The 140,326-nt window shown below is 44.9% G+C and overlaps 11 protein-coding genes across 17 annotated transcripts in view; 6 read left to right on the top strand and 5 right to left on the bottom strand.

The window, feature by feature from the left end:
• Nucleotides 1–27,520, top strand: part of bahcc1b (BAH domain and coiled-coil containing 1b) — a gene marked incomplete at its 5' end in the record, with an annotated part of 48,237 nt that extends 20,717 nt beyond the window's left edge. The window contains 26 exons of the mRNA XM_080479705.1: nt 1,136–1,246; nt 1,564–3,588; nt 4,006–4,111; nt 4,645–4,838; nt 5,182–5,322; nt 6,291–6,429; nt 6,526–6,583; nt 7,054–7,432; nt 8,604–9,512; nt 12,562–12,728; nt 13,391–13,527; nt 13,898–14,002; nt 16,414–16,492; nt 16,874–17,048; nt 17,152–17,316; nt 18,501–18,656; nt 18,960–19,192; nt 21,076–21,247; nt 21,471–21,588; nt 22,008–22,083; nt 22,153–22,261; nt 22,339–22,455; nt 22,626–22,763; nt 23,304–24,694; nt 25,588–25,824; nt 26,318–27,520. Coding sequence (XP_080335831.1) covers nt 1,136–1,246; nt 1,564–3,588; nt 4,006–4,111; nt 4,645–4,838; nt 5,182–5,322; nt 6,291–6,429; nt 6,526–6,583; nt 7,054–7,432; nt 8,604–9,512; nt 12,562–12,728; nt 13,391–13,527; nt 13,898–14,002; nt 16,414–16,492; nt 16,874–17,048; nt 17,152–17,316; nt 18,501–18,656; nt 18,960–19,192; nt 21,076–21,247; nt 21,471–21,588; nt 22,008–22,083; nt 22,153–22,261; nt 22,339–22,455; nt 22,626–22,763; nt 23,304–24,694; nt 25,588–25,824; nt 26,318–26,527 — 7,847 coding nt within the window. The 3' untranslated portion in view covers nt 26,528–27,520. The remainder of the gene's footprint in view (nt 1–1,135; nt 1,247–1,563; nt 3,589–4,005; nt 4,112–4,644; nt 4,839–5,181; nt 5,323–6,290; nt 6,430–6,525; nt 6,584–7,053; nt 7,433–8,603; nt 9,513–12,561; nt 12,729–13,390; nt 13,528–13,897; nt 14,003–16,413; nt 16,493–16,873; nt 17,049–17,151; nt 17,317–18,500; nt 18,657–18,959; nt 19,193–21,075; nt 21,248–21,470; nt 21,589–22,007; nt 22,084–22,152; nt 22,262–22,338; nt 22,456–22,625; nt 22,764–23,303; nt 24,695–25,587; nt 25,825–26,317) is intronic.
• A 42,079-nt stretch (nt 27,521–69,599) lies between these two features.
• On the top strand, nt 69,600–77,125 carry fscn2b (fascin actin-bundling protein 2b, retinal; the record flags this gene model as incomplete). The annotated part of the gene is made up of 6 exons (XM_080486121.1): nt 69,600–69,692; nt 69,828–70,554; nt 75,959–76,115; nt 76,451–76,572; nt 76,665–76,832; nt 76,920–77,125. 6 exons carry the CDS (start codon nt 69,600–69,602, stop codon nt 77,123–77,125), a joined length of 1,473 nt encoding a protein of 490 aa, XP_080342247.1.
• Nucleotides 77,126–78,873: 1,748 nt separating this feature from the next.
• Nucleotides 78,874–85,004, bottom strand: faap100 (FA core complex associated protein 100). Its single transcript, XM_080459528.1, has 8 exons — nt 84,725–85,004; nt 84,533–84,648; nt 82,173–83,032; nt 81,748–81,904; nt 80,759–81,650; nt 80,525–80,629; nt 80,343–80,426; nt 78,874–80,146 (listed from the first exon to the last, which is right to left on the bottom strand). The coding sequence occupies exons 1-8, from the start codon at nt 84,875–84,877 to the stop codon at nt 80,030–80,032; spliced, it is 2,484 nt and encodes an 827-aa protein (XP_080315654.1). The 5' UTR covers nt 84,878–85,004; the 3' UTR covers nt 78,874–80,029.
• Nucleotides 85,005–85,266: 262 nt separating this feature from the next.
• Nucleotides 85,267–88,363, top strand: birc5a (baculoviral IAP repeat containing 5a). Its single transcript, XM_080459910.1, has 4 exons — nt 85,267–85,476; nt 86,612–86,721; nt 87,731–87,848; nt 88,022–88,363. The coding sequence occupies exons 1-4, from the start codon at nt 85,369–85,371 to the stop codon at nt 88,112–88,114; spliced, it is 429 nt and encodes a 142-aa protein (XP_080316036.1). The 5' UTR covers nt 85,267–85,368; the 3' UTR covers nt 88,115–88,363.
• A 292-nt stretch (nt 88,364–88,655) lies between these two features.
• On the top strand, nt 88,656–92,427 carry tmem235b (transmembrane protein 235b). The gene is made up of 3 exons (XM_080488046.1): nt 88,656–89,057; nt 89,317–89,613; nt 91,847–92,427. The coding sequence occupies exons 1-3, from the start codon at nt 88,880–88,882 to the stop codon at nt 92,062–92,064; spliced, it is 693 nt and encodes a 230-aa protein (XP_080344172.1). The 5' UTR covers nt 88,656–88,879; the 3' UTR covers nt 92,065–92,427.
• A 2,263-nt stretch (nt 92,428–94,690) lies between these two features.
• LOC308119573 (zinc finger MYND domain-containing protein 10-like) lies at nt 94,691–99,773 on the bottom strand (the record flags this gene model as incomplete). The annotated part of the gene is made up of 8 exons (XM_080479664.1): nt 94,691–94,822; nt 95,649–95,812; nt 96,037–96,131; nt 96,474–96,541; nt 98,093–98,227; nt 98,453–98,569; nt 98,664–98,775; nt 99,685–99,773. The coding sequence occupies 8 exons, from the start codon at nt 99,771–99,773 to the stop codon at nt 94,691–94,693; spliced, it is 912 nt and encodes a 303-aa protein (XP_080335790.1).
• A 1,313-nt stretch (nt 99,774–101,086) lies between these two features.
• On the bottom strand, nt 101,087–109,863 carry LOC308119846 (modulator of smoothened protein-like). Of its 3 annotated transcripts, XM_080480091.1 has the most exons (4): nt 109,165–109,789; nt 103,483–103,695; nt 102,251–102,306; nt 101,087–102,162 (listed from the first exon to the last, which is right to left on the bottom strand). In XM_080480091.1, the coding sequence occupies exons 1-4, from the start codon at nt 109,268–109,270 to the stop codon at nt 101,980–101,982; spliced, it is 558 nt and encodes a 185-aa protein (XP_080336217.1). In that variant the 5' UTR covers nt 109,271–109,789; the 3' UTR covers nt 101,087–101,979. The 3 variants fall into 3 exon arrangements, with proteins under 3 accessions (XP_080336217.1, XP_080336218.1, XP_080336219.1); XM_080480092.1 differs by having other exon boundaries at nt 101,087–102,306; nt 109,165–109,863; XM_080480093.1 differs by lacking the exons at nt 101,087–102,162; nt 102,251–102,306 and adding an exon at nt 103,082–103,280 and having other exon boundaries at nt 109,165–109,843.
• A 366-nt stretch (nt 109,864–110,229) lies between these two features.
• uqcrc2b (ubiquinol-cytochrome c reductase core protein 2b) lies at nt 110,230–116,343 on the bottom strand. 3 transcript variants are annotated; one of them, XM_080465149.1, is made up of 15 exons: nt 116,245–116,327; nt 114,996–115,028; nt 114,823–114,924; nt 114,395–114,544; nt 113,988–114,052; nt 113,849–113,905; nt 113,528–113,652; nt 112,746–112,843; nt 112,603–112,660; nt 112,408–112,503; nt 112,091–112,290; nt 111,911–111,991; nt 111,750–111,826; nt 111,141–111,294; nt 110,615–111,032 (listed from the first exon to the last, which is right to left on the bottom strand). In XM_080465149.1, the coding sequence occupies exons 1-15, from the start codon at nt 116,275–116,277 to the stop codon at nt 110,949–110,951; spliced, it is 1,413 nt and encodes a 470-aa protein (XP_080321275.1). In that variant the 5' UTR covers nt 116,278–116,327; the 3' UTR covers nt 110,615–110,948. The 3 variants fall into 3 exon arrangements, with proteins under 3 accessions (XP_080321277.1, XP_080321275.1, XP_080321276.1); XM_080465151.1 differs by lacking the exon at nt 114,823–114,924 and having other exon boundaries at nt 110,230–111,032; nt 114,960–115,028; nt 116,245–116,343; XM_080465150.1 differs by lacking the exon at nt 114,996–115,028 and having other exon boundaries at nt 116,245–116,336.
• An 832-nt stretch (nt 116,344–117,175) lies between these two features.
• On the top strand, nt 117,176–120,223 carry snu13b (SNU13 homolog, small nuclear ribonucleoprotein b (U4/U6.U5)). Its single transcript, XM_080465134.1, has 3 exons — nt 117,176–117,386; nt 117,538–117,658; nt 119,183–120,223. The coding sequence occupies exons 1-3, from the start codon at nt 117,384–117,386 to the stop codon at nt 119,443–119,445; spliced, it is 387 nt and encodes a 128-aa protein (XP_080321260.1). The 5' UTR covers nt 117,176–117,383; the 3' UTR covers nt 119,446–120,223.
• Nucleotides 120,224–127,474: 7,251 nt separating this feature from the next.
• Nucleotides 127,475–131,567, top strand: crym (crystallin, mu). 3 transcript variants are annotated; one of them, XM_080487261.1, is made up of 8 exons: nt 127,475–127,774; nt 128,307–128,457; nt 128,537–128,599; nt 128,702–128,803; nt 129,219–129,402; nt 130,024–130,145; nt 130,357–130,441; nt 131,065–131,567. In XM_080487261.1, exons 1-8 carry the CDS (start codon nt 127,608–127,610, stop codon nt 131,136–131,138), a joined length of 948 nt encoding a protein of 315 aa, XP_080343387.1. In that variant the 5' UTR covers nt 127,475–127,607; the 3' UTR covers nt 131,139–131,567. The 3 variants fall into 3 exon arrangements, with proteins under 3 accessions (XP_080343387.1, XP_080343388.1, XP_080343389.1); XM_080487262.1 differs by having other exon boundaries at nt 127,499–127,774; nt 130,027–130,145; nt 131,065–131,566; XM_080487263.1 differs by lacking the exon at nt 127,475–127,774 and adding an exon at nt 127,918–128,205.
• A 2,778-nt stretch (nt 131,568–134,345) lies between these two features.
• LOC308118889 (ras-related C3 botulinum toxin substrate 1) lies at nt 134,346–139,697 on the bottom strand. The gene is made up of 6 exons (XM_080478571.1): nt 139,380–139,697; nt 138,081–138,152; nt 137,425–137,542; nt 136,716–136,778; nt 136,133–136,292; nt 134,346–135,400 (listed from the first exon to the last, which is right to left on the bottom strand). Exons 1-6 carry the CDS (start codon nt 139,412–139,414, stop codon nt 135,270–135,272), a joined length of 579 nt encoding a protein of 192 aa, XP_080334697.1. The 5' UTR covers nt 139,415–139,697; the 3' UTR covers nt 134,346–135,269.
• Between the last annotated feature and the right edge of the window lie 629 nt (nt 139,698–140,326).

Below are 140,326 nucleotides of genomic sequence, written 5' to 3'. Positions count from 1 at the left end.
ACATGTACGTGTGCATGCACACACACACACACACACACACACACACACACACACACACACACACACACACACACACACACACACACACACACACACACACACACACACACACACACATGCTGGAATCAGTGAGGGGGTGTTGGTGGTTTTGCAGTGTGACTGGAATGCGTAGGATGAGTTTTTATGGAGTGCTGTTTACTTTGGCCACCACCGTTAAACTTTTAACGGCTGCCAATTAACGGGCCGGCAAGGACACTCTGTGGGGCATGAAACCAGCTGCTAGAGAACAGGCACACACACACACACACACACACACACACACACACACACACACACACACACACACACACACACACACACACACACACACACACAGACACACACACTTTTTCTTCATAATGTGGAGATGTGTGCGTTGTATGTGTTTATGTATGAGTGTGAGTGTGTGTATCTGGGCTTGTAGTTATTTCTCTGGGTTATTTTCCCCGCGACAACACGCCCCTCTACAACCACCACAGAAAATCCTTGGGTAAACACACACACACACACACACACACACACACACACACACACACACACACACACACACACACACACACACACACACACACACATCTACCCCCGTCGACACAACCGCCAAGACCTTCTCCGTCCCACGATGCAGTTCAACGTCCTTGAAGATGAGGAACAGAGTGAACTGACCGCTTACCTCCCAGTGACCTCCTGGGAGGATTGTGGGCGTATGTGTGTGTTTTGGGGGTGGGGGGTGGGGGGGGGGGTTCTGATGCTTCATACTATTTGTCTTTGGTTTGGGAAAAATGTGTTTTGTCGAAGAGCAAATTCCAACCAGTTAAATGCTGCAAACACTTGGCAGAAGCTGTCGGCTGTGGTTTCTGTCACCACTTTGTCCACTGTAAATAATGTCAACTCATCTGGCATGTTTGTGCAAAAGAGCATTTATGGCGAAAGTAGCACAATCCAGCCATATTTTTTTTTTCTTCTTCTTCTTCTCCGTTCTCCAAAATGGCCCCATTTCATGATAGATTGTAGAGATAAACTGTTTGTTTAGAGGGCTGCTGAATGTCAATGCTGGAAAGAAACATCAATTCTTTGTGGCTCTCCCTCCCACTGACAGGGTACCCCAGCTATTCAGGAAGTCTTGCTTCTCCATTTCTCCCCATGAGTCCCCTGGATCACCATAGCAACACTCTCTATGGACAGCACCGCTTCTACGAAACTCAAAAAGGTAGGTGTTAGTGTGTGTGTGCATGAGTGTAACGATGGGGGGAAAAGAATGTTTTTTTATATATGCGACTTCCCTAAACTGCTTGATCAGCATCACCACAGGAGCAACAACAGCTGGTGGTTCAGTCTGGATCTGCAAGTTGGCCATTTCTAATTTCTCCTTCCTCAAGATAGCATTGTAAAAGATTATTGGAGTGAAAATATTTTAATGAAAATCATTTGAGATTTCCTGTTTCCTACTGCTTTTGCATTTCTTTACATTTCCAAAGTATACTTTAGGTCACAATTTTAATTTCAAGCCTTCTCTCCTTCCTTCAGATCACTTCTATCTGAGAGGCCTTCCTCCCCAGCCGCCCCTCTTATCCAACAGCCACAGCCTGGCTCCACTGTCCAGGGCTGCCCCGGGCCACCCACTGGGGTCCTGTAGCCGCGAGACGGACAGTGGAGGGGGGGGTGGGAAAAACACCAAGGATATGAGCGAGAAAGGTGTTTCGTCTATGCCAAAGGAAAAAGAGCGATCGAGCAGTAAGGAGCGGCACCAGGAGAACAAAGACAAACAGCTTCATCATCATCAGATGAACCCTGTTACTGCTCCGTTCAGCCACCACCACCAGGCTTACCCCCACCCTCACCATGCACTTCTTCCTCACCTCACCCTCCAGGGACGGGAGGAGGAGCACAGACACTCCTTAGAGCGACACAAAGAGTACAGAGACGGTGATTCGGGCAGTCAGGGAATGAAACATATGAGTGCCTGTAAGCTGTCCAGTGGCTCCGGGGGCGAGGCTATCTCTGGAGGAAAGGGGGGCGCACTAAGCAGCTGCAGTGGCGGTGGAGGGGTTGGCAGAGCACCCCCTGGAGGCAATAGGCGGTGCTCCAAAGATGGACCCATTAATGGGGAGATGAGGATAAGTGAATCCTCGAGTTCCTCATCTGAATGTATGAGACGTGGGGCGACTGCAGCCACAACAATTCTAGCACCTCCAAGCCCCCACTCTGTAGCTTCCTACTCCATGCCCCCACCCCCCCCTCCACCGCCTCCTCCTCACACCCTGCATCTGAGCCCCACGGTGGCTGGAGGCTGGCTCCACCACGCACATCACCATCCACACCCTGAATTCTTCTGTCCCCCCTCGCCTCTGACACTCCCTTCCTCCAAAGATCCAGCATCCACTGCTGGAGGGTCGAGTAGGGAGGAGAGAGTCACCGGCCCAACTTATGTGCCCTCTGTGGGGCTACTGGGGGACCTGGCTACCCCCGACTGTCGAGGAGCCGGAGGAGGGGGCAGGAAAACAGAAGACAAGAGTGGAGAGGGACCTTATGAAAGTCCCTCTCATCACCTCAACCAGCTGAGTAGCTGCCAGAAGAAGGACAAATCCCAGCCTCAGCAGCAGCAGTTGGGATACAGCAAGTCTGACAGACCTCCTGACTGGAGCCCCCAGACACATCAACTCCACAAGCCCGGCTCCAACAGGAGCTCCCAGCCTGAACTGCGGTCCTGCAGCATGGAAACATCCCCATCATTCAGAGATGTTGAGGTGGTCAGCGAAGTCTGCAGGCCTTCTCTCCCGGTAGATGCTCAGGAAGCACATCCTGTGGCTGGACAAGGCACATCCAGGAGCCGTCCTGATAGCAGTATTTCTCCCTTCAGGGATTGTTCCCACTCATCTGTTACTGGCAGGATGGCAGATCAGACGGATGGACAAAAGGTTGCAAGGATACGGCACCAGCAGCACAACGGCCACGGAGCAGGTGCAGAAGAGAGGGGAAGAGAAGGAAATCAGACAGCACCTTCTTGGGGGGGTCAAGCTGGGCACCAAGAAGACCAGAGAAAACCCTCCCACCATGCTCTGGCTGGTAAAGTGGAATTAAGAGGTCTGAGCAGCAGATCTCCAAACAATGACCAAGATCAGGCCCATTCGAAGCTGCCTCCTCCTCTGACGCGCTCGTCATCACACACAGCTGAAGGTGAAGGCAGTGCCATAAAGAACCTCATGAACTACAGCTCCCAGCAGCCCTTGCTGCTGCCACAGCGAAGCCCTTTTGGGGGTCTGGGCTGCCTGAAGCAGGGCGGAGAGAGATTGGACAAGGGGGACAAGGGAGGAGCTAAAAGCAGCAGCTCCCACCAAGACACCCCCAAACAGTCACTCCCTCTACGCCGGGGATCCACTAATGACGGGGAGAGAAGTGACCGAGGTGGGAAGGATCCAGGAGATGCAGGAGAGGGGGAGGTTCGGCAGCCACCGGTGGGTATAGCGGTGGCGGTTGCCAGGCCCCCTCATCGCTCCCAGGACAGCAGCACTGGACACAGCAGACAGGGCAGGGTGCTGCCGAGCATGAAAGGTCAGACATCATTTACTGAATGGTCCTCACACCCTAAAGAAACGCTGTTTCTGCCGCTAAGCTGCTTTAAAGCAACATGAACAACCGGCTCCCTGAGGAAATATATTGTCTCTTTGTCCAGAGCTTTGTCCAGAGCTTTATGCAGTTGATATCATTTAAACTAAAACCCACAAGAAGCAGTTAGCAAAGAGCTTTTATATAAACTTGTAATTCTTCATGTTCAACTAGAAGCTCATTGATAAATGAATTTCTGATTGCTAATTCCTACACAAGGTCTCCTGCGTATTGTCTGAAGTAGATAAAGTACCGAGAAAGTTTGTGGGTCTGAAGGAAACTTTAAGTGGACATCATAATTGAAGACCTGGGTGAAAGTTACAAACTCTAAGTTGGTTGCTCTTTGTTGGTTTTGTGAATCAGGAGTGTCGCGTCCCGTTTATCCTCTCGGCCGCGAGGCAGAGGAGAGGAAGAGACTGTCAGATGATCAGATCAGTCTTCATCACCTGGACAGAGAAATGATCATCAGGTACAATCAGAGTCACATGTAAGGACACATATGGACATACACTCACACCCAAACGCACACGGCAGCATCTGTTCATTTTCCCCTTCATCTGATAAGCTGCGGTTCTTTTATTCTCCTGGCTTCTCTCTCCCAGGCTTCTCTTTTCTCTCATCCCCTCACTCCATTTACTCTTCTCACCCTTTGATGTGGTATTTCTGTACCCCTCACTTTCTCGCTTTCCCTCACTCTCTTTCTCCTGAAGATGAGATGTGGTGCATTAATGTTACGAGGACTAATATGGATGTCTCTGAAGTATCAGGCTCTTATTATGCAGTCATATTAAGGGAAGAAAACATATAATGAGAACTCATAGACCAGGCACAAGATGATGGCTGTTCCTGTTGCCGTCACATTTCCTTTCCTTGATGATTATAATGGTAGTAGTAATGAAGATGACAAGGATGAAGATAATGATCATAATGATGCCAGTGGTGATGACAATAAGAGGGATAATCAAGATAATGATAAAGTCCACCCTACTGCTGCCATGACAGAGACAACAAGGATTGCGTGGAGTTCGCCAGGATCCACCCGTCCAGCAGCTGCCACGGCGACCTGACCTCTCACCTCCTGGTCCCTGGAGGAAGCAGCCAGCTCGGAGTCGATCCCGCTGCTCATGCTCACCCAGCTCACCACCACTGGATGCAGAGGACAGGAAGTCCCTCCCTCTGGATGGGGCATTCATATAGTGAGCAGACTGAGCATTACTGTCATACGGATGTTTCTTCTGAAGCTTCTCTGTATTTTCTGGCTTAATATAATTTCAGAATGTTTCAACAGTGTAATTGAATAATTCTCACTCTTTTGGACAAAAGTCAGGCTTCAGATGCTGTTGAAGCTGTAAATATTTGATGCTGCATTAATGCTCAACATCAACAGAATTGGAATGGAAAAAATTTGTATCGTTTGTACTGAAGGCTTGTTTAAAAAAGCTTTAAATAATAGGTGTGTTTTTTAAGGTGGTGGCTCATTTATTAAGTCTAAAATATGTATATTAAAACAAGAATTCTAATTGTGTGTCTTTCTTTTAGGTCTGAGTCATGTGGGAATGAGTCCTGGCTTCCCTCCTGGTCTGTCCAGTCCTCTGCAGCCCGTTTTGGGGTCACTTACCCAAGATCCCAATTCTCCACTTGTAGTTCTGCCTACAGATCCCGGGCCTCATCATCACCTCGGTAAGCTCCACATCCTCCTATAACTACAGGACAAACGTTGGCAGCACAGCCCACATCGTCCGCTGCTGTCTGCCCCCAACAGCCCAACAACCCCCCCCCTTCTCCATTTGTACCATCAAAGCCGCTGCCATTTCTCTCCCAGAGTTTTAGTATCATTGGCTAATCATAATATAATGCTCAACTAAGTCCCTCTGTCAGTGGGTCCATGTTTTATAGCTTCGTTAATGGGAGCAGCTATTCCACTCCCCCCCCCACCACCACCACCACCCCTTCTTGTGCCCAACATTATACAAACCATTTCAACTGGCGTTTCATCTCTCGTGGTGGAGCACCGGTGTGTTTGAACTGGACTCTGTTCTCTGTGTCGATATCTAAAACTGTGTTCATGTCTGAAACAATATGATATGGTAAAGGTTGTGTTGCACGGCTCAGCTACTGCTGGAAAGAGAAAAAGTGTGTGTGTGTGTGTGTGTGTGTGTGTGTGTGTGTGTGTGTGTGTGTGTGTGTGTGTGTGTGTGTGTGTGTGTGTGTGTGTGTGTGTGTGTGTGTGTGTGTGTGTGTGCGTGCATGTGCGTGTGTGTGTGTCAATGCTGCTTTGCAAACAGGCTGTGAAATTTAATTATCTCCCGCCTCCCTTGCCTCACTCCATGAGAGTTCCTGCAGTGAGGGGAAGTGCATCCACTGAACCCTTCCCCTGGGAAACATTAGCCCACTCAGGCTAATCTCGCAGAACAAAGGTTCCCAGCGACAAAGCAGCCAAGGAGGGATTGTGCGTACGCGCGTGTCTGGATGTGAATTCATATGTGCTTCAACTCTTCGTGGGCCTTCAGAGAGAAAAACCACCTAGAAGGGAATCATCGGATGCGTGGCACAAATTCAGGACACGTCTGAAACCAACGCAGTCAGTTTCATGTTAAATCTGTGCAATTCTGCAAATGGTCTCACTTTTTCTCTGCTTCCTGCTCCAGATGTCCTGGAGCAGTCAGGACTTTGGCCCCCGGTGTATGGAGGCCGGGGTCCTCCTCCTCACCTGCAGCATCACCCAGTCTACTCCCGCTCCTCATTCCTGCGGCAGCAGGAGCTGTACGCCCTGCAGCAGCAGCAACAGCAGCAGCAGCAGCAGCAGCAGCAGCAGCAACAGCAGCAGCAGCAGCAACAGCAACAGCAACAGCAACAGCAACAGCAGCAGCAGCAGCAGCAGCAGCAGCAGCAGCAGCAGCAGCGAGCCATGGAGCGCATCCAGCGGCAAACTTTAGGACAAGTAGGACTGATAACACTACTTTAAAAACAAATAGAGAGGGTTTCTCTAAGAATAAGGAGATTCTGTGAATATTTTAGTGGACATCTGTGGGCAAATGACAACATTTTGAAAACGCTGTGTATTGATTTTCTAACAATAAAAGAAAATACGAAAATAAGAAAATATGTATTTCAACCAATAGCTTCTTTTTTAGTAAGAAAGAGATTTTTCATGAGGAGGTGTTGCTGTCGTGCTTTTGTGTTCTCATATCTGCAGTATCTGTGTTTTCATCCTGGTATTATTTGTATTAATGTGTGTGGTTTGTCCTGTTAAACAACAAGCTACATCACTTGTTTTAGTGGAGTCATCATTCTTAACTGAGCCTAACATTTCTTTAAATTATTGTATTATTTAAATGTATGTAAATTAAAAAAAAGAAAAGAAAAGGTCATTAGTGTTTTGGTTTATAATTTTCCATTTTGTCTTCCAAGAGTAAACATGACGACCATGCGATCACGATGGAAGACTCTCCTCATGAATCAGCAGCCCCCAGAACTCCGGCGTCTTCCTCCTCTTCATCGACGGCCTCCCACGTAGCCAAGCCATTCTCTCACACGCCCCCTCCGCCAAAGTCGTCCACGCCGTCCCCTGGGGTGTGTCTAAGCAGCCGTCAATCACCTTGCTACCACTCCCCCTCCACACGGCCACACCCACCAAATCCTCTGACCCCGGCTCCCAGCCCAGCGGCGGCGGCGCCGCGCTCACCGGCACTCAGCCCGGCGCCGTCGCACCTCCCCAAAGGGCTGGAGAGAGGCAACGAACGAGGAGAGGGACAGCCGCCGCAAGATTACCCACAATCCCTGGAACCAGGTGTGTTCATGTGTCTGCTTTGACGTCTGCAGGTTAATGAATGAGAGGTTGAATCTAATGTTGCGTACCAGAAGGCCGAACCATCAGATAACAACATTATAAAGACAGAAAACAGGATGGAGAGACAGAGAGATGTACTGTGGAAGAAAAAAGAGATTGAGAGATGGAGGCCCCTGCTGTTGAAATATAGCAAATGGCTTTGAAGCATGGTATTCTTTTGATTTTGCAGAAATTGTTTGAAGCGTGGCTGATCCCATACTCTGTGTCCTTGAGTGTGTGTGTGTGTGTGTGTGTGTGTGTGTGTGTGTGTGTGTGTGTGTGTGTGTGTGTGTGTGTGTGTGTGTGTGTGTGTGTGTGTGTGTGTGTGTGTGTGTGTGTGTGTGTGTGTACTTTCTTGTGAGCAAGCTAAAGAGGGGCGGCGGCCATTAAGGTCAGAGAAAGCATATGGCCACTCTTTGTGTGTCGCTGGTGACCCGGCAGCTTGTGTCGGTGTGTCACAATAGGAAGGTCAGTGAAATCCTCTGACAGAGCCTCCTTATCCTTCAGGGGTCCTTGAGAAGTACAGGCGGAAGGATACGCATTCATCCAGCTGTGTTGTCAGGGGGCGGAGGGATACCATCAATAATAGGAGAGCAGGGGTGACAGGGCCGGTGCTGCAATCACAGGGAAACGGCAGGGTGTCATCAATATCCCACGTAGATCTATATACTCACATTTCCACACACACACACACACACACACACACACACACACACACACACACACACACACACACACACACACACACACACACACACACACACACACACACACACACACACACACACACATTCACACACATTCTCTGGGTTTTCTATTCATGTGTCTTGTCAGGCAGAGAAAAATAACAAAAATTTAAAACAATGATAACTTGAGATTTGAATTTTTCATAAATCAATGCATTCATTTTATTCTTTGTCAATCTGGAGTCTGATATACCGTCCAGGCGGTTTGTGTGTGTATATATATATATATATTTATATACACACACAAATACAAATACAAATACAAATACAAATACACACATATATATACACATATATATTTGCACTCTAATACATATATATATATATATATATATATATATATGTATTAAAAAACAAAAGATTACAACTTTTCTCTCTCCTTTTAGATTTGCCACCGGTTTACTCCTTCCCTTCGATTCCTATGGGTTACAAGGCCGGGCCGTCGCCTCCCGAAGCCCGACGGGCTGAAGAACCAACGGTGGAGGAAGAGCCGACTGAGCCAGAGTCCAAGTCCATCCCACGCCGCATCCCACCGTTCACTGTAGGGGCAGAGCCGGAGAAAGAAGAGAATGTGAAAGACAGCGAAGTGGTGGAATCCCAGAGTGGAGTTACAGAGGAGGGGAGGAAGGAAACAAGCGGATGCTCTGTCTCCGAGCCCCACTGCAAGAATTCTGGATTGCCGCCATGCCCTTTCCCAGATCCATCTTGCCCAGCCACAGCCACGGGCAAAACCCTAAAAGTAGAGCTCTCTCTGGGCTGCCTAGGCCAGGAGGCTGGCCTGAAGGAGGCCAAGCTATCCAAAGAGCAGGAGGGTGATGAGGAGCATGGAAACGAGGACATGGAGGAGGACAAGGGAGAAAAAAAAGTGGAGCCTGAACCAGCAGAATGTATTTTCTCTGTGTCTGTGGAGCCTGAGGAAGAGGAGGCGGAGGAGAAAGATTTAGAGAACGTAGAGGTGGTTGAGGATATTGAGGAGGAGAACCAAGAAGAGAGTGTCATGAGTCCAAGTGTGGACGTTGTAGAATTACCAGGTAGTTCTCCTGCATCTCCCCAATCTACCTCTGCAGTCCCGTCCCCCTCGGAGAGCGCCACCCAGCTCCAAGGGGCCTACATGTGGAGCCTGGAGCTCCTGATCGCTGCCGCTCTGTGCGCCAGCAGAGACGCCTTGTACCCGCCGGCGCCCGTGGACCCGGCGGCATGCGGCTCGCCTCACCACGGCATGGAGATACTGGGGGAACTGGCCGAGCTGAAGATCCAGCAAAGGAACAGGGAGAGCAGAGGAAAAGACGCTGAAGGTGAGAATCATTTCATTTCTTCTCAGGCAACGGATCCCAAAATGAAATGACATCTATTTACTGCTGGGTTACAATTTGCACTCTATGTTGTCATGAAAAGGATTTAAATACGTCTGGAAATTAGATCAAGGAAAAAAAAATCTATGACACCAATCTCTTTTTTTCCTCCTCAAACACAATGAATGATGTGAGTTTCCCCCAGAAGTGTCTCACATCACTACGTCACTACGACACAGATTCCCTCCAACTGTGTGTGTGTGTGTGTGTGTGTGTGTGTGTGTGTGTGTGTGTGTGTGTGTGTGTGTGTGTGTGTGTGTGTGTGTGTGTGTGTGTGTGTGTGTGTGTGTGTGTGTGTTCCTATGAAGGGGACAAAGGAATGGACAAGTAAGCTCAGCTTTAGAAACAAGCTAGGACACACACACACACACACACACACACACACACACACACACACACACACACACACACACACACACACACACACACACACACACACACACACACACACACACACACACACACACACACACACACACACACACACACACACCCTGCCCAGCGTGTCCCCCAGGCCCTGGCGTCTTGCTTTGCTAATTAGACCCTTTCCTTTAAAACACTTCTCCTGTAAGCGCTCCTATTTTCCCCTCGTCCCTCTGAGAGAAAGTGTTTTTATTTATGCCAGTGTGTGTGTGTGTGTGTGTGTGTGTGTGTGTGTGTGTGTGTGTGTGTAAGCTGTTAAGTAATCCCAGATGAATCCTCGCTCTCCTCTATCGGAGTCTGTGCGTCTCTCCACCAGGCTGCCTGCTCCCTCCCTGCGTCTCCTCCTCCTCCTCCTCTTCCTCTTCCTCCTCCTCTTTGTTATTTTTTTCCTCCCTCACACGCTTCTTCTTTTTCTTTTTTTCTTTTTTATTAAACCAATGTAATCTTGTGTGTAAATCCTGCCTCTGCAAGCCTTGTTGACGGAATTAATAAGTGTAAAAATCATAAGTCGCTCAGCTGCCACGTGTGCGTGCGTGCGTGCGTGCGTGCGTGCGTGCGTGCGTGCGTGCGTGCGTGCGTGCGTGCGTGCGTGCGTGCGTGCGTGCGTGCGTGTGAGAGAGAGTATGCATTTGTTTACATGTGCATGCACGTGGTCAGCATGTGTAATAGGTGTGAAATCAATAAGTCCTGTCATGGCGTAGAAAACATTGTAAAATTGCAACACATTTATTTGAAACCCGCTCTGGCCTCGTCACATAGTATGTTATTAATACCTCTGATGGCGTGTTGTCGTTGCGAATGCGTTTGAGAGATGAAACCAATCCCAGACAGACGCAGTTCTGGCGCTGCTCCATGCAGATGGATATCTCAGCTGCTCACTGGAGATCACAATTACAGATTAAGGAATGCAGAGATGCTCCTTCCCTCTCCTCTTACAAATTAGCACAATTATTTCTATTCACACAAAGGCAGGGAAGTTTGCTTTATTCCTTCATATTTTCTTTATATCAAAATGTAATCTCAGTGAACTTCTTTAATGGCCTCTAATGATGACCAGGCCCACATCAACTCTAATGGTTTTTAATTTTCCTCCTCTGTTTTTGTTTTTCCCCTTGAAATCCCCAGAGCAGCGTCTTATTACACCCTAACCCCCGTTAGACACACAGTACTGTGTTATTACTGAGCCAAGGTGTGTGTGTGTGTGTGCGTGTGTGTGTGCGTGCGGCGTGCTGTGGGCGGAAGGTATCTATCGATTGTGGCCATCCTCCAGGATACTAACCCAGGTGGTGATGTCAGCGGTGATGTCACCCTGTCAGGGTAATCGGAGCACGCCATTGGCTCAGAGGTCTGACAGATGAGACGGCAGTGACCTCTGTGAGCGGCGGCAGGACGAAGCCACGTCTTTCTGTTCCTTCCCACTCAATCCCAGGAGTTACCTGTCCTCTCATGACGCCGTCTTCTCTCTCTCTCTCTCTCTCTCTCTCTCTCTCTCTCTCTCTCTCTCTCTCTCTCTCTCTGTCTCTCTCTCTCTCTCTCTCTCTCTCTCTGTCTGTTTACCACATTTCTGATTCCTTCTCCCACTCACGCACTCAGGTTTTAATAATGTCAGATGTCAGTGTATAGGCCAAGCACCTCCAGTGCAGAATGTGAGTGACCCTCTCCTCCTCTCCTCTCCTCTCCTCTCCTCTCCTCTCCTCTCCTCTCCTCTCCTCTCCTCTCCTCTCCTCTCCTCTCCTCTCCTCTCCTCTCCTCTCCTCTCCTCTCCTCTCTGCTTCTCCTCCTCCAAGCTCTTCTCCTCCTCCTCCTCTCCTACTCCTCCTCTTCTCTCCTCTGTTCTCCTCCAAGGGAAAATTGGATTCTGTCCATGTTCATAATGAGGAGATGTAGGAGAATAAATAGATAGCTCAATAAACACTTTGCCTCTTATTGCTTCTCCTCCCCTTTACTCCCCATCCCCTCCCTCCCTTCTTCTCACGGCGTTGCAGTCCTCCTCCTCCTCCTCCTCCTCTTCTTACCACCCGTGGATCTCCTTCTTTCCAGTTCTCCCTCACACACACTCCTGCAGTTTGCCCACGTCTGCGTAGCTCAGCGAAAATGTTGTAGGTGCATGTGTGTATTCAGAATGACTGTTATATTTGCATCAGATCGTGTGTGTGTGTGTGTGTGTGTGTGTGTGTGTGTGTGTGTGTGTGTGTGTGTGTGTGTGTGTGTGTGTGTGTGTGTGTGTGTGTGTGTGTGTGTGTGTGTGTGTGTGTGTGTGTCTCATGAATATTCCGTTTCATCTACTTGTGCTGTTACAATGACAGAGTTAATGACAGTGACAGATGTAGAGATGGTTCTCTACCACACCCCCTCGTGTGTGTGTGTGTGTGTGTGTGTACGATTAGGTACGAACACCAGCATACATCAAATAAACTACACAGCTAATATCATAAATATCACCACTTTTCAAGGCATGGTTTCACCGCTGCAGAGATAAATCCGTTCAGCAACACAACATGTTTTATAACAGCGTGTCAGCCGCTGTGTGATGTACCAATCTCAACCTAAACAATCCATCTCCCCGCAGGTGAGGACACGCTGACCTTTGACCTCCACAGTCTGGCGACGCTGGCGGCTGCTCGTGCCCTGGAGATGGGGGGAGGGGCCGTGGACGCCAGGGACGACCGGCGGTGTCCGATCAGGAAGAGGCTCAACCTGCGGAGGAAGTGCAGTTGGACGCCTCGCCACGAGCCGGTGAGGCTCAACTGAACCCGTCTTTTATGCAGCTTATGTATGCGTGCAATCATAAATCATTCATGGCAGCACACAGGTTGTTGAAGTGTTGAACAATAGACATACATGTTTTCTACTGACCCTAAATACCTCGGGCGTATTAAAGAGAGGAAGACGTGAAGCATTCTTACATTTTAATTCAAGAGTTTTATTCCAAACATCAGATGAGACAAGAAAATCACACACACCATACCAATTACTTAAAAACACTTGTGATTTGCAATGGAATAGAAAATGTGGTATAGAAAATTATAATGAGCCTCACAGTGAGTAACACGGATCAGTACTGTTACTTCCTCATGAAATCCAAAAGTAACGCCGCCTCCTCCAAGTCAGTGTATTTGACTGTTAAATTTCGGACTCTTTAAAATGTCTTTTAAGTGTCGAAGCAGCAACAATCAGCTGTTTTGGTGATGAAATGTGCTTTTGGTTTCAGGAAGGTAACGGCAGCAGCCGGCTGCATACCTCCTGAATGGAAGAAAGTTTGTGTTCAGCATTTGAATTCCTCTGCTGTGTGTGTGTGTGTGTGTGTGTGTGTGTGTGTGTGTGTGTGTGTGTGTGTGTGTGTGCGTGTGTGTGTGTGTGTGTGTGTGTGTGTGTGTGTGTGTGTGTGTGTGTGTCAGGTGTGCCCAGTGAAGGGCTCCATGGAGACGATGGGAGGGGAGGAGCTGGCCATGCGTGTCCAGCTGGCTGAGCTACAGCGCCGCTACAAAGAGAAACAGAGGGAACTGGCCAAACTACAGAGGAAACACGACCACCAGTGAGTCCAGGCAACACACACACACACACACACACACACACACACACACACACACACACACACACACACACACACACACACACACACACACACACACACACACACACACACACACACACACACACACACACACACACACACACACACACACATTCTGCTTTCATGCTGCATCCTCCTGATTTATCAGGACTTGCTTCCTGCTCATACTTAATGCATTTTGACCTGCAGCCGATTCAAGCTTCCTCCTGATTTCTCTTACTGTCCTGACGGCATCTTTAATCTTTCTCCATCCTCCTCCTCCTCCTCCTCCTCCTCCTCCTCCTCCTCCTCCTCCTCCTCCTCTTTCTCTTGTCTTCCCACCTCTGTGCAGGAGAGAGGAGACGTCTCATAGTCCAGCTCGCCGGGGGCCCGGCCGCCCCCGCAAGCGCAGGTCCACCCCCGGCCCAGCTGCTGCAGACGGCGCCAAAAGACTCCGGTCAGTCTCCTGGTGTTGCGTCGGTATAATCAGAGTGATTGGCGAGCCCCGCTCATTCATCCTGATTTCTGTTTGTGTTTTTAGTGAAAGGCACGGTTGATTTTCAAGGAGTTCTTCTTCAGCTGAATTGATTCGAATGCTCTATAGCTGATGATTTGCTTGATTGGGCACTGGAAGGAGTTGCTCATACACACACACACACACACACACACACACACACACACACACACACACACACACACTGAGTGGATGATGTGATGGGAGCTGTGAGCTGGGTGTGATTTTTAATGAGAGAAGGTAATGGAGATGAGGGCTTCATTAATCACCATTAATCACTTTTAATCATATTTATCACTTGTATTGATTATGTCCTGATTCCACGTGAACCTCCAGCATTTATTAATACAGCCGGACTCAGTCCTGATGTGCAGTTCTTACAGTGATAAATGACTCGACACAGAACCCCGCGAGCTGCAACACACAGCCACACATTGTTTAACACTTCAGACATGCACACTTTCATACTGACACACACACACACACACACACACACACACACACACACACACACACACACACACACACACACACCGAAGTTGTTTAATTAGTTGAGCCGGTTGCTTCGTGCCTGAACAGGATTTCTGTTGTTATTACCAGTCGGTGTATCATTTGTTTACGCCTTCATCTTGTCCTGAGCGATGTGGGTTGGGAGTAAAACGATATGAAGCCGACATTAAGGCGGAGCTGCAGCGGCGGTGTATATATTTTGGGGAGGGTTTCCTGAATGGCTGCACTGCTGTGATTTCCTCCTCTGTCAGTCACAGCAGTGGCTTATGTGTGATGAACTGCGGTTTTGACAAAATGTGTGTATTGTTGTATTGAAAAAAGTTGAACGCTTGATAAACAAGGTAAAAAAAAAAGAAAAAGACACACGACAAAGTTGAAATGGAAACTTCATGCGGTGATTGTTGGTTTCGGAAAGTTGCAAGAATCACTGGAGTGCCAACAACAAATCTGTAGTGGATATTTTATTTTCTAGTGAGACTGTCGAGTTCTTCAGGGAATAATAAGATCCTGCGTTGTCTTGAAAAAGGTTTGCATTTAAAGTGAATAATCACCGAGTAACAGAATATTCTCTTTAAAAGAATAGTTTTCAAACAATAAGACCTGATGAGGCATTTGCATAATTCCTGTTTCTTCCTGTGTGTTTCAGGAAATTCATTACAGTAGGAACTCATTGAAGTAGTACACTAAGGGATGTCATCTCAGGATATTTCTCTCGGTTTCTCAGTAAAAAGTCTCAACAGAGAAAGATCTTGTTGCAGTTCAGTAAATGTTTGGTTGCTTGCTGTCTAGGACCAGGAGGAAGAGTCCCTCATTAGACTTGCATTACAACACAGCAGCATCGTAATCATGAAAGGAACAGTCACCAAATATTAGATGACGGTTTATTGATCACTTGGTTCACAAAAGTTCATCTTGAAAACAACAATGTCGTTTCAAACACAGTCTGGTTGCAGCGAATATGCAAATATGTCTCCGGTTCATGAAGGGTTAATAAATCTTTTCCTCACAGTGAGATGAGCTGAAGGTCTGATTCTACAATAACTGACATGAACGAGAGTTTAGGAGTTGATTTGTGACACAAAGTCTGACGTGAAGGAATTCTTCCTCTCCTCTCCTCTCCTCTCCTCTCCTCTCCCTCTCCCACGAGTCGGGATGCTGAGAGCCAAACCTTCCCTCTCTAGGAATATTGGATTCACCTGCTTCAGACACCAGCTGCTAACAGTGTGTGTGTGTGTGTGTGTGTGAGAGAGAGAGAGAGAGAGAGAGAGAGAGAGAGAGAGAATACAAGCAGTGAGGAAAGACAGAGGAGGAGGAGGAAGAGGAAGAGGAGAAGGGAGAGGAGGAGGAGGAGGAGTGTTCAATAGAGGTTAGTGTTTATCGATTGAGCCCTGAAGCTCCGGTCAGCGGACAGACTCCCTGGAGACTGCTTCATCTCGCTCTCCATCTCTCTCCCTTCCCCCTCAACCATCCTCCTCTCTCTCTCTCTCTCTCTTCTTCACACCAGATAATTCTTATGCTTTTATGTGGTGATTCAGCGGAGTTTCATATTCGCAGGGCTGCTGAATATTCTTGTTTGCTGTCAAGCTGCGCAGACGGTCGACGGAGCTTTTAGCTCATCAAAGTTATGAGACAGAAAAGAAGAGTGGGAAGAGAGAGAGAGAGACAATGAATGAACCCAACAGAGATGGAAGTGAAACTAGAAAGAAGAGAGCGGCGAGGCAGCGTGAGAGAGAATATCATCCTCAAGGGAGAGGAGATGTGTGATCAGGTCGATCCTGTCATTTGTTCTATGTATGATAAATTCTCATTTCTCCGCGTCTCCGCTGTGTTTTGATGTTTTCCAGGGCCGGCCTGAATTTACTGGGAGAGAAAACAAGGAGTTCGATGTCCAATCATGGCTTCAGCACCCTCAGCGCCGCGCAGGTCAGCCCACCGCCGCAGAAAATACACATGGAGGCTGACTTTTTGTCCACACGAGGACGAGCAGGTCCTCGCTTTGTCAGTGTGTGAACAGATTCTGTTTCCCACAACAATAATGAATATGAACACACCCACAGTGTTGTGATTCATTCTCACATTAACTCTTAGTTTAACCAAACTTAATCCTACTTAAAACCAGCTTTCAATCCTTTAAAACATGTAAAGTGTTGAGGGATCGTGAGGCTGAATGATTCCCAGTGATTCAGACAAAACTCAACTCCTCCATACACACAGTCTAACGTCTTCCTGTCGCCACTGGTTTTCTGGTTTCAATTAGCAGAAAGAAGTGAGCAAATAATTTCTTTCTCCTCTGTCGGTCTGCAGATAAAGGCTCGCTGCAAGCACAGAGGTCGACCCAGTGTCCTGAGCGCCAGGCTGGCCAGGCGGGTGACCCAGCTCAAGCAGAAGGCTGCAACAAAGCGTGGCGCCTCTTCAGCAGCCATGCTGCACTGCAGCGAGGGAGGCGCCTCGAAAAGCCACGGTAGACCTGGAGGACAAGGTGCAGACTGAGGGAGAATAATGAATATATACGCTCACCTTTTGTTTATCATGTAGGACCCCATAATGAAACTTGTTCCCTTTGCTCCCGTTGTTTTTATTAGATCTGCAGCAGAACCAGGCTGCCGATCAGGCCATTCAAAGGAAGAGGGGTCGAAAGCCCAAAGTACTGAACAACATCAAGTCAAACAGAACTCACCACAAGGACGGCCGGGCTACGGAGAAGCATGAAGTCAGAGAGGAGAGTGACAGCGAGAGCTCGGACCACGGTAAGTTATGTCCTGTCAACAAGCCGGGTTTTTTTTATCTGCTGTGTGATCCTGCTATGATCCAGCAAAGCTGCGGCCAATAAGAGTGTAAATGAAAGACAATCAGCACTGGGTTCATGCAGACTGGAATAAATCACAGGCTGGTTGAGTTCAGAGGTTTATTCAACTGATAGGAAACATGGACTGGACTTTATGAGATTCAGCTCCTGAAGTCCAGCCGCATGTGTGTGAAGCGTCTGAGTGAAACCTTTGCCGTCATCAGGGGTCGGCTCTCGCTTCCCAGCTCGTCTGTCACACCGTTAAAACCGTTAACGGCTTGAGGCAGGCCTGCAGCCGAGCCGCCGCTCAACTCATCAGCGCACCGTAACGTGAGCCCTCAACCGGTCCCGTCCAGAATGTCTCACCCCTCACTTCCCCTCCATTAAGGCCCCGAGGAAAAGGAAGTTTAAAATCTCCCATCAAAACTTTTATCTTTTTAACTGGAGAGGAGGTCCGATATGAAAATGACAAACTTTGAGAAAAAAAAACGAAAAGAAAAAAAGAGGATTCCCATGACCCTTTGGCCTTGTGTGTGTGTGTGTGTGTGTGTGTGTGTGTGTGTGTGTGTGTGTGTGTGTGTGTGTGTGTGTGTGTGTGTGTGTGTGTGTGTCTGAGGTGAAGTGTTGACGAGAATGCCATGTAAGTGACAAGTGTGTCAGAGACGTGTCGACACCCAACACAACCCCCACAGTCAGCAACACACAGCTGCCAATAACGATCTGTGTGTGTGTGTGTGTGTGTGTGTGTGTGTGTGTGTGTGTGTGTGTGTGTGTGTGTGTGTGTGTGTGTGTGTGTGTGTGTGTGTGTGTGTGTGTGGTGTGTAGCGTTACATGAGTATCTCATTTGCTGCCCATCTCTGCAGTTGAAGAACAATTTGATCATTATTGTATTAAAACTAGTCAAGGTCTTTGAAGTCGATAAGTGGAAGAAAAAAACCCAAACATTTTATTAACTCTTTAAGAATTTTTTTTTCCTAATTTGTTTAGTATTAGGAAAATTCCGCCACAGGCTTGTGAGATGTTGGTTGCATGCAAAGGCATCTTGAAAGCTGGCTGTCAATACGTCTCATCAAGCAGGTTCACACTGTTTACATACAAATGACGGGGCGAGCGCCGGCTGATCATACTGATGATGTGATTCCACAGAAGACGAGGACGGCAGCTACGACAGTGACGACGGAGCAGGTGACAGCAAGATGAGCTCGTCGTCCAGAAAAGCTCCCGCCGGGTCTTTTTCATCGCAGTCCCCCAAACTCCAGACAAATCAAAGAGTCAGGAGTAAGAAGAGATCAGGACCTTCTGGTGAGAATACTTCACACATCCATAGGTTTGATCATATGATCGTCTCAAGTGTTTTGAGGAGGGAAGTTCTGAAAAGTTTCAAGAACAAACAGGGCTGCGCTCTAGCTCCATCCCTCCATGTTGGAAGCACTGAGGTTTTACATATGAGTATTCTTGGCTTCTTGAGTGTTCATTGTTGAGCTTTTAGGAAACATTCAAACTGATTTCAGTGAAAACTTAGACCTACAGGTTGGCAACTGTTTTGATTTCGTCACATTCATATTCAACATCATAATCAATTCCTGCTAATCTGTTTCTCCTCAGGCCTGGTGAGCTCCCGTAGCGTGGAGCAGAGGCGGCTGCCCGGCAGGCCCGGCCACAGCAGCACCGCTCGGGGACGTCCGCACCACCGGGGGACCAACAGAGCCTCTCTGCCCAGCTGGGGCTCGCCGCCGCTGGGCTGTAGCTACGCAGACGGCCACAGAGCTCTGCTGGAGGCCAAGAGGCTTCGCAAGGAGGACGAGAAGACGTCTGCAGTACACAACATCCAGGGAAAGGTGGGACACTGAGAGCGTGACGTGGTGATGGACAAGTTTACAATAATACTGCCATATTTAACTTATGCCCAAGAGAAAATTACTCTCTGACCAAAGTAATTCATGATGCAGCTCAGTCACCTCCATGTTGCGAACTCGAAAACTGACATTTACATTCTGCATCTGTCATCAGACGGAATTTATTTGCAAATGTCAACAAAAAAACAGGATAAAAAAATGCAATGGAATGTAGTGGGTCAGTTTCTCAAAAATCCATTACTAAAATGAGAGCATGAGACTTTTGTGATGATTAGTTTGTGACCATGATGATTCAGCACAGGAGCTTGAACTGAGACGATAGATATTATAGAGGTGTGACAGAAAGGTTTTACAATGAGTATCACCATCAAGCTCTGCTGTCGTAATCTGGGAAACGAGCTAATGAGCGAGGAGAGACTTGCTAGGGTTTTGTGTGTGTGTGTGTGTGTGTGTGTGTGTGTGTGTGTGTGTGTGTGTGTGTGTGTGTGTGTGTGTGTGTGTGTGTGTGTGTGTGTGTGTGTGTGTGTGTGTGTGTGTGTGTGTGTGTGTGTGTGTGTGTGTGTGTGTTTTTGCGACACACGGCATTGGTGGGGAAGAAGTTCAGACAGTGACTTACTGGAACTGTGTGTGAAAGAGGAGAGGTGACTCAGAGAAGGTTTACTCCCTTTGGCCCTCTGCTGTGTGCAAATAAAGCCTGAGAAACAGTGAAGTGTGGAGGAATCTGGAAAAGCCCTTAAGTTCACTGCTGGCTTGTTGGGCGGAGCCGCACCTCGCCAGGAAGTTTGGAAGTCGTGTAGATTAGCACTGACACTGCTCACCAATAACTTCTACTCCCTATGGGGAGATGCTTAGTGTCAGCAGTAAATCAGTCACTTTGTCAAATATATGGTTTGCTCTTGTTATGTGTGTGCCTTTGTATGCAAGCCGGCTGAGCTAACACACCACTGGCCCGGCTTTATCTGTGGAAGCAGCCGTTGGCGAGACACCCGCGTTCGCTTTAAAGTGAAATGCCCCGAGGTCGGCTTAGTCTTTGACTCATCGTGAGGGAACGTCCAAAAACACATAACTCAAAACCAAACAGAGAAATATCATGATAATCATTGGCCATAACTACACACACACACACACACACACACACACACACACACACACACACACACACACACACACACACACACACACACACACACACACACACACACACACACTGCCAGCTCTAAAAGGAAATAATCACCCATACCCTCTGGTGACGAAACCTTCAGTGACTGAAATATATGGTCTCCTGATGTGGAAAACTCCAGAAGACGGCGCAGATACTCCTACGCACACGCAAACACACATCATCTTCCTGTGGGTGAAATTCATGGCTTCTGCTGTGGAAAGCTTGAATACAAGCAGGAACCTGTTGGGCCAGATCATTTTCCTTCATCACTCATCTGTCATCCTCAGAGAGACTCGCTGAAACCGGTCTGCAGATGCTAGCATCGTGTGTTTGCGCGCGCGCGTGTGTGTGTGTGTGTGTGTGTGTGTGTGTGTGTGTGTGTGTGTGTGTGTGTGTGTGTGTGTGTGTGTGTGTGTGTGTGTGTGTGTGTGTGTGTGTGTGAGTGCGTGTGCCACCTGACATGAAGTGTCCTTCAATAATAAACTCGCCAGGTCAGAAGTTATTGCTCAATGTGACCTTTGACCTGTGAGTGAAAGGAGGCAAGTGAAGAGGGAAAAGGTCCTGAAGGCTTCGTTGGGGTGTCACATGACGGCCGGCGGAGGCTTTTTACTCGCCGTTCATCAGTGATGTCAGACCTGATCCAGTCGCTGCTGGATCATTCCTGCGTTCCGCACGTTGACGTCCCGTCGTCTTTCCCGTTCAGGACAAAGGCCACGCCGTGAGCCGACTGCTGCAGAGCTTCGCCGACGACGACAACTTCCGGCTGGATGAAGAGAGCAGCTTCTCTGAGGGAGAGGAGGAAGAGGAGGAGGAGGAGGAGGAGAAGGAGAAATCGCTGATGCACCTTCCTCCCAACATGCCTTGCAGAATACCTGGTGGGCACGAGCGCTGACACATCGTTTGTTACTAAAGGCACCCAGGCAGGATTTAAAAGCATGTTGAATTCTTTGCACACATGCGTAGCCGCCTCTTTCCCTGGCTCTTTGTCCCTCCTCCTCACTTCACACAGCAATTATTCAACACACTCACAAATTATGTGCATTTCACCCTTTATGTTCTTTCTCCATCCATCTTCCGGCTCCGCCCCTTTCCTCTCAGCGCTGCCAAACTGTGTGCTGAGTAAAGAGATGTTGGTCGACGGGCTGAAGATCCTGATCTCCAAGGAGGACGAGCTGCTGTACGCCGCCTGCGTCCAAACTCTGGACCTGCCTGACATGTGAGAGCTGCTGCACAATCTATCGAGCAAAGCAGGAACTTCCATTTGGATTTCTGACAGCGATTCCTCTGCATTTCACATGAAAAATAGAACTATTTGTCCATTATTTCTAATTGCTCACAAAAAGACAAGAGTGTCGTCTGATTTGGTTGAAAAACTCGGTGCAGTTCTGGTTGAATGTTTGGATCTTAACAAAGCAGAATATCTAGATGACTTCCAGCAGAAGAGGCGCAACAAAACATCCATTAAAAAAAAACAACAACAGGAACAACAGGAGTTATTTTGCTAAAAATAAAAGTGACAAATTAAAGTCTGAGTTTTCTTTTTCAAGAAGCTGATTTTTTCTTTCTTTCTTTTTTTTTTTTTTTTCTTTGCCCTTGTCCTGTTCGGAAGCTGATTTTTTCTGATTTCTCTCCCAGATTCAGCGTCGTTATCGAAGGCGAACGCGGGAATCGGCCCAGGATTTACTCGCTCGAGCAGCTCCTACAGGAAGCAGTGAGCGCCGCCTCCATCACATCCTGTCGTTTTGTGTGGACTTTCACTAACAAAGGTGTTTTTAACCAGGTGCTGGATGTGCGGCCGCAGACCGAGGCCATCCTGACTGCAGGGATACGAGTGTGTGCCTACTGGAGCGAGCGCTCTCGATGCCTTTACCCTGGATACGTCCACCGAGGTCAGCTGAGCGCCGGGCAGCTCACGCCGCATGCAGGAGCTCCTGAATCCACTCATGTTGATTTTCCTGTTCATCAGGGGGGCCAAGCGAGGAGGAGAAGGACGGCAGCGTGATGGTCGAGTTTGACGATGGAGACAGAGGAAGAATTTCCCTCGTCAACATCAGACTTCTTCCCCCAGGATACCAAATACGCTGTGAGTGTGTTTGATTTTTACCGAGAAACAGGAATAGCATAAAATACACAAACAAACTGATTTTATTTATATCGCCCCAAAGTGCGAGGCGACCGCTCGACCAACCGAGCCACACATGAATGAATTGATTCATAAACTACTGCTGACTCTGAACAATACCTTTCTGTCAGGTGCTGAACCTTCTCCCGCTCTTCTAACCTCACCTGGCCGGCGAGGGCGGAGAGTCTCCGCCCAGGAGAAGAAAGACGCACCAGCAGACAGGCCAGCCAATGAGGAGCAAGGAGGGAGAGCCCAGGAGAAAAGGCCAGGTAAGGAAGAAGAAGACGGTTAACTCCTTTTCATAACGTGTAAGAGACGGAATATCGGCGAGACGATGTTATGTATTTCCTGTGAAATACGACTGCTACGTCTGGTTGCACACACCAACACACACCCTGCAGATCCAATCTCCCCAACAATTACTGTTCAACTGTCAGACGATTCTCCGATGCCTTAAAGTCAAAAAGGCCGCCGCCGATCGCAGGTCTATAATGTACAATGATTTCTCGTGTGAGACTCGTTTTTTACCCTCTCTATGACCCGAATATTTATGATTTTGCAGAGTGCTATTAGTGTGTCAACACACACATAGCTGCTGTCAGTCGGAGGGAAGAGAGAGAGAGACTGGTTTTCCAGGTTTGGTGCAGCTTGAGTGATGATATGTTGAAACACGCCAGCCTGGGCCAAGATCAAGAAGATAAAAATATAGAAAGATTAAGCAACACAGTTAGTTACCTAATCAATCACAATCTGTTCTGGAAAAAAAAACATTGTTTTATATCTGCCCTGTCCTGTCGTTCATGTCGCAGTTGGCAGACCCAAGAAAATCCATGCGGTGCCTAAAGCGATCGACACAAGAGCCCCAGCGACTGACTTGGTCAGCAAAGGCAGCACTTCCTTGTTGAACTGGTCCGTGCAAAGAAAGCGGCCGCCGGTTGACTTCTTCCTCTTCAACGGGACGTCGCGTAAGACCCAGAAGAAGATCCGGGAGCGGGACTTGGGGCTGTTCCACCGGCCCGCCTCCCACTCGCTCACGCCGCCGACGCCCATCAAAGGCATCTTCGGCTCTCCGTTTGAAGTCGACTCTTTCAGTAGCATCGCGAACGGCTACTCCACGTTTGGAAGTGGAACCTCTGCATCTGGTCGGCCGGTTCCAACAGCAACTACCATGAGTCTGCAGGACCCGTCCTCCTCTTCATCCTCCTCGTCAGTCGCCATGGCGATGACCGCCGGAAGCAGGAAGTCAGTGATTGAGCGCGACAGGAAGCACTTCTTGGTGAAGCTCGACCACGAAGGAGTGACCTCTCCGAAAACGAAGAACGGCAAAGCTTTGCTCCGGCTGGGCGGGGCTGGAGGACGAGCAGGAAAGAGCCACGCCTCCTCGGCGGTGCCGCTGCGATTCATCCAACCATCTCATCTGGCGAAGGATGGCAAGAAAGGAGGAGGGGAAAGAGATGGTGCTGGGTCCCGGTCTGAGGCTCTCCTGAAGGGGGTCCCCGCTCTGAGAAAGGAACTTCTCCCAGCTGGTCTGGGGGTCCAGAGCGGGGACTACAGCCTGGACTACCCCAGCGATGGCCCCAGCTCCTACTCCGAACTGGACGAGGACGACGAGGACGACGCTCGAGACCTTGAAGCACAAAGAAGAAGCACAACAGTTTCATCCCACCGAGGCGGCGGCCGTTTCCTGTCCCGCCTCTCTATTTGCTTCTCATCATCGTCCTCCTCTTCCTCCTCGTCCGGCTCAGTCTCGTCCTCGTCCCTCTGCTCCTCGGACAACGACTCCTCCTACTCCTCTGACGAAGAGTCGTCGGTGCTGCTGCGCCGCGCTCTTCTCCAGCAGGACAAACACAAGCACAGACAAAGCATGAACCCCGACCCGACCACCTCCAACTCATCTCCGGCGCACGGATACATGGCTAAAGGCAGCATGGGCGCCGCGGGGTCGAAGGTCAGGGCCGACAGAGCAGAGGACAGAACAGAGTTTCTCTCAAAAGGAGGGGTGATGTCGAGCAGCAACACGGCGAAGAGGAAGGAGGGAGTGATGAGCCATCAGAGCCAGAGCGGCGCCGCCGCAGGCCAGCAGATCAAACCTGCAGGAGCGTCCAAGAAGCAGAGGATGTCCTCCCCTGAGCCAATGCCCAACCTGGCGCCCCTGCTGCCTGGACGACAGCTCTGGAAATGGTCTGGCAACCCAACGCAGGTTAGGCTTCAACCGCCGCCATCTTTTTTTTAATACTGTGTTTCTTGTTGAACAAACGTTTTGTTGATAATGATGATGATGATGATGATGATGATTAGGATTATGATGATACTATAGAACTATAGAGGAGTTTTCTTCCACTTCCATCATATTATCTACAGTAATGTACCTCAGTTTGTAGGAACTGCCCGAGTCACACCTTGATTACAGTGAATTTTGCAACCAAGCCCTCCTCAGGTCCGTCGTGTCGTACTTTACTCACAAACGCAATCAGGCCAATTTGGTGCCATTAATCTTTACACTTGTGATCCCTCACATTGAGTCACATCCGGAGATAAGAGGGCACAACAGTTTTAGTAACGGCTCCAATTGTAAACACAACCACATCTGTCCACTGCTTAAAACGAAGGTGACCCTGCGAGTGTGTTGGTACTGACAAATCAAAATATAGCTGTTTCTAAGGCTGTGGCTTTATCTTGTACATTAGTTTCACTGATGGTTTAATAAATGGTGTGTGTGTGTGTGTGTGTGTGTGTGTGTGTGTGTGTGTGTGTGTGTGTGTGTGTGTGTGTGTGTGTGTGTGTGTGTGTGTGTGTGTGTGTGTGTGTGTGTGTGTGTGTGTGTGCGTGTGTGCGTGTGAGCGTGTGAGCGTGTGTGTGTGTGTGTGTGTGTATGTGTGTGTGTGTTCCTATGAAAAGGACAAAGTCGCCTCCCATGTTTATTTTCTAAATTTGAACTTGGGAAGGTGATTAAATCCGACGTTCTGCTGATATGAGGGCTTTAGCAAACCCAACAAGTAACTGAAATTACTTCTCTGAACCAGGCATTTGGTGAAATAATGTCTCCACAGTTATTAAGGTGACTTAGAATGTTATTTTCTTCTTCTCCGACAGAGGAGGGGACTAAAGGGCAAAGCCCGCAAGCTTTTCTACAAGGCCATCGTGCGGGGCAAGGAGACGGTGCGTGTCGGAGACTGCGCCGTGTTCCTGTCGCCCGGCCGGCCTCAGCTGCCCTACGTGGGCCGAGTGGAGAGCCTGTGGGAGTCGTGGAGCTCCAGCATGGTGGTCAGGGTCAAGTGGTTCTACCACCCGGAGGAGACTCGCCTGGGGAAGCGACACCGCGACGGCAAGGTAGAGGCTGGGGAGTGCAGGCAGGATTTCTAAAAGGGGAATGGTCAAAGTAACAAGCCGGTGACATTTTCATATAAATATATTACCACTTTGCTCCCTTTTATTCCCTATTCCCCCTCTGATATGAATGATTGAACTTCCTCTCGCTCTATGAAACTGTTAACATTTGCACTTCTGAACACGTGGTGGAAGGTGGGTCTTCCCGGGAAAGGTCTCCGCAGCACAGGAAGTCATGCATTTTACATTTCTGCCAACAATAACATTGGTTTGTTTTGAATAAATAGCAAAAAGCAGCGTATTTAGCATGAGCAGCAACATGGAGCCGAGAACATGCAGAAGATCTTCCTCCTGAGAAAACCAACGAGTGGGAGTGAAAACAAAACAAAACATAACAGTCATGCATTTTACAGCTTCTCTTGTGGAAACTATTAGAAATGTTGACGGTTGAATAAATTCCGTTGCTCATTTCTTCACCCCGTCGTCTCTGTTCCAGAACGCCTTGTACCAGTCGAGCCACGAGGACGAAAACGACGTCCAGACCATCTCCCACCGCTGCCAGGTGGTCAGCAGGGCCGAATACGACCACCTGACGCGAGAGCGTCAAGCCGGCGGCGCAGCCAACGACCTCTTCTACCTGGCCGGGACGTACGAGCCCACCACGGGCCAGCTGGTCAGCGCCGACGGCGCCGTCATCGTGTCGTAACGGCAGCGGCGAGAGGAATCCCCATATCGGCCCGGTCCTCAGAGCCGACTGCTGTCAGCAGAACCAAGGGACGGAGGCCAATCAGGACAAAGACTCTCAGCTCTGCGTGTTGATTCGTCCCTTGTAGCAGAAAGAGCCGGCCCACTGGACCGGGTCTGGACCGGGTCTGGACCGGGTCTGGACCGGGTCTGGCCGTACCGGCGCCACAGGCATCCGGTCTGCTCAGAGTCTGAGCCTCAAGCAGACGTGGACCGAGGCACTGGGACCTGGGATAGAACATTCAGGAATAATAATCCCTGAGGTCATGAGCACTTTGAGAGGAAGTGGCTCTGCGGAGGAACGGCGGCGACTTGGAGGCCAAGGAGAGACTTGCTGTGAACCACACTGGCTCGGAAGGTTTTACGGTCTTATAGTGTGACAGCGACGAGACGGAGCGATCCACCAGAGGACCAATAGACACTGTAGTTTGGAGTGTGTTGTGTAAACGTGCGAATGTGTGTTTGCAGAGCGGCAGCAGCCGTTTTCTGGCATTTAATGAGCTCTGAGTAAATGGTGCTTCAGTGTGTGTGTGAGACACCGGTGTGTGTGTGTCTGTGTGTGTGTGTGTGTGTGTGTGTGTGTGTGTGTGTGTGTGTGTGTGTGTGTGTGTGTGTGTGTGTGTGTGTGTCTGTGTGTGTGTGTGTGTGTGTGGTCGTGTGTGTGTGGTCGTGGTCGTGGTCGTGTGCGCCGGTGCTCATCAAGCCGAGACGTCACGGCGCTCGCCGCCGCCGACTCTCTGAATATTAATGGATCCAGGACTTAACGTTCAGATTTCAGCTCAAGATTTCGGCTGAAAGACGACGATTGTTTTTCCTTCAAGCCATACACTCAATACCTCTCTCTCTCCTGACTTCAGGTGCGAAGACACATGTACAGGTAGTTGGACTGTTTATGATTGAACTGTGAGTGGATGTCGGCGCGCGCGTGTGTGTGTGTGTGTGTGTGTGTGTGTGTGTGTGTGTGTATTTGTGCTTTGTACAGCATTACCTGTAGAATAACAATGTAAATAGTATACATGTATATATACATATATATATATATATATATATATATTTGTTCTTCTTTCTTTCTTTTTTTTTGTTGCAGAGAAGATTATTTTATTTAGCTTTTTTAGGGTGTGTGTGTGTGTGTGTGTGTGTGTGTGTGTGTGTGTGTGTGTGTGTGTGTGTGTGTGTGTGTGTGTGTGTGTGTGTGTGTGTGTGTGTGTGTGTGTGTGTGTGTGTGTGTGTGTCTCATTGCACTGACCGGGATGGGGTTTGATTTGTTGAACGACTGATGCGACACTTTGTGGTTGTAACTTTGCTTTTAGGCAAATTCCTATGAAGGGTGTTTAGGAGTTTTGTTTTTATAAGGAAATCAGAGAAAAAGATCTTTTTAAATGTGTCCATATCTCCTTTCTTTCCTTTTTTTTCTTTCCTTTGTTGTATTTGAAATTTTTTCCTTCTTGGAGCTTTTTGTTTCAACAAATACTGGAAAGGCAGCCGTGTTTCTGCTGTTCTCTGAACCTAAAGGAATCTTCTCTATGTTAGCCTGTAAACCTTTTAAAGACAAATGTAGATATTTATCTGGCAGCAAAAGAAACGTACCAAAGCACCTGTGAGTTCACGCTTCTCCACATTAGATAAAGAAAAAGACAAAAATGATTTTATGAAAGACATTCAATCAAATCTGAATCCGGGAAAACCTGCAATCACAGAGTCCCTCCGTCCTGCTCCGGCGGCCTCCCAGAGACGATGCAGCAACATGGCTGCCCAGCTGATGCACTTGAGGTCTCCATGGCAACGGGAATGGCGTCACGTGACTGTGAAGGACAATCAGAGCCAATCGATGGGACAGAAAAAACAAACAAGATAAGGATCAAATCGCTAATTATGCTTCTTGTCACTTTTATTCCTACTTTGCCAAAAATGTCCGTCTTGCTTTTTTTTCCCTTCCTCATTCACCTTTGTGTTTTTGTTTATGCAAGCCTGTGACGACTGTGTGTCGTCGGTGTATAAGGATGTACAGGGGGAGGAACATGATGCCTTTCCTTTTTCTTTTGTAGGACGCTGACTGACTTTTAACTTCATTGTTGCTGTTACACTGCGAAGCAAAAGCTTTAAATGGAATCTAATGTGAAATTCAGTTTTGAAATATCACTTTTATGGGTCTTTAATTGATTGTTTTTAAAAAAAAAAAAAAAAAAAAAAAAGCTGTATTCTCTTTAAGAAACACTGGATTCAATATTAAATATCACATTTTGACGGAGGCAAGACCATATTGCGTTTTTTAGACCCACTGGAACCTGCTTTGTATTGGTTGAGATCGCCTACTAAAATATATTGTGTAATCTCAGTCATTCTTTGGAAATACGACTTAAATATTTCCTCATGTACAAAGAGAAAAAATATTTATCTTAATTTTATTGCCTTTTTGTGTTTCATTAAAAAAAAAGATTCTTACTGAATGAAGTATCTTGTTCTTTCTCTGCTGTCGGAGTTGAGCTTCCTGAAACCTGCTTGTGTTCGTCAATGCTGATCATTTGTCTGCTGGGGTGGGGGGGTGGGGAGGTGGGGGGGAATTTGAAACTGTAGTCTTTGCTGATAGAGGGGGAGGACAGGGGGGGGACGGGGGGAGGACGAAGGAAACTGTATCCAGCTGTGTTTCATGAGAAGCGGCGGGGCAGGTGGAGTCTCCCCGGGCACTACAGGTGGGTCAGGTATTCAGAAGAACGAAAACGGAATCGCACCATTAAGGGAACAAAGGCGACGTATCGACTTTCAGTCTGCAAAAGATTCTGAATCTTCACCCTGCAAGCACATATGTGTGAGAAAGACGCCGGCGCGGCTCACATGTGCTCTTCAGACAAATCGACCAGGAGGCCATAAATCCACTGGAGCTGCTCGCCGCTCCGCCTGCAGGCCATAGAGAGAATAGCGGGGATCGCGGCTGCAGGGCGTCGACTTCCCGGGACATAGTGTGCACATTTACCACGTTTTTATTTGAGGCTTCCTGCGATACGTTCACACCTTTTTATCGCTTTGCAGTCGGAGCCTTTGTGACGTGGCTGATAGCCGATGTCAGGTTGACCTTTGACCTCGAAATACAGCCTGGTTGCCTCGTGGTTGGAGCACGGCGTCGCCTCGAACGTCGGCTGTAAACTTTTACTCTGAGCTGCTTTTAACAGCCGCTCCTCCTCCTCCTCCTCCTCCTCCTCCTCTTCCTCTTCCTCCTTCTCGTCCTCCTCCTTCTCCTGTTCCTCTTCCTCCTCTTCCCCCTCCTCATCCTCTTCCTCCTTCTCCTCCTCCTCCTTCTCCTCTTCCTCCTCCTCCTTCTCTTCCTCCTCTTCCTGCTTCTCCTCCTCTTCCTCCTTCTCCTCCTCCTCTTCCTCCTCCTCCTTCTCCTGTTCCTCATCCTCCTCCTGTTCCTCCTTCTCCTCCTCCTTCTCCTCCTTCTCCTGTTCCTCCTTCTCCTGTTCCTCTTCCTCCTTCTCCTCCTCCTCTTCCTCTTCCTCTTCCTCCTTCTCCTCCTCCTCCTCCTCCTCCTCCTCCTCCTCCTGTCCCTGTTCCTCCTCCTTCTCCTGTTACTCTTCCTCCTCCTCTTCCTCCTTCTCCTCCTCCTCCTCTTCCTCCCCCTCCTCCTCATTCTCCTCTTCCTCCTCCTCCTAATCCTCCTCGTCTTTTCTCGTCTGTTTGTCAACTTGTCAATACAGGAAAACTTGACTCCCTTTTTTTTCTGAATAACTTTGCTAATGGTCCTGGGCCATAGTTTAAAAACACACACGTTCAACGACAGGCCCTTTGTCCTATGTGTGTGTGTGTGTGTGTGTGTGTGTGTGTGTGTGTGTGTGTGTGTGTGTGTGTGTGTGTGTGTGTGTGTGTGTGTGTGTGTGTGTGTGTGTGTGTTTGCTCTCCTTTTGTCTTCCACATTTTTAGCTGTTTCTGCAGTTTGACTTGTTATTTCAATGATATGGAACAGCACGTATCACACACACACACACACACACACACACACACACACACACACACACACACACACACACTCACACACACACCATCGTCTCCTCAATCAGCCGACGCCTTGAAAACACACACATTAAGTTGGTCTTTGACTCCTTATCAGCAGGTTTGCGTTGGACTTATCAGGCTGACATTGTTAAACTACTTTACCCAGAATGCAGCAGGAGATAGAGGCACAATGGCCGGCAGGGGCCCTCTGGTTAATGAGAGACGGCTTTCATGTAAGAGCAAATAGGTGTGTGTGTGTGTGTGTGTGTGTGTGTGTGTGTGTGTGTGTGTGTGTGTGTGTGTGTGTGTGTGTGTGTGTGTGTGTGTGTGTGTGTGTGTGTGTGTGTGTGTGTGTGTGTGTGTGAAAGAGAGACATTGTAGATGTGCCTATAGCCAGTCTGACTCACCATATTTTGTGGCAGCAGATGGTCGGTTTATATAAATCATAGAGTCTCGGCAGAGTGGAAGTCGTGTCCATGTTTCTCCTCCATTACAACACCAACAAGCCTCCACTGTTCTTCCCCCCAGTTTTATGACTTGTTTCACTTTCTGGCCCATTACACAAAGTATTTAGAGGAAAAAACAATTTTAAGGATGTACTCTGCGCTGTCTTTCTCCAGATAAGTGGCCAAGTGTGGACGATATCGATGTTTTCAGCCTCTAACAGCAGAGGAGCAGGAATATAAACCTGTTCAGCTCACTCAGCAATATTTATCAACTCTGATTCCCAATGTACATAGAGTATACACACACACACACACACACACACACACACACACACACACACACACACACACACACACACACACACACACACACACACACACACACACACACACACACACACACACACACACATACACAATTAGGCAGTTCTGCTCTGGCACATGGCACCATGAGAGGAAGTACTTCCTCCTCATCCCAAGATGGGCATGTGTGGCCGGAGCCAGTCCAGCTCACACAGACACAGCAGATTCTGAATGCAGCTTCTATGATCCAATATTCAAATGAGGAAAATCAGTGAGGAGCTAGAAACTTTGAATACTGAAGGTTTCTGGACCAACCAGACCAGGAGGAGGAGTTAAAAAACCATATGAGAAAGGAAGTAGAGTAGAAGTCAAGTAAAAAAACTAGAAAAGCATGAAGGTGAAAAGGAGGCTGAGAGGAAGCAGGGGAGAGGAGTGGAGGAGTGTTTTATATCCAGCATGTTGGCACGGGGTCATCCGGGGTCAAACTCTAATTCATAAGAGTTCAACAGGAAACTGCAGGAAAACCTCCAAAATAATTTGCTTTCCTTATTGCAGGCGGGACAACACACACACACACACACACACACACACACACACACACACACACACACACACACACACACACACACACACACACACACACACACACACACACACACACATACGCACACACACACGTCTGGTTGCGTGCTACACAGTTCTGGTGGTTATCGCTGATGCTGGTATTTGATTTTTGGAGTTGTGGAGGCGTGTTGTTTGGCTCCGGCTGCCGCCCCGACAATCAGAGGAGGTCAAACATCCTGTAAAGTCTTAGTGGACACACACACACACACACACACACACACACACACACACACACACACACACACACACACACACACACACACACACACACACACACTCGATCACTGCTGTGACGGAATGTATGTGTGATATTTATGATATCATCCAGATACCCGGGTGGAAATTACGTGTGTGTGTGTGTGTGTGTGTGTGTGTGTGTGTGTGTGTGTGTGTGTGTGTGTGTGTGTGTGTGTGTGTGTGTGTGTGTGTGTGTTTTGCCCGGCGACAGCGGCAGCAGAGATCCTCATAAAGTGTATTTATATAAAACAAGCAGTGTGTTCTTTCCTCCTGTCAGCCGCCCAGCAGGGGGTCGTCAGAATCCCGGAACACGACACCGACAGTAAATTACAGTGAAACCCCAACGCTTCCCACCGTGTTGGAGGATTTATCACCTCACAGGCTCCATCACTACTTTTGAATGTGAACATCCTCGCAGGCCAACAGTCGCGCTGCGTTTCTTCACATTTCGTCAGATTTCGGGGAACAATTCTCCGTGTGTGAAGTGTTGTGTTTATACTTTTGTTCAGTATGTGTATATACAGTATATATATAGAGAGAGAGAGAGTTTAGGCTGCTTCTGGGCCTGAAGAGTCGACTTACCAAATGGATCAAACAAAGGAGATCCGATGTGTTAATTAGTTAATTATTGAGCTTCACAGATGATGGGATGTAAATTTCTTCACCTCTGGACGGAGCCACGCCGTCTGTTTGACCCCGTTTCTCATCTTTATGCTAAGTTAAGCAAATGGCCTCAGTCAGAATACAGATCTTAGAGCTGTGTCACTTTGTATTTCTCCCTCTAACTATTTCTTTAAAAAAAACTATTTAGAATAGGACTTTATTGTTCCTCTTTTGAGTCAACAGTACGTTTTTATGCTTCACTCCGAACAAAACACAAGTATGGGGATTAATTCTTATTATTGCTAAGTTACATTAGTCCTCCATGCTGCGCGGCTCGATAAACTCCCCGTAGCTTCTAATAAAATTCAATCAATTTTCTATCCTCAACCTGAACAGCAAAGTAAAAACACATTTTGAAAACCCCAGAAATCCCAGAAAAAACAAAGAAACTTCAATTACTGAGACACAGAACTCATTTCACCTGACGATTTCTGCATTTGGTAAAAAGGTTTTTTTAATGGTACAGTTTACACACACCACAGATTCACAAGCAATTAACAACACAGATGACCCCTGCAATTATTGCAAATCACAAGATGAGCCCAGGTAATAATGATAACAGTCCCATTTGAACAGGGCTGATGTCTAGGCGTCGTTACCATGGTGATAGATGACAGAATATTAATAAACAATTTAGAGTATAATTGGTAAACTTAGTAATTTTCTGCGTGGGAATTCACCTCAGTGGACCCGTTCCTCATACGAAGACTCGCGTCTTCATACAGTGTGTATTTAGTGTATTTACTGCTTCCAGAACTTTCTGCCTGAAGCTCAGCTCTGGTTTTTTATCTTTATTTATTTGCGTTTTCATTCCAGAAAAGTTTCTCGTTTACATGGCAACGTCAGAGACACTGAAGACAATGTAGTTCACACATGTTGGTTGTTTTTGTGATGGAAAAACACAGCAGAGAACAATACTACAATCATTAACGGGAGAACACTGACGATCATATGGAGGAGGAAGCTGGTTAGCTGTTACGGCGAATGCCAAAATAAAAGCATCAAGTCCCAGGAGGATAAGGGCTGGGAGTCATGACACGACGGAGGAAACTTTGTTCTGATTGTCACTACTGAGCATGTGCAGAAGTACTAATCACTACGGCCGTGTTGTACTGCGCAGTAGCAGCGCTTCCGCCGTCTACATGGAGACGAGCGTCTTCACAAAGTTTAGTTTTCAAAGACTCCGAGTTCCATCGTCATGGAAACAGGCCCCGAATCTGGGCCCCAACACACACACACACACACAAAAAATCAAATCCATGTTATATAAATGATACGAGGAGGACAAAGTGTGTTTAGATGAGGGTTCTGGTGTGTGTGTGTGTGTGTGTGTGTGTGTGTGTGTGTGTGTGTGTGTGTGTGTGTGTGTGTGTGTGTGTGTGTGTGTGTGTGTGTGTGTGTGTGTGTGTGTGTGTGTGTGTGTGTGTGTGTGTGTGTGTGTGTGTGTGTGTTTGGTCTACAGTGTGTCGGAGGACGCTATGCTACTGAAGACTGTACGGCTGTTGAAGATGTTCGGAGCGTTGACGCAGCAAATGGAACTGTCATCGCACATCGTTTGCATATGAAGTATAAATCAGGCTTCATGGCATTTAATAGGTCTTTTACTCACAAGTAAAAGTTGGTACTTGTACTTTAAGAAAGTGGCATCAATAAAATATTTGTAAAACTCAAAGGAAGAAGTTTGCCATTAGAACTTTTTGTCTGGAGGCACGATTATGGTTTAACAGGCTCCTCGGCACGATTCACGCCACATTTCTGTGGGTTGAGAGAAACGTTTCATCAGTAAACGGCCCTTCATCTCCCAGGAGCCTGTGCGTTTGACTGGGTGTGTTTTTACTATAACATGTCTTTTGCTGCCAGAAGTTTGCGTGTCTCTTCAAGCACACATTCATGCGACATACATCACAGGCCTGAGTCACCCGCTTCGTCTTTCAGCGCGTGTGGACGGGTGTGCGTACGCCGGCGTTTGCGTGCTCGCAGCTCTTCACCCTTTCATCTCATCAAGTGTTCATCAGTCCATCTTTCATCAATCACGCCGTCCGGGCAGATCGCTCATCGGCCCAGGGTTCTGCTTTAAAACGATAAGATCTCTTCGCACACACACACATGCACACACGCACGCACACACGCACGCACGCACACACGCACACACACACACACACACACACACACACACACTGATAGCACCTACATATCATTTCCCTTCACAATGACACAAACACACCCTCCGACTCAATGTTGGTTGCCTGTCCACACACACACACACACACACACACACACACACACACACACACACACACACACACACACACACACACACACACACACACACACACACACACACACACACAGTTTCCATGGCGACGGACAGGCAGCCATGCAGAATGAGTGCACAGTCCCTTGGGACATCTCCCTTTGTCCATCTCTCCATCACTCTCCTTTAGTGATGACAAGACATCTCCTCTCTGTCTCGGTGTTTTTCCTCTCTTCATTATGCATCATGTGTTTCACTTCATACTGATTCTTTGTTCACAAACTCTTTGCTCCAGATTCGTCCACTGGATTGCTCAAAACTCTGTTTCGACTGACGATAATCCCAGCTGAGTGAAGCTTGTCCCGTAACGTCGACGGTGTAGCAATGAGTGCAGGGGGGGGGGGGGGGGGGGGGCTTCGTTGGAGGTTGTGAAAAGAGACTTGGGTTGTGATAAATGCTCAAGATTATGCTTTCATTTCCTGTGAGTCAGCACCACCAGCAGGTCCAGCCTCTGCCGCCTGAGTTACTGACCCGGTTGGTGAAAAGTTTTTATTGGAGGGTTTCGGTGAAAAGCATTTAGTTGGAGCTGCGGTGAACGAAGTGACAAAACACTTTGAAGTGCTTCAAAGGTGATTTATATTTTTGAAGGTGGCCTCTGAGATTCAATGATATTTAGTCCCCCTGACACAAATTCTTCAACCGGTACGTTGCAGCTCCTGACCTGAAGTCCAGATCCCTCGGAGTGGCATGTGGGGGCGGGACAAAGAGCTCAGCGGGGGGCCCGAAGCTTCGCCTGCTCCAAAAAAAACCAACATATTAACACACTTTCTAGAGTACCTGTTTTTTTTTTTGGTTTTGTTTTTTGAAGGCTCTGGGTTTTGTATGTAGTGTTCGACTTTGACAGATCAGAGATTTGGATGGTTATGTTCTACTCTGTGGTTCCTCACATCGTCTATCATCAGGGAACCTTTCTTAGTTACAAAGGCGACGCAGGTACTCCATTGTGTGAAAGCCTTACGTTTTATAAACCTGCGCTGTGGCTACAGCAAAGTGAGAAGAGCTTCACCGCAGGGGCCCGAGGATCGTATTGGGAAACTATCGGTATCTGCTGATCATACGGTGGCCCAGAAGGGCCAACGACCGCGAATACCACCACGAGTCAGACCACTACGGGTCGGCCATGTTGGTTTACTGGAGCATGAGCAGAAGGAAGTATTTACAACGGGAGGGAGGGGGAGAGATGAGCAGTAACACGCTCCATAGCTTCCATCAGTCTCTGCAGGGGGGAATCGTGACCGTGAGAGAAACTTTCCCCTTTGGGAGCTGAGATAAAAACTGGACGATACAGTGGATCAGGACACCGTGTCGTGTAAACGGACCCATAACAGTGAGGAAAGTTTTGCGGATACACTCGTATTCGCTGTCAGACTTACGTTACCCAGACTGTAGGCTCTGAGGTGCTTTGAGTCAAGCAGCGATTTGATCGTGAATAAAAGTTCCTTCCACATGATGATGATTAATTTATATTTAAAACCAGTTACAATTCAAGCAGACTTAATGTCCATCCATTATGAAGACTTGAAGCCTCCACTGTCCGGCTCAGAGCACCAGATGACCGCCACACAGGACCAGTCGGCAGAGAGAATAATGAACAGCTCAACGATAATTCATGACAGTTACATCCAGTAATGGACGAGATTTGACGATCCCATTGGATGAAGTGATTGATTAACTGAGCGTCAGGATGATTTCACCAAAAGTCCTGCAGGTGCTCTGCAAAAGCGTTTTTTTTTTTGTCTTTTTGCACTCAAAAGCACCTGAAAGACATCAAGTCACTTATCCTACGATGACAACCGTGCCAGCAGCCGCTCTCTCTTTTATCTTAATAATAGTGTATTAGTCCAGAAAAGATGTATTGAAGGTCAGTAGCGGTCGTTAGTTATTCGATCGCGTGCCTCCATGTGAGCGACACAATCAAATTCACAAAGATGTCAACTCTAATATCTCCCGTGAAACTGAGAAATGATTCACTTAACATTTCACATCACTTTCTGACATCTTAAACTTTCCCTTTGTGCTCGTTTACGAAAACAAAGTGTCTCGTTGTCCATTTATTGCTCAATCAGCCCACAGTATGTGAAAAAACACAATTTTGTAATACTTACTCAAGAAGTGTCATGTTGGGATTGAAACAGGAATGATTGGTGCACCGAAGTGGAAAACTTGTGTCACGTTGGCTGGAACAGGAGGACCAGCTCGACCAGAGGCTTCATGGTGCTTATGACTAAATAGAGAGGCGTTGATTGTCGTGTGTGTTGGAGGATTGGGCCATTTCTGTCTCAACTGAGGTCCTGCGGTCACTATTTCACCAGGATCTCATTTGTCCAGAGAAACGATGAAGAATGTGTTTTCAGATGAAATCGGGGTAAAATGTTAAGAAAACGTTGGCTGGTTCTTATCCACGGCTGCTCCCACACCACTGTGTGTGTGTGTGTGTGTGTGTGTGTGTGTGTGTGTGTGTGTGTGTGTGTGTGTGTGTGTGTGTGTGTGTGTGTGTGTGTGTGTGTGTGTGTGTGTGTGTGTGTGTGTGTGTGTGTGTGCGCGCGCACACACATGACCTCCCACTCCTGTCTTTTGGCACGTGGAACATTTTGCGCTGCTGTTTTTACAAGCCGGGCGTTAAGCCGTCCATCACATGCCAAGAAAACACCCCAGATCCTTTTTCCTCCGAACACACACACACACACACACACACACACACACACACACACACACACACACACACACACACACACACACACACACACACACACACACACACACACACACACACACACACACACACACGCACAGACACAAACACACACGTCGATTCCCCAGAAACCACGGTGGCGGTTGCGGCTCGTTTGCTAAACTCTTAAACACACTGAAACCAGCCTCTCCACTCTTTCCTCTTCTTTACACACAAGCCTTCCCTCTTTACTTCCCTCCCTTGTTCATCCATCCTCCACCAATCATCTATCTCTCTATCTATTTCTAGAGAAATCCAGCGCTGAGCAGACGGCCCAGCCTCGTCTGACCTCCCCACCTTAGAACGGCTTGTTGTGAGATATGCTTGTAAATGTAAAATACAGCTTGACACAGTGCGTGACTCTCGATTACAGCTGCTCTTCGCAGTCAAAGGAAAGGGTGCAAGGTTGGGTGTGTATTTTTTTTACTTTATTGCAGGTGAGCCAATGCATTGCATTGAAATGATCTTTATTAGCTACTGAACCCTGCAGGAAGCAGGAAGGTTAGACCTGAATTACTGCCAGAAAATACCTGTTACGGCGTAAAGGAATCCTCATATTAGAACTATACCGCACTATGAAGCACTTTTCTCTGTGTTGTCAGGTTTCATCTTTCCGGGCGTGGAGTGTTTGTGGCCCCTGATGACCTGCAGTAAATTCCCAGCTTTAATCTTTCTACATAAAAAGGAGCATAAAGAAGAGGGCCAGGGTTTGTTTTCAGGAGATTTAATTCCTGCCCAATTTTCCTTGAAATGTAAATGGATAATGCAACTTGGCAACTATTGTCCCCTTGTTGGGTCGCCAACACCCAGCGCCACCCGGAGGCCGGGGTGGGGTGTCCAGGGGGTAATTAGGGTAAAATAGAGGGTAATTTAAACCACATTTAGTTTAAACCAGGCGTCATGGTTTGTTCTGTTGTGCACTTGTTCCCATCAACAGCAGGTTAAAGGCAGAGCAGCTGTAGATTTGTTGAATTCTTCTAGTTTTTTCTCCCTTTTCTTTCTTGGTCTTCTAGACATTATCTAGAATTAATAGCACTAAATAGAGTCTGTGTCAAAACAAGTCAGCTTCCTCAGTGGTTTCACTTCTATTGAGGAAGGAAGACGCAGCATAAGGCTTTACTTTAATTAAAACAATCAAAAACCTACATCAATAGAAGTGAATGCACTGGAAGAGAAGTGGGTCCTCATCCAAGATGGCCACTATTCTGCTATTTCATCAGCAGTCAAGGAGTGTTGCATGTTTCATGTCTGTGTGTCTTCTTTTATGGGTGTATAACAGCAAACCTCTTGTGGAAAGTGGTTAAGAACAGTCAAATCAAACCGTATCGAACCATCGAGCACAAATTACACTCGAAACATTTTCTGTGTTTGTGACGCTACAGGAGACGGAAAGTTTAGTGAGAAAGTATTGTACGCTCACAAACGACCATCTGATTATGTATAATTGACCATTTTCTTTGTAAAAAGCTTGAAAAAAAGGCCACGGTACAAAAGCCGATAGTGAAGATGAATCATTATCGAGGGGGAATCCAAGTTTTTCACAGCAAATTGAAAACATGGAGTTTTTTTTAAAGCAAATGTCTTCAGAACAGCGACACAAGGCGACACTGAGACCCGAGCTGAGACATCAGTGACGCTGCCATGGAAGATAGCAAGTTAGCATTTAGCTCAAAGCCGTGCTGTCAGGTGAGTTTGTAAAAAGGAGAAGTATTTTGGACATTTCACTGTATTTTACACCGGAAGGAGTCATAGAAATAAGCTGTATGTGGAGATTCTAATAATTTTCTGTCGTAATTGTTTTGTCAAAATAGACATTTTCCTCTTTCATACTCTATTACCACATCAAAGTTGAACTAAATTAAAAGTTTCTCATGCATCGATTTTACCAGAAGACCCAGAGTCATGTTCACTCGTCTAGCATGGCTGAAAAGTTTGATGCATTTAGTAAACGAAAAGAACAACAAATATGACTTACAAAGCACATTCTGTGTTGACTTCCAACAAATCAGATGAAATATTGATGTGATTCATGCATTTGATTCATCCTTGGAATTTGAGCTAAAAAGCAGTCATCCTACTCGCATCAAGTATTTCTGAAATGCCTCCTTTTGTGTCTCATTTGTCGCCGAGTCGTTCGAGAAACATTTGTTCATCGTACACTGCGACTTGTCCTTCATCTCAAATGGCATTCTTGTGTTCAGCAGGGAGATTATTAATTTTTCGAGTTATTCCATGCTGACATATGCAGCATACAGCTGATGCAGAACAAAAAAAAAAGAAAAAGTATTGGCCTTAACCTTCAAAACCTCTGTTAAAACCTCGGCTGTATCTATACATCAGTGTGCACCAGAGAGCCTGTACCTGGGGAGAAAACACTGCAGAGAACCTTTGACAAATAAAAGGTGGGAGACAAAGGGGAAAGCTAAAAGGAGGAAAAGCATCACAGGGGCCGTGATGGAGGGAAAAACATCAATACTGTGGGCATTTAGAGGAAAAGGAGTGAGAAAGAGAGAGAAAGACAGAGCCATGGGAGAGAGGCAGGGAGCTCCGCTGAGAGCGAGAAGGAGGCTTGAAAATCAAGAGGGGAAGTCTAAATGAGATTATCTGAAAGAAGTCCAAGACAATGAGAAAAGCATTCAGAGAAATTGACAAAAGGAAGAGTGGAAAGCTTTCTATGAACCGTGCTGGAGGAGAAGAAGGGAGAAAAAAACCCAGGCCTCGTGTCCATGCTGTGAATTCTGCTTTTCAGCACAGACAGAAAGACTTTGAGTCTCCATTAATGTGCAAACAGTAATTGACATCATCATCTTACCAGCATTTACACATAAAGCACCGAAGGTGACGGGCTGAAAGGACATACGTTGAAATAGACTCGAAGAAATGGAAGAAAGACGAGCAGAAAGTGCTGCTAATGGGCGTAAGTCAAGAGAGAGTAAAGAATAAAACCGGACTGCCATAGATAGATAGATAGATAGATAGATAGATAGATAGATAGATAGATAGATAGATAGATAGATAGATAGATAGATAGATAGATAGATAGATAGATAGATAGATAGATAGATAGATAGATAGATAGGGGAGGTGGATGTTTGTGTGTTTTTTTTCCAGGATTCTGATTGGTTATCATGGCTTCATGCTTCTCGTTACACTGCCCCCTACAGGTCTGTCCGCTCATAGCAGCGATGTCCCAGGTGATATGCGGCTCCTTGTCAATGAAGAGGGTTTTTTTTTTTTAAAACATTGAGGGGGAAATAGCTGTTTTTGTAAAAACCCACATACATGTAAACGTGGCAACAGAAAAAACATACATATAATAAAACAATGTTTAAAGAAAGGAAGTAGTGTTTCCAGTGATTACAGTGATTTTATATTAAGAAAAACATTGATATAAACTAACAGCAAGTACAGAGAGCCGTCATGATTGGTTATGTGGCATTAGCAGAGGATTTGCAGCAGGGAACTGAAACGAGGATTGATCAGAGGAGGTTCGGGCTCCAGGTGTGTCCAGACTGATGAATCTACCAGAACGTAGGTTGTGATTTGTGTTGTGAAAATGGAGAAATGACTGTAAACATTGATTCATTGAGTTTGTCTGCACACGTGATTTGAGGTTCGGATTAGCAGCAAATGGCATTTGTCGTTTTTTTTATTGATTTTAAAACACCGGGTATTTCAAAGTCACGAGTTTGGTCCTTGATATATTGTGTGGCCTGTCCTGCTTTGTTTTATCATTTAAATTACATCTATATAATGTGTTTACTCCAGCCTGCTGGTGGCGCTGATGACTAGAGACTGAACGTTCATCCATTACTATCATGTTGGTGAATTTACAGTCAGTAAAAAAGAAGGCCGGGAGGAAAGCGTCCGACCGGTTCAGGCCTCTCCTGGCCTAACCCGAACCCTGCTCTGGTTTAGCAGATGGAGAAGAGAATTTTTCCCTACGTGAATCGACTGAAAGCGACGTGACGGAGCTCAGAACGAAGGACGAAGAACCTGCGACTTTAAGACGGCTCACCGAAAGACTCACACTTCAAGCTGCTGTTGCACCTCGACTGCTCCCTACCACCTTCTGACGATAATTAACACGTAGATAATCCGGTGGTTTATATATAATATGTGAAATGTCCTGCTTTGGAAATTGATGCAATGGATGCTGCGTAACTCCGCCATGAATGACAAATTCAGTCCCTGATAAAGTTTAGATCAATTTGAGTTTGAGAAGAAATAAGATGCTGGTTTATGACATTTAGCATTAATCACCTTAAACTGATAAGAAAAGTCTGCGTCGCTGATTGAAGGCCTTGTTACAAAGCCAGTTGTTTTCTGCGTCAGATCTCAGTGAGGCTGACGTCACATCTTATTTTAATTCAGTTTGTTGTCACCGTCTCTCTGTTGTGCTGCACTTCTCTTTCCCTTCAGTGGTTCTCGCTTTGACATGGAAGAAATACGGCAAATATGAATCGAAGTAAAGGTTTTCATCAGGTACTGCTGTTGTTTAACTACAAACTAAAGTGTGTTTTGAAGGTGTGTGTTTGTGGGGAGGGTTTCGGCGGGGTCACGTCAGCAGACAGTCAGCGATATAATTGCACCTCATTAGTCGTACAAATTGGCGCCTTACACTCCCCTTCCATTCCCGCTCGCTTTGGACGACCCCACAGGACGGCTGCCACTCAGAGGAACGCCATTAACCAATCACAGCGTGGCGTTTGTCACTAAGGGGGAAAAAAAAATAATGATAATCGCACTCCTTGGGATCTCCCAGATAACTCATTTATTTCATTTAAAAGCCAAATTACAGTGTTCAGATGCAGCGGCGGCGACGGCAGCGCCGGAGAGGAGTGAACGACGTGTCGCGTCTTCATTAACCAGGCGAGAGACGCCACACGCAATTAATGCAACATCACAGTGCTGACGCTCATCACTCACACACACACACACACACACACACACACACACACACACACACACACACACACACACACACACACACATACACACACACACACACACACACACTGAGTGACATAGACACAACAGTGCACTGCTCATTACTCTTGTGCAGGTCTGGTTTCCATGGTCTAGGTGATGTGATGGGGGCTGTGGGAGCACACACACGCAACACACACACACACACACACACACACACACACACACACACACACACACACACTGCAGACACATGACCTGCGAGGGGATCAGGATGAGGGAAACCTCTGATTTACTGGCTTTTTATCTCTGCCACAGAAACACACACATACACACTGTCTGTCCGTCTCTCTCTCTCTCTCTCACTCTCTCTCTCTCACACACACACACACACACACACATTCATGCAGCAGAGTCATATCTTGATTAGGCGGCTTAGGTGGTCCCGGGGAAATACACTCATCTCTGTCTGTCTTTCAGCCTCCCCCTCTCCGGCAGGCCGTTATCTCCAGGGTCCAAATGTTTGCAGGAATCTTTCTTCACACACACCTGATGGAGACGAGCCTCGCTCGTCCCCCCCGGCCCGTCCTCCTCCTCACCGCCTCCTGCAGCCTTGACCGACCCCGTTCACAAAGGTTCTGCCCCAACATCTATTTAGCCGCTTTGTCAGAAGGGACAAACAGGAAGGTAAATGTGAAGGCGGCGCCTCCAAACTCTTACTCTGGGAAATTGGATTCCCGACCAGCAGAGGAAATTTCATTTGCATTTTGTAAAAAATGACATTATGGTTTGCGATCAATAGTCTTTGCCATCCTGATAAATGAATTTCGTTTCAGTCAATAGGTCAGTTCATGGATTTTTTTTTTTCTTTGAAGACACATTTTCTACAGTTGTGTGAAAAAGCAAAAATAGTTTATAATAAAAAAATAAAAAAATAAGGAAAATTTGCTGCGGGTGTTTCCGTACAAACAACCGACCATGCCACCCTGGTGGTAAACTTGTCTCTCTTCCTCCAGTCTCACAATTACACCCTTTACACACTTAAAAGATACAACAAGAGAATTGTGGTTCTCACTTTAACATATCCTGCAGATTCAGACGCTGGGGGAGGAGCTGCTGGTCATTTACACAGATAGTAGAATAAGTTCTAAATCTATTTTTCTGCACATGTACGTATATAAAAACCAACACAGCAGGTTTATTGGACCACTGGTGTACTTTACAGATACTGTGAGTGTGTGTGTCGTCCTCACATAGCCCATCCCTGTATTAGACCATATCATAAATAAAACTAAGTATTCAGTAGCCAGTATTTGGAACTGTTTTATAATACTCTGGACAGTTTGCATCCGATTATGGCAGATGAGGAGGAAACATACAGTGAAGCTGTGAAGAGCTTCACAGCCTCCTAGAGAGGAAGTGTGACGTCTGGATGTTGTTTCCCAGCAGTACGAAGCGGCTGCACGCCGTCATGTTTAGTGGCGAGGCCTCGGCGTGTTGAGCTCCACCAGGTTTGATTGTCTGGTGAAAAAGAATCCTCGCTTTTAATTTGGTAAACCGGGTTTCTTGTGTTTCGGCGTTCAGGATCGATAGTCCTTCTGAATGAGGAAAGAAATTTATAATTTACATCGAAAGAAATATGGAGAAAACGTAGGTTTCATGTTGGGCCACAAGTGGGTACTGTTGTTTGTTTACATACTGAGGCCGTGCGCGCGCGCACGCACGCGCACGCGCGCACGCACGCACGCACGCACGCACGCACGCACGCACGCACGCACGCACACACACACGCACACAACAATGAGCTCTAAATAAAACAACAAGTTGGATTGTTATTACAGGGACTGTCAAAATAAAACTACCAAGTTGGATTGTTATTATGGTGACTGTCAAAATAAAACTACCAAGTTGGATTGTTATTACGGTGACTGTCAAAATAAAACTACCAAGTCCCAGGAGAATATGGACTAGGAGTCATGACACCACGGAGGTCATTATTGTCCGTCTACTGAGCATGTGCAGAACAACTTCTACTATGGCCATGTTGTGCAGTAGCAGCGTTTCCGCCGTCTACACAGAGACGAGCCCCAAGCGTTTCCAGATAGTTGTATTTTATGTCGTCTACATGACGACTGAGGCGGAGCGTTTTTGAAAAGTTTGGGAGCTGTTTCCAAGAAGTTGTGTTTTCAGAAGCTCCAAGCACCGTTATCGTGTGAACGGACACTAAAAACACAATAAACGTTTTGCGTTTTCACTTGGAATGGTTGCTGTGTGAACTTTAATGTGACTTTTAAGAAACGACAGAGCAAGAGTCCAGGTACATGTTGCATTTCACCTCCTTGTTTCTCGGTGATCACAGCAGCCACACGTCAGACGTGTACGGGAGTTGATCTCGTGATTTCATGGGACATGGAAAATAACCTTGAATATCAGCCTGTAATCCTCGTTGTACCTGGTGACACACGCTGCATTGTGCTCAGCCACAGTGAGTAAACTACGGTGCAGTCGAACGGCAGGAACCAAATAAAAGATGATTGACACAAGAACATGCGCACATGCATCAAAGATATGCACACACACACACACACACACACACACACACACACACACACACACACACACACACACACACACACACACACACACACACACACACACACACACACACACACACACACACACACACACACACACACACACTGCTCTGGTTGAGTGGGCTCCTCTCTACACATAATGACTGCGCTATGTGGCTTTTCTTTATTTTTCTTACTCCCGTAAAAGTTGCCTCATGCCCCGCTGCCTCGTGTGTCGAAACGCTAACAGAGTTCACTCTTCTCACGTTCACTGTGACTGACGACGTGATCAGTGACCGCGGCCAAAACTATTGCAGACATGTTTCGAAATGAGTTTGAGGAGGAGCTGTTCAATTTTTCAACCGACTGGCCTTCGAAAGCCTGAGCTGCTTGTGCAAATATGTGCGACTGCGCGCAAACACACTTGCATGTAGATGCAGGCTCAAACATTCAGACCCCACACACACACACACACACACACACACACACACACACACAAACACACACACACACACACACACACACACACACACACACACACACACACACACACACACACACACACACACACACACACACACACACACACACACACACACACACACACACACACACACACACACACACACACACACACACACACAGGTATATCATGAATTCAGGGCCTACAGTGCCGAGGCGTTCAGTAATTGAAAACAGGGCTGAATAATCTGAGAGAATGACAGCCCTGAAAGATTATGTGAACTCAAACATTAACACAATTAAGTGTGTGAGCAGTGGAGTATGTCGCAGCATTAGACACTGTCTTAATAGTCCCCCAGCATGAAGGCAGAGGAGAATGTGTGTGTGTGTGTGTGTGTGTGTGTGTGTGTGTGTGTGTGTGTGTGTGTGTGTGTGTGTGTGTGTGTGTGTGTGTGTGTGTGTGTGTGTGTGTGTGTGTGTGTGTGTGTGTGTGTGTGTGTGTGTGTGTGTGTGTGTGTGTGTGTGTGTGTGTGTGTGTGTGTGTGTGAGAGAGAGAGAGAGGGCATGCATGGCGAGTTATATCACCATGGAGAGATGGAAAAAAAAAAGAAAAAACAGCCAAAGCAGTGTTGTTGTGTTAATTTTTTTTAAGAAAAACACCAAATGTAGTAAATCAAACAAATGCTCAGTTTTTTTCAGTTTGATTGCGAAATAAACACAAATTTAGGTTTAAATCCTGTGGAAGGAAAAGCAGAGCGAGAAGAACTAGTCCCATGTTTTACTGCAGTGATCCGGTTGTTAAAGACAGGCGCTCTATCAGACCGTCAGCAAATGATTCAATTGTCTCCTGGTGATTCTGCGTCTTAGCAACAGCCGCCGGGTCGGCGTTCTGCGACGGCCCAGTTCTGATTTATCTGCCGGGCTGCACTCAGGTGCTGTTTTGTTAACAGGATTGCAGCCATTTATAACTGTGTTTCATTACTGTACTAAGAGCCGATAAGATGATCACTCACACACACACACTCGCACACACAGAGGCGCTAATTCAATCCGCTGACAGGGAAACACGGCAAACAACATCCATTATGGCCTCAGAGCTAATTGGTTATGTTGGTGGGGGTGGGGGTGGGGGGGCTTGGGGGGGGGGCTGGGTGAAGGAAGCCAGAGAAAGACTGGATTTGGTGGTTTACAGCAAGGAGATGATACTTCCTGTGTGTTTTAACCACCTATGGTCTCCTTCGCTCACTTCATACCCAGAAACACAGGGCCGGGCCTTTTTTCGGAGGGCAGGAGATGCAGCTCTCCATCCTTCCCTCTCCTCTTCTTCCACTCCTCCGTCTTGCCATGGGGTAAAGCAGAAATGAGAATACCTGCCGATGAAGCCAACACATCCATCTGACCAGCAGCGAGCAGGCACGCCAAAACAAAGATGCCATCTTGGCCCCGGGTGGCATCAAACTACAGGTGACATTTAATAATTCCCTCTCCCCTGCAATCCCCCCACCCCCACCCCCACGCCGCTCCATCACCTGACTCACTATTGCTATTAAAGATAAATGTCCTGTGTGCAGGAGAACCGTGGGGTTTGATGAATTACCATCATTCATGCAAAGACCAGATCTTTTAGGATTCTTGACTTTGGCTCAGATTATTTATTTACTTCCTCCATCAGAACCACATCAGCAACAGAATGATGGTGGATGAACGGCTGAAAACGCAGGCAGATCGTCAGACAGATGGAGGTGTGGGCAGAAATAAATAATGTCAGCGGAGGTGTTTGAGGAGAGGGGAGGCAAAAAGAGGGAACATTATAATAAAGAGAGAGAGAAAAGGAGCAGAGTGCTCTCGGAAGTGAGGCAGATAAACAGAGGCGAAGTGGAGACAGAAAAAGCAGGGAGCGATGGATGAGCAGATTTAGAGGGCAGCAGATAAGAGGAGAGATAAAAGCATGGAGGAGGGAAGGGGAGGTGGGGGGGGAGACGCTGTGCAATGTTTACATGCAGCAAAACGCTGTTGAACACGTCTGCTTACGTCTGTCATCAGCTACCGAGCACACACTCACACACACACACACACACACACACACACACACACACACACACACACACACACACACACACACACACACACACACACACACACACACACACACACACACACAAAGAGATGATTTGTCTCATGGTAGAATTCGTTGCAGACATATGTTCTCATTAAGCGCCACAGAAATATACCGTGATCTTTTAAAAACGTTACTCAGCAAGGAAGCTCACGCTGGGGCTTCCCCCTTCGTCTCTTTATGGTTCATTTCTATTTGATCTATAAGCGAGAACCTTCTGACCCGCTGCAGCACTGAGCTGTTCTCCAGGAAGAAGGTGGTGGAGGAGCACAAACCAAGGCCAGCTTTTATTGTGAAGGACCTCATCCATGTGCCTGATTTCCCTGAAAAAGGAGCCCGTGGCATTTTTTTTTTATTACACTGGATTTCATCCATCCATTTATCTTCTATACCACCTTGTCCAGCTCAGGGCTGTGGGGCGTCTGGAGCCAAGGTAACGATGGGTTAAACCCCCGGCATGACAACAGTCACACACACTCACATCTGTCACGTTTATTCAACAGTGTTTCATGTAAAAATAATTTTTTTACATGAAACAAAGTGGATAGGTTCAGGAAAAGTGGATAGGAAAGGAGAAAGGAGGGATATTCGGCTGTCCCCTTAATGTTCCAGGACTGTAGGATGAACCTGCAGTACTTGGAGTCAACACGGAGAACCGGCAAACTCTGCACGGAATCGGATCCACGACCTTCTCACTACAAGACCAATATTCTTAGTTGCAAGACTAAAATTAGGAAAAAGACGACATCCCTGCACCAGCCATACATCTTTAAGGTAATCATCACTTCACATGTCTTTAGCATTGACTTGATGTTGGACAAAGGAAACAGGACATTTCCCAGAGTGCTTTGCAATCAGCGCTCCTCCCGACTCAGTGTTGATGTTGAGTGTGCTGCAGACGTCTATCGTCTGTGAGGCATCAGGATATTAGCTCAGTGTTAATGGACCAATTGTTTCCTCATGGATCAAGTGTGTCTTTGCAGAAGAGACGACTTCAGGAATCTTAATGAGCCGGGCGATCCTCAGAGCTGCGACTTAAATCTCCCAGTTTGACTTTCTGACCATCGTCAAGCTGTCTTGTAAAAGATTACCATATGAGGAGTTGGGTATTTATCAATACATCTTATCTTTTAAAAAGTGATAATCTACCAAAACATAGAATGCTTAAGGCGTGTTTTATTTTTTTCAGGTTATTCAGGAGGTTTTCTTCACAATCCATTAAAATAATGACAGTAGATGTTGAGCAGTCAAAGATGTTGGTTCATGAAAGTAAAATGACTTGAGTGAGTCACTGGTTTCTCAGAGGAATCAAACACAACTGAGGGATTACTCAACACGCATTACTCAACTTGACATAACCTCAAACTCCATCTGGAACATGGTGTTGTTACTCTGCTGTAGCTGAGTTTTTATGAATTTCTTTTAACATTTTTTGTACATTATGAGTTAACTTTGCTACTTGGTGTAAATTGTATGTTTATTAAAGTCTAAGATCTTCTCACTGGATCTGGATAAGTGTTTGACTTTGTTTAAAATGAAGCAGATGACTTTATATATATATAAAATTGTATTGTAGCTGTGTTAGAAGTGCACACACACACACACACACACACACACACACACACACACACACACACACACACACACGCACACACACACACTGACATTTATTCTACATCATATTCAACTGTCTTCTCCATGTCTTCTCAATATAATAGAACACAATTTTTGCCATGAAGACTGAAACACCGGCTCTGTGCTGAAGAGACAAACTGTTGAAGTGAGTTTGACTCTGAGATTGACAAGAAGAGGGAGAATCAGTAAACTCGGTCAGCTGTCCTTTACTGACCAGGCGGAAAGACCAGAAATGTGACTTTACTTTTAATAGCAGCCCGTCCTTGTGCCAGATGTAGCCCAGGTTGGAGTTCAGGTTTGCAGCTCAGGTGGAGACACGCGTCAGCATTACCCTCTGACCCGACGCCGTCCAGCCCCTAACACCGTCCTCCTCCACCGGGAGGCTCGCTGGACATGCATTTTAAATACCAGAGATATAGTCAATTATTATGATTTGGGCACATGAAGCAAGTGTTTCCCTTCTGAGTGGTGAAGATTTTGTCATTATTTCCATTCATGTTGCTAACATACCTGCAAGCCCAGGCAGATAGTCCATTTATAGACTATAAAGGAGAAGAAGAATAAAGATTGTCCTATGAGCTGGACCGACCGGTGGTTCTATGCTTGGTATTTCTTGTTGAAGGATTAAATCAACAACACAATAGATCTTCAACCAGAACAATCGTGCCGAGTTGTGTTGCGTTCTCCAAAGAAAACTACAGTAATCCAAATGTTTTTTGTACCTTTTACATGATCAGCTTTACCCCAAGTTCATAATGTTCTGGACATCGAAATCTACTAATCTGACATGTTTCCTGATAATTTTTTTATTTAATTTGCAGTTATCTGAGAATTACAGCAATAAATAAAAATTTTTTAACTTTGATGCCTGTTAAACAGGGGAAAGGACCTGAAACTCAATTTAGATAGATAAGATAAACTAAAAATTTAATTACCTGTTTAATGCCGCAGCAGAACGCCGTGCCGATGATTGAAAGATGTAGTCAGAGACAAGACAATGTTGGTTTTAAATGTCTTCCATATTTTTTTTTTAAGATCCACAACCCAAAGATCAGTAAAGCAAAGAGATTTTTTACTGTGATTTGGGATTTTAGACTTTCCGTATCGTTTTCCCTCACAACAGCTTCATTCCTCCTTTCAGTGCGGAGATGCAAAGCCGTCCGGCTCTTAAAGGAGCAATTAAATCAGATCAAAACCAAACTTGTGAGGTCAGCGCTGTTTGGAGCCGAAGGAAAATGTTTGGAAGCGATCTTCCATTTCTTTGAAATCCTACAAGGCAACGCCGCCTTTCTTTGTGTTTGGAACCTGAGCTGCTATCAAGCCTTATAAAGAAAACAGAGGAGGAGTGTGGACACCTGAGGGGAGCGTGAGCCGGGCTCATTAGATCACGTCGCTCCTCGGACCAACTCTGTCTTTGTGCTCTGGCCTTGGTAATAGACTGTTTGCGAGCCGCGGCGCTGAATACCAGCGCTGAGACGCTCACAGTGTCGGTCGACACCGGGTGGAGAGGTTGATTAAAATCTGTGGTGAATTTTGACATTGCGTTTCCACAATGTTTAGCAGAGCTTGTGGTTACTGCAAATGTTTGTCTTTTTTCTATTTTTTTTATTTTTTTTTTTTTCTGAGCTTTGACACAAAACCACTCTAACGCTTGGCTCTTTTCATCCCTTCAATTATTGTGTGAAAGAATTTTTCTGGCTCTCATGAGCCTTGGACATGTAGTTTGGTGATAAAAGCAGGCATTGATCGGGACGGTATCATTAATATGTCAACATGTCCTGATCAACATCAATCCAGAGACGTGTTTACATATGTCTTAAGGCCAACAGCACAAAATAAACTGTATTGTTTCCTTGGGATTGTTTTGACGTAAAGAAGTGCTTCTACATTTCATTGGCTCGCCTACTAAAACATGGTGATTTAACCTGAATCAGAGTGAACTGAGTTGTTATTGATTTATGATGCACAGATGAGTTGGCACTTTTTAATCTCGTTGTACTGGTGACAATGACAATAAGGTTTCTATTCTATTCTATTCTTTGCAGACAGGTTGAGGTTCAGAGTGCGCGGGTCCTTTGAAATACAGCTGCTTTTCTTTGGTTGGTGATGCGCTGACACCCTCACCACCCGCTGCAGGACACGGCACTGCGGTGGAGCAGGAGGCTCTCCAGGGCCGACGTCCTGAAGACGTCCAGTCTCACCTGAGTCTCACCTGATGGGACTCGTATATCAACTAGAGGAGGTTGTCTGAGCTGCTAGTGCCAAACATTAAAAGCTTTCTAAATCCTGGCATGTTTGCTGAGGATTAAGTGTTCAGTGTGCTTTGATCCTCTGAAGCCTCATATAATTTCCTTTGTCTCTGTGGTTTTATTGTCCAGGTTATTGTCGAGACGACGTCTCGTCAATTTCCGCTCTTCTTCTCTTTCGGCTGTTTCTAATTTATTGTCGTCGGTAAATTACTCCTCGTTTCCACAACAACGTATACAGTGAACACACATCCTTCTTACATTTTCATTTCAGAAAAGTTTCACGTTTACATGTTTGAACATGGCAACAGCAGAAACACTGAAAATTATGTACTTTTCATGTTGGGCCACTAGTGGGTGCTGTTGTTTGTTGTTTGTAATGAAACCACTCACACACACATGCAGCAGAGAACAATCCTCTATAAACACTAACAATGTGAAAACACTGACATTTTTACAGACGTATAAAGTTGGATTGTTATTACGGTGACTGTCAAAATAAAGGTCTCTGGAGAATATGGACTGGGAGTCATGACACTCTGGAGGCCGCCATGTTTGTTATTGTGTAGTGTGTAGAAGCAACCGTCTCCAAGGAGATGGAGCCTGAAACATTGTTGAAAAGTTCCACCTTTGGACCCATTTCCAAAAAGTTGCATCGTCAGTGTCTCTGAGCACTATTGGAGCGTCCAAAACACAACTAATGTTTTGCGTTTTCAAACCGTGAAGCTGCTGGAGCAGCTGGATGAAGAGTGAGTGTGAGAAGTTCAATGATAAATTAATTTCTTTCATTGGCCGATGTAATTAACAACAAACAGACAAAATATCAGATAAAATCTACATATTAATTAATTTGGGACTGATAAATGGATCATTTTACTTTCATGTGGACGGTACAAAGAATAGTGGGAAAACTCAATAAACCCAAAATAATGTATCAAATGTTTCAATTTTTATTATCATATCTTATAGAAATGTGGTAATTTGGGATTATTTTAATTGTATGATTCAACATGGTCTCCACAATAATTAAACAGAGCAGCTGTCCGCTTAGTCTAAGAAACATGATGCTGCTTATTGGTAACACGTATATTAGATGTTTATTAAGTCCAACTTTGCAAAAGAGTTTATTGGGACCAAAATTCTGCAGGAGTTTAGAAATGAATAATAGGATTCAGAAATGAAAAGAAAAGCACTTTCTGAACGTTTTGGATGCACATGTTGAATTGATTATTGCAGATGTTTGTTTTGAACTCAGAGGTTAGGCCGTCTGTGGTAAAGCTCCTGATGAATGAAGCCGGAGTGGACTGGATTGATCAGGACTTTGATTTTACTTTTACTTGGCCGGTCTGCGGTTTCTAGCCATGGTCTGTGGTAACATCTTATTTTAAGCTTAACCCTTTATCGGGCAAGTGACCGTTTTTGGTAATTTCCACACACATTACATTTGGCACCAGTACTTTGCCTAGGTGAGATCAAGAACCATGTGGTCTTCACCCAGCCAATCAGCAGAGATTACTCTATATCACAGACCACATGATTGTGACATTTGACCAATCAGCAGAGACCTGGGAGGCCTCCAATTTCCTTTTTTCTCTGAAGTCAGAAAAAGGGGGCCATTTGGCTAAACTTACTGTGCATTTACAGTTGAAACATCAAAACTAACCATGGTAAGTTGATGAAACTCACACATTTTAATGTTGAGTAGTTGTGCTAAGTCATGAAATAAGTGTTATTTGTGAGTAACTTCATGAAATGAGTGAAATTACAGCATGAAAAATGTGGGTGCCAAATATGATCATATGCCCGATTCACCTAAAAATGAGAATTGGCTTGGTGTGACCTTTTTTGGACATATGCCCGATGCATCTAACTAGTCATACTCAACACATTTTCCTTACAAATAAGGCAATACAAGTTAGGGCATTATGTTTTAATGTTGCTAAATGTTTTTAAAACAGTAATAACTGCAATACAGTGATTCACACTTAATTTTAACCCATTAATTTAGAAATCCTAAAGGTATAAATAGCAATTTGTTAGATTTTTCCTAGTTTATGACCTAATTCCAGTTCTATTGGATACATTTTTAGCAAGTGTCTGCTCAGATGGTCTATGGCAAATGGGGGGTCAGTGTTGTCATGCCAGCCGATCATGCCATCAGTGACGATGATAAGAAGGAAGATGAAGATGTGGCAGACCCTTATATTCCTCCACTCAAGTCTATCAAGGAGATGGGGACAATGGTTGTCCGGCGTGGTACATATGACTATGTCACCAGTGATGATGGGATACTGGCCATCAGGTGGAAGGACAACAAAACTCTCACTCTGCTGTCAACAGACATGCAGGTAGAGCCGATGTCCTCAGTTATCAGGGACTGCAGTGAGACCAAGATGAAACAGCCAGTGAGTTGTCCAGCTGTCATCAAGAGTTATAATGCCAATATGGGGGGCATTGATAAGAGTGATATGCTGGTACACATCCACCGCACCCCCATGAAGTCCAAGAGGTGGTATCTGCATCTGTTTGCATATATCATTGATGTCAGCCTCACAAATGCCTGGGTCATGTACAAGTGGGCCTGTAAGGCCCTTGGTGAGAATACCCAGTCTCTGAAAGAGTTCAGAATCCAGGTATTCCAGGGAGCCAGCAGCCAGAGGCCAGTCACACCTAGCTCCAGAAGAAGTTCATCTTCATCTGTTGATAGCCTGGCCACCACTGCTGATGTCCCGACACCTGTCCCAGGACACCGCAGCCACACCCCAAATATGGCTGCGTGGTTTGACCTCTTCCTCTTCAATGCTCCTGTACATGCCAAATAGCAGACATGCAAGTATTGCAGCAGGAAAGGCAACTTTCTCAAGGCAAATGTGATCTGCAGGGTCTGCAAGGTCCACCTCTGCATGGACAGTGAGCATATCTGTTCGTTACTTCAAGAAGTGTCCTAATGTTGTCTAAAGTGACACTATGTAAGTTGGCAGGTGTCTGTATCAGCACTTATGTTGTATTGTTCTAAAAGTTATTCTAATTTTAAAGAAATACATGTTCCTTTCAACTTATATGTTTTTTCCTTGGACTTTTTATATACAAACTTCTTGGATTTTTTTTTACCATTAACGGGCAAGGACCCAAATATGGTAACTTCATTTATGTAAATTTTCTCCATGAAAATGCAAAAATGTCAAAAATTTTAAAACAGTAATTATGTCATGTTAGGTCCCCAAATAACACTCCAAAGTTGAATTTTTGAATTTCAAAGTATTTCAATGAGTGCCCTATAAAGGGTTAAGAACATTTTACAGAACATTCATGACGTGTCGTTCAGCTCAGAATCTCCCTTCAGAAAATCATTTGCTCCAGTTTGTTCGCTCAAACCGTAACATTCAGTTCAGAACCACATTTGGCCAATAAGCGCAGTTTTATAAGGTTAATCGCTCAGGATCTTCTTATTTACGACAGAGGCTCTAGAGTACCGTTGTTTCTGTGTCCTTCCACTGCAAAGCACTACTTTCTCTTTCACCATTAATGCTCATTCAGCATGATTCAATATCTAGATTTGCTGCACTGGAACACCGGGGCTCACTGGGACACAACCAACCATGTTACCGGTCTTTATTCACACTCTGGTACCTGCAATAGAATCACATTTCACCTCATGATGGAAAACCTGCAGGTTTTACAGGCTGGAGCAGCAGATGTCAGTCACTTGTGTCCATGCCCACATTAGCGGACGACAAACAAAGAAAACCTAGAAATAACAAATAAATGAATTTATTGGGGAGGCAATGGTGTCGTTGTCTCTGGGCTTGTGGATGCAGAAACAAACACCAATAAGGATTCAGAGCAGAAGCAAAGCCATGTGGTTTGAGTTTCTATCTTTATGGGAGTGTAATCTGTGCCGTCGTTGATCTGAGTTCTGTTGTAAACAAATTCTAATACACAAGGGAAAGAGAGAGATCAGGACTGACACGTGTAGCGTTTCTCCCTCTACATTTCTTTACCTCCTTTGGTCTCCACTCTTTGCAAGGCTTTTGGTATGTTGATGGATTCAGCACACTCAGCAATATTTCATGGCCTGATAAAGGTAGGAAAAAAAAAAAACCTTTATAGCAAAACAAACAGGCTTCGAGCTGCTTAGACGTGTGGTGATAAATGGGGAGAGAGTATTAAGTACAGTCAGAAATGGCAACGTGAATCCCCTGAAGAATAGACAGCGGGGGAAAAAAGGAGTCTGACGACTGGGTTGGACCATAACTATAACCATAAGGCCGGATAAATCTCACACTGAAACACGCAAACGCACACAAGCCGTCCTCTGAGGAGCCTGGAGGGAATAATGGTTAGCAACCTGAAAAATGTCCTCATCACAAAAGACCTCCGACAGTAATAAATGAAATAGTTCCGCCGAACCCATTAATCCGTGTGTGTGTGTGTGTGTTTGTGTGTGTGTGTGTGTGTCTGCATGAAAACAACTGTGCATGTTTAAAGAAGTTCTCAGATCAATTCTACAATCAGCTGAAAGCAACATGAAATGTCGTTTTAAAAATACGTGTTTTTAATCTTGCGTCTAAAATATATTTGTTGATTTGTTTGGTAATATTTTCTAAATAATTGTCATGGACAGTTTAGTAATACATCTCCTTTTAACAACCTGTGCGACTCCTGGTGTTCATCAATTCTGAATCCTATAGAAATATGATGTATTTCCTGCCCCTCCCCCACTGTTGTGACGCATAATGAAGTTTTACTGGGGATCGTTCTGCAGCTTCAGACCCCAACAGGTGGAGCAAGACGAGGTGCAATGCCCTATGGAAAAGTTTTAACAAGAACAATGTGAATATATGCAGTCAAAAATCTCTCTGACATCCGTGTTTGTATCCAACACATCCTTTCCAACGTCACCTTTGACTCCCGTCTGTCAGGCAAAAGTAATGTGGCCGCTATGGAGCCATGTATGATCGTATTGAGGAGGTTGGGGTGGATAGTGGCACCATTTCACACATTGTTTCACCAGTTTATGGCGCCTTCCTTAAAAGAGACCGATTGTTTTTGCATGTGTTTTTCTTTCATCAATACAACACAACATTGTCGATGTGAAATATGGTTAAATTGCCAAATAACAGCCTGTTCTGTCAAATTACCTTAAAGTTTTCAATAGAAGGGCACCTCCTTTTCCAAAGCTGTGGAGAATGATCAAACCTCCATAACTGATCAAACTGACCTAACTGTTCCCAGTAGACCCGAGGCTTGCGCTCTCTCCACGCGTGTCTATTAGGAACTATACGGTACAAACATGTTTAGAGTAGATTTGATTCTTTTGTAAAATTCATGTGAAATTTGACTGTAATGAAAACTGCAAAAAGGGCTCATCAGTTTTTATTAAGCTTTAAATACTTTATATTGCGTTCATATGTATATGTGCGTTACATTCAGCAGCTGGTTAGGAAAACAACTAAGTGAAATGTAAAGCACCTCGTGTCACTGTACAGAAATTAAAATCACTCTTTGGATCTGGAAGGATTTTCGGTCTAATAGTGAACAAAAAAGGAATCATGGGAATTTTAGTAGTTTGGGGTTTCGCACTGATTTTTGATTGGTCATTGCTAAGATGTGAGTTCACCATTAAAAAATTACCCCCCCCCCCTTTTTTTTTTTTTACTTAACCACACATTTTCATTAGGTGTTTTTCCTCCTCCATTCAAAACTGTGTGGCCAGTGTGTTTTCTGATTATCCAATGTTTTGTTTCTTTTACAAGCTTCATTTTCAGGATTCAATAATGGAAATTTGCATTGGGGGGGGGGGGGTCTTTTTAAATCTCTCTGAGTGTTGACAGGCTCTCTCTTGTCCTTTGCCACTATCAGCGCTCACCCATTTTCATGTGTTTGACTTCCCTCTTTTTTCTTCTTCTCCTCTTGCATTTCCCAACGCTATTGCTTTCTAAACTGTATGCACTGTCTCTCTCCGTGTTTTCAAACTGTGTATTTTTAGTCAGCATTTGGCCTCACCTTGTTCTTCCCTTCATTCGCTCAACCCCCCCCACACCACCCTCTCTCTCTCTCTCTCTCTCTCTCTCTCTCTCTTCTCTCTCTTCTCTCTCTCTCTCTCTTCTCTCTCTCTCTCTCTCTCTCTCTCTCTCCTCTCTCTCTCTCTCTCTCTCCTCTCTCTCTCTCTCATCTCTCTCTCTCCTCTCTCTCTCTCTTCTCTCTCTCTCTCTCTCTCTCTCTCTCTCTCTCTCTCTCTCTCTCTCTCTCTCCAAACTGTGTATATTTGGGTCTGTCTGTGGGGAGTCAAGGGGTCATTATTAATCTTGCTGGCTCTCCTACCTCCAGGCATAACAGCAGGGCTCTGTGCGTGTGTGTGTGTGTGTGTGTGTGTGTGTGTGTGTGTGTGTGTGTGTGTGTGTGCCGAGCGGTTGTGAATGAGTCAGTTACGCTGTTTGAGTAAAGGCATTGGAGAACATGTTTTGGTGAGTGCACCACTCCTGTGTGTGTGTGTGTGTGTGTGTGTGTGTGTGTGTGTGTGTGTGTGTGTGTGTGTGGTGTGTGTGTGTGTGTTGTGTGTGTGTGTGCGTGTGTGTGTGTGTGTGGAAGGCAGGGGAAAGTGTATTTTGCCATGATGGATCTGGGAGACCCACATTCTTAATGCACACCTCGCACAAGACAGACACCCATGAGAAATGAAGGGGAGAAAGAGTGAGAGAGTGGTGGTGGTGGTGGGGGGGGATCGAGTGAGAGCGAGAGAGAGAATAACAGATAAAGAAGAGAGAGAGAGAGAGTGGTGGTGGGGGGGTCGAGTGAGAGAGAGATAACAGAATAACAGATAGAGAGAGAGAGAGAGGGTGGAGAGTCCCTGTTCCTCCTGAACTCATTAACCGTTGTCCTCCCCGCCCCCCCTCCAGCACTCCCACAATGCCGAGCAGCGGCGTGCATCAATAACGCTGGTGACAGCACGAGGGGGACGGGTCAGACAAGCAACCGCCATCTCCCTGGCAACCACCACTATGGCCACCATCGCCACGACAACAATTGCCAAGTGCACACGAGGGGGGTGTTGTCCCCCCCCCCCCCCCCTTTCTCCCCGCTGGCTGCAGGTCCCCCCCACCTCCTCCTCCTCCCCGCTGGCTGCAGGTCCCCCCCTGCTGCCGCCGCACAGCGAGGGCCGCCGCGCCCGCCACCACCGGATCAGAAGAAGCTAAATCCGCAGCAGGGCTCCGGGATGAGGCGAGGAGAAGCTGACTGATCTCTCTCAGGTGAAGTGAACGGACGGGAGAGTCGGTCTGAGCCCAGGTCGGTGGGCAGCATTCAGCGATGAGTTAGGGGATGTTCTGGAGGAAGAAATCCCCAAAACAGAGTGACTGTCGCTGGTCTATGAGCCCCACAGATTATAGCCTCCTTCACGGAAGAAACCGACCGAAACTTTACGACTAAAATGAGAGTGAGTACAGTGGATCTGTAGGAGTTAAATCTAGTTTCTTCAATTTACAGTAACTGTCAAAGCAAATTTAATTCAGAATCAATCCTCTCGCTCTTCAGGACTCCTGGAGGAAAGATGGCTCTTCCTTCATTTCAGCACTCATGGAAAGAAATATTTGAAATTAATAGAAACAATTTCAGCTCAGTCATCAGAAACCTGGCTGCAGCCAGTCGTTAGAACAGAAGCTCTATAGTGCAAACAAACTCCAGAAATTGCTCCTCGTGGTGAAGAGCGAAGATCCTGAGGGAGCTTATGTCCTGAAGGTTCCAGGAAATTAAGTTTCTGCAGAAAGACACAAAAACAAGAGTCTCTCATGACTTGTCTAATTCAAGGTGTTTCAGTCTGACAGTTCAGATGGAGGACAGGGTCGGTCCAGCACCTTGATCCATCCTGTTCCTCCACTTTCTACCCACTTCCTCCCTTCACATGTGACCTGGGACTGCTCTTTACTAGACCCTCAGCTCAACCTAAATCAACATTTAGCTCTAATACAGTCCTGTTGAAATCATGGAAATGATGGCTGGTTATTTTACAGATTTATTTCATGTTCAACAGAAACTGTGTCGAATCACAAGATCAACTGTGGAAACCCTGGAAAGGAGCAACCGAAACACGCTGCCCTTATTAACCTTTGACAAAACCTCTGGCAGGAACTGCAACTGTACACGGACAGCCGCGGTCCCACTGCAGTACGTTCCGGTATGGAACGGTACGGCAAGGCAGCTCCTGCTGAAGCTCCGCCTCTCCCGTTACTGAGAGGAGCGTCTGCACCTCGTCTGAACACCAGGGGGCAGTGGAGCGCTGAAGTTTCAATAACCAGTTAACAAAACAACTGGTGAGTGCAAAGCGCTGTATGTAAACAACAACGGGTGGGTTTACGGCGATGAAATATAAAAATTTTGCGGGCAAGTCGAGAGTGACGACCAATCAGCAGACGGCTGCGTTGTAGCTTCACCTCATGAGACTCCTTCCTCAGTGCTTGGAAAATCGGGGTTACGGTTCTTTCGGTACCATCCACAACTTTGTCAGTGGAGAAACCCGTCCTGCCACAACCTGCAGCTTTAGGGACAAGAGAAGCAACGACCAACGTTTATCAGAGCAGCAGTTTATAGTGATGAGCTGAGCTGAAGAGTCAGATCTGATCAGAGAGAAGACTGAATACCAGGTGGCCAACAATACGACTGAAAGCGAGAAGAACACAAACACACATGTTTCCAGCCTCATATCTGTCAGGTTGTTTTCTTTTTGGTCCCTTGTGGCAAAGAAATGACTCGGCTTTGTCATTTAATTTGATACCGACTGAAAGATGAATGAGTTTCTCTCTCCTCGGCCAACAGACCCAACTTCCACCGGTCTGTTTCACTGTGGGCTTTTTTTCGGGTTTTTTTAACTGACTTTTCAGAAACACTGAAGATTATTTTTCTGTCTGTTTTCAAAGCTGTGGTGAAATCCAAACACTCATCATATGAATCAAACTGCAAGAACAATCATTGAGTTAGCATTCAGCGGCTCCCAGTGCAGCCCTCGTGAGTTTTGACAGCATGCCAATGTCAGAGCTTTTAAACTCTTAGGAGCAAACACACTGCACATTTTTGGCACAGAGACTCACCATTTTGTAATTCAATTTGAGTTTAAAGTGTTCCGCGAGCTTCTTATGTGGCTGCGTTTTTATGCACTCGCTGATTTGTGCATTTTTAAAAATGAAATATACTCTGTCTGCAGTTGGTCAACTTCATTATTAGGAGTAAATCAGGACTGAAGAGCAGCAGGATCAGGTTGGCTGTGGCGCAGCTCAAAAGAATAGTTGGTTGTTTTGTTTTTCCGCTGCACCGCCACACTAAATATTACCAAATGCTAACGACTGACAACAGCTTTTCTTACGTTAAGCTGAAATGTAGAGCTTCCAGTGGCTGGGTATGATCAGTATTGATTCGATTTTTTAAATGTGTGGCCCCAGTTAGAAGAAGAAGAAAAAAATCAGCATCTACATCACATCCAACGATCATTCTCCAGAAATTAAAAAGAAATGAACACTTGTGCTTTTTCTACTGACAGATTGTGAAAGAAAAATGTATGACAACTAAATTGAGGCGCTCATATCACAGCAGCTACAGCTGGAGACGTCTACGTCCCTCTATTTCAACAACTGGGATTAAGTTGGATGAGCCTGAAGGATAGAAACTTTATTTTAATACGCGTCATCGATAGATAGATAGATAGATAGATAGATAGATAGATAGATAGATAGATAGATAGATAGATAGATAGATAGATAGATAGATAGATAGATAGATAGATAGATAGATAGATAGATAGATAGATAGATAGATAGATAGATAGATAGATACCAGAGGCTATAGCCCAACACCAAAGTTGATTAAGCCCCCATGCCTGTTAATCTAAGTAATATAATTAATTCATTAAAGGTTAACGATCCTGTCAGTGCAAGCTGGACTACCCAGTGTGTGTGTGTGTGTGTGTGTGTGTGTGTGTGTGTGTGTGTGTGTGTGTGAGTGTGTGTGTGTGTGTGTGTGTGCGAACGTGCGTGCGTGCGTGCGTGCGTGCGTGTGTGTGTGTGTGTGCAGCGACTCTGGGAAATTGCAAAGCGGAATTATAGAGAAACTCCTCTCTATCCTGCGTCAAATATCAAATCGCATTTTCTTTTTTTGCGTGATTCCGGTGCGGTGCGGTGCGGTGCGGTGCGGTGAGGAGCGGGACGGGACGTGTGATCAGAGCTCGCGGGTCTCCCTGTGGAAGTGAAGCGCGCGTCCGCGCGGCTGCGACGTTGCCTCTCCGGTAGAAAAAATAAGGCGCACTGGAGCGGCGGGGGGCGTGGCTAATCGCAGCAAGCTGGCAAATAGCACGGCGAGACCGTACGGCCTCAGCCAATAAGCGAGGAGAAGAAGGTCCGCGCCCCCACGTGGGCTTTGAGCTCCGGACGACAACGGCCGGACGGCGGACCAATTGCGGCTCGGTGAGGCGTTAATCTGGAAGCGGATTGGCTGGCTGCTGTCCACGTCCTCCCCTCACTCATCACGTTTAGCCCGTCGTTATTAACTCTTTCCTGCCACACAGGAAGCCGCTGCTCGTCCCATAAAACACAAACCCGCACTGTAATGGCCAAACGTGAATTAATGAATGATTCAGAGGCGGTTTGTTTTTAGAAACGTGATACATCAGTTAATCCCGGACTGTTTCAAAGCCTCGTTTCAGACACATTTAAAGAAAAGTGAGGGTAATATATTACACTATAGAGGAGCACATGGGGCGACGGGAGCAGCGCGGCAGCCTCTTGCTTTTTTTTCTTAAGCACGCGCGCGTGTGTGTGTGTTGCCCGTGATCATAATCAAATCAGCATGCAAGAAAGCCGATGGGATTAAAAGCACATGAGAAGAGCATGCTTAGCAGCGAGGTATAACCCACATTCACACATCCTGCCTCCGAGGAAACCCGCTCCTGTTGGACGGTACAGCTTCCGCGTGCACGCGCACGACGCACAAACCACTGCAAATAATTGAACGATCCTTTTAATTGCACTGATGTTTTACTGTTGATAACGCTTCCTGTGTTGGTGACGCCTTTCAGCTTCTAACCCCCCCCCCCCCCCCCCCCCCCCCCCTTAAATAATCAAAATCAAAATCCAATAGACATTAAAAGCAGCCATTTTAAATAGCACTACGGTCCTTCCCTCCAACGCTATGCACCAGGCACCAACACTGACAAACCAGGCATCAATCTTCTCTTTCGCTTTTTGAAACCTCCAAAAATATATATGAAGAGTTCTCGTCAGGAAGTCACAGGAAAAGGCCGATACCGCCTCCTAGTGGCGGCTTCAGGGATTAAAATTAAAAGCGTCAGGTCAAGGTGCGTTTGAGGATGCAAGAGGGATTTCCTGCACACTTGCATTTAGTATATTCAATTTAATATGTTTTTGTTAATCGACATGGTCCCATTATTTAAAACGTGCTTTGTCTGGCCTCCATCAAGTAACATAAGTTAAAGAAACACCAGACACTAGATCAGGGGTGGGCGTTCCTGGTCCTGCATGTTTTCACTGTTCTCCTGCTCAAACACACCTGAATTTAATGAATATCAGGATGAAGCTCTGCAGAAAGTCTAACCACGAGCCGATCATTACTATCAGCTGTGTTGAAGTGACGCCACATTGAAACCCTGCAGGAAAGACGAGCATCAAGACTACAGAACTTTCTCTTTTAAATCAGCGCTCTCAATTGGAACTCAGATAGACATTCATCCTGGAAAAACTACCAATATATAGAACTTGTCAAAGGATGATAATAATAATAAGCTGCATTTATGGAGCCTTTGCAAAAAATACATACATGCATGTATAGATAAATAAAGACTATATAAATATTTGCTCAGATTAAAATGAGGATTAAGATGTAATAAAGTCTCTTGAGTTCCCACATGCCTTCCACTGTTGGTCATAATAATAAGGGCTGCCATGCAAAGTACTTTTCGACACACGGCCAGACGACACTGAGACTGGAAGATGACCTCACAGCTGAGCGACAGTCACTTCAAAACAGAGCAAAATAAAAAAACTAAAAGTTATGAGCAGCTTCTTAAAACTGTCAACTGAAGGCCTTCCACTCATGTTCTTGGTTACTTTATCCAGCCTCGTCAGGGTCCTTGGAGCAGTTTTTCCAGCTCACAATGGGTTAACGCAGGTCACACCCTGACCGGGTCACCAGACCATCACAAAGAAAACACAGAAAGAGAGAGAGAGATGCCCTCCCCCCTGATCTGGAGGTACTTAACAGCCTGAAATGCATGTTTCTAGGCTGCGAGAGGAAATCCACAGAAAACCCACACAGAGATAAAAAGTGAAAGTAGCAGGACCAGCAGCAGAACAATATGAGGTCATGCAGGGAAAGTTGCAGTGTTGAATGAAAGAAATGAAGAAGTCCTTGTTTGAAAAAGGGTGTGGCGTATGAATGGTTTGTAGACTGGGCATGCATCCAGAAAACTGATGACTGTCATGTAGTTAGGATGAACGGCATCACTTTGAGAATCAAACAAATAATGAGTCATTATATGATAATGATGTAATAGTCATAATTAATTATAATGTTATTATTTAATTTCCCTTAAGTCACATCAGCATGATACTGTGGTGGATCCTTCACTCCAGGGAGCTTTTCCTAAATGTTATAAAGAGAAAAAAGCCATGGAGAGGAGCTGCTGCAGGAAAAGTAGAATGTCACGATGAAACATGGACAATGTGTAAATAAAGAGTTAAATGTGGTGTGCAGTGGAAGATGTAAAAGTGAATCAGCGACAGAAGGGCAGGTTCATAAAAAGACGAAAAAAAAAAAAAAGTTGGTTTCAGTTTTCAGGAAAGTCTAACCACAGAAACATTTGTTAAATTTTGCATTAATAAGATGTAGGTTCTCCTCATCCTCCATATATGCAACAAATACTGTGTGTTCTGACTGTGCATTCAACATCTTTTAGATCAGACCGTCACTTCCTATATGCATGATTAAGTCTGATTCATCACTTTTTCTTTTCTTGGACCAGATCTGATAGGTACTGACCACTGCAGACCCACAGGAGCTGCAGTTGCAATCTAGAAGCAGTGAAGAGCCTTTTCAGGAGCGTCATTATTCATGTTGTGCATCTTTCTATGTTTTGGCATGCTGGAGTTGCTTTTATTACGTTTTCATTTAGTGGACAGTGTAATAGAGCCTGCAAAGAGATAATCAGGAGTTAACATCTTTCTTTCTTTCTTTCTTTCTTTGTTAAATGTCTTCCTAAGGGCTGGAATGGCCTCAGCAGATCAGATGGAGCTGTTTAATTGTGTAATGGGTCGCCCTGGAAAACAATTAGGTTGTAATGTGTGTTCATTTCTGTCTGAGACGGAGTCGTGATGCATCTGTGGAGAGGAAACAGGCAGAGAAATGAGCAGAGCGGAAGAGCAGGAAAAAAAACAACAACAAAACAACCCCTACAGCTTGTTTTGCTTTTTGCAACAAGAACAACAACCACGGACTCGGAGATTGATCCTCCTGATCTCTCTTTCATTTAGTTCACAACCTCTGGAATTGAGCTGGATGCAGGAGGAAGGAGTGAGGGAGGAGGAGAAGGAGTGAGGGGGAAGGAGAAGGAGGACACTGATGGAGTCGGTGGAAGTGGCGGTGTGCAGGAGGGGGACACTGTGGGGTACGAGGCAGCACCCCGCAGGCCCCAGTAATGGCAGAATAGAACTTAATAGGGTAGAAAAAGGCTGGAGGCTGTTAACTCAGAAACGGTCATTTCAAATTCTGTCCTTCCATCTCTCCTTCCATCTCTCCTTCCATCTCTCCTGCCCCTCTGCTCCATCTTTCCCTTCGCCCTGTGTGTCTTTAACTCCTCCCGTCCACGACGGCCTCTGTAATTTGCAAATTCTCTCTTTGCTCCGCAGCATCCTTAACCCTTTTCCCACTGCTCACCTCTCAGCCGTTCCCCCTTCTTCACCTCTTTCTCTTCACTCCTCCCTCCCTCCCTCCCTCCCTCCTCTCACACGGCCTCATCTCTCCCTTCCCTTCTCACCTCCCTCCCTCCCTGCTCCCCTCTCTGTGTCTCCTTGGAGGAGGTGTAATGATAGCTATTTGAGTGTCATCAGAGGATCGCTGTAATGGCTTCTAAAGCACCATCCCACGGTTGCCACGGTGAACCTGGCACAGCCGCCATCCTAGAATAAGGGGTGAAAAAAAGAAGAAGAAGAAGAAAAAAAAAAAAACATCTGCTTGGCTATCGACAGGCGTCACAGTGCCGACAGCGGCAGGAGCGGCGGCACATCAGCAGACGATGCGGCGGCCCCCAGGGGCCTCGGAGGGAGCTAATGGTGCGTGGGATAGGATACGTATGAGGAGTACAGTAATAGTGATAATAGTGATAGTAATGAAAATAATAGCACTGATAACAATAACAGTATATGAGTTTTTTGATTTGTGAGCAGTGTGTCCCCCCCTTTCCTGTAAGTATGGAGTTGTGTGTGTGTGTGTGTGTGTGTGTGTGTGTGTGTGTGTGTGTGTGTGTGTGTGTGTGTGTGTGTGTGTGTGTGTGTGTGTGTGTGTGTGTGTGTGTGTGTGTGTGTGTTTAAACAAAAAGTGTGATTTGTAATTTATGTGTGTTATTCTACAGATAAGGAACATGAAGCTTAAAAAAAAAAAAAAGGAAAAAGCAATGCCCACACGCACGCACGCACGCACGCACGCACGCACGCACACACCCACACACACACACACACACACACACACATTTACTGAGCGGAGAGCAGATGAAAAGTGGAGCAGAGGGAAACTTTATAAGAGGTGATTTCCTCCACATCATTAAGTGTGTATAACAAGATGAGTTTTGAATTGCTTTTGTCCAGATAGAGTTCATAAAGTAGGTGTAAAACTACCAGCATATTTGTGCGGATGTCGCCTCTGAATTTCCCCCCTGATGTCTTCCTTTGTCTGGTCAATTGAGTCGCTCGTACTGAATGTAAACCTGGAAGTCTCAACCGGGGAGAATGACTTCATGTTGGAGGAGTTGTGATGATTCTCTGTGCAGGACTGCAGGTAGTGAAACTATCGGCCGTCACTTTAACGTCATGGCAGGTTTAACTTATCAATATCTGACAGCAATAGTCAGTGGAAATGATTTAGAAGATGATTCTGCTACTGATTATCAACACTATCTATCTCCACAGCCACATCTTGTTATTAACAGTTGCTATCAAGGATGCGCCGATACAAGAGTACTGATACGAGTACTCATAGATTCCATAAAGGCTAATTCATACTTCAAACACAAACGATACACGGAGGCTCTGCGTTGCTGTGAACAACCTTCAGCTGTCACATCGTACACGGCGAGTTGTATCGAGGAGTTTTCACGAGTACGAGTGCAGTATCGGACTGGTATTGGTATCGGTGCATCCCTGGTGGCTGTGCATTAAAATCACACAGTGATTTAGCCTGGGAATAGTTTTTTTATGTGGCTCGTGATTAAAGTATTTTTTATCATATCAAATTATTATGCTACTTCTGTGTATGTGTATATGAATATGTTTATACATTAAAGTACTTTTCATTGTGGAATCAACATCCTATAATGGTCTGAAATAATGAAAAACAGGAGTTGATGCCAAATATTGACAGCGTTTAAAGAGCAAACAATACCATGTGTATAAAATGTTGTAAAATGGAAGAGGGACAATGATAATAATGACTGCTCATATTGTGTAAAAAAAAAGTGATTTGACTGTGTCAGCCAAACGAAACATAATCTAGGTAATTTTTCTTGTTGAGTGTTTCATTTCCTTATTGTGTTGCAAGTTAATTGAGATATTCTAGTGTTTTCTGTTTTGCATCTGGTTGCCGCTGTGGTGGTCGAGAGAACAATGGCACCTCTTATGTCCTTCAGCGTCTGTGTTTATGACTTTGTGTGGAACCTGCATTGTTCATTACGTTTTGAGGAAAGTGCAGCAGTTCAAGTCCGGGTCAGGAGAAGTAAATGTAATGGTGGTTGATGTTCACCCTGGACCCTGAGCCCCCCCCCCCCCCCCCCCCCGTGACCTCTGTGTGTGTGTGTGTGTGTGTGTGTGTGTGTGTGTGTGTGTGTGTGTGTGTGTGTGTGTGTGTGTGTGTGTGTGTTTGGGGAGTGCTGCAAGATTAGCCAGGTTGGGATGATTAGGTTGAGGATTAGATGGATTCAGGAACAGACACGTCTGTTTACTCTGCAAAGAAGACTTATAATAGGCTGATTGGCAAGCTTGATTACACACACACACACACACACACACACACACACACACACACACACACACACACACACACACACACAGAGAGAGAGAGAGCGGAAGCTCCATATGTTGAGAAGCTTGTTATTGTTGCCTTTATAACGTCTCCTTTCCTAGATTCAGATGTGAGTTCGGACTCCCCCTGCCTCTCAGACTCACTCCCCATTAGGAATGAAACCCAGCAAGCTTGCAATCAGAGAAGGTGTGTAACTAAACCCCAGCTCGGGCAGGTAAGGCGAGCCGCACTCAGCCAACTACCCCAAAAGACACGGGGGGTGCTCTGGTTACTGGGCTCTGTGTGTGTGTGTGTGTGTGTGTGTGTGTGTGTATTATGCACATTGTTTGTACTTGCGTCTCTTTACAAGCCTCAGAAAGAGTTGAAGTGCACAGCTCAGAATAAGGTGCAGACGCAGGGAAAGGCAAGATTACACACATGGCAGGTTAGAGAAAGGCAGTGAGAGAGAAGGAGAGGATGGGAGGAAAAAGCGCCAGGGAGAGGCTTAAGATTACAGAGGAGCACCTTTTGTTGTGGATCTCGATTGTGATGGACGGCTTATGTGTGGAGACGGAGTGAAGGAGTCCTTCAAGGCGTCGCCATAAAATCTGTAGGACTTTCGAGGATGTTCTCCTTCACTGATCAAACTTATGTCTGACAAACAAGGAACCTGGTCTCCAAGAAAAGTGGCGGGGAAGGTCAGAGAATTTCGTGTGATTGATCCAAAGATAGTTGGCAAAGAGGCCAAAGGAGCTCAGAACCCCGGAGAAGCCTGGTCAGGGGGGCACCAAGTGATTGAGCCTTCAGGGTGAATAACAAGTCATGCAAGCACAGGAGTGAGGCTGGGTGAGAGCGCATTGTTCAAGAAGAAAGAAGGAGAGAGTATGGGCTGCACATAAGCAGTCCACAGCAACATTAGTCTGCAGAGAAAGAGGGGTCGACACCGGACTGAGCAGAGATCAAGGTGATCTGATTCGGGGGAACAGAAGCAGCGGTGGAGGCCTGATCAACAGGGAGTGAGAGGCAGAGAGAGTAGAAAGAAAAAAAAAAAAGAAGAAAATCCCAGAAAGAATTACAAGAGGACGCTTGGTGAAAGAAGGCTCTTAAATCTGGGAGCAGGAATTAGAGCCGCAGGAGCTGCAGAGGGGAAGCCACAAAACCACAGTAAGTAAATTAGGAGGCTGTGGCTGGAAAAATATATAATGAAGCCATGGGCGGGGGAAGGAATCTGTGGTTTTGAGAGGGCTTTATATACAGTACCTTAATGAATTGATTTCCTGCCTTTATGACTTTTGCATTTCATCACTCCCCCAGACAGAACCGCTCTCCTTCTTCATTACCTTTTTTTAAAAACCTGCTATTCCCTCTTTTACGGCACATCTTTCACTTCGGCATCTCTTGTCACCTCCCTCAAGCCCTCCGGTTCTCATCCTCCACACCTCTGACTTGTCTCGCCGCCTGTTCTTCCTCCGTCTGTCACCCTCTCATATCCACAGGTGAAGATGCCCTCTAATGGGAACCAACCTCTGAAGCTGCAGTTTGGTCTAATCAATCACGAGGGGCGCTACCTCACTGCTGAGGCCTTTGGTTTCAAGGTACCAAACTACCAAGCATTCAGTGATTTATTTGTTTTATTTCCTGTTGTATTTGTACAAAACCTTCTGTTAAAGCAGAACACAAGTTATCCTGGGCTTGTTGTATTTCAGTGCAACACTCTCCGTGTTTATCAGGTGAACGCTTCAGCTCCCAGCCTGAAGAAGAAGCAGATATGGACTCTGGAGCAAGACTCACAAGACAGCCAGGTGGTTTATTTACGGAGCCACCTGGGCCGCTACCTGGCCTCTGACAAGGACGGCACCGTCACCTGTGAGGCAGACGGCCACAACTCGGACTGCCGCTTCCTCATCGTGGCCCAGTCGGACGGCCGCTGGGCCCTGCAATCTGAACAGTACCTCCGCTTCTTCGGCGGCTCTCGAGACTTCCTGTCCTGCTTCGCTCAGATCATCACGGACGCGGAGCTGTGGGCCGTTCACCTGGCTCTGCACCCGCAGGCCAACCTGCTGTCTGTAGCCCGAAAGCGTTACGCCCACCTCTCCACGGAGGACGGCGAGATTGCCGTAGATCTGAACATCCCCTGGGGCGTGGCGGCGCTCCTGACACTCGTCTACCTGGACGGGAAGTACTGCCTGAAGACGTGTGACGGCCGCTTCCTCAGCAACGACGGGAAGCTGCTGGTGCAGAGCTGCAGAGTGACGGCGTACACGCTGGAGTTCAAGTGTGAGAAGCTGGCTTTCAAAGACTGTGAGGGGAAGTACTTGTCCCCCATGGGGCCGACGGGGACCCTGAGGTCTGGACGCTGCTCCAAGCCGGGCAAAGATGAACTCTTTGACCTGGAGGAGAGCCACCCACAGGTGGTCCTGATAGCAGCCAATGGCCGATATGTCTCTATCAGACAAGGTAGGAAAACACCAATGCATGAGCTCACCATGATGTACACCCCCCCCCCCCCCCAATCCTTGCATCGATGCACAAGCTGCTCCTCTGACAGCTTTCGAGTTTCTCCAGTCTTTCAAAGAATCCCAAGTGTCTGATTAAATGGACAAAGGCTGACCCGGGGTGCCGCTGAGGGTGGTCACATGAGCTTTTGCTGACACAGGGTGACCTGCTCACATACATAATGAAGCAGAAATTGGCAGCTGATAAGGAACGCATGGTAATTATGGGTAATGTAGTCGCACATCAGCATGCATCGACAGCACAGCGGACGGTCGGATCTTTCCAGGAAAACAAGATAGATGAGAGTGATAGAGGAGATCAGCCTCGTCTCTGAGAACTGAAACACGTTTTGTTACCGCTGATTTAGTTGAGCACAATCTTCTGCAGCGAACAAACTGTTTTCCTCATTTATTGTGCATTGGTGGTGGAGAAACCGGCAGGAACAGATTCCTGAGATACAATTCACACGTTGTAATGGATAAATGTTACAGAATTCAGAAATAGAGTTGTTTTGGTTTATCATTGGAATTAGTCAGATATAAGAAAGGTTTACAGAAGGTGTGAGCCTTTTCCTTTTCTTTCACCGAGTAATTCATCAACACTGATATTTCTAAAATTCCCTTCTCAAATGTTCCTCCTGGCTTTGTCATCTAATGGTGTGAACATCCAACACTTTTGCTCCTTGAACTCATGAAACAGCTGCCTGTAACCAATATGCTGTCCAGTAATGCTCTGTTGATACTGTACTGTGTATTTACCCCTCAGTCTTGTTACAGGACTGTTGGAGGGGTTATTTGATCGGCGCGTCACACTACTGAACTGATGGATTACACCTGTTCCTCATTGCTTTCAAAGTTATTTCTCCTCAGAAACAAGGTTGAATTTCTTTGATCAGAGTAAAAAGTAGAACAGTTGTAATTGTGAGTGTCACATTGCATCGGAGCAGAGCCGCACACTAAGAAGGACCTGCATTGGATTTCAAGTGCTGATGGTCGGGAGGGCCTGCTGGTCTGATTTGAAACTGGATTTAGGGCAGATTAACAAACACCAGCAGTGCTTGTCAGCATACTTGGCCATGACAGGCATCCCAAAGCTGCAGATTCTTGTCTGCAGGGTTGAGTTTCTCCTACCCCGGGTGCTGTAACTGAATCTCTCTGCTCATTGTTCCTGGTGAGCAGTGGGGGCTGCAGCCAGGAACCAAACTACTGGGAGCCTCGTAAACTGATTGGTTGAGGGGGAGGGCAGAACAGGCTTGATTCTGATGCACGCAGACTATCCCCCTTATGGACCATGTTGTGTTCATGCATACATACATGTGCATTCTCTCTTTCATGGAAAGCTTGCAACGTACTCTCTCCTGTGCTTTTATTCTTTCTCTGCACTTGTTCCGTACAAACAAAAGCTTTATCTTTCTCCAAGACGCTCGCCCACTCACAGCCATGCTGTCCTGCTGCGGCGAGTGGTGAGGTGTGTTGAATTATTGATGAAGCTGGCCCCTGTTCCTGGAAGGCGAGGGGGAGTCTGCTTTCAGAAACCCAAGCCGGCTCTTACCTGCGGCCAAAACTTCTGGCCCACCGGGTCTCGCTCTAACCCACTAATCTAACCCAATAACCCCAGCTCCAGTCGGGACCCGGGCGCTTACTGAAAATCAAGCACATGCAGTCAAATAGACTGTTTTTAAGGACATGTGTGATTGGGAAAGTTCACATACATACAAGATTGAAATAACATATCTTGTAAAGTATACGTCTGAAATACTGGAAAGTCACTGCAGGGAGTTCAATAATAGATATGATACGCAATTATAAATGTGTGGATTTGGTAAAGACCGAATTGTTGTCTGGAACTAAAAAGTACAAAATTTAAAAAAAAACTTAAGTGACAAAGTGTAACTACTGCACTGGGCCTTGTTACCTTTTACATTCCACTTAACAATTAAAGCAAAGGAACACAACTGTAGAACGAAACCCAAAGGAGTTGAGAACAGTGGGAGTTATGTGTGTCTGTTCTCATTAATGACCACTTCTGGTTTGTCTCCCTGCAGTGCAGAGGTTTGGTTCACAAATGTAGTAAAAGGGTGTGTGGTAAAATAATGTGTGAAAACCTTTTGCACAAACGTTGACATTATTCCGTGTTGCACATTGGAGGTTTCACCTCTCGGGCAGATCTGTCATGCTGCCTCTCTTTGCCTTCCCGTGTTTCTCAGCCCCGAGTCGTCCACTCATGAGATGACAACACAGAGACACAAACTTTCCATGGACACGTGCAGACATGCTCACACACATGCATTCATATTGAATGGCTGAACGGGCTCACGTAGCCTATTAACATGGGAGGGAAAGTGGCAGAAAATGCAGCTGTGGTGGATGAAGGGTTGAGAGAAAGAAGAAAATAAGGGACAACAAAGGCATTGTGGCATCAGCTTACCACTAATAATTGATGTCGGACCCTTCTATCGTTGATGGATTAGTTAGGCCTGCTCCGTTTGGAGGGTGTAGGTAGGACAACACCAGGAAGTGTAGCTAGATTTGGGATCTGATCCAAAATAAAGCAGCAGTAAAGCCGCCGTGTGGTGCCGAGATGAACAGACACCAGCGCTGCGCTTTTGTTCTTCCAGGACTGTGGACGCAAAGGCGTCGTCTCAATTCGTATGCTCGACCAAAAGGTGGTCATCAACACAGCTATTGATAGTATCTTCAGATTGCTGGCTCGGGTTTCAGCGTATCCAATCCCCCCGCCTCCATTCTCCATTTCTCTCTCTCCCTCCATCCTTCTCTCCTTCCTGTACCTCCTCTCCTCTCATCTATCTGATAGTGCCTACCAGGTCCCAGCTGAGCCTCTCTGAAGATCATTTCTGGGTTGAATTAGTGTGAAATGGACACATGGAATAGGAAGACAAAGCATGACATTGAGTTGGGATGAGAGCGCGGGAGCGACGGGCCCCCGGGCGTCGCTGCACACACACACTTACATTTAGGCTTCAGATGCATTTAAGATCAATGATAATTTAAGCACTTGTAAGAACTCATGATACCTAGTTTATCGGGTGTGAATAAGATGTGATTAAAGGCATCTAGTCACTCAGTAACCATGACATCTTTGTCACGTGTCAGCCGCCGTTTCTCCATTCTGCCATTTATCTCTACAGTCAGATTTCAAATTGAAGCAAAAAGCCTCAAAGGGACGTTAAAACAGTCACGAACCATAAATTATCGGCTCAAACAATAGATGTGAAACAATACAGATACTCTTTTTTTTTTTTGGTTCATATTATAAATACAATCTTTGTATGCATGCACTTGCCTCTGTGGTGGATTATTAGGAAATCCAGCAGGAGGAATCTTCAGATTAGGGCAGGAGTCTTTCCTCTGTATCATTTTGCCTTTTAATTAAGAGAGTGAAAACAAATTGAGGTTTAAACTATTTAAATAATTAATACAATCTGTGATTAGAGCCTTGATGGAGACACATTAAAATGATGAAATAGGCCTCAGTGCAAATCACAACTATAACAACAGTTGCAGGCTATATACAAAGGTCGACCACATTCTAAATTTCAATTCAATTTAATTCAAATAGGTTCTGTTTTTACTGCTCTTGATACCGGCTGGGGTTTATTATTTAATGAAATAACAAAAGTCAGTGAGAGGAAAATGCTCTATAATCTGGATTTCAGTAGATTTTGAAAGAAAAGAGACATGCGATAATGTCAAGAAGATGGAAAAGAGGAAAGAGCAAGAGAAAAACTGTTGAAATGAACTACAAACATTGCAGATGAAGTACAAATACAATGTTAACATTAATGTTAATATAGCCGAGAGTCTGTGGGAATAATGAGGGACTTCCTCTGGTAAACAGGAGTTTAGTGAATCAGTAGCAGGTAAATGAGAGCTTTTGCCATCGTTGATGCAGAGAGACAGCAGCTCTGCAGCTTTCCAAATGTTTTCATGGTGCAGTTTTAAATACAGAATATCAGATATATCTGACATGTCAACAGAGTTTAAATTAAGAGAAAAATAATCTGAAACCAAGTTCTGATCGACTGGAATATTTTTCATAATTAAATAAAGGGAATATCTGCGCTTAAAGGACTGTTTCACAGACAACTGAGACAAGTTACACGGACTCCTTCAAAGTTGGCAAAAAGCTAATCATTTCATTTAAATTGTTAAGAAAATAAAAGCCACAGAAATGAAACAGATGCGGTGAATATTTGTAGAGATTTTAATCATTTTACCAACTGAAAGATGATCAATTAATTTCAAAATGTCTTCCCCTCAATCTAAATGTCTTCTACTCCTCAGTCACTCAGTTTAAAGAAACAGTTGAAAATGATTTAAAATCTATTTTTTCCAAAAGAAAAAAAAAGAAAAATGGAAATAAGTATTTTTTTTCCATTGCTTTTTTGCCTACTGAGGATGTTAAAAGGTTCAGACGTGAATAATATAATAAATTCATGCAAAACATTTTACAATTGGAGCATGTTCTGCCTGTGTTTGATCATCCATGGTTCCCTGAGCTGCAGAGCGGCTGGTAATTATCTGAACATCCTGCTAAGTGTCGACCATAAAATCCTCTGGTCTTTTCCTGTTTTCCCTTTATTCTTTTATTGGGGGGATTGAGGGATTGGACGGGCAGCACTCGAAAGCTGATTAAATCAGAGCCCCGCTGTGAGGAGGACAGAGAGGCAGGGCCGGAGGTGGGCTGAGGGCAGGGGGCGGGGCTTCTGGGGGTCAAAGGGTCACAGGGAGAGATGGGGGAAGGGAAGGGAGGAGGAGGAACATGCCCAAGGAAAAGAGGCGCTAAGATTACTGCTGTTGAAGGATTAAAAAAAGCGATGGATCTGATTTTTTAGGAGTGTTTTCCTTCCTGCTGAAAGCTTTAACTGACAGTAATTGAACATTAACCAATATATTCTCTCTGCAGCCTGGTCGATTCGATGATATCCTGAAATTAAGACTGAAGCTGATCTTTTCCTTTCGAGCAAAAATGTAGGGATGATATCACGTTTGTTTCTCACATTTTCGTCCCGTCTGAGTCGATGATGATGAAACTGCCACATAATTGGCTTTTAGGAGCTTCAATTGAAGTGTTTGTCAATCAGAGGTGTGACGTGTTTGTTTCCTCTCCTGCCAATAAATACATCCTGATCAACAGGCAGATATCAGTGATGACTATTTATGTCACAATTTGCTCTAAATGCTTTTATCCTCTCCAACATAGCCTGTCGTATAAAAACTGGCTTCTCAATGCTGATTCACGTTCATTTACAACAATCCTGGAGTTTCTGCAGTACTACACGGTCCTCTACTTTTACTACTGTTAAGTAGTGATGGCAGCATGTGCTCACTGTGTCCCGGCCCAGGGGTGAGCCTCGCAGCCAATCAGGAAGATGAGACGGACATGGAGACGTTTCAGATGGAGATCGACAGGGACACAAAGAAATGCACCTTCCGCAGCAGTCAAGGAAACTACTGGGCTCTGGTGGCTCACGGAGGAATCCAGAGTACTGCCACGGAAGTGTGAGTACACACCGGTACTTCGTCTGCAAAGAGTGGCGTTACTTCGACTCTCACACAGATCGAAGGTCAGATACTGAGGAGAACAGTGAAACGAAGAATCCAATATGTGGTACTTCTCAGAAAAGAGACATGGGTGGTTAACTGTATTTTCATCACTCTGGTTTTCCCTTCAAAGACTTTATGTGTTTGCACATGTTGTCAATAACTCACCGATGAATAGTCCTAAAAATCCGTCTCTTCATTTTAGTATTTTGTTTCTCTTTTCAGTTGTGTATTTGCTCCTAAAGTTGTTGTTTTTTTCCAAGTTCTCTAAAGTTAAACTTTTTCCTCCCAAGGTCTGCAAACAGCATGTTTTCAGTGGAGTGGCTTGGCCACAAGGTGGCAGTAAAAGCTCACAATGGGAAATACATCTGCGCCAAGAAGAACGGCCAGTTACTTGCTGTCAGTGACTCCATAGGTAAACTTTTTCTCTTCTCATAGCTTCAATAAACGATCTGGTTTCACCTCGACTCTGATTTCTCTCTCTTCGGTTTGTATTTCTGCCACCAGGTGAGGACGAGCAGCTCATCCTGAAACTCCTCAACCGGCCCATGTTGATCCTGAGAGGAGAGAACGGCTTCATCTGCCACCATAAGAACTCCAACACCCTGGACGCCAGCAGATCAGTCTATGACATCTTCACCCTGGAGTTCAGTAACGGGGCCTACCACATTAAAGGTCACGACCCCTCACGCCCCCCTCACGCCAGGCTGGAGTCGCTCGCTGCCTTCTACTTTTTATGTTTGTGTTTCTTCTGCCACGCAGGCGTTGACGGGCGGTTCTGGTACGTGAACAGCTCTGGGCTGGTGTGTTCGGACGGCGAGGCCCCCGAGGACTTTTCCCTGGAGCTCCTGGAGCGGCGTCGCCTCGCCATCCGGGGCAAGAACGGGAAATACCTGCATGGCGACCAGGGAGGCACGCTGAAGGGGGACGGGCTCATCCTGAGCAGCTCGGCACTCTGGGAGTATTAATGTGAACCAAGGACTTTGTTGAGACACTAAACTGTCAGTTTACCGTCAAACTTCTTCCATCCTGTTATTTAAAATAAAAAATAAAAAAAACAGGTGAAAGGAGCAGGTTTGTTCAGCCAAGAGAAGTGAAGGAGTCGTTTGGAGGGAATCCATGAAGCGTCTCCGGTGTAACACCATCACAATCACGTCCTCTTTCTCCTCTGTGCCTCCTCTTTAGTCCCTGTAGCTTTTACATGACTGACAGCAAACCCACCAAGTGGTTTGGTTTCACAGCTGTGAAGGACTCTTGTCATTATCGTGGCGACCGAGGTGGTGCCATGTGAGACCGGCGCCGTTTCCTAACCGACACAGTCAGACATCGTCCTGCAGCGAGGCTGAGCTCATCAGCAGAGGAGAGGGACGGTTTCAAGCTGAGACTCATCCATAGGGTCATTTCCTCCTGCTGCCGGATTCATTTTTCACTCTGTCTGCTGTTTTCAACATCTCGTTCTTTCTTTTGTGACGTAGTGATAGAAAATAAAGTCATATATCTGGGTTGTTGTTTCAGTGTCACATTCCTGGAGTTGACTCCACGGTTTAAGCAGGAAGAACATGGAAACTCAACACAAAGACCCTGACCTGGAATCGAAGCACCTTCTTCTAGTCGCCGCTCCACATTATTTAAGTCACACCGGAAGTGTTTAAGAAGAAACGGCTGCTGGCAGTGGTGGATTAGCAGTTTGCTGCAGGATGAGATTTCATCTGGGAAAATGAAAGCTCGTGTTTACGTTCGCTGCCATCGCGAGGCCTCGAGCGGCTCTTCAAATAAATCAAGTACAATTACTATATGAAGCATAACAACCAAAAATGGTTACGACAGCTAAAAATGATGAATACAAATTGCGAGAACCAGAACAAGCGTGTGAAGGAAAACAGCTGAAATCGGTAGAACTTCTTTAAACCACTAAAATGGAAGAAAACTGGAAGGAAAAGAAATAAAACAGTAATTCTTCTCAAAGAAATTTTGGTAAAACTTGTTAAAAATGTATTAAATATTTGCCATTCTAAAACTAAACATCTTTTTGTGAGTTTTTAAAAGTTACACACATTTTGGGGCTCCAGTCAAATCTGATTTGATGTTGAGCGACTGAAAAGTCTCTTTTTGGTAATGAACGTTGCAGACTCCTTCCCCTGCCCTTGAGCAAGGCCACAAACAGCTGACGGCTCCCTGCACACCAGCGATGGGCTGTAGAGGATCAGTCTCACTGTCACCTTCTTCTTCATCACTAGGTTGTGAGTCCGTCTCGTCTCGTTGCTTCCTCTTCAGCCGTTCATGTCAAACTTCAGCAGCTGGACAAAAAGCTGAGATTTCAACCCGGGAGTTTCTCCAGTCAGGACAAGTTGAGGCCTGCGGCCTCCAGCAGGCGCTACTGTTGGTGTTCCTGACACTCATCACTTCATCTTCATCACTTTCTCGCTTATTGTTGGAATCTTACAGACGTCCCACTGGACAAAAATGATCTTTCTAACTAAGAATAAGCTTTTATGTATAAGTGATTCTTTGTTGACTGCAGCGTAAACACAGGTTGTTTCCAACAAAAAACATGATTAAATTGTTCATAAACTAAATTATTATTGTTGTTTAAAAACAGTAAAAGTGCTAAATATTCTTCTCAGTGTGAACTGAATCCGGGTCCAGTTGACCTGCTTCAACTTGAGACGCCTCCTATACCTGGACGAATGAGAATCAACAGACAAAATATTCTTCTCCATGTTGTAAAATATGTTTTATATACACCATAAAACACACTATTGCAATTAGTTATGTGAAGCAGGGATTTTTTATTTATTTAAATGTGGCAGGGTAGATTTGATGTTAAAGTACATAAATAAGCCAAATAAGCTACTTGATGAGTCGCATTAGTATTTTGTAACTCATATATGCTTTTTAATACGACAACACTGCGTTTCTGTAGTTTAGACAGAAGATATTGGTCGTATTTCACTTTATGACATTAAGTCCTTAAAATGACCTCCAAACGTAAATGTTTGTTCAGAACAGACACGCTGAAGCGTTTGACGCATGCGTTTGTGGAATTTAAGTTCCAGGTGAAATAAAACTGGAGGCTCTGTAAGAAGCAGTTTAGAAAACACCCTGAAAATCTCTTCTTATCGAGTATAACTGGATTATTGGCTTGTAAAACAAAAAAAGAAAACTGCATGACAGCAGTGATTTATTGTTGGATTGTAAAACAACGTGAGCTCCTCTTGTTGAATCGAAGTCTCATTCATGTTGCAGCGTCTCAGAAAAGACCGTTTGTGTGAAGATTTGTGTTATAATATAAACTCAGCAGAACAGATTTTGCAGCTTTGAGCTCTTTCCACCGTATCCATCAATCCCATCAATGAGTCGTTGGCATTTTTTCTTTGTTTTTGAGGATTTCAGTTGAACAAAACATTGAAAAAGTTAAGAAAAAGAAAAAAAAAAAAAAGCTAAAGTCAAGAAAATCTCAAATGCTGCTTGAAACATCTTCCTCAGAAAACCGCAGAGTCATCAGAAAATACTTTTCTGCCAAAGGCCAACATGTTGCAGCCTAATAGGTGGAGGTGTGTGTTCCTGTGTGACTCTCACACCTCCACATGTCACTTTAGAAAAAAAAAAAAAAACACACCTGTAAAAACTTTTCAATATAGACTGTAATGACGTGTATTTCCCCTCCAGGGAGTTTAGGCTGAGAAAATATGGATGGGGTGAACTTCAGGAGGATTTAAATGACATTCCTCTCATGTAGCGCTGAAGAAAACAACATACCTGATGGCGTTTGAAGGAAACAGCACAGCCAACGTTCATGATACAACCGGGTGTAATTAAAGGAATATTCATTATTCAGTCGGATAACGGAGCCGAGGGCAGCTGTGTCGGCGTTAAACCACGAGGAGAGGACTTTCTCTGAGTTCTCTGTAAACAGCGAGGAGACGTTGGTTCATCTGGCCGGCGGACGCAGCGGCGCCGAGAGCCGCCGAGATCCGAGTCTGATGCATCTGGTTATACAAGAGGAGGTAGAGAAAGAAAAACTGTTTATGACACGGTGACTAAAAAAAATAATTAATGGACAAAATCATTTTTGTTCTGTTTTAAATGAAATATTCTTTCATCTACAATTTGTAACAATTAAAAAATGCACCTTTTCTCAGAAAAGTCAGTAACTTTTCGCCTGTTGCTATGGCGATGACTCACCTCGGCTCTCTGCAGCGCTCGTCTTAATCCTGAACTCTGGATCGGCGTGGAGGACGTTTTCCCCGGAGCGTTCTGCAGCAGAATCTGCAAATATAAACGACAGGAATTACAACTTCCAAGTGGTGAGAGTGACACACACAGCGTCAGTGAGCTGCCGAGACGTTGTTGGATTGCGTTTGTACCTGAATCCTGCGCAGCACGGCGTGATGCAGTCCACACACTGCTGCTAGAGACGAGCTCTCAACCCCGACCTGGATGGTGGGCAGAGGCTCCGCCCCCACATCCACCTGCAGAAGCAATGAAAAACACTCCTGCTTAGATATTCGATGGAACACGGGCGGGCAGACGTGTCTGAATATCAACGTCAAGACCAGTTAAAGCAAAGAAATTCCCCGTATTCGTCTGAGAAGCTTCACCTCCGCTGCAGAGAGTCTGACGGCGGCGCCATTCGGACAACAGCCGTGGACGACTGCACTCCCTGTGTCTTCCTGATGTTCCCTCTTCACGCCGCCACCGCCTCCAGACAGCAGCCAGTCCAGCAGAGACACCCGGAGGTCTCGAGGGGCCGTCCCCTGCTCTGTAGCGTCCGACCGGGAGCTGCTCAGCATCAGAGTTTGGTTCAGTAAGGCCGACGAGACCCGGACACAGGCTGAATACGTCTCGGGCTTGGAGGCGCCCTCTCCTCCTCCGTCAGGCCTTCGGCTACGTCCAATGTCGAACAAGTTGAGAAAATGTGACGTGGCGTCTGTGCTGCACTGACCTGGAGCCGCGGCGTGAACGGCTCTCAGACCGGGGAGCTGCAGGCCGTGCAGCCAGTCCACTGTCAGCGTGTTCAGAGGAACGCTGAGGCTCCCGCTTCGCAAACCGGCGGCGATTCCGGCCTCCTCGTCCCGGAGGAGGCTGGACAGCGAGAAGACGAGCGAACAATACACCGTCAGAGGAAAGGAGGCATTTCCCGCCTCCGCTACCGGCAGAGACACTTCCAGTGATTCTCCCGAGGACAGACGGTGGAACGGGAAGGAAAAACTCTGGGAGGGACTTTGTCCTCCTGCAGAGGCCGGAAGGGAAAGAGGAAGCACGGCGAGGCTCAGCGTCCAGCCGCCGTCCAGGACGAAGGGACTGCAGTTTTCCAGGACGCAGGTGAGAGTCAGGCGGTGTTCCTGAAGCAGTCTGCTCCAGCTCGTCCTGCCGTGACACCTGACGGGCTTCTGTCCTCCTCCAGCCTGCAGCACACTGACGTTCATCACCTGGTTCAGGTGCTTCAGGATTTGATTTTTGGACTTGATGACAGTTTCCAGACTTGACGCCCTGAAAGAAAGAAAGAAGAAGAATATCAGCTGATCTTAGTACCTAAATGTGTAGCAGGTCTAAATACAACAAGGAGCATCACGTTTGTTTGCTGTACCTCCCACAAACATCGCCGATGGCTGACAGGAGGTCCCCGAGTCTGTGGCCCGCCTGTGTGGACGCCAGCATGTTGGATCCCGGCTCCGCCCACTGCACGGGGAGGCTGATGGTCTGGAGGCGTCCGCCGGCCGAGAGCCCGAGAAGCTCAACGCCACCTGAAGGGTCAACGCTACTTTAAACTTCAGAAACAAGAGTTTCTTCTCCTCAGAAGAAACATATTAAAACAACTCACTGACTCACAAAGTGTAAAACTGCAGGGCAGCAAGAGGGACTGAATGTTTGGATCGTTTAGTGTGTCGGATGTAGGCTGACTGTGTGGAGTGACCCTGATCTGATCCAGATCTACTCCTTCAAATGACACTCGGGGGTTTTTCCTGGGGAAATGGTTTTCAGGTTATTGACAGTAAAGTGCGGTCTGCTCACCCGCAGTGCAGCGCGACGCCTCAGCCAGGGCGGCGACTCTGCACACATTTAAACTTGTAGGGCTTCGAAGGGCAGCGGCCGCCTCTTCATCCCTTCCTCTCCCTCCTCCCCTTGACCATCCTTTTGACAGATCTAGAGCCAGCAGGTCAGCCCCGGTGCTGTAGTAGAGACAGTGTCTGTCCACACGGCCACAGGACACAGGCGCCGGCACGCAGGCCTCAGTAAAGCTCAGTTGGCCGCCGCCCCCCTCCTCCGCCGTGATCAGGACGAGCCGGCCTCGCTCGCCCAGAGCAACCAGACACCGTGCAGGTTCTGCTGTTGGAGAAGCTGCGACCTCCACCACCGGCTGCTCCAGGCTGTGCAGAACGCTGAGTCTCCACGCCGGCAGGCGGAGAGGCAGGAAGACAAGGCGTCCGTCCGGCAAACCGCAGAGGATTACCGGCGAGTTGGCGAGGGCGGCTTCCACCCCGAACAGGAGTTTGAACAACACTGGCTGGAGGCGGAAGTGGCCGTGAGGTAGAGTCGCCTCTGAGGAATCAGGGGAAGAAGATGGCGGTGTCGCGTCGCCACAGTGGAGGCAGATCAGCACAGGCTTCCTCCTCCTCCTCCTCTTCGTCGGCCCGGACTCCATGTCAAGCTGAACCGCAGGAAGAACAAACGATCGCAGCCTCTCACACCTGCTGGACTGTGTTTGATGCAGCGTCAGCAGCCAGGACGAGTCGCTTTGGCCCAGAGTGACGAGCACAGAGCCGGCGAGCAGCAGAGACGACGCTCCGGCTGCTTCCGCCACACGAGACTCAGCAGAGATTTTCAGCTCAGCAGGTCCAGAAGACGAATCGACCGCGGAGGAGCGCTCCGTCCTGCAGACAGCAACGTTCAAGTGGAGTGAGAATCATTTATCATAGAGACGGTGCACTGTCGTATGAGGCTGTGGTGGAAAGACGGAAGAATGTCGTCAACAATGGAGGCGTTCATTCCTTATCTTGCGTGATCAATGAATTAAAAGTGAAAACACAGAAGTGAGTTTTATCACAGTTGAAGTGAGCCTTTAAGTCTCTGATGTGTCACTGAGTTCTACCCACCTCATCTCTTTACATGTGCAGAATATCCACTTGAGGAATCCCTCTTGACCGCAGAAATGGTTGCAAATCTTCCTCCATTTCTCCACCTTGCATCTCACCGATGCATCGCAGTGAATGGGGTTTCATATCATCCTACGGAGCTGCGCCGAGATCTCGCAAAACTTTTTTTTATTTTCTTCCTTTAAATATTTATTTATTTTATGTCCCTTTAGGGGCTCCGTAGATTAAAAGTTTCAAAGATGAAAATAAAATACAAAATCAAGTCATTTCTGGACGAAACGTCCATTTATCTTCTACATGGCTGCATCCAATCATCGCGTCTGGACATTTGACTATTTTGCACTAGATTCGTAGTTAAAAACTGTGAAATTAAGATTTTTTATTAAGTACTCACACAGAAACAAAAGACAAACATTACTTGTGCTTCCTCCTGCTGTTATTTCAGCCTGCTTGACATCAATCTGTTTGGATTTTCTATATTTGTATTGATCCCTCTGGAGGGAATCATTTCTTTGCATTTGGCCCACCTTGTTTCCAGGAGCGGTGGGTTGCCACAGTGGGGCGCTCTAGAGCTGCTGGGAGACAAGCGTCTTACTCAGGGACTAGCGGTGACCTGTGACTCTGCTTCTCTGCTTCTCTAACCTCCAAGTCCAAAAATGTAATTCTAAGTAATTTTGTCTCCACGAATCAACAGTCTGCCTCTTCTGTTCAGCTTGTACCAGTTGTAAGAAGTTGATTTTGATGTATTGTAAGTAATTATTCTTTAAATCATTTTATATTATGATATCATATATATTTTGTAGAGTGCTTGTGGCTTTCTGTGGTTATTTTAAATCCCTTTATTAATAAATGTGTGCTGGTTTACATGAGGCTGCATGGTAGAGACGGTCAGGGTTCAAATACATAGCTCTGTGTGGAGTTTGCATGTTCTCTCCGTGTGTGCGTGGGTTTTCCTCTGAATACTGCGGTTTTGCATGTGATTTATTGGAGATCATAAATGTCCTCGGTGTGAATGTGAGTGTTTGCAGTGATGGACTGGTGACCTGTCCAGGGTGAATCCTGTCCTCATTCAGCTTCCCTGTGCTGGATGAATGGATGCATTACACAGATATTCAATGGAAGCGATGAAATCTTCATTTCTCCCACTGTAACTACTGAGAGTTGGTCACTTCCAGGACCTACATCCGGATGACACTGTCTGTATACCTGAGGTTGACAGTGGAAGCACATCAGACGTGTGTTTGGTGACTATGGTGCATTCACAGTCCAGCTTCATACCTGTCCAGGAGACGCTGCAGATTGACACAATAAACTCCAGTCGCACAGGCCACATAGAGGAGCAGCTGGAGGCTCTCCACCAGGTCAGTGGCAGCAGCAGGTAAGTGGAGCAGCGCCTGCGCAGACACCACCGTCAAACACCGAACACCTTCCCTCATCCCAGACTGCAAACAGGAGGACCTGTCTACTTACCGTGAGTTTCCTCTCTTTAGTGTTGAAGACATAAACCTGGTGGCTCCCATCGCAGATGAACACGTGAGGTTCACGCCTCAGCAGCTTGGCTGCGGTGCGCGCGCCTGAAAAGCCAAACTGGGTCCACGTGTCAACGACACACCGTCCTTCCATGACCGAGCTGAGGACGCATGTGTGTAACGTTGGAATGTTGATTTAACCTGAACTCAGGTTTGTTCTGTACCGGATGTAGACAGAAACAAAACACACACTCAGTTCCGCGCGTCCGTTTTTAACCAGTAACCGGAAAAACAACATTTCCCATGAACGCCAAAGAGGAAGTGGCGAATGTTTTGCTTTATTTGTATTTTTTAAACAAAACTTTTTACAATAAAAACTGACTTACGGGAATATCTCTCGTATAATGGGATTTTTTTCTTACTTTTATTACATATAAATACTTTTAAGCGGACTTACTTTTTCACAGTCTTGAATATGGTCTGTAGGTGGCGGCAGTGAACAGAACCTTCTTCCACATTTCCCTCGCGAAGAAGAAAGCAGCCAATCAGAAGAGGGCGCTCAGATTTAAAAACAACCCTCAGCTCGTCTGCTCCGGATAAAACTCTTCACGGAGCCGTAAAAAGACTTTTAAAACGCTCGATACGATGGAGATGTTCAAGGAAGAAGCTTTTAAATTGTACTTTTTCGGCAACCGGCTAGAAACGTTCGAGGGCTGGCCGTTCGCTGAAGACTGCTCGTGCACTCCGGAGAAGGTGAGGCAAGAGCGATGTTGGTTAGCATAGCAACAGTTAGCTTCAGACTGTAAAATAACTCTGACATTTTAATCTGCAGCTTCACGTTCAACTGTTTTCTGTTACCCTTGGGCTTTACAGTTCAGTGATCGCGAATGTCTGTCTCGGCATATGCTTTGATTGAAATGTTTATTTCGAATACTAAAACAATAAGAAGAAAAGAAAAGAAAATTAACAACAAAGTTTTCCTCTCAAATAATAAATAAATGAATAACAGTAATAAAATAAAATAAATCAAGAAAAACATCGTCAGAGAGTATTCGAAAAGGAGTGAGAAGAAGTAAAAACTTATTTACTCTCACCCCTTGTCACAAATAAATAATTACTTCCTTCCATCTCTTACACACACACACACACACACACACACACACACACACACACACACACACACACACACACACACACACGTCCTGTGCAGCACATAGAATATATATACATACACGTCCATTCATACATATCTACAGACATAAACACCTATACCCACACACAAGCCCACAGTGCAAGGAAAGAAACGAACAATATAAATAACTAAAAGAAATGACCAGACATTTGCCCCTAAAAATAGCCTCGTGATTGGCCACACCTTCTTCTTCCTCGTACCTTTTGAAAATTATATTTTTATATAGCATGCTTACTTTCCTTTTTGACAAATATTATTACCTTTTACTACAAATGAGTTAAATCAGTCGACAAAAAGTGATGTTATTATTGTTCTGTATTATACGTAATTATTACAATAATTATTTTTCGTTGTTGTTGTTTTTTAGCACAATTCAGGCAATCCACGGTGCTTTACGTGGAAATAAAGGAACGAAATTCACACAAGGCGATTAAGATAAAAAATATTAAAAACTTTAATGTAATAGTCCTTTATTGTCACTCTAACGGTGTTAGAACACAGTGGTAGCAGCAAACTCACTGCAACATTTTCAATGTAGATCAGGAGAATCATTCATGTTTTGTGGATTGACCGGTTAATTTGCAGTTTCATTCAGGTAGATTTCTAGAGCTACACTAAATGTTTGTTAATCCTCCATTAACTACTCTTTTCATTACCTATTCCAATCTGTGTCTGTCTGTTCATTTCTTCATCCAGATGGCCCAAGCTGGCTTCATCCACACTCCTTCAGAGAACAGCCCAGACATCGCCATGTGTTTCTTCTGCCTCAAAGAGCTGGAGGGCTGGGAGCCGGAGGACGACCCAGAGTAAGACCCAAGGGTCACCGTCGCAAATAAAACAGAAGTTTCTCTTTCTTTTGGAATATGCTGATGTTGAGTAGTAGTGACTGATAAAGATTCCACATTAAGCAGTGTGTTCATAACAATCTTCTCTACGTCAGAGAGGTCATGAAGTAGCTTTTAAAATAGGCACCTGTATGAGTTGGTGAAGCACATATATAGTTGCATTACAAGTTTTTTCACATTATCAGCTGGTCAGAACTCCTCAGTTTGTAATAATTACAGTGTTTTAATGTTTCATGTCGTCTGTTCTACTGTGAATCAATTTGTTTTATTTTAACCCTTTTGGTATTTATATTGTATTTTTTTTTTTTTTGTTTCTTTTATATTGAAGATGTGGCGACAACTATAAACAACCAATGTGATTTACTGTGTCGAGGTTTGATTCATCAGTAGTTGAAGGTTTTTCTCCCGCGTAACACTTTATGCACCTTTCAGTTTAGTGGTGAGGAGTCGACAGTTTCATCTCCGGTGAATGATTCTCCTCGGACATTTACTGTTGCATCATTTCCTCTAAAGCTTTTATGACCTGATTTTCCTTTTTTATTTTTTTTTATTCTTTTTTGTAAAATTGCCAAAACGTACGTAATGAGTACGTACTTCTGCCTTTTTTTTTTTCCTTGATGACTTCAAATTTTTATATCTGGCCATTCTTTATTTTCCCTGCATGATTTTGAAGGTTTTAGAATGGTGATTTTCTGGACAGATTTGCATTGTAGATGTTGACTTAAAGTACCACTGTTGTTATTGTTCACAAGATGGTCACAGTGTTTTCTCTCCAGTTGGACAACTAAAAAGAAAAACAGGTCTGACTTCCTCTCGCCGATGTCTACATTCTAGAGAGGAAAAAGCACAGCGCTGTGGTCATTTTCTTTTGGCACCCTTGTGCCCATGTACCTGCCTCCAAGATGAATTGTTTTCCTCCACGTCAAAACAAGCATCTTTTAAAACTCATATTTCACTGTCTTTTTGCCAGAAAGGAGCACAAGACTCATTCTCCCTCCTGCCAGTTCATTTCCCTGAAGAAGAAGGTGGAGGACCTGACCATGGAGGAGATCTTCAAACTGCAGAAAGAAAGGAACAAGTCCATTATTGTACGTTTCCCTCTTGAGTGGTGAATTACAGATGTGTAGAATGATTTAAGCCGCCGTCACACATGGTTCAGCAGACGAGTGGTCGGTCAGTCAGTTACGTGAAAAGGGGAAAATGAATGCAAAACTTTGACCTTGACTCTGATTCACGCTCGTTTGACGTCTGTGACCAACAGAAGAAAACCTGTAACGAGGCGATCGGCAGACTGGAGGAGGCTGCCAAACAGAGGAGAGCCAATATCATTAAGACTGCCATGGGAGAAGAGTGACCTGTGTGTGTGTGTGTGTGTGTGTGTGTGTGTGTGTGTGTGTGTGTGTGTGTGTGTGTGTGTGTGTGTGTGTGTGTGTGTGTGTGTGTGTGTGTGTGTGTGTGTGTGTGTGTGTGTGTGTGTGTGTGTGTGTGTGTGTGTGTGTGTGCGCGTGTGCGCCTGTGTGTGCGCGTGTGCCTGTGTTCCTTCTTGGTATCTTTGTTCTTTAAACCATTTTTTCTGTTTTTACTCAATAAACTTGTTATTCTTATTGTGTCTTTTATTTATATATGATACAGGAAACTGCCTGGTGCTTGTTCTCAAAACGGTTTTATTATTGAGTATTTCCAGTTGTGCTCATATTAGAATGATTTGTTTTTTTTATGAGCCCAAATATATCATTTGGTTCACAAATCACACACATATATATATATAAACAATTTAGGGGCGCGTGCATCGTTGCTATGTCTGATATTATCTCACTGTAAATGTCTTGAAATCTTTTCACTGCGCCTTTTTTCCTCGGTGCGTATAAGTGAAGCGCCCCCAGTCCCTCCCAGGCAGACGGACTGCTGCTCCAGACGGGCGGTCACCTCCTCTGCTGCGATGCGCCTTCATCCCTTCACGAGCTTCAGTCCTCAACATTCCTCCACCACTGATTTTCCAACATCGACCCAAATTCCGTCGCTTTAATCATCAGACCGTCTCACACGCGACAAAACCAGCTTTACGCACGAGTTGTCGGTACCGAGGATTGTGTTTCTTTCTCCATTCTGCGCGCACAGGATGAAGGTAACCTTTGGTAAACTGGTGATCACAGCTGGCTTCTGCGGGATCCTGAGCTTCGCTTTCCTGGCGACTTCCATTGGAACCAATTATTGGTACATCATAGAGTTCTATCCTATGAACACGACGGACTTTGATAACCTAAACTCCCACTCGGGACTGTGGAGCATCAACGAAGGTACGGAGTTTAGGTGATGACGCTTGATGATTAATCTGTTTTTAATGTTAAGATCTGCTATAAGGTGTTCAACATGCATTACAGTTATATTCTGCTTTTATGTCTAAGTCACAGTTTCATTGTAAATATCCAAGAAAAATCAACTGAATTCTCTTGTAAAGTTACTAAAACATTAAGTATTTTGTATTTTCACTGTACTTTAGAATGAATTTTCATTATTCCATCTGTTATTGTAGTGATATATTTTTCCCCCTCTCAGGTGAGAAGTCCTCAGTCTTTATGGACTCGTTCACGGCTGACTACTCCAGATACTCTGAGTCTGAGCAGCAGATGCTGAGTGAGTCTGAACCTCCTTTTCAATGTCTGGACCGCCACAGTAACTCCTCCGATGCTCCCTCATCCACCGGTTTGTCCGCAGGTATGCACGGTGCCATCGTGGTGGTGCTTCCCCTCAGCCTGGTGCTGGTTCTGTTCGGGGGGATCTGTGGCCTGGTCAGCTCTCTGGCCCGCAGCCCGGCCCTCCTCACCGCCGCAGCCTCCTACTTCTTCATCTGCAGTGAGTCATGGCTCGCTGCTCAGTCTCATCCATCTGTTTCCTCCACCTGCTTCATTCAGATCAATCAGAGCCTCTCCTGAAAAACACAAACTCTGGTCATTTGGGCAGAAACAGAAGGAATTCTATGTGATTCCAGGATGTATTGGGTGAAGGGTGTGAACCTACAAAGAGCTACTGATCCTCCATCTACCCAGTCTGAGTGAAAACTGTCATACAGTAGTGAAGCCGCAGGTCCTGCTCATTCAGTTTTGAACCTGGGACGTGCCTCTACTGATTATTTGGCCAAATATTCATGCAACCTGTTGAATATAATCACGATTCAGTCAGAAACCTGTCGCCGTGTTCTTGGCTCTTTATTCTGTTTGATATTTGCTGTGGGCAGAATGACGACGTGAAGGAAAGAAAAGGTCATTTCTCTTGTTGTGACCAGGACCATCAAATCGATATAATCTCATCACATCTGTCATCATGAAGAATATTTGTCGGCACATTTAAAACCGAAAACGACAGGTTGGATTGAGTCCAGCTCAGGTGTAAATAAAGTGAATAACGCAGCATGAACCACAATGGCAATGTCATTTAACACGCGCCAGCCGTTATGTGAGTTAAAAGGTCATTATGTTAACCTGGTTAGTTATTTGATTAAAGTGATGTTTCTCCTGAGGATACTGCAATACAAATAGAACTCATGTTACAAATATTTACGGTAAAGAAGTTACTTGCAGTGAAAAAGAACTTGGCAGAGCTCCTCTCTGTGGATCTTCTGCAAACACCTCGTGACCCCCTGCTGTGTTGGACAAACCCTTTGAAAGATTCTCGGGTCTGAAACGAGCAGCACATGATGTCGTGTGAAATGAAATAAAGGCTCCGATTAGATTAGAGTGGAAGCGTCTTCTGACCTCGCCGACTGTCTGACAGCTAAACTTCTCACACCATCGGGTGAACCGTCCTCTTTGTTCGCCGCTGCTCGCGCTCTGATTCAAACTCGACACCCAGTGTGAAGCATGCTGAGTCAGCAGGTTCAAATTAAAGTGTGTTACTGACAACACACACACACACCTGTGTTTGTAAATAGCTGATGATTATAATTTCCTTTTAATGGTTTTTTTGTTCTCCCTTTGTCCTCTCGTCTTATTCTGCTTCCACTTTTCTTACCCTCCATTAAACAGCCAAAGGGGGTAATTTCATCTCGCGGGGCTTTTCCATCGCTTTCTGTTCTATTTTCACTGCTGATCGGCTGTCGGGGCTGAGTGCTGCAGCGCTCAGTGGTTCAGGTCTAATTTGGGGGTTTTCTCTGACCTCCTACCTTTGAGGTTGAGTGGTATCTCTAAATATCCTCTGTGTGTGTGTGTGTGTGTGTGTGTGTGTGTGTGTGTGTGTGTGTGTGTGTGTGTGTGTGTGTGTGTGTGTGTGTGTGTGTGTGTGTGTGTGTGTGTGTGTGTGTGTGTGTGTGTGTGTGTGTGTGTGTGTGTGTGTGTGTGTGTGTGTGTGTGTGACGTTTCTCAGTGTGATGGGCTGGAGAGTCTGCAGCCGCCTGCGACCCTCACTCAGATAAAGTTGAGCAAAGTGGAATCGATCACCAACAAATGAAAATCTTCCCGAAAACAAAGTTGTTTGATTCTCATAGTGAAAGTTTCAATGATACTTTCAAGAAAATTAAGGAAATTCCATTTCACAGTGGACATTTTTCTTTTTGTGTTAAAATAGCGATCGGTAAGACGATTGAATTTCCACTCAGGTTCATTAATACACGGTTTCAGGCGTCGTGGCGATAAAGTTAAACCATCTTATGATCTCCGTTGTTTCCTGTTGGTTTCTTCCTGTGTTTGTTTCTCATTGTGCTCAAGTGCATAAAAATGAAACATGAGATGTTGTTTCCTCATCATATTCCCACTTTGTTGCACCTCGGGGTGTGATTGCAATAAAACTTTTATTAGTCCCACCCTGGGTAGCTTCACTTGCAACCTTTTAAAACCAGTAGCAAGCTGTTGAAATGAAAAGGGTTTCCAATGGCAGCGCTGTGAATGAGCAGCCTGGATGTTCGTGTCTCTTCTGATTTTGAAGCTTCACGTCTGGGTTGATGTTTCTGTCGCGTTCACTGATGAGGTTATTATGGGTGGAGCATCAAGCCAGCGCACGACTGTTTTGAACCTGTCAAAGTGGTAGTTTAGAACGCCCGAGTCCATTGATCCAGAACCTAACGACTCGTCTGTGTGACCTTGTCGACCTCCAGGCGTTCTGACTCTGTGCGGTGCGACGCTCTACGTCGTCTATTCGTACCAGGCCGAGCGGCTGGTTGGGCAGGAGAACCTCTCGTATGTTCGCACGTCCTTCGGCTGGTCTTTCGCTCTGGCCTGGCTTTCCTACGGCCTGGAGCTCCTCACCGGACTGCTGCTGCTCCTCGCTGCGCAGACGATGAAGCGGCGGCTCAGCCGTCCCCCCAGGGCCTGACTCGGAGGGAGGTCGGGGTCAGAGGTCACGGCGGCTGGACAACGAGAAGTCTCTGACAAAATGAACGAAAGTCCGACTGATGTGTTTTATAATTTTATCACCTTTTTTTATTTTACCTCAGAAACTGGCGTCATGACGATCATCAGTTTCTGGGTTAAATCTGAATAAGTGCGCCCTCTTGTGGTGCGAATTATGGTTGCCTTTCGTGTGAAACAAGCTGTTTAGTTTCAGAATCATCTTAAATATTTACAACTGAAAGATCATACAAAAACACATCAGTATTTTCATATTTGATGTTGTGCTATCATGCAATTTGAGTTTTTTTTTTTTATTGTTTAATAAATAACAAACCTGTTGCCATTCTGTCATGTTCGGTCTTTTTTTTTTCTCTAACAATAGCAAATTAAATTAAGCACAAATGACACAATATTTCAGAACAATCTGTTTGAATCCCACCTGACTGTTAGCGGACCGTACGGGAGAAAAGTGGGTTTGTCCCCTGCTACTCACCCGTCTACTGCTCCTGCGGTGTTTAATTAGTCCAACATCAAGCAAGTGAACATATTAGGTAACGTCTGCATTTACTTCTGTTCCTTCCAAAATAACAGTAGTAATAATGCAAGAGAGTACAGGATTAAATCGGGGAATTCATTAAATGGATCAGCTGCATGCAGCAGTTCTATAAAGTGTAATAAGAATATGAAAATTGCTGAGACAGCTGCAGCATCGACGCCATACCAGGGAGCATTACTTTAAACAAAATAAACTAGAAGAAACATTCACTTCAGTTATTCTTCCTGCCTCCCAATACCCATTGTGCCTTTAAACTTCTGTACCACATTGACACAAGAAGCACTTTTACATCAATTTTATTGACCTTTGGTGTAACTTGCTGAAGTGGAACTCCAATACCAAACAGCACGAAGGTAAAAGAACGAGACACTAATTCCTGGTCTCTCTAGTGAAACAAGCTCAGTCTGAACCAGGCGAGCGTGTCACACGAAAAATAAAAAAACATTTAAATCTTTGAATAAAAGGACAAAACGCTATAATCATGCATAAGCATGGTAACATTAGTGCAATGTAATGGTGTTGAAAATGGCGGCATTAGAACTGGGCCGAGTTCTGACAGGGTCCAGTCGATCTCCGGCAGTGCAGCTTGTGTTTGGACCAGTGCTTCACTTGACACTCTCTGTAAAGACCAAAGCAGACGGTGCAAGATGCTTTACACCCAGAACATGTACCGTATAAATAGGAAAAAAAACAACTTGAATAGTGTACTGAGCATTAGTGACGCGTACACCTCTCCTCACCCCTCGTGGTCTCACCTGTCCCAGTAGAACACCGACAGCATTTCTTCGGGGCTTCCTTCCCACAGAATTCACACTAGTGTGGGAAGAAACGCTCCATCATGTTGAAGTTGTATATTTGAGCCAACCTAGATCACACAAACACATGTAGAGTATTTCAAGGGATCAACCAACACTGCATCTTCTGATGTTTCATCAGAGCTCTGATGAAATCTCAAAATAGAATCTTGAAAATTGCTGTTGTGGAGTTTAACTTCATATTCCAGCCTCGGGAGTCCTTCATTACAGTTCCGCCCTCTAAAGAACAACTGATCTCACTTTCACCTCTCGGCCTGTCGTTTCAAGTCACTGTCAGACTGCCTGAATATTCTTTTGACTTGATGCCTTGCCATTGCCTTCCACTTCCCACAGTTCTCTGTGAGAATGTTGCTCCGCATTTCTGGGATCTACAAGTGAAGACATTTTGATTGGAAAAAGCACTTGGAGCAGTGATGCCGTTAATGAGTTAATTAGCAACGTGTTACTCTCATATGACCACTTCTTTCAGTAACTAGTAATCTAACTCGTTGCTATTTCCAAACCAGTAATCACATTAAAGTCAAAGTCACTGTGCGTTACTATTGCAGCGTCCCGCAGGACGAGTTTCTTGTCTGCAGAGCCTCTTTATTGTTAAACTGAACCAGCTGCTCCTCCGTTCTCCTCCAAACCGACACATTGCACGCTCACCTGACCCCACCCCCTTCTCCACTCTCAGCCAATCACAGGCCAACCTGCTCTAACGTGCGTTCAGGTAATACAAAAGAATTGGAACCAACCATTGTCATCAACTTAACACAACTTAACATTGCAATAAGCCCCACCCCTTTTTAAATTAATCAATCAATGAATCAATCAAAGACTTTATTTGTCCGGGAGGGGGGCAATTAAAGTCGCATAGAGCAGGCCGTGCAAATAAATAGATAAATAGACAACAGACAACAACTACATAACGGGTTAAATAAATACCAGTAATAGTAAAAATCTGGTCATGAAACCATGAGCCAGATATAAATACAACAAAGAATGAAGGTCAAAGGTTAAATATGGACCAGCAGGAGGTCAAAGGTTAAATATGGACCAGCAGGAGGTCAGGCAGGGATCCACTCAGTTTTTGGCAAAACCGGTTGTAATTTTCATGTTCAGACGATGGGGGTCTTGTCAGCAGCTGCTGAAAGTAACTAAAAAGGTCACTTGTAATCTAACTTAGTTACTTTTAAAAACAAGTAATTGGTGGCATAACTTAGTTACTTTTTAAAGGAGTAACTGGTGATCAGTCATCATACCTGCTCCAGAACCAGCTGATGTTTTGGAGGCGCTGGGTCTGCTAAGGCCAGCGAGGCCAGGAACTGCCGCAGGTGAATCAGGGGAGGCAGCTGATCCATCAACACGTCTGTCATGAAGCTCTGCAGCTGCAGGGACACGAGGGACGGTAAATGGAACGACGGCGAGGAGGCACAAGGCTCAATGATTATTTAATTTACACAGCAGGAAGAGGAGGAGAACACTTTAATTTAAAATGCATTTACCGAGCTGGGCCCTAAAATACAAGGTCCCTAATTAAGGTTCTTTGGAAGCTAAACGCTGTTTTTTCATCTTCATGGAAGAAAGAGTCACTATGTGGCTTAAAGGGAAGATAAGCTACTTTACCAGGAACCAACTGGAGAGATTTTGGGTTAATCGGGGCTGTTTTTTACACTTGGTTAGTCCAAAATGATATCCAACTTCATTTATGGAACGAAAACTCATCGTAAGGTCACTTGATAAGAACAACTTGTCTAGATGTTGATTTGACTGTTGGTGGGACTGCTTTTTATTTGTATTTATTTTATTTTAATTCATTTATTGACTTATTTATTTTTCATATATATATTTGTGTTTTTCCTGTTTATCTGTATGTATATGTGCACTAGAGGGCTCCTCATTTGTTAAAAATAATAGGGATGTTAAAAAAAACAATACAGAGGCCAAGATACAGATTAGAAAACATTATGAGAAACATTAGTTTACATTTCTGTTTGAATTGATCAGGAACCAGTTTGTAGGAAGAGGATGTTTTGTTTTGGGTTTTTTTTAAATCAGTGTCACAGGGCGTTGGTACGAATCCTTAGTGAACCGACTCTCTAAAACATGTTACTGAACACGTGACGAGCCTGATGAGTACATCAGTCTTCTTGGATGATTCTTGGAAACAGTCACACCGGCACACAGTCAGACGATGTTTCACTCAGTTTGTACCTTGAGGAGCTGATTCCTGTTGAAGTCGTATTTTCTTTTGCAGTCTTTGATGAGCAGCAGGTTGAAAAGAGCGATCCAGACGTGACACTCAAGCAACGCGACCTTCAGCTGGTCCTCAGCAGGAGTCTTCTGCCATTTCATTTTAATGTAATTTTGCAGCTCGCCTACAGGGGGAGACAAAGGGTAGACGGACAGAACAGGTTACTTCAAGCAAAAGGACTGATTTAGTTTTTTCTAAAAATAAGAGCTATCACAAAAATGATTAAAAAAAAAATCAATGATCGTTTCATTTAACATCCGAAGATGCAGTGAACGTGTTTCCCACAAAAAATCTCAAGCAGTTCATAACATGTGTCGACATTTCAGAACCACAAGTAGTGTGACGTACCATCTACACGGCGACTCCAAGGATGGCGTTCAATCAGCTGCACCAGGAGACAGGGCAGGTTGGATGTGCACAGCATGCGGTTGATCACACTGCTACTGAAAGGAGACGAAAGTATTGTGTCGGCTGTACACAACCTAATACAGCTCTAATATTATATATTTATATACACTACCATTCAAAAGTTTGGGGTCACCCAGACAATTTTGCGTTTTCCATGAAAAGTCACACTTTTATTTACCACACGAGTTGTAAAATAAATAGAAAATATAGTCAAGACATTGACAAGGTCAGAAATAATGCTATTTATTTGAAATAATTTTTTCCTTCAAACTTTGCTTTGGTCAAAGAATCCTCCATTTGCAGTAATCCCAGCATAGCAGACCTTTGGCATTCTAGCTGTTGATTTGTTGAGGTAATCTGGGGAAATTTCAGCCCACACTTCTAGAAGCTCCTCCCACAAGTTAGACTGGCTGGATGGACACTTCTTGCGTCCCATACGGTCAAGCTGCTCCCACAACAGCTCAATGGGGTTTAGATCTGGTGACGGTGCTGTCCACTCTATTACAGATAGAATACCAGCTGCCTGCTTCTTCTCTAAATACTTCTCCACCCTCTGGAGGTGCTTTGGGTCATTGTCCTGTTGGAGGATGAAACTAGCTCCAATCAAGCGCTGTCCACAGGGGACGGCGTGGCGTTGCAAAATGGAGTGATAGCCTTCCTTGTTCAAAATCCCTTTTCCCCTGAACAAATGTCCCACCTTACCAGCACCAAAGCAACCCCACACCATCACCTTACCCGACCTTGCTTGGCAGATGGCGTCAGACGCTCTTCCAGCATCTTTTCAGTTGTTCTGCGTCTCACAAATGTTCTTCTGTGTGATCCAAACACCTCAAACTTCCCTTCGTCCGTCCATAACACTTTTTTCCAATCTTCCTCTGTCCAATGTCTGTGTTCTTTAGCCCATAATAATCTTTTTCTTTTATTGGCCAGTCTGAGATTTGGCTTTTTCTTTGCCACTCTGCCCTGAAGGCCAGCATCCCGGAGTGGCATCTTCACTGGAGATGTTGACTCTGGTATTTTGCGGGTACTCTTTAATGAAGCTGCCAGTTGAGGACCTATTTCTCAAACTAGAGACTCTAATGTTCTTCTAATCTTCTTGCACAGTTGTGCAGCGGGGCCTCCCACTTCTCTTCCTACTCTGGTTAGAGCCTGTTGGTGCTGTTCTCTGAAGGGAGTAGGACACACCGTTGTAGGAAATCTTCACTTTCTTGGCAATGGAATAGCCTTCATTTCTAAGAACAAGAATAGACTGTCGAGTTTCACATGAAAGTTCTTTTTCTGGCCATTTTGAGCGTTGAATCCACCCCACAAATGTGATGTTCCAGATACTCAAGCTGCTCAAAGGAAGGTCAGTTTTATAGCTTCTCTAAGCAGCTAAACTGTTTTCAGCTGTGCTAACAGGAGGTACTAAGCATCCATCAGCCTACTGACACAACGAGCATACACACTGGACCATTAGAACACTGGAGGGATAGTTGCTGGAAATGGGCCTCTATACACCTATGTAGGTATTGAACCAACAACCAGATATTTGTAGCTAGAATAGTCATTGACCACATTAACAATGTATAGAGTGTATTTCTGATTAGTTTAAAGTATCTTCATTGAAAAAAAATGAGCTTTTCTTTAAAAAATAAGGACATTTCTAAGTGACCCCAAACTTTTGAACGATAGTGTGTGTACATATATATATATATATATATATATATATATATATATATATATCTGACATACTTGTTGGTATGATCAATGATGTATTGCAGCACAGGAATGGCTCTCATGGAGATGTCAAACTCCACTGTGGCTTTCCAGCTCTGCAATTGCTTCATCCAAAGAAGAGAGAAACTTTACTGAGGCGCTGATGAAAGTTTAAATGAGTACAACACACATCAACTTTATTATTCAAAATGTGGATGATGGCAGGTCCCCCCCCCCCCCCCCCCCCGTTTCTTCTCAGAGTGGTAGACGAAAATAGGCACTGATCTCAGACATTTACCTTTGTAGGGGAAATGTGTTCGTCATCACGGGTCACAGCCTCGTTGCTGGCGGCTCTGCCAACCAGCGCGGTGATTTTGCGGTGGCAGTAATCCAGCAGGTCCACAACAGAGTCGTCCGCCGCCTCACACGACTTCTGCACACGACACACACCAACATCTCAACACGTCAAACCAATCAGGCTTTTCAACCACACTGATATTCACACAGGGTTGTTTGTGTATCCACCAACCTTAAAGACCATTATTAATTCAAGCAGACTTATAATTGTGGCTTCATGGTCCACCTATTAACACATTAAAAAAAAAACATTAAGAATGAATATTGTGTATACATGTACCACATCTCATGTTTCACTCACCATCACATACAGAAGATATAAGTTGCTTGAATTAATGGCCTTCAGTTGGCATATGATGGGAAAGACATTCTGCTTCCACACCTCCACAAGGATCATCTCATGGACCAGGACCGGGATCTATAGATGGGGATAAATCATTTATTCACTATATATATATATATATATATATATATATATATATATATATATTTAAATATGTAAAGATGGTCACCTTTCTATATGACACCAGAAGCTCCTGGACAAAGTCACCCTGCTTGTCCTGCTTGGTGTTCACATAGGACTGAATGGTCAGTTTCTGGATGTTCACATGCTGCCTGACCCACCTGTCAACCCAGACCGAGAGGAGCAACACTATTATCTGACTATAGTCAAAGCATGGATGGAAAGTGGGGTTCAAACCTCTGATTAAGATGGTGATGCTCTTATTTCATCTATTAACGTGTTTAAACTGTTATGAAGGTCAAGAAGCGCAGGCCGTGAGCATCTTGAAGCAAACAAACCAACAAACAAATCATATTTCTGACTGCCTTTCTAAATATGCTCCACAGTTCAGAGCTTTGTTTCATCCGATCAAATAAAAACTCAAAGAAAGCCTCCAAGGATTTAATACAAGACAAAAACAACAGATGAATTTAAAAACCCATAAACTTCAGTTAAGTTTCGGTTGAAAGCAGGACTTTGACATGAGTTATTTGGGGTGTAAATAACAGTTACGTAACAAACAAATATTATATATGTGTGTGTGTGTGTGTGTGTGTGTGTGTGTGTGTGTGTGTGTGTGTGTGTGTGTGTGTGTGTGTACTACATCTATAAACATAAACCAATAATTAAAAAAAGAACACAAATAAATAAATAAATAAACAACCACAAATAGACCAAACTATTATGTGAATATCAAATAACCAGAGAAGAAACCACCAACAAAGTCCACAAACAAACAAAAATACTGTAGAAACTGAAACAGAAACGCAAAGAATTGTGGGTATTTCTCTGTTAAAGTGTCCCGAAATGAATGAATTGTTTTGGCGCTTTCTAAATCAAATTAAACTGAATTAGAACAACAGGAACATTGTGGGTCCCACACGAGGAGGACAGAAGATAAAACAGGGATTAATCAAAAAAATAAACTGTGGCAAAGAGAAAGAGTTATGTTTCCAAATAAAATAATGAATCTTGATTTTCCAACACGACATCTCTGAGATTAGCTTTTAGCTCCGCAGGCTAACGCTCACCTGTCCGATCCCACCTCCTTCAGAGGGAAAGTTTCCAGAACTTTAACTAAACTTTCCGCTTCCGCAGCAACAATTAACGACTCTGCCATGTTGGTAGAGATTAACGACAAAATGACAACAACAACAACAAACCACCGCAGCTTTAAGCTTTAGGAGCTTAACGTCTGAAACGAGCGCAGCTGGACTGGAGTGGTTGTCATGGTGACTGATGTACACGCGCGCATGGTGCAGTTTGACTTCACCGCCGCGGAGGGGCGCCAGATCGACACCTGCGACTACAGCAATACTCTCCGCAGTCAATCTCTTACTTTGGAAGAAGTTGCACTGCATTGACAACATATGGAAGTAATATTAGTTAAGCACTAACAGTTGAAATATTACATTTATTATAGACTGTATTTTTAAAATAACAGCATCAGCTGTTACCATCTGAAAAATATAGTCCCTCAAAAAATGAGATTTATCTTGGTAAAGGGTTCGCCCCTTTTCTGGCTCTGTGTAATATTACTCCACCCCCATAGACAGTAGTCCTGTCTGGGTGTGAACATGTGACCTGGACATTTACTCATTCGGCTTTGCTCTGCTTGTAGAACGTCATATTGTCACGAGATATCCGAAGACCAATGCTGAGTGAGATTGTAAACTGGCAGCCGAAAAATATTGTATTGCACCACATTGTGACTGTCTTGTTTGTGTTCTGTTATCAATATAAATGGATAATGAAAATAAAGTATGGAGAAAAAAAAGTTAAATAGTCATTTAGTTAGTTTTGCATAATGGTACAAATATATATTTCTAATCGCATATGACCATGAAGCTAAAAGATGGTCAAGCCTTTAAAGACGACCGTGGAGGACTGAGTGTTGAACCGGCTGCAATCTGCACATCAACATCTCCTTAAAAGCTATTTAATTTAAATCTGACAAACATATGAATTATATTGTTGTTTATTTTATAGACCAAAGATCTTTCTCCTTTAAAGTCACGTTGTGATTTTACTCGCTCCTTTATGCTTTTCTAAAGTTGCGTTTCCTTCATCAGTGACGGGTGTGTATGTTACCTAACGGCAGACGTGAAAAAGAGGCTGTTCAAAGGTGAAACGCAAAATGTAAAAGTGGCTTTTGGTAGCAGAAGGAGGCTGAATGGGACGTGACCTTTAGCACACGGCAGGAGGCGCCGATCATCTCTGAAGAGCAAACATCTTCTAGCAGCCTAAACATCCCGCGCTCCCACACAGGGCAATATTTCAAATGTCAAATAATTCTGCTGCTTAAGCTCTGCAAACAAAAAAAAGATTAATGCACCTGCAGAAAACAGAAAATTGCTTTTGGCCGTGAGAAGAACAAGATATGTCGTGATAAGACCTGTAAGCTCCAGAGAAAAGACAACATTTACACGCAGTCGGTGTTTGAATGAGCTATTTTAATGCGATGACACCTTTCATGCTTATTCACAAACATCAGTGCTTCTAAATAATGACACACAATAACCGTCTCTTCATTTATACAGAAATTTAGGCATCGACACCCCAAATGTACAAAGAAAACTCATAAAGTCGTTTCGGTTGTTGTGTTTAACTCATTGAGGCTCAAGAATCCGGATCTACGAGGACATTCCAGTGAGTTAAACAACAGGAAAAGAATAATGTAAAAAAAAAAAAAAGAAAGGAAGAAAGAAAAAAGAAAACAAATGGGAAACAAAAGAAAAACGTGAGTATTAAAATCGATCAAATGAGCAGTTGAGAAACAGAGGCCACAGAAGGTTTGACCAGCTAACAACAGTCTTTGTTCATCAGAACCTCAAAGTCCTCGTCCTGAAGCTCTTCCTGAAGCTCGTCCTGAAGCTCGTCCCGCTTCCCCTCCAAGTTTACGTCTCACCAAGAGAGAGGGAGGAGCTCCGCTCGCCGGTCTGACGGTTGTTAGGAAGCCTGCAGCTCATTTTAACTTCAACCCACAACGTCTGCACACATACAGATGATACAAACTCCCACTTATTTAAGGTCATCTGATGTTTAAGGCAACGTTAACCACCACATTCATTGGCCTTTTTATGAAATAGAGTAGGAACGGCCCTCATGGAACAGTTAAAGTAAGCAGCTCTGGCTGAGGAATCAGACTTTATTGTCCAGATTGATGTCGGTGATCTCGGCTGACGGTCCGGACGAGAAGAGCAAACAGCTTTTAGGTTGTTTTTTTTTATTAAAGTCACAATCAAACCTTAAGGCTACTCAGAAAGTATAGTTCTTTTCGAATGGTCCATTTGTCCACTGTGTTGACGATCAACACAGACGAGGGTTTAAAAAGCCTCTTCCTCATGTGGAATGAAGAGTCTCAGTCCTGTCGTACTTCTACAACAACTTCCAACACCGCCGCGGGAATAAACAGCCTCCTGTGGCGGTGTGTGATCCAGAAACATTGAAAAAGAAGAGGAGAGCGCGTCACCCCGGCAAACACACCTTCCCAGCAAAAAGCAGCCCCACTATGGTGAAGAATATGGAGAGAATGAAGAGAACGTAGGAGGAGCCCACCACCGTGTTGTTGGGGAGTTTATACGGCTGCCCTCCCACCTCGTTGATGTAGAAGCCGATGGGGAAAATGAGGGCGGCCATGCAGAACAGCACCACTGTGGGCGGAGACAGAGAGCATCATTACTTCATGTGCGGTTTTACATCATTACAGTGGCAGTTTCATACACGACTGTAGCGTCACGTAAAGAGGGTGACTCCAAGTTTCTCTATTTTTAAAAACATAGAAATAAAAAGAAGTTTCAGGTTTCTGATTGAAGGACTGATATCCGCCTTGTCTCACAATATCTAATATGCTAATTTGCCCAGATTTAAATGTAATGTCACCTGAAAAAGGCCTTAAAGCTGACCAATCAGAATGCAGAAGTTTATATGATTAAGCTGACATGAACTGCTGAACGGTAACTATGATTTTATATACATACATTCATACACTAAGCTTTTTTATTTAAAACCGCACTAAAATATTCCTGTTTTGCAGCTCTTATTGATACCATTTCTTAAATGTTTTACAGTATAATTATATAATAGCCGACATTGTTGTTCTTAGCACTTTGAGATTCACAAATGTAACGCGCAATACAAATAAAATGCATTATGATTAATATTTTTATTATGATAATCATCCAATGCAAGAGGAAAGGTAACATGACGATCCCATTCTTGACAAGAAAAAAAGCCCTGCATTTTATAACCAAGGGCTTCACAGATGAAAATCTTTGCCCTGCGCTGCATTTTAATACAGTTAAATCCTGCAGCTGCAAACTTTAGGACTATTATTTATGTTAGTTTACAATAGAAAGCCTTTCAGTGATAATGACTCAGGCTATCAATTCTGGCCTCACCTCGACAATCACTTGTCTCTGTTATCACCTCAGGTTTATTGACGATGTATCAGGAGTCTGGACCCAGACGTCCCTGCTGTGTCACCAGGAGACTTAAACTGCAGGCTGAAGCTTGAAATGGCGTGTTTTTGCCGTCGCAGCTTTTAAACACCGTTTTTCTTTCTCGTCATAATCAGGTTTAGTATTATGACGGCTCCCCACAACATCCAGGGCTTTAAGCTCAATACCTAGGAGGCATAAATATATATATATATAGATAGAATTAAAGGACAACAAAGAGGATCTCGTTGACGTCTTCAAACAGGAAATTGATTGAAGTATTTAATTTCCAAGCCTCCACGTGTGGACACACTTTAAGGACGCTGCCGCAGGCGAAACGAGAGAATGGTCGTGAGGAAGACGGAGAGAGAGACGACAGTGGACACCTACTCCCGGCGAAGGCGATCCAGCGGGCGTATCGCGTCGCCTCACGGCGCCAGTGTGACATCACCAGCAGGCCGACGGTGACGGTGAGCGAGATGATGCCCAGGATGATGAAGAGGAGAGTGGTGACCCACTCGGTGGGGAGCTGCGGGGGGACGCAGGTCCGATCCCGGCCATGGATGGTCTGGCACTGCCGGACCAGGCCGACGGTCAGAGAGCCTGGAGAGACAGAAGCAGGACGTTTAGACTCCAAAGTCTTAAATTCAGAGTTTAAACGGGGAAGATTCAGGTAATGAGAAAAACAACCGACTGCCCTCAAGCTCGGTAAATAAAGAGAAGCTTCTATATTTGCTTTTAATTCTGTATTTATAGACTTTTTTCCTTATTTTTACGCAGCACTAAAATTGAAGCTGCCACTTTCAAAATAAAAGCAGCTTTATTACATCATTTACACTTATTTGTGAGATTCATCACATCTGATCATCATGCAGGCCGTGAACCAATCAGGATCCAGCAGAGAATGGCGCCAAAACAGTGTGAAAGTTCTTCACTGGTTCACATTTACAGAAAATCACACAGTGGAAGAAAGACTTTCAGAATAAATCTTTGAGATGAAATACACCTTGTATGATGCTACAACCCGTGGCAAAAATGACTGAATCGCCAGTCTTGGAGGTCTTGGAGGTTGTTCATTCATTTGTTTAATTTTGTAGAAAAACAGCAAATCACAGACACGCCACAAAACTCAGGTTATTTAAAATGGCAACTTCCTGGATTTAAGAAACACTAAAAGAAATCAAGAAAAAAAATTGTGGTAGTCGATAACAATTGCTTTTTTAAATCAACCAGAGGGAAAAAATTATGGAATCACGAACAACTGAATGAACAAAGACTGGTGATTCCATAATTTTTGCCAGGGGTTGTACTACTGTTCTTGTGCTTTACATAATCTTGATGTATGGTTCTCCGCACAGCCAGATATGGCCTCATTCCTCCATATGTTGACTTTCTGTGAGGCCGGCTGATTTCCCAGCAGCCCCTTGGTTTCTCTCGCGGCTCCTGAGGCCCGAGGAACCTGCTGGGATGGAAACGAGCCCCGGCGGCGAGCAGCGAGGCCCCACCCCAGAGAATCACACCTGACGTCAGCCAGGCTCGAGGCTTGGAGAGGGAGTAACCAATGTCACAAAGAATTCAGGAAAAACACAGGAAACAAATCTTCTAATTAGGCAGGAAACTAAACCAAATAAACACCAGATTGGAATGAACAACAAACTGCAGCTAAGAGCAATTAAGATTTTACATTGAAGTCTTTGGTAGAATTAAAGTAGATCAAAGATAAAAGACAAAACCCTTGTAGGTTTTATTTCTCTGCTCATTACAGCGGAAAAAGAAAAATCTGCTTGAATTTGATGTTCCTAACATTCACTGGTGGGATGAAAAGAGTCGACGGTTGGAAATGGATCCAACAGGAGGGACGATGATGATAAAGCGACCGAGGGCCTGAACCGCATCCTGCTGCAAGCCGACTTCCCCTCCGACACTCAGGATATCCTCCTCCCGCCCAGCTCATCCTCTCACACCACAGCGAGGGAAATACTGCAGCGTTCTGCCCGATAAACACAAATCAGATGTCTGCCAGGCAGGAGACGAGCTGCAGTGGGCTTCTATTCGTTTGGAATTTCATTAACTCTGAATCACATTGAAACTTGAGCCTCCCAGTTGGAAATCTCTGCCAAATACAGCGTGAAACAAAGAAGGTACCAAACACAACCTTCAACACCAAACAAAAGAATCACAAGAAACAAAAATCCACGGAGCCTCAACTTTTCCCCGTCGTGCACAAGTAATGTCAGCTCAAATAGTAAATTAAACAGTTAATATATTTTTAATATATTTATTAATATTACAATCTACAAAATGTGGATCGTTACGATTGGTGCTTCACCCTCCCGTGTTTCGGTTTTACTGGTGCCCCTGTTAACTGGTGACTTCTGCCAGCAGCCGTTAGCAGCTGATGTTAAAATAAGACAAACAAACGCTACGATACTTTAAACTTTAATAGAGATGTTGTTAAACGGCGTTCTGCAGGACAGGTCGGGTTTTTAACATCTGCTGTGAAAAGGAGACGCTGGAGGATAACATTGGATAACATTTCATGATACCATAACGGTATTTTAAATATGTTTCGCTCATATCGTTACTTTTGTGCAACAACAAGTATGGCAGGAAGCGGCTCCATGAAGTTTCTTCAATATGTGGAAAATGAGGGTTTTCCATTGACTATAAATGTCCTCACTGCTCAGAGTCCAGGTGAATCTCTGCCGGGGGTTGTGGTGTTTCTGCATGGCATCAGAAGACCATCACAACATCCCTTCCCTTCACCAGCAACTCCGACATGAAGTCACGCTGCTTCAGTTTTATCCAACCAAAGTGAAGTTTAGATTAGTTTGCCGTTTCACATTCAAGCAGTTGTTGTGCATCGAGGGACTGAGTTCTTCCTCCATTATCCTGTTCAGACTTCCTGCAACTTCAACCACGGAAAAACAACCTTTTGGTTTCCGTGTGTTCAGGTCAGCGGACTGACCCAACTGAAACGTTATGGAATAAAGAAGAAGCAAAAACACTGTAAGTTCATAAGAGGTTAAACCTGCATATCATTCCCACTGAGAGCGTCTCTTTCTGTTCCAAAACTAGAAGTGTGGTGACGTGACGGCAGCATCCACAGCGTTTCAAACAGCTTCAAGCTTCAGTTCCAGTTGAAACTTGAAATGAATACGGTTATAAACCAACAAATCTCCAGTCTTCCACGTAAACGCTGAGCACTCACAGAACACAACAACAACCAAGAACGAGCTGAAAGTCTCCAGGTGGAAAGCATTACCCTCCCCGGAGGCCCAATTAAAAGTCACACGTCTTCATTCCCAAAACGACACTTCCTGCCTGCAGGTAATTACTATTTGGCTAATTAGACGGGAACAAAAGGCTTTTCCTGTCGCCATTTCACAAAGTCCTTGCTGAGGACGAACGAGAGGCGAAGCCGACAGAATTCCGAGTTGCTCTTGACGTCACTTTATGTGGTGCAGCGATGAGCGCAACAGAGAGGAGGAGTTGGCAACTGATTAATCACATTATTATGCAACAGAAAGCTGCTTGTTAACGTGCTCAACTGGCCCGCGGATAAAGTTTAGATTGGTTTGTTGTTTTGTTTTTTTCCATCAAATAAAATCCTATAATAACCACTCAGCCTGCCTGTTACACGCTTATCTCTGCTCCGCCGCGGCGTTAGGATGGAGAACCTCTGCAAGCTGTGCACACACAGCAGCCGCACTGTTTGTCTGGGACGTCAGGTCGATGTTTGGCTTCGGACTTTACATCTGAATACAATAACCAGCAATATCATTCTTCAGCTGACTTCATTTAAAACAAAAAAGAATTATTAGACACACACACAAGTTCTAGTAGAAGAATGTTATGATGATTTCTCCTTTATCAAACTTTTTATGTGCAAAATTTATGTTTTCCTCTTATTTTGCTGCTGAAAATATTTTTCATATCTAATCCCATCGACACAACTCATTAACTATTCATAACGTCTAAAAAATAAAAGAAAAATATCAGAGTTCTTCGCCCAGAGACTCGTCATGACAATGGCTGCCTGGACATCTACAGTGGTGTGAAAACATTAGGACACCACATTAAATGTTCAGTTTGTCAACAAGAAATATTCACAGGTTGATGTCTAATCTTGTTTTTGTTCATCTCCGGAAAAGAAAGTGATTTAAGTGCAGGTAAACAACAAAAATTAACCTTGATTTACTCATTAAAGGGGTCATATTATGTAAAATTAACTTCCTAATGGTTATCCAACAGTACTAATCGTCCCCATACCTGGACTGACGCCCAGAAGTGAAGACAGTCTGTCCTCTCTCTCCCTGGCTTGTTTCAGGTTTTAAAAAGTGTGTTGCTCCAACCAGCCAATCAGAAATCAAACCCTATATAGTGTCATCAGGGGTTTAGCCAATCATAATCAAGGTAGGCCGTCTCTTTGACTCCTCCCACAATTAGGCAGCTCTGCTCTGGCACATGGCACCACGAGAGGAAGTACTTGATTGAAGTGATGTTGAAAAAAAGCGCAGAATCACTCGCTCATTGCACATTTTAACAGCTCGACATGTAATAACACAATATTAACAAGATTCAAGTCTTATTGCAAAGAAGTGCCGTTATAATGAAGAAATAATCAAACACACACAGGTTCCAGAGCTTTTTCTGCTTAACCTAGTCATAAAAGGCCTAACTTAAAAATTAAAATCCAAACGTGGCTCCAGGTAGGATGGCTAAGTGTGTGTATTCTCAATAAAATCAATGTGTGTCAGGTGGATTTGCATTTAATTGTCTTGAAACGGGCTGTTCAAAAGCACAAATTATGCCACGGGTGCTAGAAATAAAACATTTAATCTCCTTATGAAGCCCGAGGACCAGACATGCAGGTTGAGAGACAAAAAGCAAAGCAAGTAAGCCTTGACCGATGTCATTACTTTAAAATCAAAGCTCCCCTCTTTTGGCAACTGCAATGGATTGGATTATAGATCTCCTCATCGATTGTTAGAATGGAAAATTTAAAAAAAAGCTTCTTCAAAGCTTTCAGTGTTTCTACAGGCACGGTGGCCTCAGTAATCATGAGGTGAAGGAAGTAGGAAACCACAGCGTTTCCCTCTGACCAGACTGTCCCAGGAGGAAACATGGAGACTGGGGACGAAGCAACTTCAGCATTTACTCGACGGAAATTAGGATCAGTTTGTGTCGTGATCCTTGTAGAAATCAAAAACAACAAAGTTGAACAAAGTTTTTACGCTTCTGTTGTTCTGTGTGTTGTGGGGGTTTGCAGGAGTTGTTGTTTTGTTTTCACAGACAGCAGCTCAATAAGCTTCTCACCTGTTAAGACACTTTATACATTTAAAGGGTGTTTATCAACCGTGATCTTAACCTCAGAAGAGTGCCTGCAAACATGAAATCCTTCCTCAGTGACGTTGAATTAGCAGTGAAGAGAAGACGTCCAAACGTAATACAGTTCAATAAAAGATATAGAGATGATTTTTAAATGATATAAAGACAAACAATATAAGTGTGACTACATTTCTATGCATATAAATTGTATACAAGTATAATTCATGTATATAACTACATATTTATTCTATATTACATATTTAAAAACATGTAATTTATTCACATACTTTTATCAGATAATTTGTGTTCATATAATTCTAACATGTTTAAATAAGTGGAAGCTAAAGAAAATTATATATTATTTTTGGAGAAGGGGTGTGATTTAATAAGTTGTACTTCTTCCCACTCCTTTTCATACAAGTTATCTGAGTATATTGTTCTGCTGTAATTATTCACTGTGTAGTGAAAATGAAATGAAGACAGTAAGAAGCATCATACTCAGAGAAGTAACAGGATTTCAGATCCTTTGATAGATTTGCCAGAATAATGTCCTGATTTGTTTTATTTGTTGGATTTATGAGCAACATAATTAAACAATATAAAACACAGACGAGGAGCAAAAGGTCAAATATGTTTGGACTAAGATAAATTTGACAACCCTGGAGGAGACGGTTCATAACCAGGGAGTTTCATTCCTAATCTGCACTAGTCTCCAGGTGTGTGGAGCGGAACGGGTCCTACCGGAGGACTTCCCGGTGTTGATCCAGTCCGGGTTGGCGATGCTGGCGATGGCGAAGATGTCAGCAGCGAGGAAGAGGCACCCAGAAATCACGGTCAGCTTATCCATGTCCACGGCCGCCGTCTCTCGCTCCTCTACCAGGCAGACGGGACGTGTCGGAGCCCATCACGGCCGCACGTCGTGTCCCGGCACCCCGCGGCAGGAGGGGCGGGCTGGGCCACTCTGTGCCCGCACATGGTGCCTGATGCCCGGGCGGGATGTGCGGCGTCCTCCCGGGACCTGCTGGCTCCTCTGCAGCCCGGGAGGAGGCGATCACTGCCCGCTCCGGACGCTCCGCCGCATCCCGGCGGTGCTCCGGTGAAATAAAGCGGGGTCGTTACAGGAATCCCGGTTTGTTTTGCCTTTTATCGTCGTTTCTCCGGAGGTGCGGATCGCTCATGAACCCAGACTTCGGAGCTCCCGCTGCCCGCCGCCCATGCTCACGTTACAGCCGCCCTGCGAGGCTTTAAATCCACCCTGTCACGGTGCGAAGCTCCTCTTCTCCTCCGCCGTTACACACCGCGGGATGCACCGCGGCCGTTTCCCCCATTAAACGATGCTTCTTCTGCTTCTACTCCACCTCCTGCTGCTGCTGCTGTTGCACGGGATACTAACGCCCGGCCAGATCCCGTCTCCATGTCTGCTGCACGGCCGGAAGTCTCGCGAGAACACGAGGAACAACAACCTCCCACACCTTGATGCAATAGTTCAGGTGGAGGAGGAGGAGGAGAGATGAGGAGGAGGGAGGGAAGAGGAGTACGAGGAGAGAGGAAGAAGGTTTGTTGCTGCTGTTGCAGTTAAGATTTGTGAATTGGAATGAGTTGTACACAACCAAAACTTTAGTTTATTTTAAATAAAAGGTGGTTATGAGGCCTTTTTTTCTGATGCACCATCATGATGGCCTCCAGCTTAACTCATTGTCTCCTGAATCATGTTGTCAAATTAAATGTCTGCGACTCAACTTCGCCTGGTTGCCAAGAAACTAGTATTGCCATTAAAAACATTTCAGAATTAGTGGATAGAATGTTGGTAGATAAGATTCCTTTACTGTCATTTCGCACATACAAAATTTTTTCTCTCACTAGTAGGTTATGGTGTAACTAATGTCATATAAAACCCTTTAAAATGAGTATTTCAAAGATTTAAAATAAAAGAATAAGACAACCAGACTAATCTACACAATGTAAAACTATTGCCAGAAAGCAGCAGCAGACGGTTGGATGAGCAGGGAGGAGTCATAGTCTGTTGGCCAACTACGTGAATAATACACTACATAAATTAACACAACATAGAAACTTAAACATTAAATGCATTTCATTTGGTCTTTTACAGTGTATAATAACAATAATGATGCTTTTGTAATATACAACAGCACAAGTCACAGAGTCTAAAGCAAACACACAGAACACTCACAACTCTGTAAGGTAGATAGAATTTATTCCTTATTTTACATCAGCTATACAGTTAATGTGGACAAGTGAGGGGGGCGGGGCATGGTACCAAGGGGGGCGGGGCATGGCACCAAGGGGGGCGGGGCATGGTAACATGACGCACCAGAGCAATATCACCTGAAATGAAACTCTTACAACTTTAAACATCCCAGAGGTGTTATGACTTTTATCTCTCAGAACAATAAGTGTTGCACCAAGACAGTGACGACCTGTTTTTTTTCTTTTTCTCAGATGCAAGAGAAACTAATTCTGTTTCGTTGTCAATCAAGATACAAGACGAGGTGAACAGGAACGGATCAAATCTCATCCACGAAGGGGACTGTTGCCAGGTTGCCAGAGGACACCATGGTCTTCTTCCCAGACACAAACTTCTTGGCAGCCTGGAAAAAAAGCAGGAAGAAAAACAGAAAACATTATTTTTAATTAAATAACATATATATAGTGTAATCAGAACAGTGGCGGAAGGGTGTGATGGTGAAACGTCTCACATTAGCAACATCGGTCAAGGAGACGTTGTCGATGTTTTTGGAGATTTCCTCTGGGGAGTGGTACGATCCAGCAGCCAGAGCCTGAGCACCGATGGCCTCCAGCAAACCTTCGGAGGTTTCCAACGACATCAGGAACTGACCCTGGAGTTGAGCCCTGCAGAACAAACACACCCGTCAAAATAAGCCGCTCTAGGAAACATTCTGGGACTTCGTAGCTTTTCAGGATTCATCGCTGGAAAATCCCTGAAAACCTGAGACAAGCAGACAAAGAATGGCAGAGCCTGCACTGACCTTTACAAATGACCTAAAGAGTCCTACTGCTACTTTACACCCAGATCATCTTCAAACAAAACAACAAATCTGATCAGTCACAAATGATACGGAAAAACCAGTGAGATTTTTGATATGAAGGTTGGATGCATGAATTACGTCAGGATCGGAACCCGATACAGATACTGGATCGGACCCGTCCCTACAATTAATCTCCAGCCACTTCACAAGATAATCTAATGTGCAAGTTCATGTAGAACAGATTGAATTCTACAGGTTTAACCAAAGGCAGGCTGGTTTTTGAGACTACGGGGTCTCAGGAGTGTCTACAGGTCTTACTTGGCCCGGGTGAGGTCGGCAGCCGTGACTCCGCCCTCAGCGACGGCGTTCACTTGAGCAACCGCCGCCTTGATCACCTGGAGGAACAGACGAGGACAGCCGTCACTTTATCTGTCTGCAGACACTTGGAGTCTCTCCCGTCACAATACGAGCTCACTCACTTCGCCGGCAGACGCGGCGTCGGCGATGGCGTAGACCCCAAACAGCCCGGAGTCAGAGTAGCTGGAGTTGAAAGCACTGACCTGTTGAATTAAAGAAAGAAAGAAAGCCAGAAAGACTTTGATATAGTTCAATCAGTACCTGAACCAGAGGGTCGATTCAACAAAATGACAACCACTCACGTCAAAAGGCTCAGCCGTTGCCTTGGCAACCCCCTGAGTCAGTTTATTGGAAGCATTGGATCCCCTCTTCACGTGAGGTCCACTTCCCAGTAGATGCTGCAGCACGCTGAAGGCCAGCGCCTCGCTGGTGCCGGCGGCTGCTGATTGGCTGACCACGGCCGAGTGGACCAGGCTGCTGGTGCCGGCCAGACGGACCTCACCTGGACACACAAGACGACGCGGAATTAGGAATGTTGAGATAGCAGGTTTAACACTCACACACACCAGAAGCTGTTTTTTTGTTTGTTTTACGTATTTTTGTTGTGACTTCCTCTCACCTCCACGGTATTGAGCCACGGCTCCTGTGGTTCCTGCTCCACTGCGAATGTTGAGGAATTGCTCTCCGACTTGCTTCAGCACTGCGTGGTCAATACCTGCAGGGAGGACAAACACATTTTTAAATCACAGTGACCAACAGAAAGCTGGGTGCGCTCATTTGAGGACGGTTAATCCCACAGCAGAATAATCCTTACCAAGTCCAACTAGAGCCATTCTTGCACTTGTGAAATTGTTCTGAACAAACTGGTGCAGCTGGGGAGAAAAAACAAAAACAACAGAGTTTTAATAAAGAGTAACGTCACTCTTGTGTCTTGAGCTTGTGAAGAAAAGGACTCACATGTTCAGACTGGATGTTGCCGACCATGTAGTCTGGGCAGTACAGGGAGTTACAGAGGGCGTTCTTGTAGGCCGCCCCATGCAGGCCTTCAACCACACCTGAGAAAGAAACAGCCATCAACTACTGAATAAAGCGTTCTTTGAATGTTACGCTTGTTTCTGACTGCTTGGGTGTCTATGTACTTGAATTTTACTAAATATAATCCAATGAAAAATGACATCATGATAATTACTTTGAACACCAGATAAATTCATAATTGACAAGTTTAGTTTGCTTTGAATAAAATCTGACCTCAGAGACAGACGAAAGCTTCCATTTCTTTTGAAACGATAACTCCAGAGAAACATTCTCTTTGCTCAGAGTTTGATCAGGGAGAGAAGAACAAGAATCCTTTTTCCTGCATGATGTGTGCCATCTTTCTCAAAATAGTGTAAATTCAATCAGAATGTTCACAAATATGCAATTTTAATCAGAGTTTGTATTTGAGACGACTTATGGTCGATGTAACCACCTGATGTTAACAATGCTCCCAATTAATCAACAGGAACTAAGTTTTAGAACTACACTCCTCTTTTCTGTGTTTTGATTGAAACAATATTAGGATTGCGGATGTTTTCATCATTTTGTCAGGAATCAGACAACAATGTCAGTCCTGTGTAACAGTGATTCAGTGAAAACTCACAGAACAACTTTGATTCACACCAGATTGTATGTGGATGAAACAAATAATATCCAATCAAATGGGGGGGGGTTAAATTGATTCCGCATGCATTAAGACGTACCAATCTGAGGGCTCTGAGCAGCCCGCGCTTTGTCCAACTGGACACGCGATGTGAGCTCCGACACCTCCCATGGACGGAACTCCGGGGCCGTTGTCACATTGATCAAATACTCCATCACTGTGTCACTGCCGATCAATCAGTAAATCATAAGAAAATGACACTTCCCTGCTCTGAAATATGACTAAATCATTTATAATCATCTTATTAATGACATTCATTCAGGCTGAGCACAGCCGCAGCCCGTAGTGTGATGACTGAAACTCAAATCCGCCAGAACTACATGATTCTTTTATCATAAGTACTCACAATAAACAGACTTACATGTCATCTCTCAGACAGTCGACGGTATACATCATGTTTTCTCTGGAGGAAGTGACGCTGCACAGAAAAGCAGATTTCCATATTGACAAGCTGTGACAAACAGTTTTACCTGTTCAAAGTGTTTGCTGGAGTTACTGACCTCAAACTGCCGCCAACTGCTTCAATCCCACGGCAAATCTTAAAAGCTGAAGCTCCTTTGGTTGTCTGAAAAAGAAGCAATGCAATGTCATGTCAAGCTGAAATGAAGGGCAACGTTACAACACCAGTAATAATGTAGATGTCCGCATTTGATTATTTGATTCTTATTATTTGATTGATTTGAAGCCACTGTAAATTCAGATATTATAAGTGCCTCAAATAATTTATCAAAGTACATTAAATAAATGCACCGTTCTGTAAAAAATTGCTGTGATTTAAAGAAATTAACTTAAAATGAATGCTGGTGTATTTCTTGTCTTCAATGCTTGACAAAGCTTCATATCTTCTGCACAGAGGATTCGAGCTGGGAGTGAACCGCTCACGTTCAGAGGGGAAGGTTGTATTTACCAAACTGGAGGCAAATCGGAGGACATGGGTCACGCCCTGGTTTTCGGGGGTCTCATAACGGCAGCCGGCCTTGACAAAGACACCAATCTTGGAGGCTGGAGAATAGTTTTCCAGGGAGGCGATCACAAGGCCACTGGGGAGTTTGGTCACCTGAAAGAAGGACGTGTAAAGATATGCTTCAGCTTAGTCGCCTTCAAAAGGTAATAACTTAGTTTGAATAACATCAGCTTTTAATCCTGAAGTTACTCGTAATAGATCATTTAAAGCCATCTTGATCGGATGTGTACTGTTTAACATGTTACACTTCGAAGTGGAGGAGAACAGGAGCAACTATTTCTGCAGGATTATCTTCTAAATTCACTGATATCATCAATACAGGCCCCAGAGCAACACAGTGTGCAGCTGCTCCCCGTCACTCCCCAACATACATGGATGTCCTGGTAGGAGTGTGCAGCCCCAGGAGAGAGCTGGAGGCCAGCCAGGGGCTGCACCAGGGACTGGCCTGCTCTGACAGCCGCATAGAACCGCCTCTGTGGAGGAGAGAGACACGTCAACAACCACTGACCTGCACTTCTTGTGGATGAAACCCAGTGAGCTCCACCTTACGAGCAGCCTGGGCTGCATAAAGCCTCGTCTGGAAGAACAGAGAAGATGGGAAGGCAGGAGATTACAACTAACGTGTTGCTGGCTGGTTGACTGGCACGATGGACCAAAGAACAGCAGAGAATTGTTACAAGAAATGGGGCTAGTGACGAGCAAAGAACTGATGTTTTGTTATTCAAAAAATAACAAAGGCATTTGGATAGTTTGTGTTAATACTCCAAAAATTGAAAGACGTGTTTTTTTGTTTAGTTTGTGGCTGTGAATTGTTATTATTGTTGATGTGTGTAAGTAATTCTCTCTGTGTGTTAGCACTGTGATGGACTGGCAACACATCTCGTCAGGTAGGGTGGAGTCCGATAAGGGTATTTAATACAAGATCAGTGGGTGAATGGATTAACACACACGTTTCACTCATATTTGTCAAGAATGTCACACAGATAGGCCACAAGTGATACGAACAACTGTGATTTAATCTAGATATTTTAATAGTGTAAAGCAGTTTTCTAAACTTTTTTGAGGAATTACTGAACTTTTTAAAAACAAATATACAAATACCATGCAACCAATAATGAATGATCACTGCACTTGCTTTTAGCCTTTATCAATGTGTTTTTATTTATCTATAATCACTGTAAACACTGAAAACTACTGCCTTTCCTTGAAGATTCAGTGACAGTTTTACTGCTTCTGGCGAACAAGATATTGCAAATGAAAACTGGTTCTCAACTGACCCACCTGGTTAAATAAAGGTGGAAACAATACATAGAAATAACAACTTCATGGTGTTAATGAAGACCACATGTGATGATCTTGGAGCTTGAATTCTATCATCATCATATCAGCAAACATTTGTCCATGTAGTTGGTAACGAAGTGCTGTCGTTTATTAGCAGTGATGCCCAGAAATAAATACAAAGGTTATTGAATATTGCTAATATATAGATAACGAAAGCGTCAGCTTACATAAACAAAACACCAGGGGGTTAAAAGATGTCTCGGTTATTATTTAAATGGTTTCATGGAGCAGGAATCAGTAATTTAACTCTAATATACGGATACAAAGACTTTATATGGGCTGTTAGTGACATAATGTTATCAGCTTCCAGTTAGCTTTAGCTCCCTGACCCGACTTGACCCTGAATTTTAAACTCTGTCGGAGCCGCAAACGGAGGGAACAACGGCCGCCGGCTGAGTGTGGAGGCGTCCCGACACATAAACCAAGCAGGGCGGAGGAGGGTGAATCCTCACCGAGAGCTGGCTGATTCCTCGGATCCCCTTCATCTCCTCTCTCCTTCAGGACGACGGAGCAATGGACGGCCTCAAAGTGTCCTACCCAGAATGCAAAGCTCCTCGCTGCGTTTTAAACTCAGCCAAGACAGCGAGATTGCCCCTTAACGGCAGGGAGGGGAATTACTATTATTAATGGAATTGAATTGAATTGAATTGAATTGAATTGAATTGAATTGAATTGAATTGAATTGAATTGAATTGAATTGAATTTATGGGAGAGGATTAGGGCCACTTAAGAAAAGTGTATTAGAATCTCTTTTTATTCTGACTTTAAACTGACTATTCTCAGAAAGCAGGGTCTCTCCTTTCATTTTTATGCTGAATTTATGTACCTCTGTTACTCGTACTACATGGACGTCTAAATGGCATCAAATTTTACAGATTAAAAAACAAAACTGAGGTGATGCTGTTTGGTCCCATTGGCCCCGGCCTGGCTTGTCTTCACTGGCTCCCTGTCCATTTTAGAGTTCATTTTAAGCTTATTTTATATTTGTTTTAAAATCCTTAAATCGCTCCATTCTACCTGTCAAAGATCTACCTCTCAGGTCAGCTGATCAGCTGGTGGTGTCCATGTCAAAGTGTGAGGTCAGAGAGGACAGAGCACTGTCAATTACTGCCCCTAAAATGTCAAACAACTTACCTTCACATATCAGAGACTTCTCTTCTTTATCCTCTTTTAAAACACATCTTAAAAGCCACCCTGTGGCTTTCGACCTAACATGAGATGTTGATCAGATTTCATTTGTTGTACTGTTTTTATGCTATTTTAGTGTTTTTATTCCCGTTTTAGATGTCGTTAATAGTCGTATCTCTTATTTTGTTGATTAACAAAAAACAAAAAAGAAAATACGCCCACTTCCGGTTCCTTCCCCGGAGCCCCGGAGTCTCCATGGCGCATGCGCGTAACGTCACACGTGTTGGAAACGTTCCTGGTTTACTGCGTGAAGCTGAACTGACAAAAGTCTGTAAGCTTTAAAAATTGTTAAAAACTGAACACATCTCTCGTGTCGGTGCCTTTTCATCTCCGAGCAGAAGACAATTGTCCTCCGTGAAGCATTTCGCCGAGAGGGCCGGAACAACCGAACAAAACATCCACAATGGTGAGCGTTCAGAATGAAGCTAACATGCTAACTGCGTGTTAGCACGAGGCGACGCTGCTGCGGTGTGATTATCACCGTGACCCACGTTGGTTTGATCGCCTTGTACGAGGTTTACGTGTGTGTTGAGTTGAAATGTGTTTGTTTTGCCCAGACTGAGGCGCAGGTGAACCCGAAGGCCTACCCGCTGGCCGACGCCACGCTGACCAAGACCATCCTGGACCTGGTGCAGCAGGCTTCGAACTACAAACAGCTCCGGAAGGGGGCCAACGAAGGTGAAGAAACTGCTCATGAACAACCTTGTGTGCGCTCGAGCCAGCAAGTAGACTGCATATCTCTGATCACAGTGAACTATATGGTGTCTATTGTCTTGATAAATGATCAAAACTGACATCCTAAGCCACATATAATGTCTCAGCCTGCATCTATTGACTAGTGTAATCTTATTTTATGGAGTTTGTTGTGTTTTGATACAAGGTGCAGTTCAATGTGGTTTTTCGACAAGGCACGTTTGTCTCTATAGCAAAATACAGGCCCCGTATACACCACAACGAATTCGAGTGTATCCGCAAAGCTTTCTTCACTTTTGGGGGGTCCGTTTACACCGCACCAGTTTCCGGATGCCCTGTATCCGCAAAGTTTTTAATCCGGCTCCCAAGGTGGAAAGATTCTTTCACGCCACAAATCCCTCCTGCGGAGGCTAATGGAGGCTACAGCGCCTGTTACTGCGCATGCACATCTCTCCCCCTCCCTCCTGCTCATTCAGTTGTAAACAAACATGGCGGCAGCGTAGTGGTACGACTCGAGGTCCATATTCTAGTTTTATCGTCCAGATCAGTAGTTTAATAGTTGAGACTCGCCCCTGATTGCATCCGATGCCTCATCAGTCCATGCGGATGTCAGGTTATCTCCATTTTCTTCACGTTTATAGTGTCTTCTTCTCTCCACACATCTGTGTAGTTTTATATCAAAATCAAGCAACAGCGCCCACCAGTGGCCCGGCATACTAACTACATTGTTGTTTCTGTCTGCTGCTGTGTAAATGCACTCCTTTTTTTGCGGATTAGATGTTGTCACGTGAAACGTTGTCGTGTAAACAGGCCATCAGATTCAAGGCAATTTGGTGTTTTACGAAGAAATAAAGGAAATGCATCAAACAACAAAATTAGGAGTCCTAATCTCAAGTGATGATTATGAAATGCGTTAAAATAAAGTGACAAAAAGGTCTAAAGGGGGGAAAACGTAAAGCAAATGATATATGAATATAAGGGTAATAAAATAAGTGAAATCTATGATTTATTGCAGAGCCTGTGCAGATAACCATTTTAAGGTCTTATTCAAAAGTGGCAGCAGAAAATTTGAGGCGCATAAGAACTAAAAGCTGCTTCACTTTGTTTCTTCTCACCCTGAAACACTCGGTAAACCTCTTGTTGTGGACGTCAGAGGTCTGGAGGCTTCATATTGTACTAGAGAAATGTGAAATGTATTCGGGCACGAGATCATTCAAAGCTTTAAAGACTAAAGTCCGATTTTGAAGTGGATGTTTTGACACGCAGGCAGCCCGAGGAGAGATAGAAGCTCATGCATAAGCTCCATCCTCTTTGTGTTGTTGACGACTGGCTGCAGGTTTTTTTTACTGACACTTGTGAATGCACCGTTAATTGGTCAGAAATCCTTTAATTCTTGCTGAGAGCAGGAAGAACTCAAAAGAAAATGTACAAAATACAGACGTCGCTGCATGAGCTTGCACCTGGACCAATGTGTGTCATCCTACTGATCGCGCTCTTCTTCTTCTTCAGCCACTAAAACTCTGAACAGAGGCATCGCAGAGTTTATTGTCATGGCAGCTGACGCAGAACCTCTGGAGATCATCCTTCACCTGCCGCTGCTCTGCGAGGACAAGAACGTGCCTTACGTGTTCGTCCGCTCCAAGCAGGCGCTGGGCCGAGCATGTGGCGTCTCGCGTCCCGTCGTCGCCACGTCGGTGACCATCAAGGAGGGATCCCAGCTCAAACCACAGATCCAGTCTGTGCAGATGGCCATTGAGAGACTGCTGGTGTGATTCCTGGTCACACGGTTGAAATGGGCTCTTGTTTAAGAAAAGGAGAAGATAAATCCCCTATCTAAAGAATTTTTTTATTTGTACTTTTTTGGACATTGGCTCAATATGATTTTGCAATGCTATAGCTTGCCTTGAATAAAGGATTTCTTTTCTTTTTTAATTATCCTTGTTTGTGCTTCATTTATTTCTTGTATTCAGGTTCAGTTTGTGTAATAATCAGTTTCCAAAGTTGCACATCAGTGTTTAACTCTTTAATACAAGCATGGTCCATTTGAAATGACTCTTTAAAAACTTTATAAAGTGAGAAAGCTGACAAGACTTTTAATGTGTAGTTTATCTGTATAGTGCATTTTAGGGTTGTCCTGAACAGCCAAAGACAATATTGTTTCTTTCAGGCTGGTCATAGTTGTTGAATGTGTTGTAAACAGCAAAACCAAGTTTAGTAAGAAAGTCAGTGACATAATTTGCCGAATCATTAATGATTGATTTTGTGGACCAGCTTCACATTCTATATGTTTCTAACTTTGATTGTCTTTAGTTGGTTCAGACTCTGCGTGCACTCATATGTCTGTCTCAATCAATGAAGATGTTGGCTACTGCTGGTTACTGGTTGGATCCTGATTATCCAATCATGTCGTGACTCTGAGGATGGTGGAATGGATCCAGAGGAGGAGTAAGTGTCAATCAAAAATGTACATTTATGTTCATGCTGGCCACATAAACTTGCTCTTGGTATAATTCTAACTTAACAGTGATAATAGAAGTTATTTTAAACGTGTAATTAATTGACTGGATTTTTTTTCATCACAGTTTGACATCCCTTGCAATGGACATCAGGGGTTCGGCGAGTTGAGCTGAAGTATTTAGTGTGTGTGTGTGTATGAGAAAACAAAATACCTATCAGCTTTTCATTGGTAAAATATGTTAGAGGGTTAGAAAGAAATCAAGTGGCATCACATACATTTCACTACCATCAGGGACGCTTTCTGTGAAGACTTTCCAGTTCATGAGAAACATTCCTTGAGACGGAATTCTTCAAACATTCTATCCTTGAGAGCTTCAGTTTGATGACCAACAACACAAATGTTTATGCCGTGCAAAGTGGTACACAAAGTTTCACACCGACAATTTTAAGACAGATCAGAACCCTGATCGGTCTCCACCTTGTTTTGTGGGTGACAGATGCCAAGAGTCTCCATGCACATAAATATGTTAGTATATATAAGTTCCATGATCATTTACTAAAGCAAAGACTGATTCAGTTTTTTTAGATAATCTTTTCTAAAATCACACCTGTACTGTGTTTGTGTGCATGTTGAGATTTCACCATAGCATTTCCCTGTCTTGTTACAGGTTGTGGGTTTTTCCTGGTTATGACCTCACTGCCCTCATCCCTTGCTGAGATACTACTATCCAACTACTGGGCACGCTCTAAACCTTACACAGACTCAACAGCATGCAGACATCCAGATGTTTACCTTTAACGCGGCCTAGTTTTAATTAAGATTTTATGACATGTTATGCCCTTCTTGCTGTGGCGTCCCTTGGAATGGACAGGACAAAAAGTACTATTAAAAACATGACTTAGCAAATTAGTTTTTTCCTCTTTATTTTTATGTGAGAAAGGAGTCTGAATCAATTTCTTTTTTTCCCAGCAGAAAAAAATGCTGCTCTGAAGGGGTTAAAAATAATTCCTGATATCTGTCTGGAAAATGTAAAATCAATCAAAAACTCTAGGCTTTGTCTCTCCTTCAAAATATTTGATGACATATTTATGTCTCACAGATGATGATCAATAAATTGATAGTTGTAAATCAAACGGGGCAGTCCATTCATAAAAGAGCGCCAACTATTCAACGAGCAGTTCCCTCTGTGTCCAGCAGGTGTCAGTATGAATGTGAACCTTGTTTGTGATCCTCCGAGAAAATGAAAGAAGAAGCAGCTCTGGAGGCGGCTTGACTTCCGTTAGACTCTCCGCGGTGTCTCTAGTCTCTCAGAGGAAACATTTAAACTCCTGCAGTTACAATGACTTCACTTCAGACTTTGAGAGACTTTATCAACGAGCGACTAACGGCCGCTGCTGGAGAAATATTCTCCGTGTTTCAACAAACTATCGTCCAGTACGAGGAGGAGGTTCGTCGGAACAGATTGCTGGAAATCGACAGGAAAACTCAAATCAAGTTCCTCAAAACGGGTATGGAAAAGTCTAAATGAACTCGTGGAGGATCGTTGCTTTTCTTTTGAAGTCAGCAGACAGAAATGAGGCTGCAGTTCTTGTTCAGAGTAAAAATAACAGGAGCGATTTTAAAGAAGAAACCTTCTTCAGCGGCGCTCAAAGTTTCTGAATGACGGCGGAGGAAAAAACACATCGTTTGTTTTGCAAAGCTTGTAGAAATAAATATATGAATAAATATATATATATATATGTGTGTGTAAAAAATGTTTTAACTCCTTAACTATCGACTTTTCCTTAAGCCCGTGGATGACGTCACGGGGTTTAGGACAGGTGTTAGGAGGCTTCTTAAAGGAGTTAGTGAAAGATGATCACGTTAGTGTGGCAGACGGACAACACTTTCACTTAGTGACGTCATAATAATGCGACGGCGGCGCAAGTTGTAGATGTCCACTATAGCGGGGAAAGAACTACAAGTTTCCGAAAATGGTCTACAAAAGGCGCATTCCGGTTTTATATGATTTAAAGTTGTTCTAGGCAGATTATTGCTTTGGTTACTTCCATGATCTGCTCCTTTTTTCAGTCATCCTGAGTTTCCCTGGACGCTCCGATTTGCGGGTCCCTTTAAATACTGTCGCCGCAAAGAATTGTGGGGGAACATGAGCTGGTCTCCTTTGCGAAAGGATGCATCAATGGTTCCTACGCCAAAGGAGGTTCTAAAGGAAGCAACGAGCCTCCTTTCCTTAGCTTATTGAGAATTCAGACAGCACTAAGGACTGTGTGTGTGTGTGTGTATATTTATACACGGTACATTTGCCATTCTGGATACCTGGTATTTACTTTATGTTTAATGATTTTTTTAAAACTTAGTTCCTGGTTCAAATAAACCTCAAAAATAGCACAAATAATGTAGAATAAACAGACCAGTAACAACTAGCGTGTACATATTGTTTATTTCCCTCACAAGTGTTTCAGCATTTTCCTATTGATATATGATGCTCCCCGTGCTTCGGGACGTAATTCAGCTGAGCGTCTGGGAGAGGGTGGAAATGGTGCGCGTGTGCAACTGACTCAAATGACTTTTGTCTTGTTTCCCTCCAGAGAGTCCACAGCGACACATTGGCCACCAGAAGACGAGCTCCAGTGTGGAGCAGGAGGAACATGAAGCTCCACACATTAAAGAGGAGGAGGATGTTGTTGAGGAGACTGTTACTGATGGTGAGCGTGATGATTCCCACGACTCTGTGAGAGACTGGACCACCCAGCAACTAACTGCTGCTGCCGGAGAAATCTTCACCGTGTTTCAACAAACTGTGGTCCAGTGCCAGGAGATTGACCGTCAGCGCAGACTGCTGGAAATCACCTTGAAACCCCCAATCAAGTTACATAGAATAGGTTTGGAAAAGTCTAAAACAAACAAGATGCCTCAAAAAAGAAAGTCCTATTCTGCAGATTACAAACTTCAGGTTGTTAAATATGCAGTTGAAAATGGTAACAGAGCAGCAGGAAGAGAGTTTGGTGTGAGTGAGAAACAAGTGAGGGAATGGCGAAAAGCAGAGGTTTTTCTCACTGCAATGAAGAAAACCAAGAAAGCCAATCGTGGGCTGAAGGCGAGGTGGCCGGAGCTGGAGGAACGAGTCCACCGATGGGTGCTTGAGCGCCGTGCTGTCGGGAGAAGATTGTCAGCGGTGCAGGTGCGTCTCCACGCCGTGGCGGTCGCCAAGGAGATGGGCATCAGCGATTTTGCAGGCGGGCCTTCGTGGGGTCACCGCTTCATGCAACGCAACCACCTGTCTGTCAGAGCGCAGATGACGGTGCGTCTGCAGCCGCCAGCAGACTTCCAGGAAAACGTTGACGGTTTCCGTGGGTTTATTGAAAAGCTGAGGACTGAACACGACGTGTCACCGGATCACATTATAAACATGGACGAGATCCCTCTGACGTTGGAAGTCCCAGTCGGACGAACTGCTGCAGACAATGGACAGGAAGCTGTGAATGAGAAGTCACACTTCACTGTGGTGCTGGCATGTTGTGGAGATGGATCCAAATTGCCACCGATGGTCATTTTCAAACAGAAAACCATGCCAAAGGACGAATTCCCCCCCACAGTTGCTGTGGCCGTGAACGAGAAAGGATGGATGGACCAGGAAATGATGGAGTTTTGGCTGACCAAGTGCTACAGGAAGCGTCCAGACGGCTTCTCTAAAACGCGTAAAGCCCTGCTGGTGATGGACAGTATTCCAGCGCACACAACGCCACAGGTGACAGAGAAAATAAAAGCTTGCAACTCCATACCTGCCATCATTCCTGGAGGATTGAACAAACTTCTCCAGCCACTCGACATCTCGGTGAACCGGAGCTTCAAGACGGCGTTGCGTCACCTGTGGGAGGAGTGGATGGCGGCTGGAGGGCAGAGCTTCCCGGCCACCGGGAGGAGGCGTCATGCAACGTTCCAGGAAGTTGTTGGCTGGATCGATAAAGCCTGGACTTCTGTGACGACTCGGACCGTCCTGTCGGAGTTCAGGAAGGTTGGGATAACTAGAACTGATGCAGAGTCTGACGACAGTCTAGCAGAAGAAGAGGTAACGCTTCATCTTCCTCCGGAGTTGGCGGAGTTGTTCGTAAGCGACACGGAGGATGAAGATTTTGATGGATTCGGTGACGTAAGATGAGATCGGAAGCTTGGTGAACTTTCTGACCAGTAACCTGCTTGTTGGACTTGCTGGCTTATGATGTTAATTTAAATTATTCAGCCTCCCAGGTGTGTTCTGTACATTTATGTGCAGCGGACACGTCTTCAACCTGTTCTGTATGATAATTAGCACCTCATTGACGGTGAAGGTCACCCGTTCAACCTCTGTTATTGTGTTGATGATTAACGGTTTGAATTGTGAAATATATTTCTCAATAAATGCGACTTATGTGTTTTTTCCCTCTTCGTGACACAGTCCGGAAAGTACGGTACACAGAACAGGTATGGAAAACTCTGAATGAACACATGAATGTGACTGGTTGAGGGTCTCCATGGTTACGGCTGTTTGGTTTGTCCACCGCAGACAGATTAAGTTTTAAGTGTCTTGATTCACCGGACTGGTGTCTCCAAATACACTCACTGTTCTTCTCCACTCTCTGCTTCATTTTAACCACACAGCGCCTCCTCTGGTGTGGAGGTGTAGTCACAGTACGGCGTTACACTTCAGAAAACAAAGAAATATTCCTCCTCAACTCAACATTAAATGGCTGCCAGAACTTTAAAAATGTACATTTACTGTCTAAAATGTTTGTTTCAGGGCCGAAGTTGGCACCAGTTCTTTGTGTTTCCAGCATTTTAAACTCTACAGGCGACCATCAACGTACTGAAGAGATGGAATCAAGAAGCAGCAGTGGAGCGAGGACGAGACTCGGCCATTGGAGGTGAAGGCTGAGCTACAAGGCCGAGAAGAAATACACTTTTTATTTAATTTTTTTTCTTAGCTTTGTGCTTGACGACAGGCCGGCAAGTCTGACGTCCGGGCTGGAGCTCCGCATAATAATGCATTTTATAATAACAGTTATTACATAATGTGGGTTGGATGATTAAATACTCTCAGTAGCACCAACAATCTGGTTTCATTTGTTCAAGAAACTAGAAATGTCTTGTAGAAATACTGATTGTCTTGTAACTTTAGAAATCTCAACATTTATTACACAATTCTCCAAGTTATTACTTTTAATGAAATTTAAAAAAAAAAGTGGAACACCTGCAATTTGTAACAAGTCGTTACAAAATGTGGCTGATAATTTCAAAATGCACCATTATTACATAATGCGGCGCTACAGGGTGGATGAAGAGAGGCTGTACCAACACGCCAAGCTGACCGTCAACTGGCTGAAATCACAGCACCAAACATTCTGCACATTGACGGTCAAGCCGAGGCCCTACTGGGAGTTTTGGAGCCGCTGGCCCAAAAATAAGATTTGTTTGTGGTGTTTTTGTTGCATATTTGTCTATGATCTGCGGAGACTTCCAGTCTTCAATGCATCGGAACAGAAATGTGAGCAAGACTTACAGACGCAAATAATATTCAAAGTAATAACTTTCTACCAGAAAACCTCAATGTTTTGAATAGAGAGTTTATAATACCAGGGTGACAGGAAGGTTAGTAACGTCCGTTCAACAGGAACAGGTGCAATTCTGAATTCTGCTGCGGAAACTAAATTTGTACTGTCATCGGATTCTGCACTTTCTGGATGCTACAAAAAGAAAACGAGAAAAATCTCATCTCTCCCTGCATGGGCTTGTCGACCAGGCAGAGAAATCCAAGATAGCCAACATGGGGAAGATGGAACTTGTACTATTTTTGGTGGTTTTAGTGTCCATTGGACTTGAAATGAAGCCAGAAAAACCTGTCGGTTGTCTGCGTTTGGCATTTTGTCTGCTCATTCAGCTTCTAACAGTTTAAACCTGTGTGGCTGTCGGTTCGTCCGCTCAGAACAGGGTGTCTGCAGGTATCGGATCCAAAAGAATCATTAATACACCAGCTGTTCAGCAGATAAAGCTGCACATCAGCCAATCTTGGAACCACTGTGTGCTACTTTTGAAATTTGAAGTTTTCACTTTCACCGCTAGAGTCTTTAAAAAAAAAAAAAAAAGAATTAACCTGGAACTGTTGAAGTAACGTAACTTACCTTTTAACTTGAACTTTTTTGTCTCTCCAGAGTTCCAACTGCAGCGAAACTGCAGAGAGGAGCAGCTCTTTAACCTGGAACCTAACTACTGTGGAGAGCAGGAGGGACCAGAACCTCCACTGGTCAAAGAGGAACCAGAACCTCCACAGGTCAAAGAGGAAGAACCAGAAGAACCTCTACAGGTCAAAGAGGAACCAGAACTTCCACAGGTCAAAGTGGAAGAACCAGAAGAACCTCCACAGGTCAAAGAGGAACCAGAACCTCCACAGGTCAAAGAGGAAGAACCAGAAGAACCTCCACAGGTCAAAGAGGAAGAACCAGAAGAACCTCTACAGGTCAAAGAGGAACCAGAACCTCCACAGGTCAAAGAGGAAGAATCAGAAGTTTCCCAGCTTGAGGAGCAGCAGGAACCCGGTACCAGCCAGGAGGGAGGGAGTCTCACACTGAAGGTAGAAAATGGTTCCTTTTGGGTTCCTTCTATTGAGGAGCAAAGTTCCCTGAGTGAACCAGAAGAAGAACCAGTCTCTGAGCAGCTCCTCTCTCGTGACTCTGAAGTCCACCATGTGACAAAACATATCCACTCCGAATCAACTAGAAATGTGGAGCTGAAAAAATGCAGTGTAGTTCTTGGCGACCGTGTGGACGAGGTTCCTGAGTCAGAGCAGCAGGCTGAAGGTGAGAAGCTTCTTGGTGACGGAACATCTGGTGAAAATGTCCGGAATAAACCTAGAACAAGTCCCAACTTAGGAACCGTCACTGAAAAGAAGATAATAGTTTGTGAAACATGTGGGAAACATTTCACTGTACAGGGTCGTTTGCTGGCCCACAAGACAACTCACACAGGAGAGAAGCCGTATTCTTGTGAAACATGTGGCAAAAGTTTCACTAGAAAGAGAATTCTGTTGGTCCACAAGAGAACTCACAAGCAGGAAGTCAAGATTGAGCCCAAAATCACACCGGATAATTTTGAATAATGAATTCCGGCCTTTGCACTGCTCAGTCTTGACCTTCTCTGGATGAGCGTCATATAAATTCTAAAGGCCCCTGCATACTCCGTTTTTGCACCCATAAGAACAAGAGGAAAATTCAGCAGTGACGTCAGCCTTTCGGCTGGACAGTTCATACTCCGATAAGAAGCTGTCAAACTCGCAGGCCACGCCCCCTCACAGCAGCCACAACTCTGTGACCCGGAGGGACCCAGAGGGTGGAGGAGGAGGAGGAGGAGGAGAAGAAGACCACACCTCCCCCCTCCAGTGTTTTTCACGGACTTGGACTTTTGCTCCAAACAGGTTTTTTCCTGTGCCAGCAAGAAGCAGGATTCATGGCCGGACCTCCGGTTCTCATCTGGAGAGAGGAGGTGGAGAGTCTGCTGCGCTACAAGGAGCTGGTTCCCCGTCTGGAAGAGGCTCTGGGACTGTTCTCCGGGCGGGACGCGGCCGCGGTGCTGCAGCCGGTGCGCACCGCGGTGCCGCTGCAAAAACACGGAGGGTGCGTAAAGTCCGCAATCTGCCCCCACAACACCAGCGAATCATTACATATCTGTACCGGAAGCTGCATTTAAACACTAAACGGGAAAGTACAACTTTGTCTTGTAGGTTTTGTCTTCATGCTTCACTGATTTGAGCTCAGCTGTTTGAGGGAAGACGCAGTAAAACACTAAAATACAGTAAAACAATTCAAACAATAGAAACAGAGTCTCAAACATGGTTAAAGCTGATTAAAAGTACAGTCTTGAGATTGTTTTTTAAAGCAGACAGTGAGGAGGGTTGTTACATAAGTTGGTTTTTTTCAGTTGAATCAGTCAGGCATTGTACAGGAACTTGATATTCTAGGACATGTCCTGGATTATCAACACACTCACACACACACTGGCACTGTCCACATGAAGACTGAAGCTCTGGATCAAGAGTGACAATCAGGTAACTCCCATGTTAGAAGAGGCTCCGCCTCCATCTATCTATCTATCTATCTATCTATCTATCTATCTATCTATCTATCTATCTATCTATCTATCAATCAGGTTCTTCTTACTGATGCCTGCCTACATGGAGAAGGAAAGCATTTTGTGCACAAAGTTTGTGTGTTTCTACAAGAGGGAGGAAAACTCTGCGCTGCCATCTACTCAGGCCACGGTGATGCTGCTCGATCCAGAAGGAGGGAACGTCAAGGCTGTGAGTGTCACGGGTGCAAAGCGCCCAATAACCTCAGGAACCCTCTGGTCACACACCTTTACCTGTTCCAACCTTACAGGTGATGGATGGAGAAGCCATCACATCCATGCGGACCGCTGCAGTTTCAGCCATCTCTGCTAAGGCAAATCTTTTACAATCACCCCCGACAGATACGTTTTCACCCTGACCTCTTTCCGTCCACGTACTGATGAGTCCCGTCTGGTGGTTCGGTGTTTCCCTGCAGCTGCTGATGCGTCCTGGAGCAGAAGTCCTCGCCATCCTGGGGACTGGCAAACAGGCCCAGAGTCACTATGATGTCTTCACTGAGATGTTCCCCTTTAAAGAGGTAAAGGCAATGAGTTAGTTCATCTTGTCCACTGCATTGATCAATATTTATTTATATCTCTAGACGCCCATTGAGCTTCTCGGAGGTTATTTAATATGATTTATTATGTCTGAAATCATTTGTCTTCCACAATTAACAGTATAAAAACTGTTTAAAAATCAAGATAAAACAACAAAATAACAATTTTTTTAAATGTTGCTTGAGAAATAAGAACATAATATCAAAATGATGAACTTTTTTTAGACTCAAACTCTCTTGGTGTTTTCTTCCAGTCCAGTTTTAGTGATCCAGTTTTTTGTGAGGTGTCACATAAAAAAAGTGTTTAATATCATCAAACATTTTACTCAAATTCTTTCTCTTGTTGTTTCATAAATTCGTGTTTGGTTGTTTGTCTGCTGTGGTTGTTTTCCTTCAGGTGCGAGTGTGGGGCCACACCAAGGGGAGAACAGAGAGTTTTGTCGGTTCACTCGGTGGAGCGGCGTCGGTCTGCGGCTCGGTGGAGGAGGCGGTGAGCGGAGCCGACGTCATCGTCACGGTGACCAGGAGCACCGAGCCGCTGCTCTTCGGTCGGTGGGTCAAACCAGGAGCTCATGTGGCAGGTGAGAGGAAGTAATCCCCCCAGTCGGACAAAAAAACAGAGGGACGAGAGAGCGAGTTAATAGAACGAGGCGCCCGAGAGGCGAGAAGGAAAGTCCAGTCATCTTAGAACACACCTTCATGATGCAGGTGGTTCAGTCCTGGAGGATGATGGAGGGACACCAGCAACACGTGGAGGAAACTAGAACGCTTTGTATGAATGGGTGATCGAATCTCAGTAGGATGGTTTTTGCTGACAGAAAAGGAGTTCAGTTTTCTGAGTAGGTTCATTGTGGGTTCGTGAAAAAGCAGCGATTTAAGTTAAGTTAAAGTGAAGAAGTACAGATTTTGAAATGTCCTCAAGTGTGAAAGAAAACACCCATTTTTATTAAATAAAATTATTTGAATTGGAATATTAATATTAATATTGAGGCACTAACAAATAAATGGATTCTTATTATCATAATAATAATAATAATTATGGATAACGTCATTGTCAGCTGCTTAGATCCTTTTGGAATTAAGTCTGTATCATTGTTTGTACAAACTGAAGGAGGAGCATGACTTTGCTTGTTTGTTACATGAAAATGTCAAAATTAAAAGTTAAAAGAAAACCAGTATAAAGTGTGTTGTGTTGGACGCAGCAGTGGGAGCCTGCAGGCCGGACTGGCGGGAGCTGGACGACCAGCTGATGGAGGAGGCCGTGGTGTACGCCGACAGCAGGGAGGCGGCCATGATCGAGTCCGGTGACATCATCCTGTCTGGGGTCCGGCAGTCACTCTGCTTTCTGATTGGATTGTTTGTTGTGTGCGTGCGTGCGTGCGTGCGTGCGTGCGTGCGTGCGTGCGTGCGTGCGTGCGTGCGTGCGTGCGTGCGTGCGTGCGTGCGTGCGTGCGTGCGTGCGTGCGTGCGTGCGTGCGTGCGTGCGTGCGTGCGTGTTATTGACTCCATATTGTGGATCTGTTTCTTCCTTCCAGGCTGAGGTGTTTGCTGAGCTTGGAGAAGTGATTAATGGGACAAAACCGGCTCACAGAGAGAAGACGACTGTTTTCAAATCGCTTGGTGAGACGACAAACTGTTCTGGAACACAAACATAAAGAAACCAGCCCGATGAGAAGCTCCAGCACAAACAAACCGCCAAGGAAGTGGTTCCTCTTTGCCATCAAACTAGTGTCAAAGCCACGCTGTCAGGAGAGTTCACTGCATTTTGCACCAGACAGTTCCTTTAAAATTGGCTTCATGTTGAGATTGTCGTCATTTTCAGTAGTAAATGTAGAAAATTAGACATTTTCATCACGTGTGTTCTGCGCCTCTACAAAGAAAAACTTTATCGTTTAATTTTAAAGGTTATTATAACATTATTTTACTGGTCCAGACCACTGAAGATGAAATTGGGCTGAATGTGGCTTCTGAACTAAAATGTGTTCAGAGTTTCTAAAAGTTCACATGTGTATTATTTTCTTGCATGTTTCTCTATAATTGTTCACTTTATCCAAGGTACACACAGTTTTTATACACTAATTCAGTTATTGGCACGTCTTTAGACTGTGGGAAGAAGTCAGTCATACATGCACAGGTAGAACAATTCAGTCTGGAAGAATAAAATTGAAATCATCTTTCATCCACCTCAGGGTGACGAGTCGCTGATCGTCGGTCACCATATCATTTGTTCCTCCTGATCACAGGTCTGGCGGTTGAAGACGCCGTATCAGCCAAGCTGGTGTTCGACCAGTGGAAAGACAAAACCAGCCCAGTGTGAACCTGTGCCTCCGTCTGACCTTTGAACCCCAGCAGCTGATTTATCCAATAAAAGGACTGCAGATAATTGCAAAGTTAAATCAGACTTCCGGTGTGTTTTCAACACTGTATAATCAGTTTCACCTGCCAGAAGTCTTGCCACTGCTTCTCTTTTTTTCTTTTCTTCTAATTTTATTTAAGATTTTCAACAGCAAGTTACAGATAATATTGAACATATATTATTGGCTGCAATATTGTTTTTCCAAAAGCAAAAACCCCAACAATCACAGTAAGATATAAATAAAAAGAAGTCAGCAAACAGACAAACAATACAACAACAGCAGCTGAAAATACCAATCAATATGCATTTGAGAGCGACAGCAACAGATTGCAAAGAACAAAAATGAATAAATGAAAGTCACGGAAAATTAAACGATTATGTTGGAATGCTACACATTTGATAGTTTTCTATGTGTTTCAGAAATGGCTGCCATGTCTCATCAAATTTTGTAGTTGAGCCCATTGTGTACACCTTATTTTTTCTACATGCAAAAACCCCATTACATCAGTTATCATTGGTCATGAGTGGGGCAAGTTTCCTGTTTCCACCTTAGAAGAATAAGGCGCCGTGCCAACAGAGAAGCAGAGCTTATTGCATGAGAGCACTGTTTTGGAGTAGTGATATTTTGAGGCAACACACCAAAGCGTGCAGTCAGAGCGTTTGGGGCAAGTTTGATTCGATATGCCTCTGAGAATGTTTGAAATATTGATGTCCAATAACTGCTCAAATTGGGACATAACCAAAATGTATGGATCAGTGTGCCAGTGTCCAATTTACAGCGATTCCACAGCGGGTCGGCACCTCGGTAAAATTTTGCTAATTTATCTTTAGAGATGTGTGGACGATGAAGGACCTGAAATTGAAGGAGGCCATGTGGAGCACAAATAGAAGAGGAATGTACCTTCTGTTGCATCGCCTCCCAAAGATCATCTGTTATGGTCAGGGGCTCAATAAAAAGTGCAAAAAGGAGTGGGGACAGCGGACAGCCCTGTCTTGTACCACGGTGGAGTGGGAAATATAAGAATTTGCTTTCTGCGGAACTCAAGCCGACCCTTCTCTCTTGCGATGCGCTGAATACGCTCCTTCTCCTGATGATAGTGGGCGCAGACGATGAATGGCCGCGGCCTCCCTCCCTCAGGTGATGCACGCGTCGCCGTCCGATGAGCCCTGTCCAGGGCTGGGGGCTTCTCCAAGCCATTGGAGTGCAGCAGCTCAGCAATGACTCTGGTGGGATTGTCCTGCTCCAGTCCCTCAGGTACCCCCAAAACGCGGAGGTTATTTCGCCTTCCTCTGTTCTCCAGGTCGTCTGTTTTAAGCTGGAGTTCCTCAAACTTGCTGCTCGACTCCTTATAGTGAGCCTCCATGGCAGGCACACGTGTGTCAATCCGTGGTCGTGGCTGCGCAGCTTGTTGTTGCATTCTTCTAGTAGCTTCTTGATTGGCGCCACAACTCGATTAATTTCTTCTAGTTGGTTATTTTCTTCTTTGATTACCTCTTTGACAATGTCCCGGAAGGCTTGCAGTGTGTTTGTAGTGATAGCTACCCAGCTGGCAGTGGTGGGCTCTGAGCCAGGAGGGTTAGCCTGAGTTGTTTGAACTTGCTTCGGAGGCATTTTCATGCAAAAAATATTCAAAAGCACTCGGAAGAGTGATGAGGATCCGACTTCAACTACCACACGGGAAAGTTGTGCAAATTAAAAAGTATATTTATAAGGATGCCGGGACCTCACGTTTCACACGTCTACTCCAGAACGCGCCCTCTAGTGGTCTCCCTTGCCACTGCTGTGCTGACACGTAGTTTATTAATCATTGGAAAGTAAGTAAAGAAACCCTACGGGTGTTCCTTTATTCAATAGTTAAGTGGTATCATTAAGCCAGACTGGAGAAAGTACACAAGTACTGCTCCTGTTTAGTAAGTGACCTGATCTCTGAACAGCGCGGGCATTTTTCCTTAAGGAACGTTTACACTATGTTCCTGGCAGCCCCGCTTCAGGCCACCGTGGACAAAACGGGATGGACGTGAGACAATGCAGGGGGACGGGATGGGTGAATGTAACAGGTCGTGGTTACCGTGGGCGCCGTGCCAGATTTTTAAACGGTCAAAAATGTGGCAGCACGTAATTGGCCGTAATAGAACTTGGAGGTGGTCTGTCGTGGGACGGGATGCTTACAGGAAGTGACATTTAGTGCGCGTCCTATCATGGTTGTTTCACGGTTGCTTCGCGTTCAATCGCGGCTTGTCCCGGCGTTTTGACGGTTTATGGACCCGACGCGTTGCATTCTCCTCCGGTCTGCCACGGCGCGCACGATCTGGGAGGAAGCCGGGCCCGGAGGGGAGTTTCATTGGGAGTCTAAGCAATGAAAGACAGAACACCTTCTACAAGCTCTGCTACTGAAAAAGAAACCCAAAGGTATGTATGCACCCAGCAAAAGTCTCAGGAGACAATGATTGCTTCACTTTTGGTGGCTCTTTGGGGCATAAACGTGCTTCAAAATGGTCCAACGTCCACATTTCATCCGTAGAAAGTCTTGAGAGAACGTGACAAACGTGCCACACCTTCCTCAGAATTCCCCCAAATCCCACGGCGCACTGCGTTTCGGGTAAACGAGGCTGCTGGGAACATCGTGAACATAGTGAACATAGTGTAAACCGACCTTGAACTCAAGATGTCCTGCACATTTGGGCTGTTTTGCATCAGAAAGTCACTGGGTCACTTTGTCTATTTACACAAGTAAAGGTCATCCTTGTGTTGATAATGAATGTATGTTTCACAAAAAGATCTTCAGAACTGTGTATTAATGTTGGAAAAGTTTTGTCAAACTTAAATGTAGTTTTTAATCACCCTTTAATTCTCATGTAGCAGCTTTTATTTTTAAACCAGATTTTAAGTTTGTATGCACATTTAAAATGTATAGCAGCAACTAAAGACATTAAAAATAAGAGCAAATCATAAGTGTTTTTTTATGGCTTCTAACCTAATTTCAATAAAACTACAAAAAGCTTGAACTACTGTATCTGAATATATGTAATATATTGGAAACACATGAACTTTTCGCAGTTTGTCATTTTGTTTTTGTTTAAAAGTTAAATCAAAATGTGAAAAAAAAACCTCCAATGGTGTGAATTTGTTCGTCTTGCATCTCAAGAAACAAATTAAGATATTCATCATAATATTCCCCAGAAGTGACTCAAAGCTTATTTCAGTCAATTTATTTGCTTTAAAAATAAGAAAATCAGCATAAAACTACATGAACATGAAACCACATTTAGTAAATCAAAGAGTGAGTTTCCTCTGTGCCAATCAAACACTGATAATAAAATGATGGAGCGATTCCTCCAACACTCGTACGACTTGATCACTGCTCATTTTTTAAATTAAGTGAAAACCCAACAAGAAAACGCATTAAAGTGAGTTTCCACCGGCAGTGACAGACTAAAACCCACAAACAAGATGCTCAGTTGTTAACGCGAGGTTGCTTCAAGTCCTCTGAGGGTTAAAAGATTTCTTCATGACTGCGTGGTGAACAAACTACAACCCCCGCCAAAATAAAATCCCGGCTCGTGTTCAGAGGGACGGCCGCTGACTGTTTTGGCAGAACCTCACAGTCTCGCCGGGTGTAAACAAAACGGCTCGTCAAACCAAACAGAGAAGAAAAGAGAAATATGTAGTTCTTCTAAAAACTAAACAAAACAAAAACATTTGAAAGTAAAATTTCATCAAGGCAGCAGGAATCTTAGTGTGATGGGGAAAGAGTGCAGGACCTCCTTCTTTTACATAGTTTTACATCTACCATAATTTCATGATAAATTCAAGTAGTGTTTCTTCACAATGTCTTAGAAAGGAAAAGAAAAAAAAATTACATTTTCTTGGTAAACGACTTCTGATCTAAAATCAAACCTCCCGTCCCCCAAAAGGCCTTCGTTCACAAAATCACTTCATTCCAGTGGATCTGAAACGACCAAACAGATAAAAACAGATGCTTTAAACTGTCCCGTCCTTTCAGAGTAAAGTCTCATCTATCAAAGCTTCTATGTAAGCAAGGACACGGGGTGAAGAGATCTTTAGGGATGGGGGGGGGGGGACTGCTTCCTTCACAACACGCTGCATTTCCTCTTCCTCTTCTTGACAGGCGGCGGGCACAGGACCGCCCTGATGGCCTCGTCGAACACCGTCTTAAGGCCGCGCTGCGTCAGAGCCGAACACTCCAGGTACTTCACCGAACCTGGCAACAGGGAGGGAGGAGTCACACACAGGACGACTCTACCCGTCATTTTAATTTTTTTTTAACTCCCTTACTGAAGCACCGTGACCACAGAGCAGCATAGTAACCAGTGCAATAATATTAAGGCAGAAAGTTTCACTTTAAAAAGTTGCCAAACGGCTGATTGAGAAAGTGAAAGTCATTAGCTTTATTTTGAAAAGCCGAATTTAACGACCACAGAAGTAATTCTGCAGCAAAACAGCAAGTTGCCATGTTGGCTGACCAGGAGCCACCAAACTGCTAAAGCTGGAGGAAATACTTTCAGGTAAAATATTCGTTTTTGTCTCTATCTCTCCTATTTAATTTTTTAGAAATAGTCAAATTCTCAAAGTGGTGGACCTGCACTCTAACAAAACCCAGACTTGTGTTAGCTGTTTATCAATTAATTAATTAATTAATTAATGTTTTTATTATTTTGCTGATCTTTGAGAGGAACAGTTGAAAGGACGTTATAAAAAATAGTCTTTGAATTTAAATATAGTCTGTGTGTTGAGTCGAGATTAATTCTGTGGTTTTCCCTCAATAAATATCCATTACAAGCTTCAGTCTTCAGTAGAAAAACAATGTGATTAATCGCAATTAATTACTTCATTTTTTTAATCGATTTACAGCACTACTTGAAATATAGAAATCTTCCTCATTAAAAGACACGATCTAATATTATCTGATCCTCTGGTGTAGCTTTGAACTGACTTATTTCCTTGGCCATGGCGAGGCCCTGTGGGTAGATGATGGGCGACAGCTTCTTCTCCTTCAGCTTTTCGATGGTGTCCTTGTCATCTCTGAGGTCCAGCTTGGTGCCCACAAGGATTATGGGAGTGTTGGGGCAGTGGTGTCTCACTTCAGGGTACCACTGCAGGTAGAAGAGGGAGATTTGACGTCATAATAGAATCCATCACTGGACCGAGATGGTTCTGCAGATTCTCCGCTCGATGTGATTTCACCGAAAGTTAGAGGAAACAACTGGTTGTTTATGTTGCATCATTTTAGTTCAGGGAAAACAAACAGATCAACTTCTTGTCTTTTACTAGATATAATGAAAATGTAACCGATTCTGAACTGCGGGACACATTTGACACCCTTGAATTTGTGAACCAACACAGTGAAGACGTCTCTCCATTTTGGATTAAGATATTAGGGTCAAGAATAAACTCAAAATGTCCAATAATTCACTTAAGATTCAGTTCTAGTCTAAGAATCTCCACTAAAGGGCAAAGACTGGTAGTTGTTTGTGTTTTTAGAGGAAGAATAACGGCAGATCTCGAGAGCGTCTCACCTTGGCACGGACGTTTTCAAAGGAAGCTGGACTGACGAGTGAGAAGCAGATCAGGAACACATCCTGAAAAGAGAGCAAACGTTAATCTAAAGTCTTAAACCTGCAGCTTTTTGTGTTGATTCCAACTTGTTATTGATAGTTTTCATCTTATATTTCAAACACAGGTAGGAAAATAACGTTAAAGATTTTTAAATAAAAAAAACCCAACAATCTTTATATTATAGACTAACATGGAGAACGACAAAACGTAGAAAGTAACAAGTCAACATTAGACACACGTCTAATAAAATGCATGCCGACTGTAGCTCATTCATTAAAGTAGTTTCTGGCTTGAATAAGCAGTTTTACTAAGTTTAAGTCTCCCAATCAAAACGAAACTATAGATGCTGAATGCACCACTCCTGTTGGGGGAACCACTTTCAGCTCCCGGAGTCTTCGTGGCACAGAGGCCGGTTTGTTGTGAAGACAAAAGAGGCAAACAAGAGCCGCTTTTCACTTCCTCCAGACAGTGTGTAGGTACCGTGGATACAAGGCTCGACTCTGCCGAGGGCACAGACTCCAACTTAAACGCTACAGGCCAGTGAATAACTACAAATCAATGCTGACAAAGTGAAAACAGTGTTCATGTCGACACGACGTGGCTCAGCGGAGACGTGGCCGCTTGTTACCGCTGCTGTGTGCATGCATGTGAAAGTGCTGGCGTACGTACGGTCTGGGGGTAGGACAGCGGCCTCAGCCTGTCGTAGTCTTCCTGCCCTGCTGTATCCCAGAGACCCAAGTTCACTGGTTTGCCGTCAACCATCACATTGGCAGAGTAGTTGTCGAAGCTAGAGAGAGGAGCGAGGACGTTGGTGTTCAAGAGGAAGAAAAGAAGCTTTGCTTAAAACCTCAACGTACAACAGACAGTTGGAGGAGAGGCTGGTTGGCTTTTATTATCTTCGACACATAAAAGCATCGGTTCCCAACTTTACTTCCTTGAAGCTGCTGCAGATTGTCTTAAAGAAAAACTGTTGGTTTCAAACTGACATCAACTCTGTGTGCACCTATATCAAGGAGCCCACACTGGTCACTCACCTACCAGGACAACCACACGTTTTCTCATCCTTAACAAGCAGACGTAAATAAAAGGCATCTATCAATCAATAGAAAAACTAGTAGACCACAAAGACGGGCTCTGCCCAACCTCCACCTCCTCTTCTGGTCACATGCGACGTCACACAGCGAGCGCCGCAATATTCCTGTTGTCAATACTTTCAATAAATTTAACTGATCTGAGTTAGACGAGGTCAGATCTCGTACGTCAACACAAACTACCTGCACAGGCTCACTGATCCAGTGGTCGACGGCAGTCTGGGTGTTACTTACACTGTGGGGATGTACTCTCCGGGAAAGGCATTGGTAGTGTAGCTGATGAGCAGGCATGTTTTACCCACAGCCCTACGAGGAGGAAATAAATGATGAGAACACATGTTGACTTCATTTAGACATCGAGCTGATAAACATGATATTAGTTTATATTTTGAATGTCTTCAAATATTGAAAAGGTGCTGTAACCTCCTGGTTGTATTATAAGAATATTTATCAAACTGTGTGTTGATGAAGCGCAAGCAGTCATATTGAAATTATAGTGAAAACAGTGTTATTAAAGTGACTATGTTCATCTTGTGCCTCAACAGAATGAAGCAAATCAGATGTGCAAGTGTGTCTTCTGTTTACAATGAAGTTTTTCTACTTGAGGAAACAAAATTGTCCCTTCGATTTTGAAAGCGTGAATAACTTTATGTAGAGATATTTTAGCTGTTTTATTACTAGTAAAGACAGATTTCTGTGATTAAATGCTTAACTCCATTATTCAACCTTGAATCTATAGAACAGTAAAACGAATTCTGCTGCAAAAACCTCAAACAATACGGTAAATATTCAGCCTCAAGTCTTCCTCATAGCGGCTTCACATACCATGCAGGGTTCTAATGACAAGAGAAAACATGAATAAACTAAAAACGATCCCACAATATGCAGTGCTGGACTGAATCGCTTCGGAAATGTTTGAGCTGTAACAAATCCAGAAAATGAAATCTGTGAATGTGAGTTCAGTCAGGACTTTATTGCATAAAGATATTTAAGTAAGTAATTCATGTTAAAAGAAAGATGGATTTTGTGTTTATTGTTGTTAACATCTCTTTCACAGTTTGTACAAACGTCTGTGAGCTTTTCTTGTGCAGTAGATTTGCTTGTATTTAAAGTGATTCTCGGTGACAGATCAGTTTTAAGGGCTTATTCAGAAACTGAAAACACACCAGAGTTCAGGGGGAAGATCCCAGTCATGACCAGATCGTTTTCATACCAGAGATTCAATACAGGCTGCCACCTGGACGATCTTAAAACTTCTTATTACTCAGCAAGCTGTCACCACGCCGGTCTGCGTCATTCCTAATAAATGCCCCCCGGTGAGCCGCCCGGGCCCGTTGAACCAGGGGCCGGAGGATAAATCTGTCTGACCCAGCTGGACGAGCACAACAGCAGCTGTCGCTCACGTTAGCCGCTAGCCAACTGTTGACAACTGGGTCAACTCGACCAGCCGTGGTAGACTTCAACTTACACGTTCCAGGTGGAGGCGCACCGCTGAAGAAGTCAAAGTGGGAATAAAAGTGTAGTTTAACTCACCCGTCCCCAACAACCACACACTTTATGGCCTGCATCGGACGGCTCTGTCGTTAGCCTAGCGAGCTAACAGCGGCTAAAGTCAAGCAGCCTTTGGAAAAGTGGAACTTAAACTTTGGAAAACAAAAAGAAAATCAGGCCCGGGGAGTTCTCAGTGCCGCTACAAGTGTTATCCGCCGCTTCTCGGCTCCACCCGGGTGAAACTCCAAAAGTCGTAAATCACGAAGGAAACACCCAGAAGAGAAAAGCTCAGAGTGAAGATTGAGGAGAAAACACGCCCACAGTGGAGAGACGCCTCGAGCCACTTCCGGCTTCAGCCGCACGCGGGGAAATACCGCCCCCGGCTGGTCACTGTACGAACATACACCTACTGTTCAACAAGGTCCAACATTTCGTTCTTGGTTGGAAGCGCAAATAGAGCTGCAGTTTCTTATATTACCACTAGAGTGCAGTGTTATACATCGCCACAATATATTAGAAGAGTATTCATGCTGAATTCCTACGGGCACAATGTGAGGAGGCTGTAAACATTCTGCATGTCTGTCTTCTCTCTTCTCACGGTTTTTCCGTTGCAAAGTGTATTTTACCACCATTGTCCCACCGATTTTTATTTCATCATCAATTATTCAATGACTATGTGGTATGAGTCTGGCTGCACACTCTCATTACTAACCTCGGCTCTGGATTATGTTATTGAAGGATTTTTCCATCAGACAACACATTAATAGGATAAACGTCACCATTAAGTGGGGGGTAAAAGCAGGGGAGGGGAGATTAATGGCGGATCAGCGGGCCTGTCGTCTGCACAATGGGGGTGGCTGTAAAACACAGTGGAGGGAGTCACACTGAGAAAATTAATATAAATGATAAATCTTTTTTTTTTTTTTTTTTGCAAGTATACACTTATCCCAAACGGGAAAACAGCATGTTATGGATTGTCCGACATGCAG

The sequence above is a fragment of the Lipophrys pholis genome, assembly GCF_963383615.2.
Source record: "Lipophrys pholis genome assembly, chromosome: 1".
Classification (NCBI taxonomy): Eukaryota; Metazoa; Chordata; class Actinopteri; order Blenniiformes; family Blenniidae; genus Lipophrys; species Lipophrys pholis.
Note: the sequence above shows the minus strand (reverse complement) of the source record. Positions and strands in the feature narration are given on the sequence as shown.

Coding starts and splice junctions, on each gene's coding strand:
- faap100 (XM_080459528.1), bottom strand. CDS start 84,877: ATGGAAGGACGGTGTGTCGTTGACACGTGGACCCAGTTTGGCTTTTCA. Junction 83,033..84,532: donor CTGCAGCGTCTCCTGGACAG/GTATGAAGCTGG, acceptor TGCTGTCTGCAG/GACGGAGCGCTCCTCCGCGG. Junction 80,427..80,524: donor CCGTGCTGCGCAGGATTCAG/GTACAAACGCAA, acceptor TTATATTTGCAG/ATTCTGCTGCAGAACGCTCC.
- birc5a (XM_080459910.1), top strand. CDS start 85,369: ATGGAGATGTTCAAGGAAGAAGCTTTTAAATTGTACTTTTTCGGCAAC. Junction 86,722..87,730: donor GAGCCGGAGGACGACCCAGA/GTAAGACCCAAG, acceptor TCTTTTTGCCAG/AAAGGAGCACAAGACTCATT. Junction 87,849..88,021: donor AAAGGAACAAGTCCATTATT/GTACGTTTCCCT, acceptor TGTGACCAACAG/AAGAAAACCTGTAACGAGGC.
- tmem235b (XM_080488046.1), top strand. CDS start 88,880: ATGAAGGTAACCTTTGGTAAACTGGTGATCACAGCTGGCTTCTGCGGG. Junction 89,058..89,316: donor ACTGTGGAGCATCAACGAAG/GTACGGAGTTTA, acceptor TCCCCCTCTCAG/GTGAGAAGTCCTCAGTCTTT. Junction 89,614..91,846: donor CTCCTACTTCTTCATCTGCA/GTGAGTCATGGC, acceptor GTCGACCTCCAG/GCGTTCTGACTCTGTGCGGT.
- LOC308119846 (XM_080480091.1), bottom strand. CDS start 109,270: ATGGATAAGCTGACCGTGATTTCTGGGTGCCTCTTCCTCGCTGCTGAC. Junction 103,696..109,164: donor CAACACCGGGAAGTCCTCCG/GTAGGACCCGTT, acceptor CTGTCTCTCCAG/GCTCTCTGACCGTCGGCCTG. Junction 102,307..103,482: donor CTGGATCGCCTTCGCCGGGA/GTAGGTGTCCAC, acceptor CTCCGCCCACAG/TGGTGCTGTTCTGCATGGCC.
- uqcrc2b (XM_080465149.1), bottom strand. CDS start 116,277: ATGAAGGGGATCCGAGGAATCAGCCAGCTCTCG. Junction 115,029..116,244: donor GAGGAATCAGCCAGCTCTCG/GTGAGGATTCAC, acceptor CTGTTCTTCCAG/ACGAGGCTTTATGCAGCCCA. Junction 112,291..112,407: donor CGTGGCTCAATACCGTGGAG/GTGAGAGGAAGT, acceptor TTGTGTGTCCAG/GTGAGGTCCGTCTGGCCGGC.
- snu13b (XM_080465134.1), top strand. Junction 117,659..119,182: donor CCGGAAGGGGGCCAACGAAG/GTGAAGAAACTG, acceptor CTTCTTCTTCAG/CCACTAAAACTCTGAACAGA.
- crym (XM_080487261.1), top strand. CDS start 127,608: ATGGCCGGACCTCCGGTTCTCATCTGGAGAGAGGAGGTGGAGAGTCTG. Junction 128,600..128,701: donor TTTCAGCCATCTCTGCTAAG/GCAAATCTTTTA, acceptor GTTTCCCTGCAG/CTGCTGATGCGTCCTGGAGC. Junction 129,403..130,023: donor ACCAGGAGCTCATGTGGCAG/GTGAGAGGAAGT, acceptor TGTTGGACGCAG/CAGTGGGAGCCTGCAGGCCG.
- LOC308118889 (XM_080478571.1), bottom strand. CDS start 139,414: ATGCAGGCCATAAAGTGTGTGGTTGTTGGGGACGG. Junction 137,543..138,080: donor GGAGAGTACATCCCCACAGT/GTAAGTAACACC, acceptor TCCTCTCTCTAG/CTTCGACAACTACTCTGCCA. Junction 136,779..137,424: donor CGCTGTCCTACCCCCAGACC/GTACGTACGCCA, acceptor CTCTCTTTTCAG/GATGTGTTCCTGATCTGCTT.